At 48.5% G+C, this 144179-nt stretch overlaps 1 protein-coding gene and 1 pseudogene across 1 annotated transcript; one reads left to right on the top strand and one right to left on the bottom strand.

The window, feature by feature from the left end:
• Nucleotides 1–46378: 46378 nt before the first annotated feature.
• Nucleotides 46379–122516, top strand: LOC134429051 (olfactory receptor 14A16-like; annotated as a pseudogene).
• On the bottom strand, nt 99783–100715 carry LOC134429485 (olfactory receptor 14A16-like). The gene has a single exon (XM_063176684.1). It carries the CDS (start codon nt 100713–100715, stop codon nt 99783–99785), a length of 933 nt encoding a protein of 310 aa, XP_063032754.1.
• Nucleotides 122517–144179: the final 21663 nt, after the last annotated feature.

Here is a 144179-nt window from a genome sequence, read left to right as displayed (position 1 = left end):
TTGAGAGACTTGCGTCCGGTGCGCGTCGTAAATAAACATACCGAGCTTTACAACTTTTATAAAGTTGTGAAGTTTCTTCTTTTCTCCACAAAACAACGGCCCCTGTGCTGTGGTGCCCACAGCAGCCTTGGGGCTCTGTGCCCCAAGGCCTCCCTGCTGGGCAGCCTCTGCCAGCTCCTGCAGAGCCTGTGGCACCTGTGGGGCTGCACAGACAGCCCTGCTCCAGGCTCTGCCGGCCTCTGGGCCAGCAGAGGGGCCAGCCAGGGCTGGCCATGGCCGGGATCAGGGCCTGAGCCCTGCAGGAGGATGGAGCTGGGCCACAGCCAAACTCAGCCCAGGCCAAAGCTGGGCTCAGCTGCCAGGGCTGCCAACACATGGGCACAGAGGCTGGCTCTGACAAATGTCCTGGGCCCCCTCCCTGCTCTGTCCATGCCACCAAGGGCACAGAGCAGCCTCCTCTCTGGGCCACTTGCCTGTTTGCAATGCCTTGCACAGGTGCTAGCCCTGCCCCACAAGGCCTGGCCTGAGTCCTGCCCCTGCAGACTCAGCCAGGCTGAGATGGACACTGATGGTTTCTGGGTCAGGCTCTCTGAGCCCAGCCCAGCTCCCTGCAAGCTCTGCCAGCTGCCCTGAGCTCTGGGCAGCACCAAGGGCCTCTCCCCAGCCCAACCCAGCCCAGCCCAGCCACCTCTGGCCCCACAGCTCTGTTCAGGCCAGGTTGCTCTGGCCACTGGCCCCATGGCCTCAGCCCCTGGCAAGGGCACAGCAGCAGCTGCAGCTGCCACAGGACTCAGTCCCAGCCATGGGAGAAGGTGTTTGGCCAAGGCCAAAGGAGGCTCCCTGGCTGCCCTGCTCCCCTCTGGCTGAGGTGCTGAGAGCTCTGCAGCCCCTGCTGCCATTCCATCTGCCAGGGCAGCACAAGAGCCCCGGCCTTGGGACCTTCAAGTGCTGCTCCTGCTGCAGGCCCAGGGCCCATGCCAAAGCTGGGGCAGCCACAAAGCTGTGCCCATTTCTCTTCAGTGCTGCTCTGATGAGGATGGATCCTCAGTCACTTGGAGGTTGCTGATGAATTTTCCTACTCCAGTGGCCTCTTCTTTCTGGAGCCCTTCGCTTCAGGAATTCAATGAGAAAGGCCCATAAACATTTGCGCAAAAAGCACAGGGGAAAAAAAGGGTCCGGGGAATAATCTATATTAATTCTTCTGTGGGAAAAATTATTCTTCCTGTGAATAATTCTTCGGTGAATAAGTAGACAGATTTCAGAAGTGTGTTCTAAGTGAATATACTATATGGAAAGCAAGACATAGAGAAGTGTTTTCTCATGTTAAGTTTTCTTTTTCTGTTTGTAGAGTGGTATCAGCAGTATCCAATTTTTATTGATCCCCAGATCATGCTAATACAGTTTGAACAGATATAAAAAGCAAGACCCTTCATGGCTGATAATCAATCAGACTTTGTGCCCACTCTCTCCCCAGCATTTCCCTCATCCAACTCCTGGCACTCCTATGGATCAGGAATGGTGTGGCCAGCAGGATCAGGACAGTGATTCTTCCCCTGTGCTCAGCACTGGTTGGGCAGCACCTCCAGTGCTTTGTCCAGTTCTGGGCCCCACAATTTAGGAAGGACATGGAGGGGCTGGAGCGTGTCCAGAGAAGGGCAACAAGGCTGGTGAGGGGTCTGGAACACAAGAGCTGTGAGGAGTGGCTGAGGGAGCTGGGGTTATTTATCCTGGAGAAGAGAAGGCTCATGGGAGACAAGGAAGTGTCAGGGCACAGGTTGGACTTGATGATCTCCATAGCCTGTTCTACCCTTGCTGATTCCGGGATTCTCTGAAACCACCCTTGGAGAAGTTGCAGGATGAGCCTCGGGCCTCCTCTTCAGAAGCTGCAGCTGCCTAGGTGCCTCAGCTTCTCCTGCCAGCCCCAAAGCCCATCCTGTCAGTCCTGCAGAACCTCTGCAGCTCCTCCTCACTGCCCAGAAAAGGGAGCTGCAGAGCCAGACACAGCAGCCCAGATGTGCCCCCCTAGCCTGGGGTGCCTCTGGCAAGGGAGCAGCACCAGGCACTGCAGGAGCCTGCAGACAATTCCTGCAGCACTTGTAGGATGATCCTGCTGCCCAATGGACATTCCCATGGGGCCAAGTAAGGAACTGCAATGGGGAGTAGGGCCAGAGAGGAAAGGGCAAGCAGGGATGGGCTGTTTGCAGGGAAGGAAACAGGCGTGGGGCAACAGGAAGAAATTTTTGCTAGACAGAGTAAAGAAAGCCAAGGTAAAGCAAAAGAATTGCTCAGGGCATTTTGGGAGTTGCTGCCAGGCAGCCCTGGCTCTGAGCAACAGCGTCTGCAGTGGGACAGGAAACTCCCAGCTGATGGGAACAAACTTTCTGGCTGACTGCAGACTGCAGAGGCCAGGACAAAGCTGAGTGGTTTTCCTGGTGTTCCCCAGCCCTTGCTGGCCCCAGGGGCTGATGGTATTTGTCCTCCCTCAGGTTCATGTCCCCACACCAAGAGCATGGGAGTGCTCCCGCCTGCTGTGTGCAATGCAAACAGAGGCTGCTGAGCCAGTGCTGCCATGTCTGTGCCTGCAAGGATGGGGCACCTTTGTGAGCTGAGGGAGAGGCCAAGGCTGCAGAGGGGGGATCTTGTTGTCAGCTCCATGAGGACGCTCTGGGACACTGCCCTGGGCTGTCCAGCGCACTGGGGATGGATCAGTCCTTTCTCTGCTGCTCCTTGCCATCTGCCCCAGGGCCCTTACAGAGCATCAGCCATGCTGTTTGTCCCCAGCCTGCCCATGGCCAGCCTGGGGCTGCTTACGGCGGTTTTCTTTGCTGAGCATTGGCCTGGCCATGTCCTGGAGAGAGCCTGGGCAAGGAGCCTGGAGCCCTCAGGCCCTGGCCTGAGGCGTCAGCACTGCCCCAGCAGTGCCCATGGCCTGTCCCTGCTGCAGCCCCAGCACTGCCACCTCCAGGTGGCACAAACATTGATATTTCTTTGTGGATAATATGAAAAATTAAAACAAGGGAAAAAAGACCCCACAACCAAACCAACACGAAACATCATATATGTCTTTTATTATTAGTGAGTTGCAGAAATTGGCTAGCAGTTTAATGTTCCTGAAAGCATCCAGTCATCAGTCTCCTCACAGCTGCCTTGAGCTCCTGGTTCCTCAGGCTGTAGATGAGGGGATTCAGGGCTGGAGGCACCACCGAGTAGAGAACTGACAGGGCCAGATTCAGGGATGAGGAAGAGATGGAGAGGGGCTTCATGTGGGCAAATATGGCAGTGCTGAAAAACAGGGAGACGACAGCCAGGTGAGGGAGGTAGGTGGAAAAGGCTTTGTGCCATCCCTGCTCAGAGGGGATCCTCAGCACAGCCCTGAAGATCTGCACATAGGAGAAAACAATGAACACAAAAAAAAACAAATTATAAAGAGATGGAAAATGCAAGGAGCCCAAATTCCCTGAGATAGGACTTGGAGCAGGAGAGCTTGAGGATATGGGGAATTTCACAGAAGAATTAAGCCAGGGCATTGCCATGGCACAGGGGCAGGGAAAATGTATTACCTGTGTGCAGCAGTGAATAGAGAAAGGCAACTGGCCCAGGCAGCTGCTTGTGCCATGTGGGCACAAGCTCTGCTGCCCAGGAGGGTCCCGTAGTGCAGGGGTTTGCAGATGGACACGTAACTGTCATAGCACATGATGGTTAGAAAGGAAAACTCTGCTGCAATGAAAAATACAAGCAGAAAGACCTGAGCTGCACATCCTATGTAGGAGATGTTCCTGGTGTCCCAGAGGGAATCGTTCATGGCTTTGGGGACAGTGGTGCAGATGGGGCCCAGGTCAGTGAGGGCCAGGTTGAGCAGGAAGAAGAACATGGGCGTGTGCAGGTGGTGGCCGCAGGCTACGGCGCTGATGATGAGGCCATTTCCCAGGAGGACAGCCAGGGAGATGCCCAGCAAGAGGCAGAAGTGCAGGAGCTGCAGCTGCTGTGTGTCTGCCAATGCCAGCAGGAGGAAGTGCCTGATGGAGCTGCTGTTGGACATTTGACTGGGGCTGCACATGGAGACCTGTTCATGGAGAAGGGACAGTGAAAAGTCAGGAGAGGCTGCTTTGAGCCAAACCTGATCCATTACCTGCAGACTGTCACAATGGGACTCACTCAGCCTTGTTCGTGCTCTGGTAAAACCTTCACCCAGGTCCCTGCCTGAGCTCCAGTTGTGCTGGCTGAGTATGCCAGGAGCAGCCAGGGTTGTGCCTAGAGGCTCTCAAGGAGCCATCTCTGCCGCACTGCCCTGGGTTTATGGCCATGTGGCAGAGGGACAAGGCTGGATATTAAGGATTTGTGAAGGCAATCACTCTGAATGCAGAAAGGCTTGGTAGCATCTACACTCACAGTTCTATAAGACATGGATGGCAGGAGTTGTTTTTAGGAATCTTTTTCCTCTCCACACATCGTTCCTTCTCTCTGAGGTCAGAAATCTCCAACATTTTGGCTGCACTCAGAGTTTGCCACTGAGAGATGGGAGAGCTAAAGGATTCCCTGTGGATCAGGGAAGGTTAGGGGCTGAATGGGCTTGTTCCCAACTGCCCTGGCTTTGCACCTTAGGCTGCAATCAGAGCACAATCACACTCCTGGGTCACCCTGGGATAAACCAGAGCCTGCCCAGAGCAGAGGGATCCCTGAATGTCTCACCCTCTCTCAAGGTCTCTGGGCAAGGTCTCAGCACCCCATTGTGCTAAGGACACTCACAGCTCCCTGGGCAAACCCAGCAGCATTTCCTCAGCTCTGACAGCTCTGCCCTTCCCCGTGGGACATTCAGGGAACTCCCAGAGGCTCTGGCACAGATTTGCACCCAGGAGGGAAGCTCAGAGCTTGGAAGGGCACAGCAAGGAGATTCCCGGCTGTGCCCATGATGGGATCTCAGGGAGGGGGCTCAACTCATTCCCCTTTCCCATGGACTGCTTTGCCCACAGCCCCACGGGTGCCAGGGAAGCTTGGACACCCCATTCTCATGGACAGCCCTGCCTGGCAGGAATGCCAAGGGCAGTGTTTGACTCAGCTGCTGCAAATGCCGGAACCTCTCTGAGAGCAGCAGATAGCAGTGACAATATCAGGGCAGGGCAGAACCAAGAGAAGATGTTGTGGTGCTGTGCCTGAGAGGTCAGGGCAGAGACAGCCAGGCACTCAGGACAGTGTTCCCATGCCCAGCTGTGCCTGGCACCTCCCACACACCAACAGTGCCCCCCTGCCCCCAGCACTACTCTCTTCAGCCCCCTCTCCTACCCTGAGCATCTCCCTGGGCCTGGACATTCCCTCCTGAGAGGAGCCTTGTCCCTGCCAGCACTCACAGAGCCCATCCCAGCCCGTGTGCCCTGGCTGGGGCCCTACAGAAACCTGCCTGTGTGCAGGGCCCTGGCTGGGGCAGTCTCTGTGTGCAGCTGGGCAAGGGAAGCTCAGGAGAGCCCTGCTGGGCCCTGCAAAGGTGATGATGCTGCTGTCCAGGGCTGAGGAGTGGCTGAGGGCCCTTTGGGAGGCTCCCAGCAGAGAGACTAACCACCCAAAGTTATAATTCCCAAAGTTACAATTCTGGAGTCTCTGTAAATGTTCAAACATTCCTTGCATGATCCTGTGTGTCCCTTTCAACTCAGAATGTTCTGTGATTCTGTGATTACAATTCCTGTTCTGCTTCTCTCATTCCCCTGTTGTCTATAACCAAAACAGAAAAAAACAAAAACAAAAACAAAACAAACAAAACAAAACAAAACAAAAACAAAACAAAAAACAAAAACAAAAAAAAAACAAAAAACAAAAACAAACAAAAACAAAAACCCTTGCAACAATGTTAGAACAGTAAAGTAAAAACCAGACAATATTTGGAAGCTTCCAGGTGTCCCAGTGGGGATGGGGCAAATCCAGCCCCTGATTTCAACAATTTATTAAGATTGATTAATTAGGATATTTAACAGGAACATCCAATAGGAGATTCAGTTTCCCTAGTTACACACCCCTGGCTCAACGCACAGCCTTTTGCATAGGTCCAAAGGCTTCTTTGCCTTCACTTTTGCTTATGACTGCTCACATTCTGGTCAATAAACAATATGTTTTTCTTGTAGGTCTTCTTCCTGATAATAAGACTACACAGTATTTCAGGAATGTATTTATACAGTCAGATCTTCTTAGAGAAGGGTTAGGAAATGTACTCGAGTTAATTAGAGATTATACTTATGGAAATATATAATAGTAATTTAATAAAGTTTTAAGAGTTTTATAGGGTTAAAGTTATTAAGAGTTTTATAGGGTTAAGTAAGGATTATAAATTTATTGCCATATAAAATAAGTTTATAGAGCTACGAATACATGAAAAATGTATAAAAAGCAAAAATATTTTTGTCATCACCCCATGTTTCCCATCCTTCTCCAAGTAGGAAATTTGAAACACTCTCAAGAAAGCTCCTGATCATTACAGCAATTCCAGGCTTACCTTCTTTTGGGAAGTGTCCCCCAGAGTTGTGCCCAGGCTGGTCTGGAGCAGGGAGGAGCCCTGCCCCACCCAGCCCCTCTCAGCAGTCTGAGAGTCGCTCAGAGTCGCTCGGAGTCGCTCCTCCCACCCAGATCTTGTCTCCCAGTGCTGGGAGCAGCTGCCAGGGGTAGGGCAGGGACTCAAGCAGGATGTTGCTCATGCAGAGCTCTTGGCCCAGTCAGGACAGGACCAGAGGTGAAGAACTGCTCTACTCTGCGGCCAGGAACCATGGCTTGTCCTGGAGCCTTTGGCAGAAGGTGCCTGGGGAGACTCAAGGCTGACCCACTGGGATTTTGGATTCGAAGCTACAGAGGGTCCAAAGCCAACTACACTCCCACAAAGAAGGAAATCTTGGCTGCCTATGAAGGAGTCCAACCCAACTCAGAGGTGATTGGTATAGAAATGCAACTCCTTCTGGCACCCCAACTACTGATGCTGGGGTGGATGTTCAAAGGCAAGGTTCCCACCACCCACCATGCCAGCAGTGCCACATGGAGCAAGTGAATTGCTCTTATCACACAGCGCATCCGTATGGGAAACCTGAATTGCCCTTGGATTTTGGAGATAATAAAAAACTGGTCTGAAGGTGAAAACTTTGGTCTCGCTGATGAAGAGGAACAAGAGCAAGTGATGAGGGTTGAAAAAGCTCCACCATACAACCTTCTACCAGCAGAGGAAACACGCTACACTCTTTTCACTGATGGTTCCTGTTGCATTGTAGGGATGAACCGGAAGTGGAAAGCAGCCGTATGGAGCCCCACCTGCCAGGTTACACAACCTACCGAAGGAGAAGGTGGATCAAGTCAATTTGCAGAACTCAAAGCTGTTCAACTGGCCCTGGACATTGCTGAGAGAGAGAAGTGGCCAAAGGTCTACCTTTATACTTGTCATGGTTTGACCTGGAAACAGGATTTCTGGGATGCTGTAGATAGGGCCAATGAGTGCTCAGATTTGAGTATTGCCATCTGGCCCAACCACTGGGCATTGGATCCACCTCTGAGAACACAGGGTAAGAGCAGGGCTCTCCCCCTGGCAGTCTCTTTGGATTTCCGGCAGGAAGGAGTTGGGTGTCTCCCCCAGCCCAGTTGCTGGCTGGGCGGGGGGAGGGGAAAAGCCATGCGGCCCAGCCCGGGAGAGGTAGGCCTGCCCCCCTCCAAGGGTGGAAGGAAGAAGTAAAGAAATGCCGGGAAGCAATGGGCAGCCTGTTCCCCCCCCCCTCTTTGGAGACAGACAGAGAGAGAGTGCAGCCTGTGTTTGTGGCCGTTGCCTTGAAATTTAGTAAACATGTGCTGGCAGCCCGGCTGAGGAGATGGGGGCGGGGGGGGGGGGGGGGTGCAGCCAGGAGTCCAGCCGCTTGGAGGAGTTTTTAACCCTTCTTGGACAATGAAAACTTCACAGAACATTAACCCTTCCTAGATGAGTGATGAATGTCTGGACCAGAGAGAGAGAGAGAGAGAGAGAGATGTTGGAAAAATGGAGAAGATGGAGTGGCATTTTATGCTGGACTCTTTTGTGTAGCCATGGACAGAGCCTTGTTTCCGTGTGATACAGAGACTGAGTCCAGGGGGAGAAATGTCCCAGAGCCAAAGAAGATGCAGTGTGGGTATCCCTCGGACCCAGGGGGTATATAAAATATGGGGGGGGACAGATGTCCCAAAGGTGAGATACTGTGCTTTTCTGGAACTGGACAAAGCATCCTTAAAAAGACAACCCTGGAAGCAGCCCTGATTCTTGTTCGGTGGTCAGAGCACCGGAACAAGGACGGAAAAGGCCACCACGACACATGGAAGGACTCCCTCTCCTCTTGAGGAACTGAAAGTTGAGCATTCTAAAGGGTGGTGCTGAACCCAGAATTGGTGTTTTTGGAAGATGTATTGTATTGGGAATTTAGGGGGGAGGAGGAGGAGAGTGGTTTTTGTGAGGTTTTCATTTTCCTTGTGTTTTCTTTTTCTTTTGTGTGTAGTTTAGTAATTGTTTTTGTAGTTTAGTTAATAAACTTTTTTTTTTTCAAGTGAGAGCCTGCTTTGTTTGTTCCTGGTTAAAATCTCACGGCAGACACTAGAGAAAGTGTATTTTCATGGGGGCATTTGGCCTTGTGCCAGTGTCAAACCTTGACAATACTGATTCATGGATGGTAGCCAGTGCTCTGTGGGGATGGCTGGAGAGGTGGAAAGAGGCTAACTGGCAGCATAAAGGAAAGCAATTTGGGCTGCTGATGAGTGGAAAGACATTGCTACCAGGGTAGGGAGGCTACCTGTGAAAGTCCACCATGTAGATGCCCATGTCACCAAGAGTAGAGCCAATGAGGAGCACCGAAACAATGAGCAGGTAGACCAGGCTGCAAAGATAGGGGTGTCCAAGATAGACCTAGATTGGGAACACAGGGAGAGTTATTCCTAGCTCGATGGGTCCACGATGCCTCAGTCATCAGGGCAGGGATGTCACCTATAAGTGTGCATGAGACCAAGGGGTAGATTTAACCATGGACAGTATTTCTGAGGTCATCCATGACTGTGAGACGTGTGCTGCCATCAAGCAGGCCAAGCGAGTGAAGCCCCTGTGGTACGGTGGACGGTGGTCCAAGTACAAGTATGGGGAGGCCTGGCGGATTGACTCCATCCCACTGCCCCAGACACACCAGGGCAAGTGCTATGCGCTGACCATGATGGAAGCCACCACTGGATGGTTGGAAACCTACCCTGTGCCTCACTCCACTGCCAGGAACACCATCCTGGCCTTGAAAAGCAAATCCTGTGGAGACATGGCACCCCTGAAAGAATTGAGCCAGACAACGGGACTCATTTTAAGAATGGCCTTATCAACACCTGGGCCAGGGAACATGGCATTGAGGATTAATCATATCCCCTATCATGCACCAGCTGCCAGGAAAGTTGAACAATGGTACAATGGACTACTTAAAACTACCCTTAAGCACTTGGTGGGGGGAAGACTTTTAGAACAACACCAGAGGGTCCATCAATCGAGCTGGTCCTGCCCAGTCTGAACCCCTGCACACAGAGGATGGAGATAAAGTCCCTGTTGTACACATGAAAGGTATTTTAGGAAAGACTGCTTGGATTAATCCCACTTCAGGAAAAGACAAACCCATCCGTGGAATTGGTTTTTCTCAAGGACTTGGTTACACTTGGTGGGTAATGCAGAAAGATGGAGAGAGCCATTGTGTACCACAGGGAAACCTAGCCTTAAGTAAGAACTGTGTGTAAGGTTTCATTGCAATGCATATGGAAATAGAATAAGGGGTGGATAATGTCCTGGATTGCAAAGCAATGTGTGTGTTCTATTCCCATCTGTTAAGAGGTGGGCCAGTTATGTTCTGTTAATTGGGCAGTTTTTCTTTATCTCTTCCACAAACCAATCCTCCCTCTGGAGAGTCATCAGCTGTTAACGGGCCATTGAGTGTCACTGCATCACTGATAAAATTGCATCATCCCATTGTGAGATGCTCTGCCCAGAGGGAGGAACCAAGCATTCCTGACTTGATATTATCTGTGATTTTGGGACACCAGAACAGCTTTTTCCACTGGATTCCCAGAGGAAGACCAGGCCTATCTACACCACCACTGGATCTTCAGACGAAGACTACACACTTTTACAGGATCACTGCTCCAACAGAACCACACCTGTCTGCAGGAAGACTGAAGGAGGACTGCAGCCACAATTCAATAGGACTGCTACCAAAAGCCTGACCAACAGGGTGTTAGGTGGTATGCTGACTCTGTCAGGGCTGTTTTGTATTACTGCATTGTTTATTTGTTTAATTTTCTTCCCTAATGAAGAACTGTTATTCCTGCTCCCATATATGTGCCTGAGAACCCCTTAATTTCAAAATTATACAGATTTGGAGGGAGGGGGATTACATTATCCATTTCAGGGCCGGCTTCTGCCTTCCTTAGTAGACACCTGTCTTTTCAAAGCAAGACAAGGGGAAAGGTTCAAAGCCTCTGTTTTAATGCAAATAAAGTTTGAAGGACCAAATAAAATAGGAATTGGGGGTGTTCTATTAGTTCCAGAAGCAGGGTGAAATTTATTAGGACAGGATTTACAGGTGCAGTTTGACATGGGAATGCTCTCATAGAAACGGAAAATGGAAGTTAAGCTTCTCCAATTAAGGGAAGAAAATGAGGAGAAAATTCATGAGATGGTGTGGGCAAAACTGAAAAACTGAGGTAAATTAAATATGAAACCTATAGTAATAAAAATAATAATGAAAACCATCCAGTTATGGTAGAACAATATCCACTTTCCCTGGAATGTCCCTCCATAATACACCCATATTACCAGTAAAGAAGTCAGATTGGACTTACAGGCTTGTCCAAGATTTGAAAGAAGTGAACAAAAGAACTGTGAATTGATACCCAGTAATGCCTAACCCCTATACACAACTGAGTAATATTCCCCCAGCACACCAGTGGTTTAGTGTGATAGACCTAAAAGATGCTTTTTGGGTGTGCCCACTGGCAAAGTGAGATATATTTACCTTTGAATTGGAGGACCCCCATTCCGGGAGGAAGCAACAGCTTTGGTGGTCTAGGGTAGCCCAAGGGTTTTCCAAATCCCCAAACCTGTTTGGTCAAGCCCTAGGAGAAGTAACACAACTCTTCTTCATTAAACCTGAGATGAAGCTCATCCAATGTGTAAATTATTTGCTTTTCTCAGGATGGGAAAAAGAAGTTTGGGAATCCACCATAGTTTTGTTAAATTTTCTGGGGAATCAAGGACTTCAAATATTAAAAGAGATTCTCCAATTTGTAGAGTGGGAAGAAAAATTCCTAGGACATGTGATTTGTCAAGGGAGCTGGTGGCTGAACCCTGAGAGAATTGTGGGGATAGGTTCACTCCCACGGCCAAAAACTCAGAGGGAAGTCAGAAGGTGTTTAGGCCTGTTGGGAAATTGTAGGCTATTGACTGAAGGATACACACAGGCCATCTGATTCTTGTATGAAAAGTTAGTTGAAGAAGAGATTAGGTGGGAAAAAGATGATGAACAAAAGTTTGAAGCTTTAAAGGAAAAATCAGTCAGTGCACTGGAACGGAGTCTTCCTGCCTTAGACAAACCCTTCTATTGTTTGTGGATACAGAAGAAGGGGTGGCACATGGAGTGTTAGCACAAGACTGGGGAGAATCCAGGAAAGCAGTGGCCAATTTATCAAAATTATAGACCCTGTCAGCTGAGGGTGGCCAACCTGCATTCAGACTGTGGCAGTGACTGCCCTACTCATAGCATAAAGCAAAAAATTACCCTTTGGGAGAAAATTGAAGATATATATCCCAAATTCAGTAAGGAGTATCCTAAGCCAAAAGGCTGAGAAATGACTCACTGATTCCCAAATGGTAAAGTATGAAGCCATCTTAATAGATAATGGTTTAGAGCTAATCATGAGTAACCAACACAACCAACACAACCCTGTCCAGTTTTTGGATAGAGAAACAGATGAGGAACTAATACATAATTGCCTAGAGGTTATAAACTATCAAACTGAAGGAAGAGAGGACCTAACAGATCAACCACTCCAAGGTGGAAAACAATTGTACATCAATGGATCTTCCCAGGTAATAAAGGGGCACAGACTATCAGGGTACGCTATAGTGCATGAAGGGTTGGTGGCCATAGAAAAGAGAAAGTTACCTTCCAACTGGTCAGCTCAAGCGTGTGAGTTGTACGCCCTAAAGTGAACTCTGGAAATATTAGCATGGAAATGGAGAACAATATATACAGACTCAAAATACACTTTTGGAATAGTGCATAACTTTGGAAAAATTTGGGAAGAGAGGGTGCTATTAAATTTAAAAGGAAAGGAACTGATTCACGAAAATTTCGTCTTAGAAGAGTTAGAAACCTTACAATTGCCAGAGAAACTAGTGGTGGGATATGTTGAAGGACATCAAAAAGGGGCACAAGGGAACAATTTAGCTGATTTTGAAGCTAAAAATGCAACTGAATCAGAGACAGAAAAACTAATAATAGTATTAACACCCATGAAAGAAATGCAAAAAGTCCCTGTAGTGGGTGGGACAGAAGAGGAAGAACTCCTTAAAATGGGAGCCAAGAAAGATAACAAAGGGAAGTGGAAATTAGCAGATGGGAGGCAAATGTTGAATAAACCCCCTGCCAAGAAAATGCTGGAAGGCATACATGGAACAACACAGTGGGGTACACAAGTACTAGGTGATCAATTTCTAAGGGACTGGGGATGCATAGGAATTTTCAGAATAGCTAAGCAAGTAACTGAACGGTGTGTGATATGTCAACAAGTGAATAAGAAAATGAGGAAAACACCCAGGGCAGGGTGAGAACTAGAGTTAGGGCCCTTTCAAAACATCCAAGTAGACTTTACTGAGCTTCCCCACATACAATGGTGGAAGTTTTTACCAGTGATAGTAGATCCCGTGACTCATTGTGTAGAGGTGGTACTCACTGTGAAAGCCAATGCCAGTGTTGTGAGTAAAACACTTGTAGAATCAATCATTCCCCGATGTGGGATGGCAAACAGGATTGATTCCAACCGGGGAACTCATTTCAAATTGAAAATATTGCAGAAAGTTGTTCAGGCCCAGGAGTAATTACACACTCCATGGCATCCACAGAGTTCTGGTTGGTAGAGAGGATGAATCAAACTCTTAAAAGAGCTCTAGTTAAGCTAACGATTGAAACCCAAATGTCATGGATAAAATGTCTGCCTTTGGCCGTATTAAGAATTAGAACCCAACCCCAATCAGATCTGGGGGTGTCACCCTATGAAATGATGTTTGGGTTACCCTTCCTGACCTCACCCCAGAAGGTTGCCACCTATGAGGAAAGGGAAACCAATGCCAAGAAATAAGTTATATCCATAGCACAAACATTAGACGGACTAAGACATAAAGGGGCAATTCCTCAGACTACCACCCTGGATTTCAGAATCCATAATATTAATCCTGGGGATTGGGTGATGATTAAGTCATGGAGAGAACAGCCTCTAACTCCTCAGTGGAAGGTCCCTGTCAGGTACTACTCACCACCAAATCAGCCGTGTGAACTGCAGAGTGGGGATGGACTCATGCCAACAGAGTCAAAGGCCCAGTAGAAAAACCCAAAGAATGGACTATAACATCCAGGTCAGGTTAAACAAGATTGACTCTCAAGCAGAGACTGAGAGACAACCAGAAAAACATGAAGATGCCCAAAAAGTAGAGTCAAGCTTTCAACAACCAGCTTGAGAACTAACTTCCAGTTTTAATGGGTAAGAATTACCAGCATCTGTTGTGGAGAAGTGCTGCTGGCCGATATTTTCAAACGAACCGAGACAGGGCAAATCCAAACCAGTGTCGTGAGCTATTTATTTAGCAGATTAGTCTCAGCACATTGGTAGACAATGGAGACAGGATGATAACAGCTCTCTGATCCAAGGGAAATGCCAAGGGGGTGTGACATTACAGCATAGCATAAAACCCTCTCAGCCTAGATTTCAGCCAATCACACATAGAGCAAAATATATTGACAAGAATTCTATCCAATCATATGAAACACATGTAATGGTAGTTAACACAATGACTCGTTCATAAGAGAAAAAGCACAGAGATCCATTCATACTAACCTTCTGAAGCCCCAAAACAGATAGCCTTCAAGAAATAATGAGTTAAAACATAGAATGTGAGGCATTTGAAGAAAGCAAAGCATTAAGAAACACATAAAGCAATAAATCAGCTAAAGTATGAAACACAATGACAAGAAAGAGAGATAGGTATAGAGAACTGATGGGCTAAGCATGTTCAGAGCCAACAATGTCAACTGACCCTAAGAACCTTGCCAAGCCATAGAGACCAAGCCAAGTACACCGAGAATTGACCAAATTAAGAGAAGAGTTCAAAAGTTTAAAGAGGAAGACTCATCAGGAGACCCCAGCCCATGATGAAGGCAACCAGAACGACCACCAAGATGATCCTCAAAAGAAGTGTCCCCGCCCACGCTCCGCCTACACCACGCCCCCTATGAATATGCATGCAAAGAAATGATGATGTATATGATATGATGTAATCCTATATTCAAAACTGTATAAAAGGCTTGCTTTGTTATGGGAAATTCAGAAATCCACTTTGTGATTTCTCCGACGCGTCGCAATAAAATACCTCCTGCTTATCTGACTTAGGCTGAGTCTCTTAAGCAGTTATTCTCGCCTTTTGGGGCAAAATTTGGCATCATTTTCTGGCACCCCAGATGGGACCAGACAGGAGATCCAGGCCTTGAGGGGTCCTCCCGAGCCGAGTCCGGGGTCGGGACCCTCTGGCGCCCCTGACAAATTTTTGTCAGAAGAGACTCCCCCCCCCGGACCAGTGCTTTTGGTGGATGAAGGGTACCCTGCATCTCCTGCTCCAATTAAGAGGTATTTTAATTGTTTATTGGTTTTGGGATAAAGCGCTTTGTTGGGAAACGGGGGTCAGACGTGACTGCCCGAAGGGAAAGCTGGGGGAAGCCCCGGTAAAGAATCCCAGCTGGGTTAAAATCCCAGCATTGCTTTTGCTAGCATTGGTTTGCTGGAGTTAAAATCCCAGCATTGGTTTTGCTAGCATTGGTTTGCTGGGGTTAAAATCCCAGCATTGGTTTTGCTAGCATTGGTTTGCTGGAGTTAAAATCCCAGCATTGGTTTTGCTAGCATTGGTTTGCTGGGGTTAAAATCCCAGCATTGGTTTTGCTAGCATTAGTTTGCTGGAGTTAAATTCCCAGCATTTGGTTTTGTAAACGCCAAAAAAAAAAAAAAAAAAAAAAAAAAGAGGAGAAAACACAGGTTAAAGTCCTGCTGGAAGGAGTATTTGTTTATCTTAGTATTTTGGTTCGTTTTTACTGTGTGGGAAACTGTTTTTAACATTGTGTTTGATGGTATAATACTGTAGATTAAGGGTTAAGAACTAAGATTGCTCTCTGAGAAGGTCTGTCAGCCGGTGATTTTTTTTGTGTGTCTGTTTTATGTGTCTGTTGCAAAATCTTACAAGAAACATCTTTATACTGTCTACAGTTGCGATTGCATGAATCTGGCAAACCGGTATCTCACGGTCTGTAAGCAACCTCTCGTGACCAAACCTGGTAAAACAGTCTGTTCTGATATAGACCATAAAGTAGAAACTATTTCATAAAGGTGTGTGGGTGTGAGTGAGAGTGAATGAAACGCAGCATCGCTGCGAAGCAAGAGGGAGTCCCACTCTGCATTAGTTTACAGTACTTGCGAGAAAGAGACTGATCGGGTTAAACAGACACAGGGAATAGCCATGGGAGGTCAACAGAGTAAGGATGTAAATATGAAAACCCCCTTAAGATGTATCTTAAAACACTAGAAAGACTTGGGAGAGATTCCAGGGAGAAACATAAGTAAGAAGACACTCCTTAAATATTGTGCACAGTAGTGGCCGTTGTATAAGTTAGATGACAATGAGAAATGGCCGCTGGAGAGAACAACTAATTATAATACTATTTTACAACTGATGCTCTTCCTCTGCCGACTCAATAAATGGGATGAGATAATGTACGCAGACATGTTCTTCACCCTAAGGAATAAACCCGAGTGGCAAAAAGAATGCGAGATTAATGTAGCCCCTCAGGATCCCCTAGTATTAGCCCTGGAAAGAGACAAAGAGAGTCCAAAGCCTAAGGAACGTTGCTGTGATGCATGTAGTAGAAATGAGAAAAAGAAGGATGCAAGACCTACCTGTTTTTATTGTCATAAAAAGGGGCACCTGCAAAAAATTGCAGAAAGAAACAGCAAGATGAGAAAACTCAGAAAAATCAGAGAGGGCAAGAGTTTTGTTTAACGAAGAAGACCGAATTACATCTAGAAGAGCCCTTGATAATAAATCTAAGAGTAGGTCCTCAGAGTGAAGAATTTGTATTTCTAGTAAATACAAGAGTTTCTCGGTCAACAGTGACAAAATTACCCCAAGAATGTGAAATAAGTTGTGAGCGAGTTATAGTAATCAGAATTACAGGAGAAGCTTTCCCTGTTCCTGTAATAAAAAGAGCAAAAATTGAAACAAATGACAGATTTGGAGTAAACGATTTATTGTTGATACCAGAAGCCGAAGAGAATATGTTAGGCAGAGATCTAATAATAGCCCTAAATTTACAGATAAAACCCTGCGAAAGAAAACTTGAAATTTATTCTTTACCTGAAGAAGATAATTTAGGAATTAATGGCACGAGTTGGCATCCAGGTGAAGTGAGAAAAGTTTAAAATAAAAGAGTCTGGTCCCCTTAAAGGACTGTTTACACAGACTCCAAATATGCTTTTAGTGTAGTATATACTTTCAGAAAAATTTAGAAAGAAAAGAAACTTATAAACACTCAAAGAAAAGAGTTAATATATAAAGAATTGATAATTTTAGAAAAAAAAAAAACAAAAAAAAAAAACAAATAGCAATGGTTCGTATAAAAGAACACCAGAGGGAGAGAGATATTAGAGTCAGAAAAATAATTTGGCTGAAAGAAGCAAAAAGAGTGACCTTAAGAAAGAGAGACGCTGAAATCATGACCTTGCAAAAAAAAAAAAAAAAAAAAAAAAACCAGAAATTCAGCAAGAGACTCTTTCCCTTCTGATAGTAAGATCAACAGCTATAAAGAAATTAAGAACAACATTTAAGAAAGAAAAATGAGTTTTTCCTGATGATAGAATTATGATGCCAAAACCAGTGGCACATTAGATTTTAGATAACTTGTATAGACGGACATACTAGGAAACAAGAGCCTTTTGTGATCACTTCTTAAAATTTTTTGGTGTATGAAGATATTTGAAACTAGAAAGCAAATTACCCAGCGGTGTCTCACCTGTTAAAAAGTAAATAAGAAAGTGTTCAAAAGCCCTCCCTATAGAAGATGCAAAATAGTCTAGCAGCTATTTCAAAAGATCCAAATTGATTTTGTAGATTTGTTTAAAGTAAGTCGGTAGAAATATTTGTTAGTTATAATAGATCAATTAACTCAGTAGGTTAAAGCATTTCCAGCGGCTTAGACTACAGTTCAAACAGTACTTTTTGATTGATACGAGAGCAACCTTTTCTGTTTTAAATCAAGAATTGGTACCTAAAAGTGATGAATTTGTACAATTCGTGAGAGCAACAGGCCAACCAGAAAAGCCTTACTTTAAAAAAAAAAAAAAAAAAAAAAAATTGAAAAACAAATGGAGATTCATCAGTTCTTATATTTACCAAATTCACCAAAGCCCTTATTGCGAAGAGACTTATTGAAAACCTTGGGAGCCATAATAAAGTTCAAATTAGAATTTCAAGTAAATGAAGAACGACTGATTACAGCTCTAAGCCTAACAATCAGTTGTGTAGAACCTTAACCTGAGAAATCACAATTTCAAGCAAATCCTGAGCAAGACTTACCCGTTAGTCTGAGCTACTACTCGAGCGGCAGATAAAACAGCTGTTAATTTAGCAGTAACCTAAAACTCGCTCTTTGAGGCCTTAAAGGAATAGAGAATAGAAAGAGAAACGGAGCAAGATGCAGATGAAAAGTCGAGGCTGATGCCTGACGAGAGGAGGGGGCTGAGGTAGAAGGGAGCTCTGATGGAGAACTTAGTGAAGAAAGTTCAGATGCCATGAAGAGTTACCTAGCATGCTGCCAAGGTTTCTAAGAAAGCTGCCAAAGCTTCGGAGAAGGCTGCCAGAGCTTCTGAGCTGAGTACCGAGGCTTCTAAGAAAGCTGCCAAAGCCTTGGAGAAAGCTCCTTATCAGTTTCTTCTTCTTACTTCTCGCTCCTTTAGCTAACGGGCCCACTGCTAGCCCCTTTCACAATTCCCCCTAAAATCAAAACAAGCAGCACTGATTGTTGTTGAACTTAAAATTGGGGCAGAATCAGTAGTAAGAAAACAATACCCTCTGAAGACAAAAGAAGAGAAAGAGATTGAGCCCATAATAAAAAGTTTTTAGAACTAGAGTTATTAATAGAATGCGAATCAGATTTTAATACACCAATCCTGCCAGTAAAGAAACCTAATAGAGCTTATAGACTAGTTCAAGATCTGAGAGCAGTGAACGAAATAACCAAAACATTACATCCAGTAGTTGCTAATCCATACACGCTTTTAATTAGACTGAAAGATAATTTGGCCTAGTTCACTGTATTAGATCTAAAAGACACATTCTTCTGCCTTCTCTTAGCTCCCAAGAGTCAAAAGATTTTTGCCTTAGAACAGTAAGAAAAGGCCGCTGAGAGATGGCACCCTTCTGCAGTACGTAAACGACCTCCTAATAGCAAGTGACAGAAGAAGAATGCATTGAATAGACTATTTCCTTGTTAAATTTCCTGAGTTTAAGTAAATACCGAGTCTCTCAACAGAAAGCACAGCTAGTACAAAAAGAAGTAGTGTACCTGAAATACGAAGTCTCCAGAGGACAGCGATCCCTGAGAGCAGCTATCTGTCAGATGCCTAAACCAGAGACAGTGAGAAATCTGCGTGCCTTTCTAAGAATGACAAGTTAGTGTCGGCTATAGATCTACCAGTACGAGATACTCGCTAAACCACTGTGATTTGTTGAAAGAAACTAAGGACGTTCTAGTCTAGACCCCCGAGGCAGAAAGAGCCTTCAAGAAGTTGAAGCTAGAACTAATGAGAGCACCAGCCTTAAGTCTCCCAGATGTATCAAAACCATTCTAGCTGTTCTCCCATGAACGACAAGAGATGGCCCTAGGAGTCCTAGCACAGCAGTTGAGACCACACAAGAGAGCTGTGGCCTACTTCTCCAAGCGATTAGATAAAGTAAGTAAAAGATGGCCAGGCTGTCTAAGGGCAGTGGCCGCAGTGATAATCAACATAGAAGAGGCCAAGAAGCTCACGTTGAGCCAAAAGGTGACGGTGTTAGTATCTCACACTGTGTCAGCTGTGCTAGAACAGAAAAGCAACCACTAGTTGTCGCCTTCCAAATTCCTAAAATACCAGGCCATTCTAGCTGAATCAGATGATGTAACCATTCAAGTAACTAACATTGTGAATCCAGCTTCATTTCTAGAAGGGAGAGCCCCAGCAGAACCCATCGAACATGACTGCCTGAGAACAATTGAGGCTATCTACTCCAGTCACTAGACAATTAGTTTTCAGATGGCAGTAGCTTCGTGAAGCGAAGAGTAGGAATGGCTGGCTATGTAGTCACTACTACAGAAAGGGTAATTGAGTCAAACCCCTTGCCTGCAGAGACTTCAGCTCAAAAGGCAGAGCTGGTAGCTCTGACCCAAGCCCTGGAATTGGCAGAGAACATGCAAATTAATATATAGACAGACTCTAAATATGCCTTTTCCGTTGTACATGTTCATGGAGCCATCTAGAAAGAAAGAGGACTGTTGACAAAAAAAAAACAGTCAAACATGCAGAAGAAGTTCTGCAATTGCTAGAAGCCGTCCAACTCCCAGCACAAGTGGCCATAATGCATTGTAAGAGACATCTGAAAAATAACACTATTCCAAAAATAAGAAACAAGAAGGCAGATACAGAAGCTAAATTAGCTGCCACAAAAACTAGAGAAGTAAAAATAGTGGCCCTAATACCAAGAAAGCTAGATACCGATACCCAGCCAGATTACCAAGAATCAGATCATAGATAGATTCAAAGAAATAAGAGCAAAATATTAGAAAATAGTTAGAGTCAATTAGAAACAGAGCCCATTAGAGTCTAGATCCGCTTTACCAATATTTGCAGACCAGGATAGCAGAACCGAAATTATTTACTACTGTAAAACACGTTACGTCCCAGTGCGAGCGGTGTCTGAAAAACAACCCGAATACGAGAACCAAGGTATACCAAAGAGCCATAAATCGAAGTAAATTCCCAGGAGAAGTATGACAAATTGATTTTTCTGAACTCCAAGAAAAGGGGGGTTTCGGTATTTGTTGGTGTTAACTGATACATTTTCTAGGTGGCCTGAAGCATTCCCTTGTAGGACAAATAAAGAAAAAGAAGTAACTAAAGTACTGTTGAATGAAATTATTCCACGGTTTAAAGTACCGAAGAGCATTTCTTCAGATAAGAGTACACATTTCTGTGCAAAAATAGTGAGAGCAATAAGTAAAGCATTACAAATCAAATGGCAATTACACACGCCTTACCATCCACAGGCTAGTAGGCAGGTAAAAAAGATGAATCATCTTATCAAACAGCAAATTGCCAAAATATGCCAAGAGACTAATTTGCAGTGGTATCAAGCTTTGCCTATTGCTCTGCTGAGGCTGAAAGTCAAACCAAGATCAAAAGAAAAGTTAAGCCCATTTGAAATTTTGTATGGTAGACCTTATGCTATGCAAATAGAAACGCCATAGACCAAATCAGTATTCAATACATTTACGATTATGTAATTACAGTGGAGAAACAGTTTGATAAAAATGCTACTGTGATGATAAAGCACCAACCTAAACAACCTGATTGCAAATTGCATCAGTTTAATCCCAGTGATTGAGTATGTTAAGAATCTTTTAAGAGAACCCCTACAAGAAAAGTGAGAAGAACCTTTCCAAGTCCTGCTGACTACCTTCACTGCAGTTCAGATCAAAGAGCGACCCACGTAGATCCACTCTCACGAGTCAAGAAAGCTCCAAAGAACAAACAAGAAAAGCAGACATTATAATTCTGACTCCACCTCAAACCTTTACAACTCTGATCATTGAGTTCTCGAGAGACTCTCTAGATACCTGCTAAATGAGTGAAGCCTTACGTATCTGAGATGACGAGTAGTAGAGTAGAATAACAGTAAGAGATGAAAGACGGCGACTGCTGAGAAAGCTTTTCTCTAATATACAGCAAGACCTCCAGCATCTCGCGCAATACAGTGAACCAGCTGCCAGAGCCCTAACAAACCCATCACAAGATTAGATAAACTAAGTTCTTACCACGCAATTTAATGAATCCAAACCACTAAATAGTACAACCTGTTGTGCTTGTAGTAATATGTTTTGCTGTGCTTGAGTTGCTCTAAAGTGTGCTGAGTGCGGGTATACTTACTAGTATGATCAGGCACTTGTGTAGCAAATTTAGTGTTAGAGGTGTCATAGCCAATGAGTAAGAGAACGTAACTGAGTTAGAGCGTTAAGTAAATTTACAAGTTTGCCAAGAAGAGAAAGACTTAATTTGTATGAGAGTGCAGAGCAAATAATTACTGCTTTTGTGAAGTGGCGTTTGAATCACGAACTAAAAAGACTAGAAATAAAGAAAAATTCTCACATTATAGCTGCCCGGTGTAGACAACAAGTCCCACTGACCCAAACATCTGTAGTAGGGCCCTTTGAAGAGAATCCTGACCAAGCACTAGATCAGTGCATCGAGAACCTTCAAAGATTGAAGGTAAGAAAGTGGAGAACAGCAAAACTCAAAAGAAAGAAAGGAAAAAAAAAGTGAAAGCTACACGAGATGCATTTCATTGCTGCTGTTGTATTATTGCTAGTGAGCTAGACGATTGAGATGTTAAGCCAAAAATAGGCCAAATAAAACGACAGAAGTTTTAGACTTACAAAGTGTTTAGCTAGAGCAGCTATAGACTTTTGCTTTAGCGCAAGGACATGATTGTGAAGAGTTCAAAAGTGTGCTGCATGAGAACGTGTTGCATGAGTCTCTCTAATCACTCTGTTTTGATTCACAGCAAGATTAGAGACATTCGAGAAAGAGTCCACAAGTTGAAAGAAAGAGAAGAGCTAAGAATCAATGAATGGCTAAAAAGTTTAAAACTCGAGCAATACTACAAGCGTGTCAATGCCCTATAAGATTAAAATTTGACGAAAGAATTCGTAAGTTATAAGAAAAAGGGGGGAATGAAGCCCCAAAACAGATAGCCTTCAAGAAATAATGAGTTAAAACATAGAATGTGAGGCATTTGAAGAAAGCAAAGCATTAAGAAACACATAAAGCAATAAATCAGCTAAAGTATGAAACACAATGACAGGAAAGAGATAGGGATAGGGGAACTGATGGGCTAAGCATGTTCAGAGCCAACAATGTCAAACTGACCCTAAGAACCTTGCCAAGCCATAGAGACCAAGCCAAGTACACCGAGAATTGACCAAATTAGGAGAAGAGTTCAAAAGTTTAAAGAGGAAGACTCATCAGGAGACCCCAGCCCATGATGAAGGCAACCGGAACGACCACCAAGATGATCCTCAAAAGAAGTGTCCCCGCCCACGCTCCGCCTACACCACGCCCCCTATGAATATGCATGCAAAGAAATGATGATGTATATGATATGATGTAATCCTATATTCAAAACTGTATAAAAGGCTTGCTTTGTTATGAGAAACTAAGAAATCCACTTTGTGATTTCTCCGACGCGTCGCAATAAAATACCTCATGCTTATCTGACTTAAGCTGAGTCTCTTAAGCAGTTATTCTCGCCTTTTGGGGCAAAATTCGGCATCACTTCTGAAGATATACAATAAATAACCTTGTTACAATCTATAATGCCAGTTCTACAGAGGTCTACTGTACTATTTGTCACGTCTGCTCAACTGCTTAGAAAACTTTTCGCTGTATTAGCAATGTTCACAATACTTCTCTCAAGGGCCTGTCCTTTTTAACCATTTTCTCAAAACCCTCTAACTTTATGAATCCCAGCAGAGAAGCACTAAAAGGACAGTAAAAGGTAATGGGACAGCTTCTTTTAGAAAATAAGACAAAGGAAGGAGGGCAAGCCCAGGTTGGCCCCTTTGTTTACTACCAAGAAGGCTCCATAGCCCTGCTGCGGGTAGCAACCCTGTAGGCATGGTAAGGTAAGGATAAAAGGTGATACCAGACCTCTATCATTGCTCAGTTGTCTTTTAATTCAGCAGGGACTGGAGGGCAGGACCGAGTTGGCCTCTGTGCTCACCCCTAAGATACACCAACTATGGATAGCAGCCACATAGGCACGGTATATGGGACTCAAAGCCATACTGGACCTCTGGGATGCCCTTTTGTCCATTCCAAATAAGCGTGTCTAAGGAAATCCTGAGATTTTTTTTCTCCCATTCCCACTGTCTTTGTCCACATCAACAGATGCTGGTATGACTCATTCAAGAGAGAGATAAAATTTTTGAATTAATTATTCAAGCAAAATGACTTATAAAAAAAAAAGGGAGGCTTGTTATAGATGAGCAATTCTATGGTTGGCTCTCACGATTAAGGGGTGAATATTAAATATATGTTAAGGATCATTTTGTAGATGTATAGTTATCCTTCCCCTCCCCCTTGCATTGTTATCACAGGATGGCCTCAGTAGTCAGGGCATTTGGGAGGGTTGGCTTGTTACTATGGCAGCACCTGACCTCCAATCAAAGTGTAAGACAGTGATCTCCACCACTGGACAGTGAAGAAGGAGTTGATTGACAAGATTTTGGGAGGGGCTAGAGGTATAAAAGAACACCCATTTTGTAGATGAGCACACTGTGACTGAATTCTTTGCTCTTGGTGCTGTATTCTTTTCTTTATTCAGTCTTCTGTTGTATTTTGATAAGGTCTTAATAAAGCATTTATATTTTTGAAAGTGAAAATAGCTTCTCACACGGGGCTGGGGAATGTGGGCCAAGGTTGTCCATACTGGTTGAGCTCCCAGGTACAACTTCACTGGCCTGGCCAGACCTCCTTAGGAGAGACCCTGGATCAATATCAATCATGGAATGCTGCAATCACCTCTTCTCTAAAGAGAACAGTAATAAAATACACTCTTTAAAAAGGAATACATATTTCTTAGAAGCTCATTGAAATATTTCTTCATAACTGCAAAAGGAAAACTTCCTGCTGAACTTAACTAGACCACAGGGAAATCAAGGCAGAGACAGGGTTTGTATGACCTTGCTTGATCCTAATGAGCCCTGTTGTGAATTTGGAACTGAGCCCTTGAACCCTGGGCCTGACGGGAAACTGCACAAACCTTTCCAGGAGTCAAAGTCAGTGGAAAACCCCAAAGTGTCTCAAGGCACCAATGGGTCTCACAGAGGTCGATCTACAACACAGGCTCCTAATAGACTCCTGGGAGGAGAGAATTGGAGGTCAGGATGGCAAAAAAACTTCTGAGAGACTCAGGGAAGAAAAGAAATTCCAAAGTACCTTAAACACCTTGAGTAAGTCAAAGTATTAATGAGCCCGACTGAGTGTCAGTACAAAGCTCTCAAGGGACTCGTTAAAGCAGATAATTGGGGCCATGATTGCAGAAACTTCTCAGAGAGTCTGTATCAAAAAGGAAACACCAAGTAGCTTAAAATAACTGAAGTACTCTGAACCATTAATGAGCCCCAGTGAGTGTTGTTAGTGACAAAGCCTCTCCAGGGACTAACTACAGCAGAGAGTTGGAGGCCAGGATTGAACAAACCTCTCAGTGACTCCAAGCCAAAAGCCAAACCCAAAGTCCTTTGAAAAACCTGCAGTCCCTGCAGGGAGAATGAAGGAGCCCCCAGGGCCATTCCTGAGCAAGGCTCCCCAGGGACTCCTTCCAGCAAATCCTTGAGGCCACTGGGATGTGGGCTAGGGGGCGATGCTGAGGGCAGGACAAGGGGGTGACAGTGCCCAGCCTGGCTGGGGCTGTGCCAGGAGGCCCCAGTGCCTCAGGACAAGGTGTCTCCTCCCAGCCCTTGGTGGCACAGACCCTGCTGTGCCCCAGGGCACCAAGACTTGGCTTCTCTTTGTCCCCACCTGTCATCACTGCTTCCAGTTCTCTGCTCTGCCTGGGGCCTGGTTACACTTTCTCAGTCGTGTCCCTCAGTGGGTCCCATTAAAAGTCCAAGAAGCTTTGGAGTTGGATTCTGACTTGGAGTTCTGGAGAGGTTTCTTCAGCTCCCTCTCAGGGACTGATGTTCAGGGCCTGAGCACAAAGCCCCAGAGGCTCATTAAAGTCCTTGTGCTGTGTCTGCGCTGCTGGGCTAAGCTGGGCTGCTGGCAGAGAGGCAGCTCCTGGTAGCCAAGAAGAGCTTCAAAAGCATATTTCTCTTGATGAACAGCTTTTCTCTAAGCCCAGCAGGACTGGGGCACTGCCTGCAGCCACCCCAGGCACAGCACAGAGGCACAGAGAGCTTCAATCAGTCAGGGCTAGGAAGGTGCTGAGAAGTGCCTGTGGCAGAATCACTGCCAACCCTTGGCACAGGAACCTCTGGCTGCAGGATAATGCAGCTGCCGCTCCTGGAGCCATCCCCTTAAGCTGGAACATCCCAATGCCTACAGACCCTGTGAGTATATTCTCTGATTGTGTCTTGTGCAGAGCAGCCAGGGGTGCCCAGGGCTGTCCTGAAGCCCAGGGTGCTGTGCTGGGGCAGGGACTCTGCTGCCTTCCAGGGACAGCTCTCAGCCAGCCCTGGCAGCTGCTCCCAGCGCTGGGGGACAAGATCAGGGCGGGAGGACACAGCTGGTAAGGCTTGGAAGTGTTCTCCTTGTGTGGTGAGGATGTTGCTTTGTTCAGGATTGCTCCCAACATGGCATTGAACTGCAGGACATTTCCAAGTAGATTTTACAGGGAGCACAGAGAGTCAGGGCCTGCATAAATGGGAAAATCCTGCTTTTTTAATCTATATCTCTGGGCTGCCTGGATAGGAAATTGCACATAGATATTTATCTCTCTGTTCAGGTTGAGAAAAAACCTTTTTTTTTTTTTTCTCCAATCTTATGTATCCAGCCAGTTAGAGAAATTAGCATAGGGCAACTTAAAGGCAGCATCAGTGTCACTTTTCCAGACTTCTCAGGGTTGCTGTGTTGCTATAAGAGCCTGCAGAGCCAGAGCTGCCCCTGGGCAGTGCTTGAGCTGGGAGGGGTCTGCAGGGCAGAGCTGAGCCCCCAGGGCTAGGCTGGGCTGTGGCAGCACTGGCAGGGCCCAGCCCTGGGCACAGGGAAGCAGCTGCTGGCAGGGACAGCTCCAGGCAGCAGAGCCCTGGGGAGGCAGTGGGGGGAAAGTGCCCCCAGGCTGTGCTGGAATATTTAAAGTCCTCTCCAAACTCAAGTATTCCGTGATTACTTTTCTTACAGATCCCCATGCCAAGACAGCTCAAATATCCAACAGCAGCTCCATCAGGCACTTCCTCCTGCTGGCATTGGCAGACACGCGGCAGCTGCAGCTCCTGCACTTCTGCCTCTTGCTGGGCATCTCCCTGGCTGCCCTCCTGGGCAACAGCCTCATCATCAGTGCCATAGCCTGCAGCCACCACACACCCATGTTTTTCTTCCTGCTCAACCTGGCCCTCAGTGACCTTGGCTCCATCTGCACCACTGTCCCCAAAGCCATGCACAATTCCCTCTGGGACACCAGCAACATCTCCTATACAGGATGTGCTGCTGAGCCCTTTGTCTTTCTGGTTTTTATTGTAGCAGAGCTTTCCCTCCTGACCATCATGTGCTACGACCACTATGTGTCCATCTGCAAACCCCTGCACTATGGGACCATCCTGGGCAGCAGAGCTTGTGCCCACATGGCAGCAGCTGCCTGGGCCAGTGCCTTTCTCACTGCTCTCATGGCCAATACATTTTCCCTTCCACTGTGTTATGGCAATGCCCTGGGCCTGTTCTTCTGTGAAATCACCCAGATCCTCAAGCTGTCCTGCTCACACTCCAACCTCAAGGAACTTTGGCTCATTGCTGTCAGTGCCTGTTTATCATTTGGCTGGTTTGTGTTCATTGTTTTCTCCTATGTGCAGATCTTCAGGGCTGTGCTGAGGATCCCCTCTGAGCAGGGATGGCACAAAGCCTTTTCCACCTACCTCCCTCACCCGGCTGTCGTCTCCCTGTTTTTCAGCACTGCCATATTTGCCCACCTGAAGCCTCCCTCCATCTCCTCCCCACCTCTTGACATGGCCTTGTCAGTTCTGTACTCGTTGGTGCCTCCAGCCCTGAACCCCCTCATCTAGACCCTGAGGAACAAGGAGCTCAGTGCTGCAGTGAGGAGACTGATGATTGGATGGTATCAGACACATTAAACTGCCAGCCAATTTCTACAAAGCACTTGTAATAAAAGTTGTCTTTGATAATTCTTGTTGTTTTCATTTTGAAAATTTTTGTCTGTGTTTTAGTTTCTTAATCTTCTCCACAAAGATAAGCCAATGTTTGTGCCATTTCTCATTTTGCTTCTCTCCACCTTCCCTGTGGCCACAGACTGTGTCAATGAGGGGCTGCATTCTTGGTGGCTTTAAAGGAACTAAAGGATCTCCCAGTAGAGTTTTCTGCAGAGATACCCATTTGTTACCTTCTCTGGAGCTGCAGGAGCAATGTCTGTGTGCAGAGCTGGGGGCAGATCAGCGCTGGCCCAGCAGCTGTGCCCAGCAGCAGCAACACTTGGTGTTGCTAGTGCTGCTGCTGTGGCCCTGGCCCACTGCCCTGGTGGCCCTGGTGTTGCTGCAGGGCCTGAGTGCTCTTGAGGCCAGGCACAGCCCTGGGGCAGGGCTGACGCCTCAGGCCATGCCCTGAGGGCTCCAGGCTCCTTGCCCAGGCTCTCTCCAGAACGTGGCCAGGCCAATGCTCAACCCAGAAAACCCCCATGAGCAGCCCCAGGCTGGCTGTGGGCAGGCTGGGGGCAAAGAGCATGGCTGGGGCTCTGTAAGGGCCCTGGGGCAGATGGCAAGGAGCAGCAGAATAGGGGCTGATCCATCCCCAGTGCACTGGACAGCCCAGGGCAGCGTCCCAGAGCATCCTCATGGAGCTGCCAACAAGATTCCCCCTCTGCAGCCCTGGCCTCTCCCCCAGCTCACACAGGTGCCCCATCCTTGCAGACACAGACACAGCAGCACTGGCTCAGAAGCCCCTGTTTGCAAGGCACACAGCAGGCAGGAGCATTGCCATGCTGTTACTGTGGGGACATGAACTTGAGGGAGTACAAATGCCATCAGCCCCTGGGGCCAGCACGGGCTGGGGGACACCCAGGAAACCACTCATCTTTGTTCTGGCCTTGCAGTCAGATAGAAAGTTTGTTCCCACCAGCTGGGAGTTTCCTGTCCCACTGCAGACGCTGTTGCTCAGAGCCAGGGCTGCCTGGCAGCCACCCCCCAACTGCCCTCAGCATTTCTTTGACTTTACCTTTGCTTTCTTTAATCTTTCCTGCTACAAATTTCTTCTTGTTGCCCACCCACGGGGCCCAGAACTTGAGGACACAGCACTCGAGGTGCTGCCTAACCAGTGCTCAGCACAGGGGAAGAATCACTGCCCTCCTCCTACTGGCCACACCATTCCTAATCCAGGCCAGGAGCCATTGGCCTTCTTGTCCAACTGGGCACACTGCTGCCTCATGTCCAGCCTGCTGTCCAGCATTCCCTGCAGGTCCCTTTCTGCCTGGCTGCTCTCCAGCCACTCTGTCCCCAGCCTGTATTGCTTCAGGGCTTGTTGTGGCCAAAATGCAGGACGCGGCACTTAGACTTGTTCAACCTCACCTTGTTGGATTTGGGCCCTAGATCCAGACTTTACAGGGACGTGTGCAGAGCCCTCCTAACCTACCCTCCAGCAGATCAACACTCCCAGACAACTTGGTTTCACCATGGTTCCATGAGGCCTCCCAGTGTCACAATGTCTTTTGGTTCCATGGGACCCCTTGATGTTACAAAGTCCCTCGGATCCTTGGGCCTTGCAGTGTCACAATGGCCTTCGGTCCCCCAAGGCCCTGCAGCGTCACAATGGATCCTTGGTTCCATGAGATCTGGTAGTACAGCAGTGCTCTCCTTGGTTTCACAGTGTCACAATGGCCTCTTGGTTCCAAGGGGCACTGTTGTGGTCTGTGGTGTTGCAATCAACTTTCCCTCTGAGTGTTTTGTGGTAACAGGTGGGAGCCACAAGAGCACCAGCACACACACACGCACACACAGACAGAAACACACAGACACACAGACACACAGACAGACACACACAGACACACAGACACAGACACACACAGACACGCGGACAGACACACACAGATACACAGACACACACAGACACACAGACACACAGACACACACAGACACGCAGACAGACACACACACACACACAGACACACAGACACAGACACACACAGACACAGACACACAGACACACACAGGCACACAGACACAGACTCACAGACACACAGACAGACACACAGACACACAGACACACACACACACACACACACACACACGCATACAGACACAGACACACACAGAGACAGGTAGGAATGCTTTGATCCTCCCCATGGACAGAGCATCCCACAATGGGATAATGGAATTTTATCAGTCCTGCAGTAACACTCAATGGCCCATTAGCAGAAGATACCTCCCCTGGAGGGCATTATCAGGGGTGAGTCATGCAAGAGATAAAGAACCTGTTTATAGCAGTTGATGAAGATGGGGATTGAAAACATGCATTTTGTTACATCTTACCTTGCAACCTGAAACAGTGGGTAATCCCTGCTCAGGGGGTGAACACCACCCCCCTTATCCAAACTGGCTCAGCTGTAAAACCCCCACCCCAGGTAGGCCACACACACAGGGGACAATGTCACACTTGGCCCTGCTCCACGGGAGGTCTCTGTCCCTTGTCACTCATCTTTTCTCTTTCTTTTCACCTCTCTACCTCACATTTACTGTTCAATAAAATCCTCTTCGGATTTGGTCACGTTAGCACCTTAATTGGGGCAGAGGCATCTCTCTAGTAATTTTCTTAACCAAATTGCCATATTATTTATGCACAGTGGGTTCAGGGCACTGTTGTCTGACCCCAAGTGCCTTTGACATCAGCATGATTCCCTCCACTCAGGAGGTTGTGGTTCTTTCTGGAAGAACTCTTGGAAACTTGGACACAATCCCTCCTTCCTCCTGGGGAGCTTATGGAGCTCATAAAAGCTTTATTTCTTTATGGGAGAAATGATGAGGAAAATGGCTTTTATGGGTGGCCAGTGTAAAGAAAATAATTTGTTGTCTTTCCTTGAAAAGTGTGTTAAAATCATTGGAGGAAAGGGAGCAAATGATACCAGCGAGACTGACAAGGTTCATTCACCCCACGGTGAGGAACATAAGGCTGCTGAAAGTCCTAGAAGAAGCCCAGCTCAAGTACCTAAATTCCTGAATATCTCCTGAATTCCCAGGCTTGGGTTCTTTGCCAAATGTGAGAATCATTTTTCTCTTGATCCCTGTCACCTTTGTGACTGCTACACAGAGCTTTCCCTTCCTTTTAATAATCTGTATTGGGCCAAATTTCCACTTTCCTGTTATCAGAACTGGCCAGCCGCTGAGCTGGAGCTGTGCAGGAAGCAATGAATATTGGAATTGCCACATCACTGCTTGGATTGTCAGTTTATTCATGTTTGGGATTTGTTTGCACTTTCATCCCAAATAACTTTCGGGAAGAGCAAATATTCTTCAAAGTGATTTTGCAGAGTCAAGTTTGATTTCTGACAAGTTTATTTTGTCCAGTGGCCCGAGGATTCTCAAGGGGTCTCTGTGCCTCTCGCACTAGGGGTTGCTTGAGAGGGGTTCCCCAGGGGTTGTCCCTGTCCCTGTCACCCCAGGCCGTTCCCCCGGGGGTCTCCATCATTCTCACCCCTGGGAATGCCTGGGGGGGTCTCCCTCCCTCTCACTCATGTGCCAGGGGGTGCTCAGGGCAGTCTCTGTCCCTCTGAGCCCAGGGGATGCTCGGGGCAGTCTCTGTCCCTCTCAGCACAGGGGATGCTCAGATGTCTCTGTCCCCTCAACCTGGGGGATGCTCGGGGGGTCTCCATCCCTCTGGCCTAAAGCAGTGCCTGTGCAGGGCTGGGGACCAGGGGCTCTGTGTCCCTCTCACCGCTGAGGGTGCTTGGGGCTGGGGGGGCTCTCCCACCTTCTCACACCTGGGGAGGCCGGGGGGGTCTCTGTCCCTCTCAGCCCTGCTGTGACCCCACCCAAACATCATCAGGGTCAGAGGGACAGAGACACCACCAAACCCCCAAAAGGGCTGAACCTGGGATTTGGTTTGGGGCTGAGGATTTAGGAAGGGACTGGAATTGGGGCTGGGGTTGGATTTTGGGCTGAGGTTTGGATTAGAGCTGGGATTGGGGTTAAGGCAAGACATGGGATTGGCTTTAGGGCTTTAGGTTGGAATTGAGTCTGGGGCTAGACAAGTTGGCACTGGGATGAGAATAAATACAGAACTGTGAGTGTATCTAAACATGGAGTGAGATTGAGACCAGGATCAGGGTCAGGTTTGGGACTGAGATCACCCGGAGCGGGACAGGGGGGATGACACTGCGGGATGTCCGTGGCATCATCCCAGACCTCCTCAGGCACCTCCAAACATGGGGGGCAGCTGAGTGCTCCATGATCCAGGTTCTCCCACGCTGCCCCTCAATACCAGGTGAGCATTCCCTGAGGGCAGCCCTGACTGTTACCCTTGGGGCTCTGGGATCAGCCCTCACATCCCTGTGGGAGCAGCTGCAGACGGGACGAGAGATTTCCCCCCCTCTTTCTGGAAAGAAGCCCAGCTGCCCATTTCTTCTGGTGCCTCCCCCTCTCCTTGGGCAAGGATGTCAAACTCACTAGAAGCAGGAAAATCACCATTCCCTTTCCCCGTTTCCTGGGAGCCCCAGGAATGCCCCTCTGGGATCCATGGCACTCGCTCCCAGGGGCTGGAATTCCAGTTCCCAGCCAGGAAAAGATGGTCCTGCCCTCAAAGGAAAAGCTCTCAAGAAGGACCCAAAAGCCAAGTGGAGCAAAATCCTACAGTGACATTTCACTGCCAGCCTTCAGAATTTCACCCATGGCTGTTGTAGCTCCTGGACTGGGAATTACATCTGGGCAGGGTCTTTGGTGGCAGCTGCCCTGGCTCGAGAGAGGCACTGAGAGAGAAACAGAGCAGGCAAAGAGAGGCAGGAGAGAAAGGAGGACACAAACACAATCAGCTGAGAAGGTGGCACTCTGAAAAACAAACTGGAACTGATGGAAAATGAATGGGAAAGAAATAAATAATTTTGTAACTTTCTTTCCTATCAAAATACAATTTCCTCCCTTTGTCACAAACCTCCCCCTGGTGACATTCAGCAGGGCTGTTAGAAATTTCTTTGTTCTGGGTGGATGTTCCAAGCTGCAGCCACAAGCAAACAGAGAATGGGGATTTTCCTGCTCCTGAGAAGTTTGACACGCTCAGCTGAGGAGAGGGCGAGGCATCAGAAGAAAAGGGAAGCTGGGCTTCATTCTCCCACAGGTAAGAGGGGGGGAAATCTCTCGTCCCGTCTGCAGCTGCTCCCACAGGGATGTGAGGGCTGATCCCAGAGCCCCAAGGGTCACAGTCAGGGCTGCCCTCAGGGAATGCTCGCCTGGTATGGAGGGGCAGCGTGGGAGCACCTGGATCGTGGAGCACCCAGCTGCCCCCCATGTGTGGAGGTGCCTGAGGAGGGCTGGGACGATGCCAGGGACATCCTGCAGTGACATCTCTCCTGTCCCGCTCCGGGTGATCTCAGTCCCAAACCTGACCCTGATCCTGGTCTCAATCTCACTCCATGTTTAGATACACTCACAGTTCTGTATTTATTCTCATCCCAGTGCCAACTTGTCTAGCCCCAGACTCAATTCCAACCTAAAGCCCTAAAGCCAATCCCATGTCTCGCCTTAAGCCCAATCCCAGCTCTAATCCAAACCTCAGCCCAAAATCCAACCCCAGTCCCAATTCCAGTCCCTTCCTAAATCCTCAGCCCCAAACCAAATCCCAGGTTCAGCCCTTTTGGGGGTTTGGTGGTGTCTCTGTCCCTCTGACCCCGATGATGTTTGGGTGGGGTCACAGCAGGGCTGAGAGGCCAGAGACCCCTCCCAGCCTCCCCAGGTGTGAGAAGGTGGGAGAGACCCTCAGCCCCAAGCACCCTCAGTGGTGATAGGGACACAGAGCCCCTGGTCCCCAGCCCTGTACAGGCATTGCCTGAGGCCAGAGGGATGGAGACCCACCAAGCATCCCCCACGGTGAGGGGACAGAGACTCTGGAGCATCCCCAGGGCAAGGGGACAGAGACTGCCCCAAGCACCCCCTGGCACATGGATGAGAGGGAGGGAGATCCCCCAGGCATTCCCAGGGGTGAGAATAATGGAGACCCCGTGGGGAATGGCCTGGTGTGACAGGGACAACCCCCCAAACTCTTCACAAGAATCTCCCAGTGCGAGAAGCACAGAGACCCTTGAGAATCTCCTGGGCACTGGGCAAAATTAATTTGGCAGCAATCAAACTTTACTCTGCATAAATCACACGATGAATATTTGATTTTCCAACAAGTCACATGATGAAAATGCAAACAAATCCCAAACATGATTACACTGAAAATAGAAGCAATTCTGTGTCAATTACAAGTCAAATCAATTCTTGCACAGCTCCAACTCAGCTGCTTGCAGGTTCCAATTAAAGAAAAGTGCAAATTTGGCCCAATACAGATTATTAAAAAGAAGGAGAAGTTCTGTGTAGCTGTCACAAAGGTGATGAAGAGAATAATGACTCTCACATTTGGCAAAGCCCCTAAGGGCGTGAACTCAGGAGTTATTTGGGAATTTAGCTACTTGAGCTGGGCTTCTTGTAGGACTTTCAGCAGCCCCTTGTGTTCCTCACCATGGGGTGAATGAACCTTGTCAGTCTCGCTCGTATCACATCCCTTTCCTCCAGTGATTTTAGTAAACTTTTCAAGGAAAGACAACAAAATATTTTCTTTACACTAGCCAGCCACAACAGCCATTTTCCTCATCAGTTCTCCCATAAGTCTCTCTGAGGAAGCTGCGTCAAAGTTTCCAAGAGTTCCTCCAGAGAGAACCACAACTTCTTCAGAGGAGGGAACCATGCTGTTGTCAAAGGCACTTGGGGTCAGACAACAATGCCCTGAATTCACTGTGCCAAAATAATGTCACATTTTGGTTAAGAAAATTCTTAGGAAGATGCCTCTGCCCCAATTAAGGTCCTAACAAGACCAAACCGAAAGTGGATTTTATTGAACAGTAAATGTGAGGTAGAGATGGAAAGAGAAAAAGGGGGAGAGCAAGGGAGTGACAGGGACAGAGACCTCCCCTGGAGCAGGGCAAGTGTGACATTGTCCCCTGTGTGTGTGGCCTTCCCAGGGTGGGGGTTTTACACCAGAGCCAGTTTGGGTAAGGGGGGTGGTGTTCACCCCCTGAGCAGGGATTACCCCACTCTTTCAGATTGCAATGGAAGATGTAACCCAATGCATTTTCAATCCCCATCTTCATCAACTGCTATAAACAGGTGGGGCATTGTACTTTATCTCTTGCATGACTCACCCCTGATAACGCCCTCCAGGGGAGATATCTTCTGCTAATGGGTCATTGAGTGTCACTGCAGGACTGATAAAATTCCATTATCCCATTGTGGGATGCTCTGCCCAGAGGGAGAATCCAAGCATTCCTACCTGGATATCAACTGAGGCTGGCAACACCAGGAGCAGCTTGCCTACTGGATTCCCAGAGGACAAGAGCTCCATAACCACCACTGGACCTGGACCTTCAGAGGAAGACCAGACCCTTCTACAGGATCACTGCTTTGACAGAATCACGTTCATCACTCCAACAGGACTGCAGCCACCATTTAATGTGACTGGTGCCACCACTCTGACTAACAGGGTGTCAGATTATATCCTGACTCTGTCAGTTTAAGGCACTGTTTCTGTATCATTGCAATTCTGGTTTAGACTCTCCCCCAGGTTTGCCTTCAAACCAGTACAAAATTCAATGTGCTTATCCCTTGTTTTCCTCCCACAACAGAATTTCCCATCCCCAACCCTTCACCAGATGGAACACAAGGCTGTGAGGAAAATGAGGATCCCCCAGGACCCCCAAGCAGGTGAGGAGAAAGTCAGTTCCCTTTCCCCTTCTCTCCCGCTCCATCTCCCAGCCCAGCATGGCCCCTGGCTGCAGGACAATCCTGGTGCCAACGCTGTCCTGCTCCTGTCCCGGGGATGCATTAAGGGGATCTCCTTCTCCTTCCCTGTGGCATGGAGGGAAATCACATCCTCTCCTTGTGCTTTTTCCCCCAGACAAGGAGCTGAGGAGGGAGGATAAATCCCTATGGCAGGACATGGTAGAAAAGGCCATTTTGAGCAGCTCCACAGTCTGGAATCCAACAGGGAGGAATTGCCTCTGAGGTAGAACAGGAGAAGGGGCTGCAAACCCAGCCCAGGGTGGTCTGAGGAGGAAAGACCCACCCTGAGCCAGCAAGGTAGACAGAGCTTCAGACAGAGTTTGGAGCTGGTGGTCCATGAGCAGTGTCATGATGGGGAGAAGCCCTACAAGTACTTGGAGTGTGAGAAAAACTTCAGGCAGAGCAGCACTCTGATCAGCCACCAGAGGATCCACACCAGGGAATGGGCCTATGAGTATGGGGCATGTGGGATGAGCTTCAGCTAGAGATCCACCCTCATGACCCACCAATGCATCCACACTGGGGAGAGGCCCTATGAGTGTCCCCAGTGTCAGAAATGTTTTCACATCAGGTCCCATCTCCTCAGCCACCAGCATATTCACACAGAGGAGAGGCCCTTCAGCTGCCATGACTGCGGGAAGGGTATCAAGCAAAACTTCCACCTCATCAGGCAACAGCACATCCACACTGGGGAGAGGCCCTGTGAGTGTGGGGAATGTGAGATGAGCTTCAGCTGGAGCTTCAGCCTCAGCTGCCCCCAGAGGATCCACGCCAGGGAATGCCCTACAAGTATGGGGAATGTGAGAAGAGCTTCAGTTGTAGGTCCCAGCTGATCATCCACCAAATAATCCACACTGGGGAGAGGCCCTATGAGTGCCCTGAGTGTCAGAAGAGGTTTCAGATCAGCTCCAATCTCCTCGGCCACCAGTGGATTCACACTGAGGAGAGGCCCTTCTGCTGCCCTGACTGTGGGAAGGGCTTCAAGGACAACTCCATCCCTGTCACCCACTAGCACATCCACACTCGGGAGAGGCCCTACGAGTGTCCCCAGTGTGGGAAGAGTTTCTTCAGCAGCTCTCACTTGACTAGACACCAACGGAGGCACCGGTAAGGGAAGCCCTGGAAGTGCTCCAACTGCCGAAGAGCTTCGTGCACCACTCCAGCTTCATCTCCCATGGGAGGATCCACATTGGTCAGAGCCCTGTTGACCCACATTTCCTGTGATCCATGTTGGGAGGACACCTGGCTGGTTATCCTTTTGGTTTGGCCCTAATTTTCTTCTGATGTGTCTTTATCACTTAAAAACACCTGAAATATGACAAAAAAGAAAGTAATTGATCAAGGATACCTAAAACCCCACCATTTAACAGGTGTTTGAGGTGGAATTTATGCTTTGGGAACATATTCTGAAAGATTTGTGTGTTCTTGCCGGATTTCAGGAAGTATTCTCCATATCCTTGCACTCCAGAATTCAAGATAAATTGGTCTGTCACCTCAAAATTATTCAATCCCACTGAAAACACCTTAATTTTACCACAAAATGGCTCCATCCATGTCAAATTGCCTTGTTCCCACCTCATAAAAACTCAATCCCATGCCATATCTACTTGATTCCACAATCTCCAGGTTGAGATAGTGTTGGAAGGAGATTGGGGAAAGTGAGATCGAAATTTGAGGGTGTGGTATCGGGATTGTGTAGGTCTGGGTGTGTGTGATCTATTTTGATAGTAAATAAAACTTTCTGAACTATCGATTTCTGTCCCATTCATTTTCCATCAGTTCCAGTTCTGTTTTCAGAGTGCCATCCTCTCAGCTGATTGTATTGGTGTGCTCCTTTCTCTCCTGCCTCACTTTGCCTGCTCTGTTTCTCTCTCAGTATCTCCCTTAACCCAGGGCAGCTCCCACCAAAGATTCTGCCCTGATTTAATTCCCAGTGCAGGAGCTAGAGCAGCCATGGGTGAAGTTATGAAGGCTGGCAGTGAAATGTCATTGTAGGATCTTGCTGCACTTGGCTTTTGGCTCCTTCTTAAGAGCTTTGCCTTTGAGGGCAGGAACATCTTTTCCTGGCTGGGAGCTGGAATTCCAGCCCCTGGGAGTATATGCTATGGATCCCAGAGGGACATTCCTGAGGCTCCCAGGGTGCTGCTCCTGCTGTGCCTCCCAAGGAGCTGTGCAGTGCTGGGGGACAAGGTCCAGCAGCTCTTTTGGTTCTGCAGTGCCACAACAGCCCCTGGTTCCATGAGTGTCCATACTGCAAACAGAGGTTCCTTGGTTCCCATGATGCCCTGCTGTGTGACCATGGATATTTAGTGCCATGAAGTTCTTCAGTGTCACAATGTCCTCCCTCACTCCATGAGCTTCCGCAGTGTCACAATGGCCTCCTTGGTTGGGCAGTGTCATCATGGACAATTGGCTCCATGCAGCCCCGCTGGGTCACCATGGACTCCTTGGTTCCCTGAGGTTCCGGGAGGTTCTCCATGGTCTCCTTTGATCCACAGTGTCACAATGGACCACTGGATCCACATGGCCCTGCTGTGTCACCATGGGCCCTTGGTTCCATGGGACCCCAGGGTCACAATTGACTCCTTGCTTCCATGTCACCCTCTTAGTGTCAAAATGGTCCCTTCATTCCATGAGGAATACAAAAGTTTTGTAGAAACATTGAGCAAATCCTGCTTAATAAAACTGGGAACATCTGTTTGCATTCAAGAGAGATGCTAATGGTGAGAGTGGCACCAGCAGCCTCCATCTGCAACAGAGATCCAGTGAAAGGACAGGGACGGAGAATTCAGCTGCAAGACTCAGAGAATTCTGCTCCAGGGATCATTTCTGCTCACACTGTCCCTCCTAGAAAGGTGACACCATTCCAGGCAGCCTGGACTGAGCAGGTGGCTCCTGAGTGGGGTTTGTTGTTCAGGAAATCTGCTCAGGCTTTTCCATTTTTTCTGGTTTGAAAGCAAAACCAGTGAGAGACTCCAAGTCAGAAATACAATTTATTAGGAAAAGAAAAAAATTAAGAACCGAAATGCATTCAATAATACAAAAGAAAAAACATTGACAAAGTCAGAATACAACTTGACACCCTGTTGGTCAGGGTGTTGTTAGCAGTCCAGTTGGAATGGTGGCTGCAGTCCTCCTGGAGTGGCAGATGTGGTTCTGTTGGAGCAGTCATCCTGTAGTAGGGTGTAGTCTTCCTCTGAAGATCCAATGGAAATGGCAGCTGTTCCCTGGGAAATCCAGTGAAAAGGCAGCTTGTGCTGTCCCAAACCCCAGATTATATCCAGCTGGGATGCTTAACTCCTCCCCACTGGGCGGAGCATCTCACAATGAGCTAAAATCATTCTATGAGTCATGGGGTGGGTGCAGAAATGGCTTCCAGAGGGAGTTATCTCTGAGTCACGTGGCAAGGCATTGATCAGCCCATTTACATGAGATAAGGAAAAAACAATGCCCTTCCTGCTTTCAACAGCTCTTGAGGATTGGGATAGAATACATCTTTACATTGTAACCTAGGACATCTATCACTGATGGAAGGGTGGGATGGAATAACTTCATATTTGAGGTCATTTTGAGCTCTGCTGGGAGTTTCCCGAGGTCTGGTAGTGCTGTTGGCTTCAGGAACATTTTGGGCAATGGCTCTGGGACTGAGGGCTGGGTGAAAAATGAGAACGGTTGTTATACTTGTATTTACAGTCTTTTGCTATATGTCCAGTTTTCTCGCAGTTATAACAGTTTCCACTGCCTTTATTACATTTTGTATTGTGGGGAAGCACATTTAATGCAACCAGCACTTCCACTGCATGCCTGTGGCCTTGGCTAGGCTGGAGTCATGGTCTGAGACCGCTTGGCAAATGCAAGCATCAACCATCTGAGCGATGGTCGGCTCATGGACAAGGCGGAGGGTGTCCAGAACCTTTCTGCAGTCAATACTGGCATTACAGAAAGCTAATTTGCTAATAAGATAATCCCAGACCTTTTGATCATCTACCTGTTTTTCCAGCACTTTAATAAGGTGATCGACAAACTTTATATAGCTCTGATCCAGGCCCTGGCAAGTGTCAGTGAAGTCAATGTGGGATGTAGAAGTGTCAGATGGAGGAGGGTAGACCATGCAGCACCTTTGAGATCTTCCAGTATTGACCAGGGGAGGACTTCAGCCTGATATTGCAGTCTAGTATAGTCTCCTTCCCTGGTAATGCAGTCCGTTGTGAGGTGTTGTCACCGTTCTTCCTCAACATAAACCTTTTGGTAATTCATTAAATTTATTTATCCAAAGTTGTTTCCACAAAATAAACTCAACAGGTGACAATAAAATTTTTATACACTCTATTAAATTTTATGGTACCATTGTGTGGGCAGTAAATGGCGCATCCACCAAATTCTTAAAAAAGGGATAACTCCTCCCATAGTCCTTTGCAGCCTTAACGAAGTCATTATTTCCCTATGGAGGTAGAGAATCCAAGATTCAGATGTATAAGCAGGGGCCAAAACCTAAATGGGAATCCATAGGGAATAGATTTAGGTTTTGGCCCCTGCTTATACTGCACAGGTGCCACCTGAATCTTGGATACCACCTCCCAGTCCCCCTCCTTTGCAGCTTTTCTCCACATCCTCTGCCAAGAATCCTTGGGCTCATCCTCACTCTTGGATAAGCTATCGCTCTCTTCCTCTGCAGAGGAAGCAGGTCTGCTGGGAGGGGTGCACGGCATTCAGCCAACTGGCAACACACTATGTTGAAGGCCTTTGATAGCCAAAATGGCTTCCTTCCAGTTGGCCCCATGTCCAGTTCCAGGGTCGGAACTCAACATCAAGGTGGGGCCCGTCACAGGGGAGGTATGTGGAGCAAAGGCGGGAAATGGGGATGAAGGCAGGAGGGAATCTGAAATGGCGGTCTCTCAAACAGGAGCATTGCCATCTTGTGATTTATAGGAAGGGGGATTAGGATCAGGAGATGAAGGAATGTGGGTGAGGGAATATCTCAGGGCAGCATGGCCACTACCACCCTGAGGAGAGGACAGAAAAGGAGGGGAGATGACAGATGGCTTGTCTGTGCCAAAGGGCGGGCTCCATCTCCCGTCCTGTTCTCAGGAAACATGGGTTTGGGAACGTGGGGGGAGGATTGAATAAACCAGGACAATGGGTTGGAACCATGAACTCGTTACGTGAACCCATAGTTTGAATGAAACAACAGATACAATTTCCCAACTTTTAAAACCCCTTGTGTTTGTAAAATATAAAGCTTTTTCCCAACAGCATCCCAAAATGGTAACTGATAGATAGAATCAACAGAGATATCAGGAAACTCCTCAAATAACCATAAACAATACCTTTTAAACTCCCCTCAGAAAATGAACTCCCCTCTACATTTAAAACTCTCCAAAACTTAACAAAAACATCCTTTGCAGCTTGGACCTGATTATTTCCCATAGCTGCACCCAATGAAAGAGGAAATCCCCATGATGCCGAATTTTGCCCCAAAAGGCGAGAATAACTGCTTAAGAGACTCAGCTTAAGTCAGATAAGCAGGAGGTATTTTATTGCGACGCGTCAGAGAAATCACAAAATGGATTTCTGAGTTTCCCGTAACAAAAGCAAGCCCTTTTATACAGTTTTGAATATAGGATTACATCAGATCATATACATAATCATATCTTTGCATGAATATTCATAGGGGGCGTGGTGTAGGCGGAGCGTGGGCGGGGACACCTCTTTTGAGGATCATCTTGGTGGTTGTTCCGGTTGCCTTCATCATGGGCTGGGGTCTCCTGATGAGTCTTCCTCTTTAAACTTTTGAACTCTTCTCCTAATTTGGTCAATTCTCGGTGTACTTGGCTTGGTCTCTATGGCTTGGCAAGGTTCTTAGGGTCAGTTTGACATTGTTGGCTCTGAACATGCTTAGCCCATCAGTTCCCCTATCCCTATCTCTTTCCTGTCATTGTGTTTCATACTTTAGCTGATTTATTGCTTTATGTGTTTCCGAATGCTATGCTTTCTTCAAATGCCTCACATTCTATATTTTAACTCATTATTTCTTGAAGGCTATCTGTTTTGGGGCATCACCCATCCACAGGAACAGAAAATCAAAAGACCAAACCCCTCTGAGCTCTCTGCAACTCAGTCCCTCACTCTCAGTCTCACAGGCACAATCTTCAGCCAAAGGGGGCTTGTGGGGCTGTCAGCAAAGCTGGTCCCATCGATGTTGAGGGGATTGTTGACTTCTTCTTCAGTGAGATTCAATAAAACTCAAGTCTCATTTCAGTGTTGTGGCTGACCTGAAGGGTTGCAGCTTCCACTGACATCTGGCTGGCAGGATCACTGCTGGAGACGCTACCGGGGACCTTAACAAATCAGGTCACTGTTTGGGCGCCATGTGTAGCATCATTGCTCTACTGAGGCCCTTGTAGCATCCAGCACTCATGAGCCCAAACCTCACTGCTACCTTAGAAAGCTGAAAAAACAGGCCGGATGGGTTTTCAAATATCTCCTGCAAACTGGGTTTATTGGTACAGGAACAGGGTACACAGCTGAACAAGGTCCACGGATGAAAACAGGGTGTAGGCTGAGGGAACAAAGTCTTATATGGGGTAGTGAGGGTGGAGCTGAGGATCAGGGTCCAATGGATATGGGGGAAAATGGAGCAGAGGAGGGGTGAGATCTCAGGTCAGCCAATATAGAAACAAAAGTGGAGGAATGCAGCAAACTAGGGCCAATGGAGGGTCAGAGAGAGAAGAACATTCTAGGGCTAAACAAACGTGGGCAATAGGAGTTGAACTAGGCTAATTAGGCCAATGGGCCAATGGGGTAACATACCATTCCATAAATCATGTGCCTGCACAGATCTATGGGAGAAGAAAGCGTCTCACCCTAACCTGAAAGCCTATTCCTCTTATCTGGAACAGGTCCTTTATGTCTAGGGGATTGAGACTGTGACAGCAGGGCTCTGGGCCTCCACACATCCTCACAGCTGGCCCAGGGCAGGTCTGGACTGGTCTTGGTGGCAGCTTGGGCTTGGCACACACTTGAGGAGGATGTCTGTTTTCAACAGGGAGCTTAGGAGTTTTAGATTACTAAAATAAAAGAAGAAAAACCCCACTTTGCCTGAGTAAAGCAAGCTCTCCAAGATAAGCTGACCCCAGGTGAGTGAGGAGAGACAGGATGGGGTTTGGAAATGTGGAGCAAGGCTGTCCACACTGGGTCAGATCTCAAGACACAGCTCCTCAGAGCAGGCCAGACCTCCTTAGGAAAGCCCCTGGGTCTATCAGTCACAGAATGCTGCTATCATTTCTTCTCCAAAGAGAACCATATACCCTTAAAACAGGAATATGGACTTATTGGAAGCTATTTGAAATATTTCTCTGTAACAACAGAAAAAGAACTTCCTAGTGAACTGCACTACAGTTGAGGGAAATCAAAGAAAAACCATGGTTTGTCAGGATGTACTTGATCATAATGAGCCCCATGGTGCATTTGGAGCTGAGCCCTGAAACCTCAGGGCCTGAGAGGAGATTGCACAAACCTTTCCAGGAGTCAAAGATGGACAAAAACCCCAAAATGTCTTGAGGCATGAATGCGTCCCTCTGAGGTCCATCCCCAACACAGGCTTCTCATGGACTCCTTGCAGGAGAGTATTGGAGGCCAGGATGGCATGAAATCCTCTCAGAGACTCACTGTAGAAAGGAAAATCCAAAGTACCTTAAACACCTTGAGTATCTCAAAGTATTAATGAGCACTACTGGGTGTCAGTACAAAGCTCTCAAGGGACTCGTTAAAGCAGATAATTGGGGCCATGATTGTACAAAGCTCTCACAGAGTTTGTATCAAAAGGGAAACACCAAGTACCTTAAAAAAACTAAAGTACCCTGAAGTATTACTGAGCCCCAATGAGTGTTGTTACTGACAAAGCCTCTCCAGGGACTAATTACAGCAGATAGTTGGAGGCCATGACTGCACAAACCTCCCAGAGACTCCAAGTTAAAAGCCAAATCAAAGTCCTTTGAAAAACCTGCAGAGAGGCTCCTGGCACAGAGGCAGATCCTGGCAAGGGCAGTGCTGCAGAGAGACAGCTGTGCCCAGGAGCAGCTCCTGTGCACAGCCACAAAGGTCTGGGGTAGTGCCTGCTGCCACCCTGGGCACAGCACTGGGGCACAGAAGGGTTAAACTCAGTCTGGGCTGGGAACACAGAGCAGAGCTACCTCAGGGCTCACTAGAGCAGAAATCATCCCAGGTTTGTAAAAGTCATTCCCTGGCTGTAAGAAGAGAAGCTTCAGTTCCTGCAGGGATCTCCTGGAGCTGGCACATTCCACAGCTTTTAGGACCTTTCAGGAAGACTCTCAGAGCTGCTGCAGGGCAGGGCTGTGGCCCTAGGGCAGGGCTGGCTTTCCCTGCTGCCACAGCCCAGGCACAGCCCAAGGCAGCTCCTGTTGCCAGGCTCTGCTGCAGGGCTGAGCAGCCGGGGCTGCAGCCAGGGGTGCCCAGGGCTGTCCTGCAGAGCAGGGTCCTGCAGCCCAGGGCACTGTGCTGGGGCAGGGACTCTGCTGCCTGCCAGGGACAGCTCTCAGCCAGCCCTGGCAGCTGCTCCCAGCACTGGGGAGAAGCTCTGGGGGGAAGGAGCCACCCTGAGCAGGGCAGGGGCTGATGCTGAGAGGGGCTAGGTGGGGCAGGGCTGCTCCCAGCTCCAGACCAGCCTGGGAACAGCTCCAGAGGACACTTCCCAAAGAAGGTAAGCATGAGATTGCTGGAAAGATCAGGAGCTTTCATGAGAGTGTTTCAATTTCCTGCTTGGAGTAGAGTGGGAAGGTTAGGGTGATGACATAAAGATTTTTGTTTTTATACATTTTTCATCTCTTTGTAGCTCTGCACATTACTTTTATATAGTTATAAAACTATAATATTTCCCTAACTCTATTAAACATTTATTTAGGTCAAATTGCTATTATATACTTCTAGAACTTTAACCTTTAATTCTTCTATAACTATAATCTTTAATTAACTCTAGTATGTTTGTCAACCTTTCTCTTAGATTTTACAACAATAAGCTGACTGTCTAAATACATTCCTGAAACACTTTAGAGTCTTATTAGCAGGAATAGGACCTACAAGAAGAACATTCTGGTTTCTGACCAGAATATGAGCAGTCATAATAAAAAGGGAAGGCAAAGAAGCCTTTGGACCTACTCCAATGGGTTGATCCAGGGATATGCAACCAGGGCAACTGAATCTGCTATTGGTTGTTCCTGTTAAATACCCTAATTAATCAACCTTAATACATTGCTGAAATTAAGGGCCAGGATGTGTTACATCCCCACTGGGACACCTGGAAGTTTCCAATTAATGTCTGGTTTTTACTTTACTGTTCTAACATTGATGCAAGGGTTTTGTTTGTTTGTTTGTTTTTTTTTTTGTTTTTTTTTTTTTTTTGTTTTTGGATTACAGAAAACAGGGGAATGAGAGAAGCAGAACAGGAATTGTAATCCCAAAATCACAGAACATTTTGAGTTGAAAGGGACACACAGGATCATCAAAGGAATGTTTGAACATTTACAAAGACTCCAGAATTGTAATTTTGGGTGGAGAGTCTCTCTGCTGGGAGCCTCCCAAAGGGCCCTCAGCCACTCCTCAGCCCTGGACAGCAGCAGCATCACCTTTGCAGGGCCCAGCAGGGCTCTCCTGAGCTTCCCTTGCCCAGCTGCACACAGAGACTGCCCCAGCCAGGGCCCTGCACACAGGCAGGTTTCTGTAGGGCCCCAGCCAGGGCACACAGGCTGGGATGGGCTGTGTGGGTGCTGGCAGGGAAAAGGCTCCTCTCAGGAGGGAATGTCCAGGCCCAGGGAATTGCTCAGGGAAGGAGAGGGGGCTGAAGAGAGTAGTGCTGGGGGCAGGGGGGCACTGTTGGTGTGTGGGAGATGCCGGGCACAGCTGGGCATGGGAACACTGTCCTGAGTGCCTGGCTGTCTCTGCCCTGACCTCTCAGGCACAGCACCACAACATCTTCTCTTGGTTCTGCCCTGCCCTGATATTGTCACTGCTATCTGCTGCTCTCAGGGAGGCTCTGGCATTTGCAGCAGCTGAGTCAGGCACTGCCCTTGGCATTCTTGCCAGGCAGGGCTGTCCATGGGAATGAGGTGTCCAAGCTTCCCTGGCACCTGTGGGGCTGTGGGCAAAGCAGTCCATGGGAAAGGGGAATGAGCTGAGCCCTCTCCCTGAGATCCCATCATGGGCACAGCTGGGGATCTTCTTGCGGTGCCCTTCCAAGTTCTGAGCTGCCCTCCTGGGTGCAAATCTGTGCCAGAGCCTCTGGGAGTTCCCTGAATGTCCCGCAGGGAAGGGCAGAGCTGCCAGAGCCGAGGAAATGCTGCTGGGTTTGCCCAGGGAGCTGTGAGTGTCCTTGGCACAAGGGGGTGCTGAGAACTCTACCAAGAGACCTTGAGAGAGCGTGAGATATTCAGGGATCCCTCTGCTAGGGGCAGGGACTGGTTTATCCCAGGGTGACCCAGGAGTGTGATTGTGCTCTGATTGCAGCCTAAGGTGCAAAGCCAGGGCAGTTGGGCACAAGCGCATCCAGCCCCTCACCTTCCCTGAGCCACAGGGAATCCTTTGGCTCTCCCATCTCTCAGTGGCAAACTCTGAGTGCAGCCAAAATGTTGGAGATTTCTGACCTCAGAGAGCCAAGAACAATGTGTGGGGAGGAAAAATATTCCTAAAAACAACTCCTGCCATCCATGTCTTATAGAACTGCGAGTGTAGATGCTACCAAGCCTTTCTGCATTCAGAGTGATTGCCTTCACAAATCCTTAATATCCAGCCTTGCTCCTCTGCCACATGGCCACAAACCCAGGGCAGTGCAGCAGAGATGGCTCCTTGAGAGCCCCTAAGCACAGGCCTGGCTGCTCCCGGCAAACTCAGCCAGAACAGCTGGAGCTCAGGCAGGGACCTGGGTGAAGGTTTTACCAGAGCAGGAACAAGGCTACAGGGACAGTCTGCAGGTAATGGATCAGGTTTGGCTCAAAGCAGCCTCTCCTGACTTTTCACTGTCCCTTCTCCATGAACAGGTCCCCATGTGCAGCCCCAGTCAAATGTCCAACAGCAGCTCCATCAGGCACTTCCTCCTGCTGGCATTGGCAGACACGCGGCAGCTGCAGCTCCTGCACTTCTGCCTCTTGCTGGGCATCTCCCTGGCTGTCCTCCTGGGCAATGGCCTCATCATCAGCGCCGTAGCCTGCAGCCACCACCTGCACACGCCCATGTTCTTCTTTCTGCTCAACCTGGCCTTCAGCAACCTGGGCTCCATCTGCACCACTGTCCCCAAAGCCATGCACAATTCCCTCTGGAACACCAGGACCATCTCCTACAAAGGATGTGCTACTCAGGTCTTTCTGCTGATCTTCTTCATGGGAGCAGAGTATTTTATCCTGACCATCATGTGCTACGACCGCTATGTGTCCATCTGAAAACCCCTGCATTATGGGACGCTCCTGGGCAGCATAGCTTGTGCCCCCATGGCAGCAGCTGCCTGGACCAGTGCCTTTCTCAATGCTCTTCTGCAAACAGTCAATACATTTTCCCTTCCCCTGTGCCATGGCAATGCCCTAGGCCAGTTTTCTGTGAAATCCCTGCCATTCTCAAGCTTTCCTGCTCACACTCAAAGCTCAGGGAATTTGGGCTTCTTGTGTTTTCCATCCGTGTAACATTTGGGTGTTTTGTGTTCATTGTTTTCTCCGATGTGCAGATCTTCAGGGCAGTGCTGAGGATCCCCTCTGAGCAGGGATGGCACAAAGCCTTTTCCACCTGCCTCCCTCACCTGGGCGTACTCTCCCTTTTCCTCAGCACAGGCACATTTGCTCATCTGAAGCCTTCCTCCATGTCCTCCCCATCCCTGGATCTGGCCATGTCAGTTCTGTACTCAGTGGTACCCCCAGCCATGAATCGCCTCATCTACAGCCTGAGGAACCAGGAGCTCAAGGCTGCAGTGCGGACAATGACGACTGGATGCTTTCAGGAACATTAAATGTGCTGGCCAATATCTGCCAATCACTTGTAATAAAAGTCATCATTGATACTTCTTGTTGGTTTGGTTGTGGTGGTATTTTTTCCTTCATTGTAGGTATTCATATTGTCCACAAACAAAAGCCATTCCTTGTGTAATTTCTCATTTTGTTTCTCTCCACCTGCCCTGTGGCCACAGACTGTATCAATGAGGGGTTGCCCTCTTGGTGGCTTTAAAGGAACTAAAGGAGCTCCCAGCAGAGTTTTCTGCAGACATGCCCTTGTGTTGCTTTCTCTGGAGCTGCAGCAGCAATGTCTGTGTGCAGAGCTGGGGGCAGATCAGTGCTGGCCCAGCAGCTGTGCCCAGCAGCAGCAGCACTTGGTGTTGCCAGTGCTGCTGCCATGGCCCTGCCCCGCTGCCCTGGTAGTCCTGGTGTTGCTGTAGGGCCTGAGTGCTCTTGGGGCCAGGCACAGTCCTGGGGGTGGCAGTGCCGGGGCTGCAGCAGGGACAGGCCATGGGCACTGCTGGGGCAGCACTGACGCCTCAGGCCAGGGCCTGAGGGCTCCAGGCTCCTTGCCCAGGCTCTCTCCAGAACATGGTCAGGCCAATGCTCAGCACAGAAAAGCCCCATGAGCAGCTCCAAGCTGGCCGTGGGCAGGCTGGGGGCAAACAGCATGGCTGGGGCTCTGCAAGGGCCCTGGGGCAGATGGCAAGGAGCAGCAGAACAGGGGCTGATCCATCCCCAGTGCACTGGACAGCCCAGGGCAGCGTCCCAGAGCGTCCTCATGGAGCTGCCAACAAGATCCCCCCTCTGCAGCCCTGGCCTCTCCCTGAGCTCACACAGGTGCCCCATCCTTGCAGGCACAGACATGGCAGCACTGCCTCAGGAGCCTCTGTTTGCATTGTACAGAGCAGGCAGGAGTACCCCCCCATGCTGTTGGTGTGGGGACATGAACATGAGGGAGCACAAATGCCATCAGCCCCTGGGGCCAGCAAGGGCTGGGGGACACCCAGGAAACCACTCAGCTTTGCCCTGGCCTCTGCAGTCAGCCAGAAAGTTAATTCCCATCAGCTGGGAGTTTTCTGTGCCACTGCAGATGCTGTTGCTCAAAGCCAGGGCTGCCTGGCAGCAACCCCAAACTGCCCTCAGCATTTCCTTGACTTTACCTTTGCTTTTTTCACTCTTCCTGCTGCAAATTTCTTCCTATTGCCCAGCCCTGTTCCCTCCCCTGCAAACAGCCCATCCCTGCCTGCCCTTTCCTCTCTGGCCCCACTCCCCATTGCAGTTCCTTACTTGGCCCCATGGGAACATCCCTTGGGGAGCAGGATCATCCTACAAGTGCTGCAGGGATTGTCTGCTCCCTTGCCAGAAGCACCCCAGACAAGGGGGGCACATCTGGGCTGCTGTGTCTGGCTCTGGCACTCCCTGTTCTGGGCAGTGAGGAGGAGCTGCAGAGGTTCTGCAGGACTGACAGGATGGGCTTTGGGCCTGTGAAGTGAAGCTGAATAGCCTAGGCTGCTGCAGCTTCTGAAGAGGAAGCCCTGGGCTCCTCCTGCAACTGCTCCAAGGGTGGTTTCAGAGAATGCCAGAATCAGCAAGGTTCGAAAAGTCCTTGGAGATCATCAAGTCTGACCCATGGCCTGACACCGTCTTTTCTCCCCTGGGCCTCCTCTTCTCCCGGATAAACAACCCCAGCTCCTTCAGCCACTCCTCACAGCTCTTGTGCTCCAGACCCCTCACCAGCCTTGTTGCCCTTCTCTGGACACGCTCCAGCCCCTCCACGTCCTTCCTAAATTGGGGGCCCAGAACTGGACACCGCACTGGAGGTGCTGCCCAGCCAATGCTGAGCACAGGGGAAGAATCACTGCCCTGCTCCTGCAGGCCACACCATTCCTGATCCATAGGAGTTCCATGAGTTGCATGAGGGAATTTGTGGGGAGGGAGTGGGGACAAAGTGTGATTGATTGTCAGCCATAAAGGGTCTTGATTTTCATATCTGTTCCATAGGATCAGGAATGGTGTGACCTGCAGGACCAGGGCAGGGATTCTTGATCCATTGGCCTTCTTGGCCACCTGGGCACACTGCTGGCTCATGTCCAGCCTGCTGTCCATCAGTCCGTACAGGTCCCTTTCTGCCTTGCTGCTGTCCAGCCACTCTGTCCCCAGCCTGTGGGGCTGCAGGAGTTGTTGTGGCCAAAGTGCAGGATCCGGCACTTGGACTTGTTAAACTTCACCTTGTTGGATTTGGACCCTGGATCCAGCCTGTCCAGGGCCCTGTGCAGAGCCCTCCCACCCTCCAGCAGATCAACACTCTCAGCCAACTTGGCGTCCCCATGGTTCCATGAGGCCCCAGAGTGTCCCAATGGTCTCCATGAATCCATGAGGCTTCCCAGTGTCACAATGTCCCTTTGCTTCCATGGGACCCCTAAGTGTCACAAAGGCCCTTGAATCCTTGGGCCCCGCAGTGTTACAATGGCAACGTGGTCCCACCAGGCTCTGCAGTGTCACAGTGGATCCTTGTTTCCATGAGGTCTGGCAGTGCAGCAATGCTCTCCTTGGTTCCACAGTGTCACAATGGCCTCTTGGTCCCAAGGGCTACCACAGTGTAAAACATGTTTCCTTCATTCCATGAGTACCTGAGGAGCAACACTGGCCCCTTGGTTCCATGGGACCCTGCAGTGTCACCATGATTGATCATGACACCAGGTCCTATTTTGTCACAATGCGATGCAGTGTCCCAGTGGCCTCTGTGGTTCCAGGAGGACCCAGACTGTCACAATGGACTCCTTGCTTCCACTCAGCCCCACTATGTCACAATGGCCCCTGGCTTCCCCAGGGCCCTGCAGTGTCACAATCATCAGAGAATCAACCAGGCTGCAAAAGACCTTGGAGGGCATCAAGTCCAATGTGGGACCCAACACCACATTGTCACCCAGACCATGGCACTGAGTGCCACATCCAGTCTTTCCTTAAACACTTCCAGGGATGGTGACTCACCCACCTTCCTGAGCAGCCCATTCAAATGCCCAATCACCATTACTGTGAGGAATATTTCTTACTGTCCAGCATAAATGTCTCCTGGTGCAGCTGAAGGCTGTGTCCTGTTGTCCTGTCCCTGTTCCCTGAGAAAAGAGCCGGACACCTACCAGGCTGCAGCCTCCTGTCAGAGTTTTGTAGAGAGTCATAAGGTCTCCTCTGAGCCTCCTCTCCTCCAGGATAAACAACCCCAGCTCCCTCAGCCACTCCTCACAGGACTTGTGCTCTAGAGCCACCCCAGCCTTGTTGCCCTTCTCTGGACATGCTCCAGCCCCTCCATGTCCTTCCTAAATTGGGGGTGCCCAGAAGTGGACACAGCACTCAAGGTGCTGCCCAGCCAATGCTGAGCACAAGGGAAGAATCACTGTCCTGCTCCTTCTGGCCACACCATTCCTGATCCATAGGAGTTCCATGGGTTGGATGAGGGAATTGATGGGGAGGGAGTGGGGACAAAGTGTGATTGATTGTCAGCCATAAAGGGTCTTGATTTTCATATCTCTTCAGACTGCATTAGAAGGTGTTGGGGGTCATTATATATTGGACATTGCTGACAACCATCTATAAGAGGAAACGAAAACAGGACAAAACAGTTCTCTCTGCATTGTTTTCAATACAATATAGTCACATTAAATAAACTACTGAAATCTCTTCAATTAACCAGTGAAGATTTGAACATTTAAATTACTGTTGGGGTTTTTTTTGTTCAGGTGTTTTGAACACGTATATATGAGTCTTTTTCAGTGAATTCCTGAAGAGCTCAAGAAAGAAGAGGCTTCTGGAATAGCAAAATTCATTAGCAACCTCCAAGTGACTGAGGATCCATCCCCATCAGAGCAGCAATGAACAGAAATGGGCACAGCTTTTTGGCTGCCCCAGCTTTGGCATGGGCCCTGGGCCTGCAGCAGGAGCAGCTCTTGAGGGCCCCAAGGCTGCGGCTCTTGTGCTGCCCTGGGCAGATGGGATGGCAGCAGGGGCTGCAGAGCTCTCAGCACCTCAGCCAGAGGGGAGCAGGGCAGCCAGGGAGCCTCCTTTGACCTTGGCCAAGCACCTTCTCCCATGGCTGGGACTGAGTCCTGTGGCAGCTGCAGCTGCTGCTGTGCCCTTGCCAGGGGCTGAGGCCATGGGGCCAGTGGCCAGAGCAACCTGGCCTGAACAGAGCTGTGGGGCCAGAGGTGGCTGGGCTGGGCTGGGTTGGGCTGGGGAGAGGCCCTTGGTGCTGCCTAGAGCTCAGGGCAGCTGGCAGAGCTTGCAGGGAGCTGGGCTGGGCTCAGAGAGCCCGGCCCGGAAACCATCAGTGTCCATCTCAGCCTGGCTGGGCGTGCAGGGGCAGGACTCAGGCCAGGCCTTGTGGGGCAGGGCCAGCGCATGTGTAAGGCATTACAAACAGGCAAGTGGCCCATAGAGGAGGCTGCTCTGTGCCCTTGGTGGCATGGACAGAGCAGGGAGGGGACCCAGGACATTTGTCAGTGCCAGCCTCTGTGCCCATGTGTTGGCAGCCCTGGCAGCTGAGCCCAGCTTTGGCCTGGGCTGAGTTTGGCTGTGGCCCAGCTCCATCCTCCTGCAGGGCTCAGGCCCTGATCCCAGCCATGGCCAGCCCTGGCTGCCTCTCTGCTGGCCCAGAGGTCGGCAGATCCCAGGGCAGGGCTGTCTGTTCAGCCCCACAGGTGCCACGGCTCTGCAGGAGCTGGCAGAGGCTGCCCAGCAGGGAGGCCATGGGGCACACCTCAGGGCACAAGTGGCACTGCCTTTTCATGGGCACACAACTGATGTCTGCCTGGAAAGGGGCACAGGTTTTAACACCATTGGTTTCCTAATATACAAGCATATTTTTATTATCTAGGTCATTTAAATACATTTACAAAATGGCAAATTTTTCCCGCCAGGAACAGGAATTTCCTGGATCTACTGGATCCTTTTAGTGATGGCAGGAGAAGAAATACTGATCTTCACCTCTGCCTTTGCCATCAATATTCAGTCTAATATTTCATGACACTCCTTCCTTCAGATGTTTCCAGGTCTCCTGGATAAATGGCCATGTCGAAGGACATCTCTTCACTTGACCAGCTGGATCTATTTCCCTTTCATTTCTCCCAGATTTCCTCCTCCAGATGCTTTCTGGTCATTCAAGTGCCTCTCAATTGACTGGCTTCAGGCTTTGAACTTCAGGAAGTTGCCCAATCTTTCTAAAATTCCAATTAATATCACATTAGTCAATATCCTAATTACATTTATATCTATCCTAGAACTACCTTTTTTTATGTCTTTGTCTAAAACTCTTCCTGTACGGAAATCCCTGAGGATTGGGGGACATGTCATATGCTGCTGGGACATCCCAGGGAGCTGAGGGAAGAGCTGTGATGGTTATTAAGCTGTTCAAATATTCAATTTGTGTTTGTGTGCAAGAAACCTTTCTGTGCCTCTGAGTGTCACCAGTCCCTGAGCCCAAAGGACACAAACCTGATGAATTGTGGTTCCCACTGCAGGGGCTGCACTTGGACCTTGGCTCTGCACGGGAGAGCTCTTCATCCCCTTTCTCTCTTTTCCTCCCTCTGTGCATGGAGGGAGCTCCTGACTTCAGCCTGTGACTCGGGTGTGCAAAGTGCAAATCTGGGCAGAATTGGGGCAGGAAGGGTTTGGGGGGACCTTGGGATCTGTGCTGGGCACAGAAGGTGTTTTCCATTGCTACGAGACTGTCTGCTGTGGAAAGTGAATTCAATATCCAGCAGAGGAATGACTTTTGCATTTGATGGAGCTGTGTCTTCCCTTGGCTGTGTTGGCTGACAATAAATGAACATCCCTCTGTGTCTCGGGCAGCTCCTTCTCCAAGGGAAGCAGGTGGGAGTTGGAGCCAAGGAGCTGAAAGCTGCAGGTGCAGCCTGGGCTGGAGGGAGCTCAGATTTGCACAAGGCTGCTCTGAGTGCCAGGGCTTGGATGGGGGAAGAGGGGGGGTGGGGGTAGGGACAGAGTCTGATTTATTGTCAGCCATAAAGGGTCTTGATTTTCATATTTATTCCAACTGCTTGAGGAGCTACTTGGATTCTGTGTCAGCTGGAGATTGCACATATCAATTTATTAACAGGGAAACAAAAATAAAAAGGACCTAAAATAATCTTTTCTCACTGTCTTTTTAAATATCATGTTCACTTTGAATCACTACTGAGATCTACCTAACCACAAACGATTTGAAAATTAAAATCAAATTATTCCCAGAGGCTTGGCTTGTTAAAGTGTTCTCAGTGTTAATGAGCCCTGGGACACTGAATTCCTGCACTGAAGATCTGCAGGCTGAACAAGCCTCTGGAGCAGGAAAATTCAGCAGCAGCCTCCAAGTTGCTGAGGATGTCAGCAGCCCCCACTGAGGCCATCCCTGCCCAGAGACCGTGGGGGAATGGGCAGACAAGGAGAGCGTCCCTGGGGCTGGGGCAGCACAACTCAGAGGCACCAGCGGCTCCAGCTGGGCAATGGAGTGTGGAATGTGGCTGGGAAAGCCCTGCCTGGGCTGTGCCAAGCAGGACAGACAAGCCCTGACTCTCACCCCCCAAACAACTCTGTCAAGGAGACATTTAAAAGAAGTTACAATTCTTTGTGTACTCTGAGTTGGATGTACTGGAGAAATACCAACAGGAGATTCTCAGAAGCTCAAAACAACAAACCAGAAACTTGACTGGCAACTTTAGAAAATCAAAGAAATTTTGGCAACATGTTTAATATGACATTCAATCAACAAAACCACTTCTCAAAGTAATAACTTGGCCCATTCATCTTCACAAATTCTAAGACTACTAAATTTTAAGTTAATATCTGCAAGAGGACAAAATCAGAAAAAGTATTTATCTGTCTCTCTCAGACATTGAGAAAGAAAAAAAAAAGATTTGGAGAAGCGCACACACACAGCTACCAACTCCTGGATTCCAGCAGTGTTCAGATGGAAATTCCAAGAGGAGGTAGGGTCAAGATAAGTTCTTGCCTTGTGGTCAGCCTTAAATACCCCTTTGGTCTTCCTGGATCCTTCCCCCAGCTGAGCCTTGGGCTCATTTGGTCACTCAGGAGCTGGACTGGGGGCTCCAGAGGTGGCTGTGGAGCACTGCCTGTGCTGTGTCAGAGACTGGCAGACACTGCTGGGCTGGGATAGAGGCTCTGGGGTGACTGGGGTTCCAGGGAAGGGCAGGGCTGGGGTTCCAGGGCAGGGCAAGGCTGGACCTGCCCCTTCCTCCCCCACACACAAAATGTTTTGAGCCAAAAATCTCCTCCAGTCTGTCACAATAGGGAAGGATGGAGGTGAATTTCCAATTCTGGCCATGGGCACCTGGATAAGAAGGACAGGTTTTTTCCATAGGAGGGAAAGCATGGAGCCTCAGTGTTTCAGGAGCAGATGAGAAGAGACCCTCAACATGCCAAGGTAAGCTGGCCCAGTCAGGCAGTCCATGGGAGGCCAAACCAGCCAGATCTGTTCTGTGTTCCCTTGGTTTTATGGGGACCCACAGTGTCACAATGGACCCTTGGTTCAATGGAGTCCCAGAGTGTCTCAATAGCTCCTATGTTCCAGAAGGCCCCAAAGTGTCACAGGGGTCTTAAATCATTCCATAAGCCCTTGCAGTGTCACAATGGTCTCCATGGTTCCCCAGGCCTCACAATGTCATGAGACTCCTCTGTTCCATGAGCCCTGCAATGTCACAATGGACTTTTGAACCCTGGGGGTTTGCAGTGTCACAATGGTCTCCTTTGGCCCCACAGTGTCACAATGGACCATTGATGTCAGGACGTCCATCTGTGTCACCCTGGAGCTTTGGTTCCATGCAGCCCTGCAGTGCCACAAAGGCCTCTTGGTTTCATGATGCCCCAGAGTATCACAATGGTCCTCTTGGTTCTGTAAGGAACCCCAGGGTCACAATTGTCTCACTGGTTCCATGAGGCCTCATAGTGTTACGGATGCTTTGCTTATTCCCTGGGGCCTCATAGTGTCACAATGGTCTCCATGATCCCATGAGTCCTCTCCATGTCACAATAGCCACTTCGTTCCATGAGGCTGTGCAAGTGTCTTATTGGTGTCTTCATCGTTCCATGAGACCTTGCAATGTCACAATGGATCTTTGGTCCATGAGGTCTTATAGTGCCACAATGGCCCCTTGGTTCCACATCACACCAAAGTGTCACAATGTTCTCCATAGTTCCATGAGGCCTCTCAGTGTCACAATGATCCCTACACTCCATGGAGCCACAGAGCGTCAGTACATTCCCCTTGGTTCCATGAGGCCCAGAAATGTCACACGGCTCTCTATGATTCCATGAGGCCCCACAGTGTCACACTCTTCCCTCAGTCTCACAGGGCCCTACAGTGTGACAATGGTCCCTTGGTGTCACCGGGCCCCACAGTGTCATAATGGTCCCCTGGTCTCACAGGGCCCCACAGTGTCACAATGGTCCCTTGGCTCCATGGGCCCTGTGCTGCTGCATTCCCCCCTTCCCTTCTCAGGCCGCCCTGCCAGCTGAGAAATGCTCCTTGGGCCTCGGCCTTGGCCAACAGCCCCTGGGCTCAGCTCCTCTGCAGCTCATTACAAACACTGTCTGCTCCAGGCACTGCTGCTGCCAAACCAGCTCCTGGTTTCTGTAGGAGCAGCACTGGGAACTGTTTTTGTTCCCTCAGTGGCACAACATCCCCGTTCTCACACTGCCAAAGAAAGCTGCTGATGCCAAGTGCGGCCAGGATGAACCATTGCTGGGACTGAAGCCCCTCTCTTGGGGCCCTGCACACAGCGCTCCAAAAGGAGCTCTTGGAGCTCTCCTGGGCCAGCGACTCCCTCTGAGTGGGGCCTCTCCCAGCCAGGAACTCTCCCGTTTGCTGCACTCGGGGATCCTGAACAACAACAGAGCCTGGGCCGATCCCCCCACTCCTCCAGGCTCGACCCTTCACCCGCTGGGGAGATGCCAAAGGATCCAGAGGGAGCATTTCCTGCCCTCAGGGGAATTTCTCCCAGGTGCCTTGCACTGACTCTTTGTGTCTGTGTGCACACAGGAGTGCTTGTGCTGGGGAAATGTGGCAGAAATGCTGCTCTCTGAGGGGTTGGATTGCCTTGGATAGCTGAGTCAGTCAGCTATCCAGATATCAGTAAGTAAGATTAAGTCATGAGGTAGAAGCTGTTAAATGCTTCTGAGAGTTGTTCTTTTCGAAGTTGTTAAGTTTATTTAAGTTATGTGATAAGGACTGTAAAGTGTTATTCCTCTAGTAAATTGCTAAGTCATAGGTTTTAAGTTAGGTTAAATAGTGCAAAGTGCTGTTCTTTTGCTAAATTGTGAAGTTAAAGGTATCAGTTAAAGTTAAGGTATAAGTTAAGTCCTGTGAAGTTTGAGCTCTGCTAAGCTTTAGGCCATATTCCTTTTATCCTTACCCTCACTGTCCTTGTGTCACACACACACATATACACACACACACACGGACAGTTCTCGCTTAATTTCTGGTTTGATTGACTGGATTTTGTTTGGTTTTGTGGTTGCTTTGTTTCCTTGGGGTGCCTGAAGTGTCCAGTCAGGAGCAGAGTGACCCTTGCCAAGGAACTTTGTGCTGCTGTCCCTTTATATTAAATCTGTTTTTTTCTGATCCCTTGCCAGAGATTTTTTCAACACTCTCAAGCCCTCGTTGGTAGCAGGGTGAAGGAGCTCTGGCCCAGGCTCTGGCCCTAGGGGACACGGGGACGCTGCCAGGGGGTCCCTGTCCCCCGTGCCACCCCCAGGGCCCCAGCCCCCCGTCTGCGTGTCAGGCTCTGGGGTCGATCTCGTGGAACATCCTCTGGGGGAGGCTGCAGGGCTGGGGGCAGGGGGACCCGGGGGGACAGGGGACCCTGCTGTGCATGAGCAGGGTTGGAGTGCGCTGGGGGGAGCTGTGAGGGGGGGCGGGGCAGAGTGACCTCCCCAGGGACCTCACACAGCCCCTGTGATGTCACACACATCCTGTGATGTCACAGAGCCCCCAGTGATGACACACAGCTTTTTTGCGGTGTCACACAGCCACCTGTGATCTCGCACAGCCAACTGTGATCTCACAGCCCACTCTAGCATGTCACACAGCACCCTTGTGATATTACACAGCCACCTCTGGGATGCCAGCCTGGAATGTCAGGCAGTTGCACTGTGATGTCACAAAAGACTCTGTGATGTCTGAAAGCCACAATGTGATGTCAGAATCTGTTCTGTGATGTCACCACCTTCTCTATGATGTTACACAGCCACCCAGTGATGCCACAACCCATTCTCTCATGTCACAGAGCCACCCTCTATGATGGCAGGATCTCCTCTGTGTCCTCACACCCTACTCTATGATGTCACAGAAGCTGTATGATGTCACAACTCTCTCAGTGATGTCACAAAACCATCTCTGTGATGTCATACTGTCATAAGTAGAAAAGTTGCCCATTTTATTAAAAGGTTGCAGAGTTCACAGGTTGGGCCATTTCCTGCCAGGGAGGAGTTCTAACTGTTTGTTGTTGTAATCACCTGTTGTTAAGAGTTTTTCATTTACTACCTGTTGTTGAGGGTTGAGAATTCCCCTTTTTGTCGAGTGGCACCTTGCTGCTTCCAGGAGGATGGCACTCAGGACGCTGAAGAGGAGGGGACAACCAAGTTGGCATGCAAATGACATCGGGGTTGGCATGCAAATGAGGAAGCCCCTCATGAAACCTAGCCAAAAACCCCTAAAAACAACAAACCAACATGGAATTGAGGGATCAAAGTGATGTCTAGACGTGAAGAACAGAATCCAGTGTCCACTAAGACCCTTTTTTTCCCCTCATCCTAACCTAAAAACATGTTGGCTGGAAAGAGGACCTCGAATGTCTGTCATGGGTTGACAGCCTTTATCTCAATATCGTGTGTTGTGTCTGGCAGCTGTGCCTTTTCTCTCTTCCCCCCCCCAGCCCCAGGCCGTCTTGCTGTGGCGGGGCGGGGAAGAGAGGGGGGGAGTGTTTGACCAGGCCTTTTTGCTTTTGGCTTTTTGCTGCTTGGCTTGGCTAGCCGCTTTGCTTGCTTGCTTTCTGCTTTTTGCACTGTTTTTTTTTTCTTTTCTTTTGTTCCCTCTTTCTTACCCTCCCCTGAAGATACTGGACCGGCTCCGGACCTGACCTGAGACGTCCAGGACACCTGGAGCTTGCAAGAGAAGCCTGGCGCCCTCACCACACAGTCTGTTTCTTTCCTTTTCTTGTGTTGGGGAGTGTTCTTTTGTTACTTGTAAATAAATAGGTTTTGTTTTCCACTTTGCTCCTCTGAGAAATTCCTTCCCGAACCTGGTGTTGGGGGAGGGGTGGTTGGAGGTTTGTTTTGTTTGGGGGGCTCCCTTTTGGAGATTTCCCCTAATTTATCCGAAACCAGGACATTGTCAAACCAAAATACTGGGAATCTCCTGGTGCTGTGATGAGGAAGGAACCCCCAGCTTTGCCTGCAGACCAGTGGACAAATTGGACTCTTTCTCCTCCTCTGTGCCACTCCTGGGGGCAGTGGCAGTGTGAGACCCATTGGATCACCCTACCTGAGCTGATTTTTAATGAAGACATTAAAAAGGAGAAAGAACTCCTGCCCGATTTATTTAGTTTATATTAAAAAAATACATTTTTAGGAACCAAAAACATTATTGGTGGTTGGTTCTAATAATATAATTGTCTTCATTGATTCCTTAATCTCCATTGGCTATTTATTTATTCCTCTTTATGGTAACTAGTAATATCTGTGTCTTTTTGTCATCTTTTTTATCATCTTTTTCATGATCTTTTTCTCAGAAAGGGTCAAGGGAGGCACTTTGGGGTCCCTGGAGACATTTCTGGGGCACATTTGGGGCAGTTTCAGGTCTGGGGAGGGAATTCAGAGAGAATTTGAAGGTCTGGAGGACACTTGGGGGAGCCAGGTGGGCACTTGGAGGGGAATTCAGGGATTCCGGGGGACAGTTCGGGGTCCGGGACAGCACTTGGAGGTCCAGGGGGGCCCTTGGAGGTCAGGGAGGGGAATTTGGGGCCCTTCGGGGTCTGGGCTGGCCCTTGGGGGGCCCTGACGGGCTTCTCTGGGGCGCGGGGGGTGATGGAGTCGTAGGCGCGGGTCTAATACTGTTTAACGAGGCCGCAGAGCATCACGAGAGTTCGAGGCACAGCTGCAATAGCTCTTGGTGGGAAGTGCGGGGCATGATGGGAGATGAAGTCCCAGCTAGAACAACACAGGACGTGCGCCGCGGAGCATGATGGGAGCCAAGGTCCCAGGAGTGGCTCCAACGCTTTGTTTGGGGGTCCGGGAAGGCTCCTGGGGGACACTTCTGCGTCCAAGCCTTGACTTGAGGTCCTCGGGGAAACGTGAAGTCTGATGTAAACAAGAGCAAAGCCCTGAGAGGGTCATTAAAGTTTTCCTAGTCCAGTTACGGAGAAAGATTTCAAAGAGCAGTAATAAAAGATACATTCCTATTTTAAAGGGTGTCTTTTATTAAATTTCTCTTTAGAGCAGAGGTGGTTGCAGCATTCTGTGATTGATATTGACCCAGGGTCTCTCCTCAGCAGCTCTGGCCTGCTCACAGAAGCTGTGCCTTAAGCTCTGACCCAGTGTGGACAACCTTGCTCCACATTGCCCAGCCCCATCCTGTCTGTCCTCACTGCCCTGGGCCCTGCTGTGCTTGCAGAGCTTGCTGCACCCAGCCTAAGAGGGGTTCTCCCTTTTTGTACTTTTTGCAGCAATCTCAAAATTCTGAGTTTCCTCACTGCAAACAGACACACTGCTCAGGTGTTTGCCAGCCCCAGGTGCCACCAAAGGCACTGCAGAGCTGCCCTGGGCCAGCTGTGAGGGTGGATCATCAGCCCAAGCTGCATTGGGCCCCTGCAAGGGGCTGTGGCCACGGGCACTGCCCTGACCCCACTGCTGGGTTTGGCTGCCACGGCCACCATGAGAAAATAAACTGCCTTTGGAAACATTGGGGAGAACTGGGACATACTGGGGAACGCTGGGAATGCTGTGGGAGACACTGGAACATACTGGGAGTGATACTGGGGAGGACTAGGACAAACTGGGGACAATGGGGCCATTGCCGAGAAGACTCTGGGGACACTGGGGCATCTTGTGGATGACACTGGGGGGAACTGGAAGGGATTGGGAATGAACTCAGGTGTATTGGGATGGACTGGGCTGTTCTAGGAATGATTGGAGGGGTACTGGGGTTGTACTGGGTTCTACTTAGGATGACCTGGGCTGTACTGCGGTTGTATTGGTCTGTACTGGGGATGAATTGGGCTGTACTGGGAGGGACTGGAGAGTTTGAATGGGCTGTTCCCACCTCCACCGCATCCCATTTGCCGAGACTCCTGCCCATCACCACCTGGAGCCAGTCAGCGGCAGCGGTCGGAGACTCGTGGACGGTGCCTACGGTAGCCACAGCTCCCGTCATGCCCCGCAGCCCGATTGAGCCCCATTGGAGCCGGGACTACAACGCCCGTCATGCCCCGTGCTCCACAGAACCCCGGGATCCGCCCCCCCTTTGTCCCTTAAGTGTCCCCCAGATGCTCCAGGATCCCTCAGTGCCCCCTCAGCACCCATTTGGGACCCTCCAAAAGCGAACCCGGACCCCCTGAGTGCTCCCGACCCCACAGATGCCCGGTACAGCCACTTTGGGAATTCATCTCCTCTCCTCCCTCGCGGCCCCAGTGTTGGAAAAGAAATGAAATTTAGCCAAATGCTTAATTATAGTGAGTTGTGTGTGAACTGGTTTGTTAAAAAGTAGTTTTGTAGCCGTTGAAAGTGTGTTGGGTTTTGTGTGTAACCTAGCAGGTAGTCTTAGGGATTTAATAAATAATTAAACTAGTGCAGGAAAGTAAGAATGCTAACCTGTCTGGAGGCAGCATACAATGCTCTTAGAATAAGATAAGCAGAAGATTAATGATCTTGTTTGTGAACTAAGGAATGTATCACAAGGGGTCTGTGACCAGGCAAGGGGAACGGGGAACTGTTTCTTGGAGACTTTGTTGTGAATCGTATGTATAAGAGGGAAGCACCCATACGTGAATTTGGGGGCTCGGACTTTGGGACGTGAGTTCCCCAGTTCCCCGGGCCCTTAATAAAGCACCCACAAAACTTGTCCGAGTTTTGTGTCATTTATCAATCGGGCAACACCAGAGCCCCTCAGAACAGTCCTGCGCCTAAAACTCCTGCTGTGCCCCTGCCCTAAAGAGCCTGATTAGTACTCCTCAGAAGTTCTCTCGAACCGCTTACGTTTACCCGAGGACCTCAAGTCGCAGGTCAGACGCATAAGCGTCCCCCAAGAGCCTTCCTGGACCCCCAAACAAAGCGTTGGAGCCACTTGCTCCACGGCGTACGACCAGTGCTGTTCCAGTCGGGACTTCATCTCCCGTCATGCCCCGCACTTCCCACCGAGAGCCATTTCAGTTGTGCCTCGAAGTCCCGTGATACTCCGCAGCCATTTTAAACTGTATAAGCCTCGCGCCTACAACTCCATCACCCCCCGCGCCCCAGAGAGCCCAGTCAGAGCCCTCCAAGGGCCTGCCTAGACCCCGAAGGGCCCCAAATTCCTCTCCCTGACCTCCAAGGGCACCCCTGGACCCCCAAATGCTGCCCCGGACCCCGAACTGTCCCTTGGAATCCCTGAGTGCCCCTCCAAGTGCCCACCTGGCTCCTCCAAGTGTCCTCCAGACCCTCAAGTTCTCTCTGAATTCCCTCCCAAGACCCAGAACTGCCCCAAAATATGCCGCAGAAATGTCTCCAGGGACCCCGAAGTGGCCCCTTTTACCCTGTCTGTAAAAATGATGAAAAAGATTGACAAAAGGATTGAAAATAAGACTAATTAGCATAAAGAAGTGGAAATCAATAGCCACACTGCTCAATGAATTAATGAAGGGAATTGTGTTACTTGGAACTAATGACCAATAAATTTGTCGCCTGCTAAAAAGGTATGGACTTTTTAATATGAATATTAAATTTGATATTACAAATTGAGAATAATTCTTTTATAAATAAGAAAAATAAGTATAAATTTATTCAGTAAATTTCATTTTTAAGGGGAAGTGCATAATTATTTTTATGTTTTGGGATGTCAGTCTGTAAGAGATGGTCCAAAGATCCCTCATCTGCCTCACAACCGCCATCAAGGACGGAGATTGAAGCCCTCCCCAAGGACTGAGACTGAGACCCTTCAAATTCTAACCCAGGGGTGCTGGCCTGACTGGAGCGGGATTTCTGCCACAGGAAGCAGGATGTTTCCCATAGGAACCAGTCCTTAAACAACAGGCCCCACTCACTGCTGGCACCGGTTTGTGCTGTTCAGAACTGGACTGTCTGTACCTGTTCCCAATGGATTTATTCTCCACTGTTCCCTCCTGGCGGTAGATTATAAAAGAGCCCTGAGTTAACCAAAGACTTTGAAACTCTCCCCGACGTGACCAGACGGATCTATTGGCCGGACCATGAGGATTTCATCTCGCTGTTGGCAGCTATTTCCCCCCTCCTTTTCTCTGTCTCTCTATCCTTTATCTCCTTTCTAATCCTTCTGTTGCAACTGCTGTGGGCACTCAATAAAAGGTGCATTTGTTTTGGTTAATACTGAAAGTGCCCTGCTGTGTGTCTTTGCACCCTGAGATCAGTGAAACAAACCATCGTGACCCCCCTTGTACCAGGGGATCGTGGCACGACCTGATGGGGTTGCTGCCCAGTGTGTGAATGTGATCTTCTTGGTGGCGACTGCACTGCTTCATCTGCTCTTGCTTTCTGGTCTCCCTATCCCAGAATTACCTGTGCCGTCTGCTTTTCTTATATTGTGATTCTCTGTAGTTCCTTCAATAGTCAGCCCTTCGTAAGTTCACTCTTGGAATAGGGGATTATCACCTCCCCCTCATAGCGAGTGCATTCAAATGCACTGAATGCATTTTGCCTGCATTCCAAATATGGTCCATGTTTTTGATTTACTGGGGAATCTCTGTTTGTATTTTCTACCTCTGTCGAGGCTGGGATTGAAGGTACTTGAGATGGTATTTCACGTTCAGATTCAGGTGGTTTTTTTTTCTTATCAGTGACACAGTGTCGACGGAAGGAGACCAGGACACCAATTTGATCATCACAGGCCCAATTTTATTGATCACTACAGCGGGTTAAATACAGTTAATAATGAGCTTCTTACATATTGCAAAAGTTGAGCTCAGGATTGGTCAGTTACATATCAACACCTACGCCTACTTCTGCATTCCTATGGTTCTACTTTTAATACTTTCTACATATTCTCAGGATATATTCAGGAATAATATCTACTCCCTATCCTCATGTTGCAGCAAGGTCACTGCTGACCTTTCCTTTCAGCTTGCTGACTGCTGACTTTCCTCCTTCAGGTTAACCAGCGGCATTATGTCAGTATGGCCTTTCTCAGCTAACCAATTATTAATAATACTCTCCACATTTCCCCCGTTTTCTTCTTGAGCAAGGGGATTAGTTTGCCATGTTTTTGCTATTGTACGGCTGACCATGTTTTGAATGTAGTTAAAGATACAAGGCAAAATAAGCAAAAACAGTAAAATTACACCCAGTAGTCCTATAGCATAGATCACAAGGTTCCTCAGCCACGGTCCAAGTCCTAAGCCTTTAAGCCATTCGTCAATTCCTAAACCGTCTTCTTCCTTAAGTTTGTGAAGTCCCTGTTGTAATTCTTTTATCTTAGTGTGAATGGACACCGAATGATCAGATAGATTCATGCAACACATTCCCTCGAACTCTTCACATCCATGCCCTTTTGCTAAGAGCAAAAAATCTACAGCAGCTCTATTTTGCAAAACAGCATGGTTAACACTTTGCACATCTGCGGTTAACATGTCTAGAATTTTTGATGTCTTGTTCAGCTCATCCTTGGCCCAGCATCCTAACTGTTTTGCTAAATTCATGGCTTTATTGGCAGATCCTCCTGGTAAGATAGTTGAAACCACCACCTGTTTGAATGTACCCCAAAACTGCGGATCTCCTATCTGGCTGCAGTCTAAGTCATGTATGCTACGTTTTCTCCTCTTTGAATTTTGACTCAGCTGCATTAGCAAGGACACATTAGGGTGAAACAATGGCAATTTTCCCAAAAAACAGGGTCCACCCTGTGGTTTAGCTGGTATACCATTCCATGCCCTGTCTCCACAAATCAAAAATATTCCTGTGGGTAATTTCATTGGTGCTGTGATATTTGTGCCGTTACATTGACTGTAATGCTGTGGAGAGAATTCACTCACATTCAGGGATGAATCTAGGGTAGCCCATGTTTCTTTAGGTCAGTTTGATTTCTGAGCATCCCAAAGTTTGAAGCTAAACCATCTGCCAGCTGTAGTGTTAGATATACTGGCATTTGTACTTCCAAAAAGATCCAATTCTTCAGGAGGAGAATGCAAAGAGGTGTTAAGTGATTGAATTAGTAAGCATTGACGATAGCCATCACTCTGACCTGCAGTATACCCTTGTTGCACTGGCAATGTGATGTTTGACATGTTAGACATACATAAGGTTTGATTGTTTATCAAACTACAAAATTCTCCAGGAGACCACACCGGAAGTCCCACCAGGCATGTTCGAAATGGGTTAGTGACTCCTCCAAGACTAAGACAAAGTGATGATTGGTTAGTTTGATTAGCAAGTGTCACCCATAAATTTTCCCTTGGTTGACTAAAGTGTGTTATTCCTACTGCTTCACTTGCTACAGCATTGAGCAGTATAACAAGAACAAACCTCATTTTTCTTTCTGCTTCCTTTGCTTCTCCTTTCCTTCTTTCTGCTTGCTTTGTTTTTCCTTTCTTACCTGTCTTTTCCCTGGTTTGCTAGATTGTCTATTGTAAGGCTGAGTCAATTTTTGAATATACTGATCTAATTCTAAATCAGCATCCTTGCTCACAGGTATAGCATAAGTTTGAAGGCAAATCAGCTTTACAGCGAGCTGCTATGATGCGTGAGGCTTTATTAATTTCAAATATTCTAAGGTTTTCCTGCAATTTCCACCTAAGATATGCTGTAACTACTTGTTCTGCACTCTCAAAAAGCTGTAATCCTAATGACCTCTGTGAATACCAATAAACCTCATTACAATCTGCACAATGCAAAGCTACCCATGCATAGCACTTATCTTTATCCTTTTTGCAAACATAACAAGGAAGTGAATATAAGTAAGGACCAATATAAAAGTCTGGTTCTTCAACCCAATGCAACCAATTCAATGGTGGTGATTGCAAAGCCTCTTCAGCCTTCTTACTATATGAGGCTAATAGTTCAAGCTCCTTCTTTAACACAAGGCGTATCTTATTTCGTAATCGTAATTCTTGTTCATTATCTTCCTCAACAACTATATCCTCCCGAGGGTCCCACAACTGTAAAAATGTCCTAATCATAGAAAATTAATTAACAATCACTGATATCTTTGTTCAAATGAGATCGTCCCCTTTTTGCCTTCCTTTTCTTATTTGTCTTCAATCTTGCTGCTCCTGATTTTACTGGTCCTGCCACTTGCAAACTCAATTTTTGCAACTTGTCAATGCAGCAATCTAATGCCCTATCAGGATCCCCTTTGAAGGGTCCTATAATTGAATGCTGTGTTAAAGGCACTAATTTCCTACACCTTATAGAAACTATACGTGATTTACTTTGAACTTTAATTCTATTCACAATACATTGTACCTCCCATCAATAATAAGCAAGAGTTTTCTGTTCAGGAGACTCATAAAGATTTAAAGCTATATATGCATTTTGCCCTGTTTGTCTCCTTAATTCATCTTGCCAGCTTTTGCCCCATGTGTGCTTGTGTTCACAAGTGTGACACCACAAATCCCACAATAATGATTGTTCTATCCAAAAAGTTCTTTCACAACCCCCACAATGTAGAGCTATCCAGGCAGCACAATGTGGATTGTGACAGTCAAGGCAATGTAGTTTCGCTGGATTTGTTAAGCGAAAAGTTGATAATGAATCAATAAAACCAATCAACTCCTGGGCTGTCCGATAATGACGTGTCAGTGCTCTGTCCACCGCTTCCGAGTACCCCTTCAATTGTAACAGTAGTGGTTGTAGGACTAGAAGCAGTTTCTTCCCCAGTCGCTCCCTGTCCTCCTCCGTAAGGCGATCCACCAGAGGCTGCATCAAAAACAGGTTTAGTCCACTTAGCAGGCACCCACAAAGGCCCTGTAGTTGAGGAAACACAAAGATACCCCCGACCCCAATATAATACTTTTGCAGGTTTTTCCCATAATCCTGTACTTGGGTTCTTATACTTAACCCAGACTTCTGTTTCCTTAGTATTTTCCTGACCTGACCTCGGATAATGTTTCATTGCAGGAGGGGTATCGTCTTCCCCAAAAATGCATCAATGGTTAATCACATACAAACCCTTAGCCAAACATGCTTGTGGATCTGCCAAATCTTGATGCTTTTCAATATACTGCTTAAGGGTACCATTTGCTCTTTCCACTATTGCTTGTCCAGTTGGAGAGTGTGGAATACCTGTCACATGCTTAACAGACCACTGATTCAAAAATTTTCGAACCCTAGCACTTACATAAGCTGGACCATTATCCATTTTGATACTCTTTGGAACTCCCATAACAGCAAAACAACTTAACAGGTGTCTGATAACATGTATAGCTTTTTCTCCTGCCTGAGCCGTAGCCCATATGTAATGACTATATGCATCTATGGTGACGTGCACATGCTTGACTTTACCAAATCTGGCTATGTGTGTAACATCCATTTGCCATTTCTCATTTATTTCTAAACCTCGAGGATTAACCGTGATGCCTAGACCTATTCCACCATTATGATAACTACATGTTGGACATGCTCTGACAATGGCCTTGGCTTCTGACAAACTCAGCTCAAAGTGTTTTGCTAAACCTCTTGCATTTTGATGATATCTACTATGTGCTTCTCTGGCCAATGTGTGCTTGTCAATAGGACAAGAATTATCAATGGGTAGGGTAACCAATTTATCTGCATGTTCATTCCCTTCTCCTAAACCTTCAGACCACTTATGACTCCTAATATGAATCACAGAATATGCTGCATTTCTCTCTCGTAAAGCCTTCCTTAACTGTATCAGTAACTCATACAATCGTTTATTATTCACTTCCTTAATTGCTGCTTCCTCTATTCGTTTGACTACTCCTGCAACATACATAGAGTCTGTGACCACATTTAAAGGCTCCTGTAAGTTGAACACTGTCCATACTACTGCAAACAATTCCAGGGTTTGTAAGCTATCTCTGTGTGTATTGTTCCTTTACTAATTCATGGGCGTGCATAAGACTCTCCCTTTTAATGGCCATTGCTTAACCATCACTGGTCTATCCGTTTTCCAGGTGAGTGGAATGGGGAAAGTCCAAGAAATGGCAATCACCCCAAAGGGTGCTGATTAGTTAACACCACTCCCAATTGTGTTAAAATGTCCCTTCCAATTAAGCAGGAAACTGTAGGAGGCAGTTGAACAATTGAAAACACAGCAGATACATGTTGATTCTCAATGCACACAGACAAAGACGGCGATCTGCTTGCCAATGTAAATCCTCCTACTCCTGTGAGCATGTTTGATGAAGGAAATAGCGGCCAATGTTGTGCCCACGCCTCTGGAGAAATGATGCTAGTATCTGCTCCTGTATCCAATAATCCATAAAGGGTTATGCTTTGATGCCCATAAGTAATTTCAACCTTTTGCTTTGGTCTATTTTGTAAATCCACGGTTAAAAGTGTAATACCAGTAGAGCCAAAAGATTTTTCATTCTGTGTTTGCCCAGTAAATGATTGTATTCCTGATGTCATTTGTGATAGTGGTACCAATTGTGCAATGCATTGTCCTTTTGTAATTTTAATCGGAGGATAAAGGGTGTAAACCATGATTTGTATTTCCCATGTAAAGTCCGCATCGATAACACCAGGCAAAACAAATAATCCCAACATAGTTGTAGAAGAACGTCCCAGCAATAATGCTCCACATGTTTGTCCATTTATTATAAGAGGGCCCTTTATTCCAGTGGGTATCCTCTCAGGCCGGTTCGTCATTAGTGTGACGTCTACTGCTGCTGATAAATCCAAGCCGAGGCTCCCTGTTGTTGCGGGTTGCAGACAGGAGGTAGCAGCGATGTTACGGCAGCAGCTGGTGTCTCCGATGTCACGGCGGCAACTTGTGTCTGTCCCTCATTGCCGCATCGGTAACACTTGATGAATGGTGTCGAAACTCGTTGCGTGACTGCCAGTGAGCCGCTTCGGAGAGGAGCAAGAGCAGCTAACACCTGATTCTGAGTAGACTCTGCTTGTTTTTGCAACCCTAATCCTAACTCCTTTAAAGCTTCTGCTATAAATGCCTGTGAAGCTGTTGGCATTAATGCCATTCGCTCTAATGCTTCCTCAATAGTCCAATTTGCCCCTAAAGTAGCTAACACTCTCTGGGTTGCTGGATTGCTATTTTGCAAGGTACACTGCTTCAATAGCGCCCCCTTCATGTAGTCTGCAACACCTGCACGATCTATAGCAGTAGCTGCTCTATCAATAAAATTTCCAAATGATTCTACTCTACCTTGTTTAATATCCAAATAAGCCGGTAACCCTCCTGGCTCTTTAACCATATCTATTGCAGCACACACTAACCGCATAGACTGTCTAAGTTTATCTGCTCCCGATATCATCTGTACCTCTGTACGCAAATATGCCCCTAAACCCATCAGCTCCTCTACTGTCACTCCATGTAATGGGTCTCCCTGGGCTCGTTGTACAGCAACCAACTCATTCACCAACGCCTGCCAATGTGCGTTAAACAATAACTGCTGATGCTGAGTGAATATCAACCGAACTATTCCTCTTAAATCATTAGGACATAAAACCTGAGTATTGAAAAGATAATCTAGCATTTGCCTAACAGGTTCACTTTTTACTCCAAACTGACTAACCGTAGAACGTAGCTGAGTTAACAGCTTCCAATCTAAGGGAGTATATTCTGCTATATTATGCGTAAGGTTCCCCTGTGCATCATACTGTGGTGTGTATGTGACTGGACATGCAAGACTAGAAGCTATTTCCATCCCCTCACCATCCCCCATTTGCATTACTTCTTTCGCCAAAGCAGCCCAAGCTTCCCTCCTCTGTTTTGCCATCTCCCCCCATGGATCACGGTGTGCCCCTGGGATGGGATCAGACCCTTTAAGGGTGCTATGCTGCTGGCGCTTCGGTGCAGACACCGAGTTTTCGCACGGGGAAGGCAGTGAAGCAGAGGCTGGCTCGCGCGGTGGAAGCGGCCCCCCCGCTGAAGCCGTAACCGGAGCCGGCTCACTCGGGGGAAGCAGTGGAAGCAAAGCTGGCTTGCTCCCACCCCCACCATCTGACCCGCCTGAAGTTGGTGGCGGAGGCAAAGCTGGTTTGCTCTTACCCCCACCATCCGACTCGCCCTCCCCCTCTGACAGGAAAGGTGCAGACGGTTCCACTGCGCCTATAGGAAAATCCTCCACACCACTTTGCTGGGGACTCTTAGGCATAAGTACCTTAGTTACAGAAGGTGCCAGGGGATCATCCTCACGACCATACCCTATATTCCTCTTATGAGCTTCTGTCGCCCTTTCTGCTGCCTTTCTCTCAGAGACCTGCTGAAGTAACGTGTTATACACCACCCGCCATAACTTCCCAAATTTCTTTGCTGACTTATCATCGTCTAACACTGTATCCCACAGTATTTCCCCAAACTTCTTCCATTCTGCTAGCTCATGAACTGTATGAGGGTTAGAAAAGATACCCTTAGCATGGCCATAGGCTAATAACCCTCGTAACTCCTTTTTTAAATCTATCCCTTTTATCCCTCGCCACTCTAAATACGTGGCGAATCAATCATACGCTGCTTGCCTATCCATACCTATTAATCAGCGGGCGCTGTTGCAGCTCTCCAGGCTCCAGTGGACATGTATTGGCTTGAGTCACCGTTATGAACCTCAAGGGTGCTTCAAATTCCGGCACCGTCCCGGCTGCAAGGACCCAAACCCAACTTCCTCGTCCGTGGCGTAATCCCCTTTTTCTTTTAATCCAAGAAAAAAGGGCAGAGATTCAGCTTTGCCCTCATTCTCCACCATTTGTCGACGGAAGGAGACCAGGACATCAATTAGATCATCACAGGCCCAATTTTATTGATCAGTACGGTGGGTTAAATACAGTTAATAATGAGCTTCATACATATTGCAAAAGTTGAGCTCAGGATTGGTCAGTTACATATCAACACCTATGCCTACTTCTGCATTCCTATGGTTCTACTTTTGATACTTTCTACATATTCTCAGGATATATTCAGGAATAATCTCTACTCCCTATCCTCATGTTGCAGCAAGGTCACTGCTGACCTTTCCCTTCAGCTTGCTGACTGCTGACTTTCCTCCTTCAGGTTAACCAGCGGCATTATGTCAGTATGGCCTTTCTCAGCTAACCAATTATTAATAAATCTCTCCACAACACAGCCTCACAACCATGAGTTCTGCAGCCTTTCATCTAAGGCACAAAATGGCTCCCTCTCTCTTATTACAAGGCCTGGATGGTACCAAGGAGACCATGGTGATACTGGGGATCCAAGGAGGCCATGGTGACACCATGGACACTCATGGAACCATGGGCATTGTGACACAGCAGGGCTTCATGGAACCAAGGAATCAATTGTGACTCTACCAAACCTCGTGGAACCAAGGGCCCATTGTGACACTGAAGAACTTCAGGGAACCAGGAGTCTCTTGTGACACAGGGGGTACTCATGAAACCATGGAGACCATTTTGAAACTTCAAGGCCTGATGGAACCAAAGGGTCATTCTGGCACTTCTGAGCCTTGGAACCAAAGGGACCACAGTGACACAGTGGGGCTCTGTGGAACCAAGAGGCCATGGTGACATTGTGGATGTGTCATTGAACCAACTGTCCATGGTGACACTGCAGGGCCTGATGGAATCTTGGACACCATTGTGACACTGCAGGGTGTCATGGAAGCAAGGGGCCATTGTGACACTCTGGGGCCTCTTGGGATCCAAGGGCAGTTGTGATACCATGGAAATTATGGCAACTATGGCACCATGAAACCAAGGAGACCATTGTGACCCTACAGGACCCCATGGAACTAAGGATTCGTGGAACAGTGCAGGACACATGAAACTGAGGGGCCATTGTGAAGCTGTAGAACCAGAAGAGCCGATTGTGACACTGTGGGCCCCCATGGATCCAAAGGTCCATTTTGACATTACAGGGCCTCATGGACTCCTGGAGGCCACTCTGAAACTTTGGGGCCTTGTTGAATTAAGTGGCCCTGCAGGGCCTGATGGAACCAATGAGACCCCATAGAGCCAAGGGTCCAGTGTGACCCTGTGGTACCAAGGTGCCATGGGTTGACCCAGGCCAAATGCCAGGCATCCATGTGGGCTGTTCACTCACTCCCCTCTGCAGCTGGACAAAGAGAATTTAATAAAGGGTTCATGGGTTGAGATAAGGACTCATGGGTGAGATCACTCATCAAATACTGTCCTGGGAAAAACAGGCTTAGCTTAGAGACGTGAAATTCATTTATTACTAACAAAATCAGAGCAGGAAAAGGGGAAATAAAATAAGCCCCTCAGCTCCCTCCTTCAAGCTCTACCTCCCATCCCAGCAGTGCAGGGAGACAGGGAATGGGGCTTACGGTCAGTTCATCGCCCATGGCTTCTGGCCCTGCTCAGGGACAAGAGTGGTTCCCCTGCTGCTCCATGGGTCCCTCCCAAGGGAGACAGTTCTGCAGGAGCTTCTCCCATGTGAGTCCATTTCAGGGGCAGCAGCCCTCTGCAAACTGCTGCAGTGTGAGTCCTTGCCAGGGACAACAGTCCTTCCCAAACTGCTGCAGCATGGGTCACTCTTCCAGGGGGTGCATTCCTCCAGGGAAAGGCTGCTCCAGTCTGGGAGCAGGGCCCCTCTCTCCATGGCTCTCCTACAGGGTGCCTGGGTCTCCAGGGCCTGGAGCACCTCCTGTCCCTCCTTCTGCACTGACCTGGATGTCTGCAGAGTTGTTCTTCTCACATGTTCTCCCTCTGCTTTCCTCTGGCTGGAGTTACAACGGTGCCACAATCTCTATTTTGATTTCTTTTTAAATCTGTTATCACAGAGGCATTGCCACCATTTGTAATTGCCCAGCCTTTGCCAGCGGCAGGTCCATCTTTGAAGCCACCAGGAATTGGCTGTGCCAGACACGTCGGAAGCTTCCAGAAGCTTCTCACAGGAGCCATCCTTGTGTCCCCCTGTGAAATACAAAGCTGTGTTTCATGTCAGGTACATACAGGCAACGTGGTATTTGTGATTGTAATATGTGGGACAGTTATAAAGACGAATTCTAATAATTACTGAGGAAAGTAAAGCATGGAGGAAGGCCTTTGAACCTATCTCTTGTTCATAATTAATCTTTATAAGTCTTAATTTGATTTAGAAGCATTTGAAGTAAAGCTTTGAGGATGTTGCATTTTGACAGGGACTTTCTGCTTGTAGCTAAGCCTTAAAGAGTTTTGCAATAATAACCTTTTGAAGTATAATTTTGGAATATTGTTTGTAGTAAGGATCTTTGAAACTATAGCTTTAAAATATATAAAAAGAAACATGCTTATCTCACACCTTAACAAAACAGTGAAAAGAAGCCTTAGAAAGGAAGATGAACAACAACTCAAGGATTATTAGTTTCAACCAACAGAGGCTGGACATCACTCTTATGAGATTTATAGTCCTTGCAATTAAAAAGTGGATCCACATCTGGAGAGCTGGACCTCACCATCTGGAAGATTTCTTCCTTCTTTCAGAAACCAAACCACCACCCTCTGGGGATAGTCCTTTCTGAGATACATCCTGAAAAAACTAAATCACAATAGGTATCAAATTGTGATGTAAAATTTGGGAATAGAAACTGCTGAGAAAGCTGATGAGTACCCCTATAAATACCTGTAAGCCTCAACTGTTGGTGTGCAGTTGGAGGGAAAACTTCCCCCACTGTACCCAGCGCTGTATTGCTCATGCTTTACCTTAGTAATTAAGAAATTTATTGCTGCTTGAATATTTGCCTAGTCAAGCTTATTTATAACACAGTGCCCAGAGGATGCTCGAGGGATCTCTGTACCTCATCCCCTGGGAATGCTTGTGAGAGGCTGGAGTGGGTGTCCCTGTCGCTGTCATTCCAGGCCACTTCCAGGGTCTGTCCCTGTCCCTGTCACCCCAGGCCATTCCCCAGGGGGTCTCCATCATTCTCACCCCAGGGAATGCCTGGGGGGTCTCCCTCCCTCTCACCCCTGTGCCAGAGGGTGCTCAAGGCAGTCTCTGTCCCTCTCAGCCCTGGGGATGCTCGGGGTCTCTGTCTCCTCACCCTGGGGGATGCTCGGGGTGTCTCCATCCCTCTGGCCTCAGGCAATGCCTGTGCAGGGCTGGGGACCAGGGCCTCTGTGTCCCTCTCACCTCTGAGGGTGCTCGGAGCTGGAGGGCTCTCCGACCTTCCCACACCTGAGTGAAGGTGAAAATGACACCATGGGAACGCAACTGCGGATCTGCTCGAACTTGGATTGTACTGAACAAGAAATGGAAAGGAGTAAGGGAGTGAAAGAAATCAGAAATGTTCTCAGAGAGAAAGAAATAGGAAAAGGCTCTGGCCCCAACTCCTCAGCTCCCAGGGACACCCGCAGGGCGCAGCGCCCTTCACGATTCCAGCCAATCAGAAGAGGCGCTAACCAATTTCCAGCCAACCAGAGCTTTTCTCGCCGATGACTCACCGGTTGCCAGGCGGCCCCGCAGAGCCCGGTGGTCCCGGAGCGGAATTTGGGGCTCGGGCCGGGGGGACGGATCCGCCCCGGGGGGGTCCCCGAGCCCCTGCCCAGCCCTGGGGCCGATCGGGGGCTCCCCCACCCAGCAGCCGGTGCTGCGGGGCCGCGGGGCAGAGGGGAGGGAAAGGGGGGTCCGGGCTGGGAGCGGAGGAAATGTGGGAGGAAGAGGAGGGAGAGGAGGAGCAGCTGCAGGAGCGGGAGAATCGCGGCGCTCGAAGCCCCCGCACGCCGAGCCTGCAGCACCCCCTGCCCTGGGAGCATCGCCCCCAGCCCCGAGCCGCAGGTGAGGGCGGAGGCCGAGCTCGCCCCGGCTCCAGCTAGGGGTCTCCGGGAGGATTTTTTTGGACAGTGTTCGGAGCCGGCAGATCCCGGACTCGAGCCCCGGATATCTCCGGGCTCCCTAAGAGGAGCTTTTTCGGGGCGAGAGGAGCCCCGATCGCACCTCGGGAGGCCCCCAGGGGGTCCATGTGGGGATGGCCCGGTACCGACGGGGCGGGATATTGGTTTTGGGGATCCCCGTGAGAGCCGGGGCTGTGGAACGGGGGACCCCCAGGGCAGAGAGAGGGGAAGGGGCAATACCGGAGCTGGGGGACCCCCGGCAGCCCGGAGATGAGGCGGGGACGGGACCCCCTGACTCTGACAGGGGCGTGTCCTGGGGTGACTTCATGATGTTCGTACCCCCATCGGTCTGTTTAGCCCAGAAATGAGTTCTGTGCCTTTAAGGCCGGTTTGAGACCGACGGGGAGGAGGAAGAAGCAGCAGTTTGTTTTCAGAAACTGCACTCACTCCGCCACATTCCGGCACCTGGACTGTTGTGATGCCTTAAGGAGATGGAACAGAGGCCAGACAGAGCTATGAGGAATAAAGTGGATTTTTACTGAAATGCCTTCAAAGGCCACACCCCGGCATATGGCAGTACCTGAGCCATAGCTGTGGCTCTGCCTGGATGAGCAAAAGAGGGCTTGATCACGAGATCTCACATTTTTATAAGTTTTAGTCCATTTGCACATAACTCTCCAATTAATAACTTCAAATTATGAAGTTTCATCCTCCTTGTTTGCCCACCCTCCTCTTTTCACATTGTTTATGCTTTGGGTCTGAAGTTTGAAGAGATTGTCCTTGAGTCTCCAGCTAGAACAGGATTGTTTTGTCTTCACCACCCTGAGAAAAGATCCCAGTACACTTAATATAAAACTAAAAGCTGCACACCAAAACAGAACAGAAAAACTTAAAACCTAAGGTATCAGTTGTCTGCTGACAGACAGACAGCAGGACAGAGCTCTCCTTTGCTTTTAGTTAGTTTTTAGCTCGCTGGGGCAGAGAAGTTCCCTGGACTGTGGTTTTTCTTTTTCTTTGGAGCTCTTTAAACCTGCTCTGGACTGAACACCGAGAATACCACAGGCACCTCACACCTGTCGCCCACCTGGCCGAGCCTGGGCCGCGGCATTTCCAGCGCTGGAGGGACTGATAAGAGACTGAGAAGACACTGATAAGAGACTGATAAGAGGCTGAGTGAGCCCAGCTACAGCCCATGGAAGGAATTTGTGAGTTTGTAATCTCTTTTGGAGCAGCAACAATTTTATTGTTTAATATTGTTCATTTGTTTTGCTGGTGAATTCTTTGCCTGCTAAATAAACAGGTTTTTTGCAATTTTCTCCGGGGAAATATTTTTCTGAATCAGCTGGGAAAGAATCTGCTTGAATCTCCGGTCTAGAGGAAACCCCTTTTGGGGATTTTCTCCCAAATTTGCCATAAACCAGGGTAGGATGGTGGGAAGTGGGGGGAGCCCCAAGTGGCTAGATTGAGGGGAGGCTGGAGAGCAGGACCCCAAAACCCCCCAGAATCCAAAAGCAGGACCCTGGAAAGAGGAGATCCCCAGGACACATGGCATCCCCAGCAGCCCTGAGATGGGGTACTAAGCAGAACCCGAGAGTGATGAGACTGGAAATGGGAAAATCCGGGTGGCATTTTTTTAATTCACTCTTGATTTCTGGATATCAGGTGACTTCTAGGAATGGACTTGGGTGGGAGGAATCCCCAGCCGAAGGCATTCACACCTTTTTTTTCCCTAAACCAGGATTTTCCCCAAACCTTCCTACTGTGATATCCCCTGTCGCACTCTGGGTGAGCTCATTCCCAAACCTGACCCTGATCCTGGTCTCAGTCTCACTCCATGTTTAGACACACTCACAGTTCTCTATTTAATCTCATCCCAGTGCCAGACTCGTCTAGCCCCAGACCCAATCCCAACCCCAGCCCTAAAGCCAATCCCATGTCTAGCCTTAACCCCAATCCCAGCTCTAATCCAAATCTCAGCCCCAGCTCTGACCCCAGCCCAAATTCCAGCCCCTTCCAAAATCCTCAGCCCCAAACCAAATCCCAGGTTCAGCCCTTCTGGGGGTTTGGGGGTGTCTCTGTTCCTGTGACCCCAATGATGTTTGAGTGGGGTCACAGCAGGGCTGAGAGGGACAGAGACCCCTCCGGCCTCCCCAGGTGTGGGAAGGTCGGAGAGCCCCCCCAGCCCCAAGCACCCTCAGAGGTGAGAGGGACACAGAGGCCCTGGTCCCCAGCCCTGCACAGGCATTGCCTGAGGCCAGAGGGATGGAGACCCCCCGAGCATCCCCCAGGGTGAGGGGACAGAGATCCCCGAGCATCCCCTGGGCTGAGAGGGACAGAGACTGCCTTGAGTAACCCCTGGCACAGGGGTGAGAGGGAGGGAGACCCCCCCAGGCGTTCCCTGGGGTGAGAATGATGGAGACCCCCTGGGGAATGGCCTTGAGTGACAGGGACAGGGACAACTCCCTCCAGCTCCTCCCAAGCATCTCCCAGTGTGAGAGGCTCAGAGACCCCTTGAGCATCCTCTGGGCACTGGAGAAAGTAAAGTTGTTTCCGGTCAGAAATCAAACTTACCCTGCAAAAAATGACTTGAATTTGCTTTTCCCACAAGACACTTTTGATGGAAATGCAAAAAACCCCCAAACTTTAATAAACTGACAGAAGAAGCAAATTCACGCAATTCCAAGTTCCATTAGTCCTGCACAGCTCCAGCTCAGCTGCTGGCCAGTTCTGATAACAGGAAAGTGGAAATTTGGCCGAATTCAGATTTTGAAAAGGAAGGTAAAGCTCTCTGTAGGTGTTAACAAGGTTGATAGGGACAAAAAGACAAAATACTCTTAGATTTGGCAAAGCCCACCAGTCTGTGAAAGAGAAAAGGGGGGCGGGCAAGAGAGAGACAGAGACAGAGACAGAGACAGGGCAAGTGTGACATTGTCCCCTGCGTCTGTGGCCTTCCCAGGGTGGGGGTTTTACACCTGAGCCAGTTTGGGTAAGGGGGGTGGTGTTCAACCCCTGATCAGGGATTACCCCACTGTTTCAGGTTGCAATGGAAGATGTAACCAAATGCATGTTTTCAATGCCCATCTTCATCAACTTCTATAAACAGGTGGGGCATTGTTCTTTATCTCTTCTGTGACTCACCCCTGATAATGCCCTCCAGGGGAGATATCTTGTGCTAATTTCCATTGAGTGTCACTGCAGGACTGATAAAATTCTATCATCCCATTGTGGGATGCTTGGCCCAGGGGGAGGATCCAAGCATTCCTACCTGGATATAAGCTGAGACTGGCAACACCAGGAGCAGCTTGCCTACTGGATTCCCAGAGGACAAAAGCTCCATAACCACCATGGGACCTCCAGAGGAAGACCAGACACTTCAACAGGATCACTGCTTCGACAGAATCACCTTCGTCACTCCAACAGGACTGCAGCCACCATTTAATGGGACAGCTGCAACCACCCTGACCAACAGGGTATTGGGTTATATCCTGATTCTGTCCGTTTAAGGCAGTGTTTCTGTATCATTGCCTTGATCTTCATTTTCTTATTAAATTGTAATTCTGGCTTAGACCCTCCCCCAGGTTTGCCTTTAAACCAGAACAAAGCTAAATGTGCTCATCCCTTGTTATTCTCCCAAAACAGGATTTCCCATCCCGAAACCTTTTTCAGATGGAGAAGGAGGCTGCGAGGAAGAGGAAGATGCCCCGGGATACCCAGGCAGGTGAGGAGGAAGTCAGTTCCTCTTTCCCCCTCTCTCCTGCTCCATCTCCCAGCCCAGCACGGCCCCTGGCTGCAGGACACCCCTGCTGCCAACGCTGTCCTGCCAGGGATGCACTGGGGGGATCTCCTTCCCCTTCCCTCTGGTACGGAGGCAAATCCCATCCTTTCCTTGTCCTTCTGCCCCCAGACAAAGAGATGAGGATTGAGACCAGGGAGGACAAATCCCCACAGCAGAACCTCGTGGAAGAGGCTCTTATGAGTGACTCCAGGGCACAGGAATCCAACAGGGAGGAAAATCTCCAGAGATTCCACAGGAAGAGGGGCTGCAAACCCAGCCCAGGGTGCTCTGAGTAGGAAAGACCCAGCCTGAGCCAGGAAGGTGGGCAGAGCTTCAGCCAGAGCTCGGAGCTGGTGGTCCATGTGCAGCTTCATAGGGAGAAGCCCTACAAGGGCTTGGAGTGTGGGAAGAGCTTCAGGCAGAGCAGCACCCTGATCCGTCATCACATGATCCACACTGGTGAATGGCCCCACGAGAGTGAGGAGCGTGGGAAGGGCTTCAGCTACAGATCCGCCCTCATCAGGCACCAACAAATCCACACTGGGGAGAGGCCCTACGAGTGTCCTGAGTTTCAGAAGAGGTTTCACACCAGCTTCAATCTCCTCCAGCACCAGCGGATTCACACAGAGGAGAAGCCCTTCCGCTGCCCTGAGTGTGGGAAGGGCTTAAAGCAAAACTCCCACCTTGTCACCCACCTACACATCCACACAGAGGAGAGGCCCTACCAGTGCGCCACATGTGGGAAGAGGTTCACCAGCAGCTCTGACTTGACCAGACACCAATGCAGGCACCAGTAAGGGAAGCTGGAAATGCCCCAGCTGCAGGAGGAGCTTCATCCCCCATGAGAAAACCATGTTGGGAAGAGATTGGGTGATCCATGTTCCCTGTGATCCATGCTGGCAAGACACCTGTCCCTATTCCTTTCCCTGTCAATGACATGGTGTGGAACTGATGAACATGAGGGTCTGGCCATTGGCATGTCATTACATTCACTCCCACCTCAGGTCACTGCCAGGGGCAGGAAAGGGACTCTCTCCCTGAGGAGAAGGGTGTCCTTTCCAGGTGGGAGATATATGTTGCTGGGAAGAGCCAGGCAGCTGTGTTGTCGTTTTCCCTGTAAACAGTTTCATTTATCCCTTCTGTTAGCAATATTGTTTCTCTTCTGTTTCTTCCTTATCTTGTTGCTGTTTCCAATGAATTGTTCTTATCCCAGCCCAGGATCTTTGCCTTTTGTGCTTTCCATGGGAGGCAGGAGGGCAGTGAGGGCAGTGCGGTTTTAGCGAAAGCAGGAAATTGGGGAATCCCATTCCTGAATCCTGGTATTTGTCAAAGGTGTAAAGGATTGGAGAGGTGGAATTCAACTTTAACCCAATTTGTCCCTCAGAATTAATGATGGGATATCCAATAGATTTATATAATATTCCTCTAATTGATTCTAGTCATGATTAGAAGAAAGAACTTAACTACATTCATTTACTCCACAGTTCAGGAGCTATAGCAATTATTGGAATATAGTGCTCTAGGAAGCAGTTTTGAAGTCAACAGGGCCTTGCTGGAGTTGTTGGAGCCCATTGCAGGCAGAGCCTCCTGCTCCAGCAGGAACTGCATTTCCTGGGCCATGAGCAGGGCAGGTCCCGCTGCAGGAAAAGGCCCAGGCCAGCCCCAGCGCAGGGAAGGGCTCAGCACAAGGGCAGAGTGCCGTGCCGGGAGCTGTGCCAGGGAGAGCCTGAGGCACCAAAGGCACCTTGGCAGCTGCTTTCAGGCCATGGCCAGAAGCCTCCCTTGGCAGCCTGGCCTGGTGGGCACCACTGCAGAGCTGCTGCCTCAGGGCTCATTCCTGGCTGGGCTCTGAAAAGCCACTTCTGCTCCAGGAGCCTGACTGGGAAGCCATTGGCCTCAGCACCTTGGGGACAAGATATTAATGACAAAACTCTTCATGGCAACAGAGCCAAGGCAGGGGCAGAGGAAAGGGCAGAGCCAGGCCCAGGGGACAGGGCTGCCATGGTGATGGCTGTGAGGTCACTGCCCCTGCAGCAGCCTGGCTGCCCTCAGCAGACATTCTGGCCAGAAGCGTTGTGAGGGCACCCAGCACATCAGAGAACCCACACTACAGGAATTCTGTCCCTGGGGATGAGAGGGTTTCACTGGCTCAGGCTCCACAAAGTTCCTGATCTTGGACAATTCCTGTGATGGGGAATCCACTTCTCTGGAAAATCAGCTGCAGTTTCGAGCTACTCTCATACTTGTAAATTATTTCCTCCTTCTAAGATATATAAATCCACCCTCATTCAGTTTAAAGATATTGGCCCCTGTTCTGTCATTGCAAGATTCTGGAGAAAATAACTTTGATCACTAGTTTTCCATTTTCTCAGACCTTGGAGAAGACACAAAAATCTCCCAGGATGGGGTTTGGAGGCCTCATCACAAAACCAGCTGGTAGAGGCTGATGGCTCTGGGCTCAGTGGTGTGGAGACTGAGGGTAGAATAGGAGTAGCCTGGGAGGGATGGAAGGGTGGTTTCAGAGAGGCTGGAGCTTTTTTTTCATAGTGGGAATGAGACTGAAGAAGACATAATAGCACCAAGGGCAGCTGGGGAGGCCCAGACTGGACACCAAGAGAAAGGAATTTCCTTGCCAGGGCAGGGCTGTGGTGCAGCACATCCCCAGCAGGAGCCTGGAGCAGCCCAAGGCTTTGTGTGGGCTGGCAGAGGCAGGCATGAGGCAGAGCTGTCAGCAAAGGAAGGTCCCAGCCAGGTGGGGCAGCCGGGGGATGCCGACAGCCTACAGGGACAGAGGCACAGTTTTGCTCATCATCAGAGTCACCTTTCCCTTGCTTGTCCCCAGCTGCCATAACTGCTACCAGTGCTCTCCTCTACCTGGAACCTGGGGAGACTTTCTCAGTCCTGTCCCTCAGATGAAACTATTTATATTATGAGAAATTTCAGTGTTTCAATCACTTTTTGAATTCTTCAGAAATTTTTGAGCACACTCAGAGGGACTGGATCTGATGCAAACAGCACCAAAGCCCCAGAGGGTCATTAAAGTCCCTGTGCTGTGTCTGTGCTGCTGAGCTGGGCCGGGCTTCTGGCCCAGATGCTGCTCCTGGCAAGGGCAGCACTGCAGAGAGACAGCTCTGGCCAGGAGCAGCTCCTGTGCACAGCCCAGCAGGGCTGGGGCACTGCCAGGGCCCCTCAGGGACACCAGCAGGGCACAGACAGAGCTGACAGGGGCTCAGAACTGGCAGGGGCTGTGGCATGTCCCAGAGGGGGCTGTGTAACAGCAGCACCTCTGTGGCTGTGTCACAGAGGCACAGAGCAGCCGCGATGTCAGCAAGGGGCTGTGTGACAACTCTGAGGGGGCTGTGACATCAAAGAGCTAGCTGTGACATCATGGAAGGTGGCTCTGTGACATCACAATATGGGTTGTGATATAGAGTATAAAAATCACAGAGCAGCTGTGTAATTTTATAGAGAAGGCTGTGACATCACAGGGTCACTGTGACATCACAAAGCTGCTCTGTGACATCACACAGCAGCTGAATGACTTCATATAGATGCTGTGTGACATAACAGAGTGGTTGGGGACTCATCACAGTAGTTGTATGAAACATCACAGGAGGTTGTATGAAATCACAAGTAGCCTGTGACATCCCAGAGGGCTGTGTGACATCACAGGTGGCCTGTGATATCACAAGGGGAGTATGTGACATCAGAGGAGCAGTGTGACATCATGGGTAGCAGTGTGACATCACAGAGATGTTGTGACATCACAGGGGCTGTGTGATATCACAGGAGGCTGTGTGAAATTACAGGTGGCTGTGTGACATCACAGGGACAGCGTGACATCACAGCGGCAGTATGACATCACAAGGGCAGTGTGACATCTCAGGGGCTGTGTAACATCACAGGAGCTGTGCGACATCATGGGGGCTGTGTGAGGTCACTGGGGAGGTCCCTCTGCCCCGGCCCCCCCCCCCAGTTCCCCCCAGAGCAGTCCAACCCTGCTCGTGCACAGCGAGGTCCCCTGTCCCCCCGGGTCCCCCCGCCCCCGGCCCCACAGCCTCCCCCAGAGGATGTTCCACGAGATCGACCCCAGAGCCTGACACGGGGACGGGGGGCCGGGGCCCTGGGGGTGGCACGGGGGACACGGACCCCCCGTGTCCCCGAGGGCCAGAGCCTGGACCAGGGCTCCTTCACGCTGCTACCAACGAGGGCTTCAGAGCGCTGAAAAAATCCCCGGCAAGGGATCAGCAAAAAACAGATCTAATATCAAGGGACAGCAGCACAAAGTTCCTTGGCAAGAATCACTCTGCTCCTGATTGGAAACTTCAGGCACACTGAGGAAACAAAGCAACAACAAAACCAAACATAATCCCGGCAATCAAACCAGAAATGAACCGAGAACTGTCCCTGTGTGTGTGTGTTAAACAAGGACAGTGAGGGTAAGGCTAAAAGTAATACGGCCTAAAAGATTAACAGAGCTCAAACTTAATAGGACTTACCTTATACCTTAACCCTAACTGATATCTTAAAAGAACAGCACTTAACAGTATTTGATCTACCTTATAACCCATGGCTTACTAATTTGAAGGAGGAATAACACCTAACAGTATTTATCTTACCTAATACCTTTTATTAAAAGTAACAACTTCACTAAAGAACAACTCTTAGAAATATTTAACTTCGCTTAGACCTTGTGACTTAACCTTCCTTACATGGCCCAACTGACTCAGCTATCCAAGGCACTCAAACCCCTCAGAGAGCAGCAATTCTGCCACATTTCCCCAGCACAGGCACTCCTGTGTGCACAGAGACACAAAAAGTCAGTGAGAGGCACCTGTGAGCAATTCCCCTGCGGACTGGAAATGCTCCCTGTGGATCCTTCGGCATCTCCCCAGCAAAAGGCAAAGGATTGAGCCTGGAGGAGTGGAGTGATCGGCCCAGGCTCTGTGGTTGTTCGGGATCCCCGAGTGCAGCAAACGGGAGAGTTCCCGGCTGGGAGAGGCCCCACTCAGAGGGAGTCGCTGGCCCAGGAGAGCTCCAAGGGCTCCTTTTGGAGCACTGTTTGCAGGGCCCCAAGAGAGGGGCTTCAGTCCCAGCAATGGCTCATCCTGGCCGCACTTGGCACCAACAGCTTTCTTGGGCAGTGTGAGAACAGGGATATTGTACCACTGAGGGAACAAAAACAGCTCCCAGGGCTGCTGCTACAGAAACTAGGAGCTGGTTGGGCAGCAGCAGTGCCTGGAGCAGACAGTGTTTGTAATGAGCTGCAGAGGAGCTGAGCCCAAGGGCTGTTGGCCAAGGCCGAGGCCCAGGGAGCATTTCTCAGCTGGCAGGGCGGCCTGAGAAGGGAAGGGGGGAATGCAGCAGCACAGGTTCATGGAACCAAGGGACCATTGTGACACTGTGGGGCCCTGTTACACCAAGGACCATGGTGACACTGTGGGCCCCTGTCAGACCAAGGGACCATTCTGACTCTGTGGGGCCCTGTGACACCAAGGGACCATTGTGACACTGTGGAGCCTCACGGAATCATGGAGAGCACTGAGACATTGCTGGGCCTAATGTAACTAAGGGGACTGTGCTGACACTGTGTGGCTCCATGGAATGTAGGGATCACTGTGACACTGAGAGGCCCCATCAAACCAAGGTTCCATTGTGGCACAGCCAGGCCTCATGGAACTGTGGAGACCATTGTGACACTTTGGGGTGTCATGGTGATAGTGGAACCCTGGAAAAAGTTAAAGATAGAATCTAAAATGTTAGGCTTTGTGCTTTCCCAGATCAACTGTACCTGTGTAAGCAGTATGATAAATTGTATAATTGTTAGATGTGATGATTGTTTAGTAATTAAATATAATTATTATATAACCATAAGAAGAATAATGAGAAACTATGTTGGAAATTCAGAGGGGGGCTAAATCTATGTATACAATAGAACAATATAAGTTTTATAACGATAGAGTATAAAACATAATCATTTCGGATGTATGGTCAGAGTCAGATTTGGGTTGAATATACCCCTGACACCCAGAGCTCTTAATAAAAAACACTGCATATAATCCCCGTGATAATGCATTTTTGAGCACTAACATTTTGGCGACCCCCAGATGGGACCGTGATGAGTGCTGCTGAGCAAGTTCGCGACTCGATCATGCTCCAGCCAGCACCGAGGGATTCTCGGGGAGTGCATCGGCTGCGACCGCTCCCACCACTCACAACATCCCCGGGAGAAAGGTAAGGTGCTTTTTACTTTGGTTTGGATGCCTGCCAATAAGACACAGCGAAAGCTACGCTTGGTTGGGCTAACGGAATTCCTGTTGGTGTAAGCCTAGGCGCCATTCCGTAAGACAATCGCGAAAGCGTTGCGGGTTCGGCATTTGTGGTATTTTTGAAATGGAGAAACTTAAAGGGATTTTGGGCAGTAACACCCCTATCCCGCAAATTTCTCCTTTGGGGTGCTTATTAGCACATTGGAAACAAGGTAACTTTGGGGAAGAATTACGTAAAACTAAGTTGATTGATTATTGTAATTCATGGTGGCCAGAATATGCCTTGGAGAACGGTGAAAAATGGCCAAAATACGGTACTCTGCAATATAACACTATTTTGCAGTTAATGTCGTTTTGTAAACAAGAAGGAAAATGGGATGAAGTCCCATATGTTGATCTCTTTTTCTACTTACGGGGAAAGCCAGAATGGCAGGATGAATGTGGATTATTAGTGGTGAAAACATCTGCAAAGTGTGGGGTTTTTGAGGGACGTTGTTTAGAACACTTGGTGTTAAGAAAAAGCTTGAGTAGGGAAAATTATACAGATATTGATTTACAAGTAGCTCCAATAGGAACAAGACAACCTAACCTTATCCCACTTGTTTCATCTGTCCCTATCCCACTACCTGCTCCTCACCCACCTAGTCCTGAACCTGTGTCGTCTAGTACACCTTTCCCTCTTTATCCTCCTCTCCCATCATCACCTGATCTCTGTTCCTCGTAAGATGAGCAAAACCTAACATTGATAGGAAGGAGAAAGAGGTATGCGAGTGAAAAAGATAGCAATGGTAATGAATCAGTGACCCCAATAGCCCATAGAACCCGGAGTCGGTCAAAGCTTGCCCCAGTTGTGCATAGAAAAGGCATAAGCAAACAAAACCAGACTGTGATTGCCCCCTTGCGACAAGGTGTCGGAGTGGAAGGGCCAGTATTTGTAAAAGTGCCTTTTTCCCCGGCAGACTTAGTAATTTGGAAACAGTCAGCCGGAACTTATAGAGAAAATCCTGCTAAAGTAGCACACATAGTAAAAATGGTTATAAAAACTCAAAATTCTGACTGGGATGACATACAAGTAATATTAGATACTCTGATGGATTCTACTGAAAAAGAAATGGTACTTAAGGCAGCCAAAGAGAGGGCAAGATAAGATATTAGAAATGGACAAGTAACAGGGAGTTTAGATGTGAATTTCCCAATTGAGGATCCAAATTGGGACCCTAATTTATTGTGCATATGAGAAAATTACGGAAATATCAAGAGTGGATCCAAATAGGAGTTCAGAACACTGCGCCCAAAACTATAAATTGGTCCAAACTCTATGAGGTTCGACAAGAAAAGAAGGAATCTCCCACTGCGTTTTTGGAGAGGCTTAAGGAGGTAGCAAGGAAATATACAGACCTCCAAATGGATACAGAGCAAGCAAAGGTTCAACTCGCTCTCATAATCTTGGGCCAATCACAGGACGACATTAGTAGAAAATTGCAAATATTAGAAAGAGAGAAATTAAGGAATTTGGATAAGCTACTTGAGGTTACCTGGAAGGTATATAACAATCACAAAAGAGAAGTTAGTAAAAAGGAGCAGCAGAATCTTTTGGCAGTAATACGAGGGAAAGGAAAACCAAATTTCAGGGGACATAACAGGAGTGGTCAGGGTAGGAGACCAGTTACCCAGGGGTTAAGCCTGAAACAATGTGCATATTGCAAGGGGTTGGGACATTGGAAGAGAGATTGTCCAGAATTGTTTCACCAGGACAATCAGTTCCAGCAGGGAAATGCTGCCAAAGCCATGGTGTTAGGAGAATATAACTAGCTGAACTTGTGGAACAGGTTCAAGAACTCACCACCAATATACAATAGAATTTAATCCACCAATACTTCCAGTAAAGAAACCAAATAGGTAAATATAGGTTAGTGCAAGATTTGAGAGCAATAAATAAAAAGGACATTTATCCAGTGGTAACAAATTCTCACACATTGCTAACATCCGTAAAGGGGATATGTAAGTGGTTTACTGTAATTGATTTAAAAGATGCATTTCTCTGCATACCCTTTGACAAAGAAAGTAGGAAACTGTCTTTGAGTGGAAAAACTCAGGGAACGGAAGAAAGATCCAGCTCACCTGGAAATGAAAAGAACTTGCCAACCCTATTTGGAAGCTAACTGGCAAAGGATCTGGAGATTTGGACTGAAAATGGGCAAGTACCAAGAGACCAATTATTGTTGCAGTATGCTGATGATATACTCATAGCTACAGAAGAAAAAGCAACCTGTATAAAGGTAACCATTGAGATTTAAATTTCACAAGGGCAACAAAAACTAGGTACTAACCATGTCCAAGCTATTTGTGCTATTCTAGAGCCCCAGAATTTACATGAGCTGCGAGTCTTCCTCGGGATGGCAGGATGCTGTCGCTTGTGGATCATGGACTATGTATTGATTGCGAAACCCCTGTATGAAACTCAGAAGATGGAGCCATTCACCGGGGGCAAACCACAGAAAAAAGCCTTCCTAAAATTAAAGGAAGCACTGACAACTGCTCCAGCATTAGGGTTACCTGATCTGTCAAAGATTTTCAGCTGTTTGTACATAAAAGGTTGCACCTAGCACTAGGAGTCCTGACCCAATGTCTGGGAAGCTGGAAAAGGCCAGTGGGCTACTTTTCCAAACAACTTGACAACATAAGTGCTGGGTGGCCCCCATGCCTGCGGGCAGTAACAGCTACTGTGATCCTGATACAGGAAGCCAGGAAACTTACTATGGGAAGGCACATAGATGTCTATGTACCACACATGGTAACCACTGTCTTAGAACAAAAGGGGCTGGTATGTGACTGCACAAGGACAAAGAGTGGAACCCCCCCTTGATAATGAGAGAAGTTCTACAAATTAAACATAACGAATGTCACTGGGGAGCAGAGGCATTGGTAAAATTGCTAAAGCGGAGTTTAATTTCAGTACGGATGTTAACAATGGCAAAATCAGTAATGTCAAAATGTGATATCTGTTTGAAAAACAACCCAGTGGCCAGGCGACAGGCACGGCTAGAAGAATTCGGATAGGAATAGAGCCAGGAGACTATTGGCAGGTAGATTTCGTAGAACTACCAAGAACCCGAGGATACAAATACCTGTTAGTGGGGGTTGACACATTCTCTGGGTGGCCAGAAGCCCTTCCCTGTCACATGAACCAAGCAAAGGAAACAGTTAAGTGGTTACTATGGGAGATTATTCCCAGGTTTGGGGTACCCCTAGGTGTATCATCAGATAGGGGACCCCATTTCATAGCTACAGTAGTAAGAGAGGTAAGTAGATTGCTGGGGATAACTTGGGACCTCCACACACTGTGGAGACCCCAGTCAAGTGGACAGGTAGAGAGGATGAATCAGACGCTAAAAAGGCAAATCAGTAAAATATGCCAAGAAGCCAAATTGCAGTGGCCCCAGGCTTTGCCAATAGCACTGTTGAGGATTCGGATAAAGCCTAGGAGTGGGATGTCAGTCAGTCCTTATGAGACATTGTATGGGAAACCATATGAATCTCCTGAATCTAACCCTAATGTACACGTCACAGGAAAACAGGAGGTGTATAATTATGTTCTTTCTCTCTGGAAAACTTTAGCTCGGCTCCGGAGTATCCTCATGTGGAATAGACCACTGACTCTCGAGAACCCAGTTCATAACATACATCCAGGAGACGAGGTGTACATCAAAAACTGGAACGAGGAACCGCTGAAAGAAAAGTGGAGTGGACCCCATCAGGTACTACAGACCACCTTTACAGCAAAGTAGCCGGCGTGGACCCCTGGATTCACTATACCCGAGTGAAGAAAGTCCATCCTGGAACACGGACTGTGTAAACTCTGGAATGAAAAAAGGCTGCAGATAAGATGCGTTTAATTGCTTTCAGAATGCTATCAGTAATTGTGCTAATGTTATGCTTATTAATATCTTTGGGATGTGGAATGCAAAGTGATCAACTAACCACTCTTCATTCTAGAATGAAGAGAGGTACAAACAGAAACACAGGTGATATAGGTTTCTAATGCAGTTCGGGCTGAGAATGTAATGATTGGATTAGTCAAAGATTTTGCCAAAATGCAAAACACCAGCCGAATAACTGCCTGTCTGCCAATACCAAAGGCAGCAGGAGACCCAGTAAATTGGGGAATCATAACATCAAAACTACCTGAAATACAAAAGAACAAAACAATTACATGTAAACAGGTACTCGAATCAAGGCAAGTTACAGAAACAACTCTGGTATGGGAATGTGAGGCCAAGGATAAGAAAGATCAGATAGAACCTTGGGACAGTGTGTGGTCTGTGAGTATTCTTCAAAGATTCCAATATACGGCAAACACCCCTTGGTGTATTAAGTGGGAAGGCCCTGAGAATGAAACAGATCCAGCAATAACGAACACTGACACTAGTAGCAGAACGAGGGCAGACAAAGTAAATTGGTGGGCATGTAATAAAACTTACGACTGCACTTCAGACGATGAAGAGATAAAACAGTTGCCACCCCTGGAAATAGCCCTACAAATTGGTTGTTCTTGCAGAGGGATCAAACATAAACAAGGCAGAATGAATTACAGAGTAATTATAGGGTGTACCAAGGTTACAGTCCGAGGTCCAGGACAATTTGTATGGGCAGCAAGTGATGGTACCTGGACAACACATCTGCCTGTAGACAGGAAAGTAAAGGAGATTCCTTTAGGCCTGCCAACCTTATGTCCAATTTGGAAAAAGTCCCCATTTAATGGAAAACATGAACTTCTGCAGACAAGAGCAAGACGAGAAGTTCTAGACAATGAAAATCCAGATGACACTTGGCAAGAACCCTCTAGTGGAGTGAAATTTGGATGAGCCCTAGAGTCATTGCTTGGTCCTATAGCAAACTATCAGAGCAGAGAGATGCTGTACGAACTTAGAGGTCAGGTAGATAGACTGGCAAAAGTCATCCGGGAAGGATTTAAAGAATTAAATTTACAATTAGAAGCCACCACAAAAATGACTTTACATAATTGATTAGCCCTAGATATGTTACTCCTGGAAGAGCATGGAGTATGTGGATTTTTAAAGGGACAAGTTGATCATTGCTGCATTCATATCCCAAATGTAACTGCAGATGTAGGATATGACATCAATCAATTGAAACAAATAGAGCATGAAGCATAAGAAGAGCAAAAGGATTTGGCTACAAGCTGGTTAGGAAAAATCTTTAAAGGATTAGGGTGGAATGTGAGTTCATGGATTAAATCTATCATTGAGAGTGCGATAATCTTACTAATTGTATTCTTAGCAATTTGGTTAGTTTGTAGCATCTTAAAGGGAGAGATACAGAAGAAAACATCCTGGAACCAGAGGATAATAAAGGCACTAACACAAGATCCATGCGCACCATCTTCTGGTTCTCCAGTTCGTAACAATGGAACCAAGAGGCCATTGTGACACAGTGAGACCCCATGAATCCAAAAGTCCACTGTGATATTGCAAGGCCTCATGGAACCATGGAGACAGCATTTAGAGACTTCATGGCCTCATGGAACCAAGGGGCCATTGTGATAATGAGAGTACTCATGGAATCATGGATACCATTGTGACACGTTGAGGCCTCATGGAATAAGCAAAGCATTGCGACACTGTGAGGCCTCATGGAACCAGTGAGACCATTGTGACCCTGGGGGTCCCCACAGAACCAAGAGGGCCATTGTGATACTGTGGGGCCTCGTGAAACCAGGAGGCCTTTGTGACACTCAGGGCTGCCTGGAAGCAAAGGTCCATTGTGACATTGCAGGGCCTCGTGTCATCAGTGGTCCATTGTGACATTAAGAAACCAAGGGGGACCATTGTGACACTGCAGGGATGCATGGAACCAAGGGGCCATGGTGACATTGTGAAACCCCGTTGAACCAAGGGTTCATTGTGACGCTGCAGGGCTGCATGGAACCAAAGCTCCAGGGTGACACAGAGGGGCCTCCTGTCATCAATGGTCCATTGTGACACTGGGAAGCCAAAGGACACCACTGTGATACCGCAAACCCCCAAGGTCCAAAGGTCCATTGTGACATTGCAGGATCATGGAACAGAAGAGTCACGTACATTGTGGGGCCTGTGGAACCACAGAGACCATTGTGATGCTGCAAGGCCTCATGGAATCATTGGGACCACTGTGACACTTGGGGCCTTCTGGAACCTGGGGGCCACTTTGACATTGTGTGACTCCACTGAACCAAGGGTCCATTATGACACTGCTGGACCCCATGGAATCAAGGCACCATTGTGAAATTATGGAGCCTCTTAAAACCAAGGGGACACAGAGCATGTCTAACTGGTTTGGCCTCCCATGGACTGCCTGACTGGTCCAACTGACCTTGGCATGTTGAGGGTCGCCTCTCATCTGCTATTGAAACACTGGGGCTCTGTGTTTTCCTTCCCAAAGAGAAAGAACTGTCCTTCTCCTCCAGGCACCCATGGCCAGAATTGTGATTTCACCTCCAAATTTCCTTATATCCAGGGATTGTTCCCATAGCAATATTGCCAGGACAAGTCTGGCTGGCAGTGGTTTCACAAGGGTCATGTCTCTTCTATCCACAAAACCCTGGGGAAGGCTCCGTGCTCTCCTTCCTTTGGGAAAGAACTGTCCTGCTTCTCCAGGAACCCATGGCTGAGACTGGGCTTCCACCTCCAAAATTCCCTGTATTCAAACACTGTTCCCAGACAAAATCTGCCATTACTGACAAGTCTGGCTGGCCTTGGCCCAGTGAGGCTCTCACCTGCCTTCCAAACACTGGGGCTCTGTGCTTTCCTTCCTGTGGAAAAGAATTGTCCTTCTAGTCCAGGTGCACATAGCCAGAATTGGGGTTCCACCTCCAACATTCCCAATTGTGACAGACTAGAGGAGGCTGTTGGCTAGAAATATTTCATGTGTGGGGAGGATGAAGGGGCAGGTCCAGCCTTGCCCTGCCCTGGAACCATGGCACTGCCCTGCCCTGTATCCCAATCCCCCCAGAGCGTCTATCCCAGCCCAGCAGTGTCTGCCAGTCCCTGGCACAGCACAGGCAATGCTCCACAGCCACCTCTGCAGCCCCCAGCCCAGCTCCTGAGAGACCAAATGAGCCCAAGTCCCACCTGGGGGAAGGGCCCAGGGAGACCAAGGGGTATTGAAGGCTGACCACAAGGCAAGCACACATCTTGGCCCTACCTCCTCTTGGAATGTCCATCTGAACAACACTGGAATCCAGGAGTTGGTGGCTGTATGTGTGCTCCTCTGTACCTTTTATGTCTTTCTCTCTTTCTAATTCCCTCTTCTTGCAAATTTTGATTAACATTACATTGAACAGGCTTAGAGTTTGTGAAGTTGAATGGGCCAAGGTAATGCTTTGAGAAGTGTTTTCTGTTGATTGAATGTTGTATTAAACCTTTTGCCAAAGTTTCTCTGTTTTTTTAAAGTTCGCAATAAAGACTGTTTAGTTGTTTTGAGCTCCTAAGAATGTCTTGTTGGTATTTCTCCAGTACATCCTACTCAGAGTACACAAATAATTGTAATTCCTTTTAAATGTCTCATTGAGGGAGTTTTTTGGGGAATGGCAGTCAGAGCTTGTGTGTCCTGCTTGACACAGCCCAGGCAGGGCTTTCCCAGCCACATTGCACACTCCATTTCCCAGCTGGAGCTGCTGGTGCCTCTGAGTTGTGCTGCCCCAGCCCCAGGGACACACTCCTTGTCTGCCCATTCCTCCATGGTCTCTGGGCAGGGATGGCCTCAAGTGGGGGCTGCTGACATCCACAGCAACTTGGAGGCTGCTGCTGAATTTGACTGCTCCAGAGGCTTGTTCAGTCTTCAGCTCTTCAGTGCAGGAATTCAGTGTCCCAGGGCTCATTAACATTGAGAACACCTTAACAAGCCAAGACTCTGGGAATAATTTGATTTAAGTGTTCAAATCTGATTAGTCAGATTTCAGAAGCCTATTCAATGTGAATACCCTGGATTAAAAAGACAGCAAGAAAAGATTTTTTTAGGTCCTGTAATTTTTTTTTCACTACTAATTCATTGACATGTGCAATCTCCAATTGACACTGAATCCAAGTTCCTCCTCATGCCCTTTAAATGGATATGGAAATCAAGACACTCATGGTTGACAATAAATCAGACTCTGTCCCTGCCCCCACCCCACCATTTCCCCCATCCAAGCCCTGGCACTCAGAGCAGCCTTGTGCAAATCTGAGCTCCCTCCAGCCCACACTGGACCTAACCAACAGACCACAGTTGAACAGGTTACAATTTAATAACAATCACACAATTAAAATAACTATCACACAATTACAAACTCTTCCCTGAGCCATGTGCAACGTCCCGGCAGTGTCTGATGAGTCCATCATTCACAAGTGATTTCCATACTAAAATTTATTTCACACAAATATGGTTCTGTGATAGATATAAACACAAATAAGTTCTTGTATCAGGATTCTCATCCTGGAGTGAGGACAGAACAGCTCGAACAATTCCTGATTTGCAAAGCTGTCAGCGGTGAATGGAGAAGGGAGGTCAGGCTGCTCTTGGTGTTGAGGAAATGCTGAAACCAGCCTGACTCATTTCATCCACTCATGTCCTGGCTGATCTCCCCTCTTTCCCCTTCCACCCATTGGCTTTTGTCTCCCACCAGGCCCCCAAAGAAGAAGAGCCTGGCTCTGTGTTCTCCATCCCCTCCTGGCTGGCACTGCCAGGCTGGGATGAGGAGCCCCTCAGCCTTCCCTGCTCCAGGCTGGACAAGCCCAGCTCCCTCAGCCTCTGCTCACAGCTCCGGACAAAATTGGTACTTCTCCAAAATTCTCTACATGCAAGGGTTTCTCCTGGACAAAAGCTGCAAGGACAGACAGGCCTGGCTCAGTTTGGCTCTGGTGATCGCCTCTAATCTGCCCTGGAAACTCTGGGGCTCTGTCCTTTCCATCCTGAGGGAAAGAACTGGCCTTCTCATCCAGGTGCTCATGGGCTGAAATTGGGATTCTTCCCGCCAAATCCCATATATCTGAGATACAGAATATTTATACCTGAGATACAAGATATTTATTCTTTTGCTCCCAGATGAAAGCTGCCAGGACAGGCAGATCTGGCTGGCCTTGGCCTCTAGTGGCTGCTGTTTATCAGCTCCTGGAAGACTGGGGCTCCATGCTTTCCTTCCTGCTTTCCTTCCAATGGAACCATGATGACACTTCAGGGCCTCATGGATCCAAGGGACCATTGTGACACTGTGGGGCTTCATGGAACCAAGGACACAATTGTGGCTCTGTTGGGCTGCATGGTCCCAAGAGGCCAGTGTGAAGCAGCAGGGCTTTGTGGAACCAAGAGGCCATTGCTGCATTTCAGGGCCGCATGGATCCAAAGGGCCGCTGTGATCCTGCAGGGCACCGTGGATCCATGGAGAGCATTGTGGCATTGCAAGGCCTCATGGAATCATGGAGACCATTGTGACACTGTGGGGCCCCACAGAACCAAAGGGCCAATGTGACCCTGCAGGGCCTCTTGGAAGCACGGGGCGACTGTGACACTGCAGAAGCAAGGAGGACATTGTGATATAGCCAAGCACCATGAAACCAAGGGAACGTGGAACGGGTCTGGCTAGCTTGGCCACCCAGGGCCCACTTGACAGGCCCAGATGATCTTGGAATCCTGAGGGCTGCCTCTCATCAGCCCCTGGAGAACTGGGGCTCCGTGCTTTCCTTCCTATGGAAAAGAAACATTTGTCCTTCCAGGTGCCCACAGCCAAAATTGATACTCCCCTCAAAAATTCCCTGTGTGCAAGGGTTCTCCCAGACAAAAGCTGCCAGGACAGAGAGCTGTGGCTGGCCTTGGCCTCTGCTGGTCACCTCTCATCTCAAGGAAACCCTGAGGAAAGTATTTGAACAGGTTTGACTACTGGAACATCAATGAGTTTCACGCTCTTAAAAACTCAGATGCTCTTGTGATTATGTGTATTTTCTTTCTTATTGTGTATTATGTGTGAAGTATTATTTTCAGCTAAAATTATTATTCTTATTACTTTCCAAGAGTTATCTGAAACAAAACAGGTCATCTAAATATGACTCCAGGTCACCTGTATAAGCAAACACAAGAAACAATCCAGCAGGAATTATTTGTCCCTGCTCCCATCTATCACATCTCTGGAGGTGGAGGTGCAGCCCCAGCATTTGGGAGGGCTCAGGGGCTCACAAGCTCAGCTCCCACCCAGAGAACTTGCAGACCCTGGGCTGCTCTTCTTGGCCCCTGCACACTCAGCCAGGCTGAGATGGACACTGATGGTTTCTGTGCCAGGCTCTCTGAGCCCAGCCCAGCCCCCTGCAAGCTCTGCCAGCTGCCCTGAGCTCTAGGCAGCACCAAGGGCCTCTCCCTAGCCCAGCCCAGCCGGCTCTGGCCCCACAGCTCTGCTCAGGCCAGGCTGCTCTGGGCACTGCCCCACGGCCTCAGCCCCTAGCAAGGGCACAGCAGCAGCTGCAGCTGCCACAGGACTCAGCCCCAGCATGGGGGAACGTGCCTGGCCAAGGGAAAGGAGGCTCCCTGGGTGTCCTGCTCTCCTCTGCAGGAGATGCTGAGGGCTCTGCAGCCCCTGCTGCCATCCCATCTGCCCAGGGCAGCACAAGAGCCCTGGCCTTGGTGCCCTCAAGAGCTGCTCCTGCTGCAGGCCCAGGGCCCATGCCAAAGATGGGGCAGCCACAAAGCTGTGCCCATTTCTGCTCATTGCTGCTCTGATTAGATGGTTCCTCAGAACCTTGGAGCTTGGTGATGAATTTTACTTTGCCAGAGGCCTCTTCTTTCTTGAGCTCTTCAGTTCAGGAATTGAGTGGCAAAGGCTCATAAACATTTGTTCAAAACACCAAAACAAGACAACCCCATGGGAATAATTCAAATCTTCAATTCTTCTGTGGTTAATTAGGCAGATTTCAGAAGTGTATTCAAAGTGAATATACCATATTGAAAACAATGCACAGAGAACTGTTTTGTCCTGTTTTCTTTTCTTCTTTATAGATTGATATCAGCAATCGCCAGTTGATATTGATCCCCAGCCCCTCCTAATGCAGTCTGAGCAGATATGAAAATCAAGACCCTTCATGGCTGACAATCAATCACACTTTGTTCCTACCCCCACCCCACCATTTCCCTCATCCAAGCCCTGGCACTCAGAGCAGCTGAGGAATGGAGTCACATCCAGGGGTGTTCCCAGGGCTCAGGACTGGGTCCAGGTCAGTGAAATCTCTTTATTGCTGATCTGGACGAGGCCATCGAGGGCACTCTCAGTCAGTTCCCAGGTGAGTCCAAGCTGGGTGGGAGTGTGGCTATGCTGGAGGGCAGGAACCTCTGCAGAGGGATCTGGACCAGCTGGAGCCATCCATGGGCCCAGGACAGCTGGATGAGGTTCACCAAGGCCAAGGGCTGAGTCTGTCCTGGGCTCACAACCACCCCAAATCCCTGGCTGTGCCCTGCCCCTGATCCCCCAGCCTGTCCTGTTTCCTTCATCCCTGCATTGCCAGGGACTTTCTGTGACAAGGGAGCTCTGCTCTGGGCATGGAGGGAGGTGCAGGTGCCACCACTGGAGTGGGAACAAGAACTCAGCAGGTTTGAGTCCTTTGGGGGTCAGGAACTGGTGACACTCAGAGGCACAGAAAGTTTCTCTTCATGGACAACAGACCATAGTTGGAAAGGACACAATTTAATAACAATCATGCTCTTCCCTGAGCTATGTGCAATGTCCAAGCAGTATCTGATGAGTGCACCTTCCACAGGTGATTTGCATACTAAAATTAATTTTAGACAAACATGGTTCTGTGATAGATATAAACACAATAAAGTTATTGTATCAGGATACTCATCTTGGAGTGGGGGCAAAACATCTCAAACAATTCCTGATTTGCAAAGCTGTCAGTGGTGAATGGAGAAGGGAGGTCAGGCTGCTCTTGGTGTTGAGGAAATGCTGAAACCAGCCTGACTCATTTCATCCACTCATGTCCTGGCTGATCTCCCCTCTTTCCCCTCCCACCCATCAGCTTTTGTCTCCCACCAGCCCCCTGTGAAGAGCCTGGCTCTGTGTTCTCCATCTCCTCCTCGCTGTCACTGCCAGGCTGGGACGAGGAGCCCCTCAGCCTTCCCTGCTCCAGGCTGGACAAGCCCAGCTCCCTCAGCCTCTGCTCACAGCCCAAGGGCTCCAGCCCCACCTTGGAGGCCCTTCCAAGACCGTGATCCAGCTGCCAGTCATCTTTCCTGCCCTGGGCAACCCAAACCAGGCCACAGTGACCTGGACAATCCCCGTCCTTGATGTCCTGGTCACACAGTCCTGGGCCCTTGTCCCCATGTCAGGCTCTGGCGTGGATCCTGTGGAACATCCTTTGGTGGAGGCTGTGGCTTCAGGTGGGCCGGGGGGATCCCGGGGGACAGGGACCCCACTGAGCATGAACAGCATTGGACTTGTTGGGAGAAACTGTGAGGGGGAGCGGGGGCAGAGTGACCAACCCAGTGACCTCACATAGCCCTGCTGGGATGTCACACAGCCCCTCTGGGATGTCACAGCCTGCTCTAGGATGTCACACCCTGCTCTGTGATGTCACAGCCCATTATCTAATGTCACACAGCTGGTCTCTGATGTCATACCAGAGTCTGTGATGTCATAATCTGCACTGTGATATCACAGCTGGCTCTGTGATGTCACAGAGACAGTCAATGATGTCATAGCTGCTCAATGACTTCACATAACCCACTCTGTGATGTCACAGCCAACTCTGTGACTTCATGCTACCAGATCATAAATTGTCTCCACCAGCTGAGCTCACACCTGGAGCTTGTTCTCCAAAGCCCAGGTCTATGGAAACCACACAATGCCCATTGTGTGAGAAGGGAACTGGACGTTCAGCAGCCTCAGCGTCCTGCCAGCTCAGCCAGGCTCACTGGAATATTGGGGTCCACGACCACCAGGGACCACCAGAGAGACCTCCAGGACAGAAGAGCACATGGATTAAAGGGAGGGGGAATATGCTAAAGATTTTGGGGAAATGATTATCACATGCGTGAAAAAGAATAGAAAATCACCAAATTTGCAGATGACACCAAGCTCGGTGTGAGTGTAGATCTGCTGGAGGGTAGGAGGGCTCTGCACAGGGCCACAGGGCCCTGGACAGGCTGGATCCAGGGCCCAAATCCAACAAGGTGAGGTTTAAAAAGTGCAAGTGCCGGGTCCTGCACTTTGACCACAACAACCCCTGCAGTGCTACAGGCTGGGGACAGAGGGGCTGGACAGCAGCCAGGCAGAAAGGGACCTGCAGGAACTGATGGACAGCAGGCTGGATATGAGGCAGCAGTGTGCCCAGGTGGGCAAGAAGGCCAATGGCTCCTGGCCTGGATCAGAAATGATGTGGCCAGCAGGAGCAGGGCAGGGATTCTTCCCCTGCACTCAGCACTGGTTGGGCAGCACCTCGAGTGCTGTGTCCAGTTCTGGGCCCCCAATTTAGGAAGGACATGGAGGGGCTGGAGCGTGTCCAGAGAAGGGCAACAAGGCTGGGGAGGGGTCTGGAGCAAAAGAGCTTTGAAGAGCAGCTGAGGGAGCTGGGGTTGTTTATCCTGAAGGAGGCCCAGGGGAGACAAGGCGGTGTCAGGGCACAGGGTAGACTTGATGATCTCCATGGCCTGTTCCACCCCTGCTGATTCTGGTATTCTCTGAAACCACCCTTGGAGCAGTCGCAGGATGAGCCCTGAGCCTCCTCTGCAGAAGCTCCAGCATCCCAGGTCCCTCAGCTTCTCCTGCCAGCCCCAAAGCCCATCCTGTCAGTCCTGCAGAGCCTCTGCAGCTCCTCCTCATTGCCCAGAACAGGGAGCCCCAGAGCCAGACACAGCATCCCAGATGTGCCCCCCTAGCCTGGGGTGCCTCTGGCAAGGGAGCAGCACCAGGCACTGCAGGAGCCTGCAGACAATTCCTGCAGCACTTGTAGGATGATCCTCCTGCCCAAGGGACATTCCCATGGTGCCAAGTCAGGAACTGCAGTGGGGAGTGGGGCCAGAGAGGAAAGGGCAAACAGAGATGGGCTGTTTGCAGGGCAGGGAACAGGGCTGGGCAGTAGGAAGAAATTTGTATCAGGAAGAGGAAAGAAAGAAAAGGTGAAGCCAAGAAAATGCTCAGGGCAGTTTGGGGGTGGCTGCCAGGCAGCCCTGGCTCTGAGCAACAGTGCCTGCAGAGGGACAGGAAACTCACAGCTGATGGAAACAAATTTCTGGCTGACTGCAGAGGCCAGGACAAAGATGAGTGGTTTCCCAGGTGTCCCCAAGCCCTTGCTGGCCCCAGGGGCTGATGGCATTTGTGCTCCCTCAGGTTCATGTCCCCACACCAACAGCATGGGGGGGTAGTCCCGCCTGCTGTGTGCAATGCAAACAGGGGCTCCTGAGGCAGTGCTGCCGTGTCTGTGCCTGCAAGGATGGGGCACCTGTGTGAGCTGGGGGAGATGCCAGGGTTGCAGAGGGGGGATGTTGTTCACAGTTCCATGAGGATGCTCTGGGACACTGCCCTGGGCTGTCCAGCACACTGGGGATGGATCAGCCCCTGCTCTGCTGCTCATTCCCATCTCCCCCAGGACCCTTGCAGAGCCCCAACCATGCTGTTTTGCCCCCAGCCTGCCCACGACCAACCTGGGGCTGCTCATGGGGCTTTTCTGTGCTGAGCATTGGCCTGGCCGTGTTCTTGAGAGAGCCTGGGCAAAGAGCCTGGAGCCCCCAGGCCCTGGGCTGAGACGTCAGCGCTGCCCCAGCAGTGCCCATGGCCTGTCCCTGCTGCAGCCCTGGCACTGCCACCCTCAAGACTGTGCCCAGCCCCGAGAGCACTCAGGCCCTACAGCAACACCAGGGCCACCAGGGCAGCGGGGCAGGGCCACGGCAGCAGCACTGGCAACACCAAGTGCTGCTGCTGTTGGGCACAGCTGCTGTGTCAGCACTGATCTGCCCCCAGCTCTGCACACAGATATTGCTGCTGCAGCAGCAGAGAAGGCAACAAAAGGGCATCTCTGCAGAAAACTCTGCTGGGACATCTCTTAGTTAATTTTAAGCCACTGAGAGCGCAGTTCCTCATTGACACAGTCTGTGCCCACAGGGCAGGTGGAGATAAACTAAATTAATGATAGCAGAAAGAATGACATTTCTTCATGGACAAGATTAATAAAAGTATTGCAAAAGAAAAGAACCTCCAAAATGAAACCAACAAGTATCAAAGATGACTTTTATTACAAGTTTGCAGAAATTAGCCAGCAGTTTAATGTTCCTGAAAGCATCCAGTTGTCAGTCTCCACACTGCAGCCTTGAGCTCCTGGTTCCTCAGGCCGTAGATGAGGGGGTTCAGGGCTGGAGGCAACACCGAGTACAGAACTGACAGGGCCACATCCAGGGATGGGGAGAACATGGAGGGGGGCTTCAGGTGAGCAAAGATAACAGTGCTGAGGAACAGAGAGACCACGGCCAGGTGAGGGAGGCAGGTGGAAAAGGCTTTGTGCCGTCCATGCTCAGAGGGGATCCTCAGCACAGCCCTGAAGATTTGCACATAAGAGAAAACAATGAACATGAAACAACCAAATGCTAAACAGGAACTAATAGCAATGAGCCCCAGTTCCCTGAGGTAGAATTTTGAGCAGGAAAGCTTGAGGATCTGTGGGATTTCACAGAAGAACTGGCCCACGGCATTGCCATAACACAGTGGAAGGGAAAATGTATTGGCCGTGTGCATGAGAGCAGTGAGTAAGGCAATGGCCCAGGCAGTTGCTGCCAAGTGGGCACAAGCTCTGCTGCCCAGGAGGGTCCCGTAGTGCAGGGGTTTGCAGATGGACACGTAGCGGTCGTAGCACATGATAGTCAGGAAATAAAACTGTGATCCAAGGAAGAAGTAAATCAGAAAGAGTTGTGTGGCACATCCTATGTAGGAGATGTTCCTGGTGTCCCAGAGGGAATTGTGCATGGCTTTGGGGACAGTGGTGCAGATGGAGCCAAGGTCGCTGAGGGCCAGGCTGAGCAGGAAGAAAAACATGGGTGTGTGCAGGTGGTGGCCGCAGGCTACGGCACTGATGATGAGGCCGTTGCCCAGGAGGGCAGCCAGGGAGATGCCCAGCAAGAGGCAGAAGTGCAGGAGCTGCAGCTGCCGCGTGTCTGCCAATGCCAGCAGGAGGAAGTGCCTGATGGAGCTGCTGTTGGACATTTGTGCTGTCTTGGCAAGGGGACCTGTAGGAAAACTAATCATGAAATATTTATGTTTGGAGAGGACTTTAAATATCCCAGTAGAGCCTGGGGACACTTTTCCCCACTGCCTGCCCCTGGCTCTGCTGCTTGGAGCTGTCCCTGCCAGCAGCTGCTTCCCCGTGCCCAGGGTTGGGCCCTGCCAGTGCTGCCAGACCCCATCCCAGCTCTGGGGGCTCATCTCTGCCCTGCAGACACCTCCCAGCTCAGGCACTGCCCTGGGGCAGCTCTGGGTCTGCAGGCTCTGATGGCAAAGTCGGAGCAACCCTGAGGAGGCTGGAAAAGCAACACTGATACTGCCTGTGAGGGACCTGGTGCTGATTTCTGTCACTGCCGAGTTTAATCAGAACTGAGACAAAAGGTATTTATTTTCCTCAGCCTGAAATGCAAGATGAATATCTATGTGCAATTTCCCATCCAGGCAACCCAGAGCAGTAGATTCAAAAAGCAGGATTTTCCCTTTTATACAGCCCCTATCTGTACTCCCAGTATAATGTAATTGGAAATGTTCTGCAGTTAAATGTCATGCTGGAAGCAGTCCTGAAAAATGCAGCATCCTCACCACACAAGAACACTTCCAAGCCTTACCAGCAGTATCCATCCACCCAGATATTGTCCCCCAGCACTGGGAGCAGCTGCCAGAGCTGGCTGAGGAGAGCTGTCCCTGGAAAGCAGCAGAGTCCCTGCCCCAGCACAGCACCCTGGGATGCAGGACCCTGCTCTGCAGGACAGCCCTGGGCACCCCTGGCTGCTCTGCACAAGAGACAATCAGAGAATGTACTCACAGTGTCTGTAGGCATTGGGATGTTCCAGCTTTAGGAGATGGCTCCAGGAGCTGCAGCTGCATTGTCCTGCAGCCAGAGGTTCCTGTGCCAAGGGCTGGCAGTGATTCTGCTCCAGGAACTTCTCAGCACCTTCCCAGACCTGACTGATTGAAGCTCTCTGTGCTTCTGTGCTGTGCCTGAGGTGGCTGCAGGCAGTGTCCCAGCCCTGCTGGGCTGGCAGAAGAGCTGCTGATCAAGAGAAATGTGCTTTTGAAGCTTTGTTTGGTTACCAGGAGCTGCCTCTGTGCTGGGAGCCCAGCCCAGCTCATCAGCACAGACACAGCACAAGGACTTTAATGAGCCTCTGGGGCTTTGTGCTCAGGCCCTGAACATCAGTCCCTGAGAGGGAGCTGAAGAAACCTCTCCAGAACTCCAAGGCAGAATCACACTCCAAAGTTTCTTGGACTTTTAATGGGTCCCACCAAGGGACACGACTGAGAAAGTGTCTCCAGGCCCCAGGCAGAGCAGAGAACTGGAGGCAGTGATGACAGGTGGGGACAAAGAGAAGCCAAGTCTTGGTGCCTTGGGGCACAGCAGGGTCTGTGCCACCAAGGGCTGTGAGGAGACACCTTGTCCTGAGGCCCTGGGGCCTCCTGGCACAGCCCCATCCAGGCTGGGCACCGTTAGCCCCTTGTCCTGCCCTCAGCATCGCCCCCTAGCCCACATCCCAGTGGCCTCAAGGATCTGCTGGAAGGAGTCCATGGGGAGCCTTTCTCAGGAACGGCCCTGGGTGGGCTCCTTAATGCTCCCAGGGACTGCAGTTTTTTCAAAGGACTTTGGGTTTGGCTTTTGCCTTGGACTCTCTGAGAGGTTTCTACAATCATGGCCTCCAACTCTCTGCTGTAATTAGTCCCTGGAGAGGCTTACCAACACTCAGTGGGACTCATTATTGCTTCAAGGTACTTCGGTTTTTTAGGGTACTTAGTGTTTCCCTTTTGATACATACTCTGTGAAAAAGATTGTGCATTCACAGCCTCCAATTACCTGCTTTAATGAGTCCCTTGAGAGCCTTTATCAGTAATGACACTTAGTGGGCTCATTAATGCTTCAAGGTACTTCAGTTATTTTAATGTATTTAGTGTCGCCCTTTTGATACAGACTCTGGGAGAGTTTTGTGCAACCATGGCCCCAATTTTCTGATTTAATGAGTCCCTTGAGAGCTTTGTACTGACACTCAGTGGGGCTCATTAATACTTTGAGATACTCAAGTTTGTTAAGGTACTTTGGATTTTCCTTTCCACTCTGAATCTCTGAGAAGTTTTTGTGCCATCCTGGCCTCCAATTGTCTCCTCCAAGGAGCCTGTGTTGGGGATGGGCCTCAGAGGAACACATTCATGCTTTGAGACACTTTGGGTTTTCTTCTGACTTTGACTCCTGGAAAGGTTTCTGCAATCTCCTCCTGAGCCCGAACTTCTAGGGCTGAGCTCCAAATGCACCACAGGGATCATTAGGATCAAGCAAGTCCTGACAAACCATGGCTCTGCCCTAATTTCCCTCTGGTCTGGAGCAGTTCATTAGGAATATTTCTTTTTACAGTGATGGAGAAATATTTCATAGACCTTCTAAGAAATATGTAATCCTGTCTTAAAGGGTGTTTTTTATTGCTGTTCTTCTTATACAAGAGGTGATTGCAGCATTCTGTGATTGATATTGATACAGGGTCTCTCCTAAGGGGGTCTGGCCAGGTCAGAGAAATTATACCTTGATAGCCGACCAGTGTGGAAAACCTTGCCTCACATTCCCCAACCCCATGTGAGAAATGATTTTCACTTACAAAAATTTAAATGCTTTATTAAGACCTTATCAAAATACAGCAGAAGACTGAATAAAGAAATGAATACAGCACCAGGAGCAAATGATTCAGTCACCATGTACTTATCTCCAAAATGGATGGTCTGTCTTTTATACCTCCAACCCCTCACAAAGTCTTGTCAATCGACTCCTTCTTCACTGTCCAGTGGTGGAGATCACTGTCATGCACCTTGATTGGAGGTCAGGTGCTGCCATTGTAACAAACTGACCCTCCCAAATGCCCCGAATACTGAGGCCATCCTGTGATAACAATGCAAGGGGGAGGGAAAGGATAACTAAACATCTAGTTCTCTTAACATATATTTAATATTCGCCCCTTAATTGTGAGAATCAACCACAGAATCATTCATCTGTAACACCCCCCCCTTTTCTTTTTCTATAAGTCATTTTGCTTGAACAATTAAGTAAAAAATTTTCTCTCTCTCTTCAATGAGTCATACCAGCATCTGTTGATGTGGGCAAGGACCGTGGGAACAGGAGAAAAAAACCTCAGGTTTTCCCTAGACACACTTATTTGGAACGGACAAAAGGGAATCCCAGAGGTCCGGTATGGTTTTGACTCCCATCTACGTGCCTATGTGGCTTCTACCCATAGTCAGTGTATCTTAGGGGTAAGTACAGAGGCCAACTCGGTGCTGCCCTCCAGTCCTTGTGTATTAAAAGACAACTGAGGAATTATAGAGGTCTGGTATGGCCTTTTGTCCCTACTTTACCATGCCTATTGTGTTGCTACCCGCAGCAGGGCTATGGAGCCTTCTTGGTAGCAAACAAAGGGGCCAACTCGGTCTTGCCCTCCTTCTTTTGTCTTATTTACTTAAAGAAGTTGTCCCATTACCTTTTTCAGTCTTTTTTGTACTTCCCCTCAACAGATGCTGGTAATTCTCACCCATTAAATCAGGTGGACAGTTCTCAAGCTGGTTGGTGGAAGCTTGACTCTACTTTTTGGGCATCTTGGTTTTTTTCTGCTTGTCTTTCAGTCTCTGCTTGAGAGTCAATCTTGTTTCATCTGGCCTGGGTGTTACAGTCCACTCTTTGGGTTCTTCTAGTGGCCTTTGACTCTGTTGGCATGAGTCCATCCCCGCTCTGCAGTTCACACGGCTGATTTGGTGGTGAGCAGTACCTGAAAGGGACCTTCCCACTGGGGAGTTAGAGGCTGATCTCTCCATGACTTAATCATCACCCAATTCCTGGGATTAATATTATGGATTCTGAAATCCAGGGTGGCAGTTTGAGGAATTGCCCCTTTATGTCGTAGCCCTTCTAAGGTTTGTGCTATAGACATAACTTATTTCTTGGCATTGGTTTCCCCTTCCTCATAGGTGGCAACCTTCTGGGGTGAGGTCAGGAAGGGTAACCCAAACATCATTTCATAGGGTGACACCCCAAGATCTGACTGGGGTTGGGTTCTAATTCTTAATAAGGCCAAATGGAGACATTTTATCCATGACATTTGGGTTTCAATCGTTAGCTTAACTAGAGCTCTTTTAAGAATTTGATTCATTCTATCTACCAACCAGAACTCTGTGGATCCCATGGAGTGTGTAATTCCCATTTTATACCCAGGGCCTTAAAAACATTCTGCAATATCTTCGATGTGAAATGAGTTCCCCGATCTGAATCAATCTTTTTTGCCATCTCATATTGGGGAATGATTCATTCTAGAAGAGTTTTACTCACAACACTGGCACTGGCTTTCACAGTGGGTACCACCTCTACACAATGAGTCAAGTGATCTACTATCACTGGCAAAAACTTCCACTGTTGTACTTGGGGAAGTTCGGCACAGTCTATTTGGATGTTTTGAAAGGGCCTTAAGGCTAGTTCTTACTCTCCCCTGGGTGTTTTCCTCATGATTTTCTTATTCACTTTTTGACCTATCACACACCGTTCAGTTACTTGCTTAGCTATTCTGAAAATTCCGATGCAGCCCCAATCCCTTAGAAACTGATCACTTAGCACTTGTGTACCCCAATGTGTCATTCCACGTATGCCTTGTAACATTTTCCTGGCAAGGTGTTTATTCAATATTTGCTTCCCATCTGCTCATCTCCACTTCCCTTTGTTATCCTTCTTGGTTCCCATTTTAAGGAGTTCTTCCTCTTCTGTCCCACTGAATATGGGGACTTTTGCATTTCTCTCAGGGGTGTTAATACCATTATTAGTTTATCTGTCTCTGATTCAGTTGCATTTTTAGCTTCAAAATCAGCTAAGTTGTTCCCTCGTGCCTCCTGAGTTGCCTCTTTTTGATGCCCTTTCACATACACCACTGCTACTTCTTCTGGCAATCGTAAGGTTTCTAACTCTTCTAAGACAAAAGTTTCGTGAATCAGTCCCTTTCCTTTTGAATTTAATAGCCCCCTCTCTTCCTAAATTTTTCCAAAGTTATGCACTATTCCAAAAGTGTATTTTGAGTCCTGTATATATTGTTCCCCTTTTCTGTGCTAATGTTTCCAGACCTCATTTTAGGGCACACAACTCACACACTTGGGCTGACCAGTTGGAAGGTAACTTTCTCTTTTCTATGGCCACTAACCCTTCATGCACTATAGCATACCCCAATACTCTGTGCCCCTTTATTACTCGTGAAGATCCATTGAGGTACAATCATTTCCCACCTTGGAGTGTTTTATCTATTAGGTCTTCTCTTACTCTATTTTGATAGTTTATAACCTCTAGGTAATTATGTATTAGTTCCTCATCTGGTTCTCCATATAAAAACTGGGCAGGGTTGAGTTGGTTACCCACTGTTAGCTCTAAACCCTTATCTGTTAAGATGGCTTCATACTTTAGCACTCAAGAATCAATGAGCCATTTGTCAGCCTTTTGGCTCAGGGTACTACTTACTGAGTTAAGGATATATATCTTCAATTTTCCCCCAAAAGGTTAATTTTTTGCTTTCTGCTATGAGTAGGGCAGTCACTGCCACAGCCTGAATGCAGGCCAGCCACCCCCGGCTCACTAGGTCTAGCAGTTTTGATAAATAGGCCACTGGTTTCCTGGATCCTCCCCAGTCCTTGACTAGTTCTCCATGTGCTACCCCTCTTCCTACATCTACAGACAGATAAAAAGGTTTATGGCGGGAAGACGCAGTGCCAGTGCACTGACTAATTTTTGCTTTAAAGCTTCAAACTTTTGTTCGTCATCTTTTTCCCACCTAATCTCTTCTTCTACTAGCTTTTTATACAAGAACTGGATGGCCTGTGTGTATCCTTCAATACATAGCCTACAATATCCCAACAGGCCTAAAAACCTTCTGACTTCCCTCTTAGTTTTTGGTCATGGGAGTGAGACTATTCCTGTAATTCTCTCAGGTTTCAGCCACCAGCTCCCTTGACAAATCACATGTCCTAGGAATTTTTCTTCCCACTCTACAAATTGGAGAATCTCTTTTAATATTTGAAGTCCTTGATTCCCCAGAAAATTTAACAAAACTATGGTGGATTCCCAAACTTCTTTTTCCCATCCTGAGAAAAGCAAATAATTTACACATTGGATGAGCTTCATCTCAGGTTTAATGAAGAAGAGTTGTGTTACTTCTCCTAGGGCTTGACCAAACAGGTTTGGGGATTTGGAAAACCCTTGGGCTACCCTAGTCCACCAAAGCTGTTGCTTCCTCCCAGAATCGGGGTCCTCCCATTCAAAGGTAAATATATCCCACTCTCTCCTGCCAGTGGACACACCCAAAAAGCATCTTTTAGTTCTATCACACTAAACCACTGGTGTGATGGGGGGATAATACTCAGTAGTGTATAGGGGTTAGGCACTACTGGGTACTGTTTCACTGTTCTTTTGTTCACTTCTCCTAATCTTGGACAAGCCTGTATGTCCCATCTGACTTCTTTACTGGCAATAGGGTGTATTATGGGGGGACATACATGGTCCTAAGGTCCTGTCCTCAAGTAGGTCCTGGATCAGTGGCTGCAGTCCTTGTTTCCTTTCCAGGGAGAGTGGATATTGCTGTACACAAACTGGATGGTTCCCATTAACTATTTTCCTTACTATAGGTTTCATGTTTAATTTACCTCACATTTTTGGATTTGCCAACACCATCTCAAGAATTTTCACCTCATTTTCTTCCCTTAATTGGAGAATTTTAATTGCTATTTTACCTTTCTCTGGGAGCACTCCAATGTCAAACTGCACCTATAAATCCTGTCCTAATAAATTTCACTCTGGTTCTGGAACTAATGCAGCATCCCCAATTCCTATTTTATTTGTTCTTTCAAACTTTATTTGCATTATAACTGAGGCTTTCAAACCTTCCCCTTGTCTTGGTTTGAAAAGACAGGTGTCTGCTAATGAAAGCAGGAGCTGCCCCTGAAATGGAAAATGTAAAACCCCTCCCTCTGAATTGTTATAATTTTGAAATTAAGGGAGCTCAGATATGGGAGCAGGAATAACAGTTCTTTATTAGGGAAGAAAAAAAAATAAACAATGCAGTAATAAAAAAGAACTCTGACAGAGTCTGAAAATGACCTGACACTGTGTGGGTCAGGGTGTCGCTAGCAGTGCAATGAAAATAGTGGCTGCAGTACTTCTTCAGTCTTCCTGCAGACAGGTGTGGTTCTGTTGAAGCAGTGATCCTGTAGAAGTGTCTAGTTTTCCTCTGAATATCCAGGGGTGGTGTAGATAGGCCTGGTCTACCTCTGGGAATCCAGTGGAAAAGGCTGCTGCTCCTCTGGGAATTCTGTGGAAAGGCTGTTCTGGCATCCCAAAATCTCAGATTATATCCAGTTAGGAATGCTTGGTTCCTCCCTCTGGGGCGGAGCATCTCACAGCGGGATGATGCAGTTGTTATCAGTCTTGCAGTGATATTTAATAGCCCATTAACAGCGGATGTCTTCCCAGATGGAGGACTGGTTTGTGGAAGAGATAAACTGCCCAATTAACAGAAGATAACTGCCACACTTTTAACAGAAGGGAATAGAACACACAACTTACCTTGCAACCCAGGACATTATCCACACCTAATTCTATTTCCATCTGCATCACAATGAAACCTTTCACACAGTTCTCACTTAAGACTAAGTTTCCCTGTGGTACACGATGGCTTTCTCCATCTTTCTGCATTACCCACCAAGTGTTACCAGGTCCTTAAACAAAAACAATCCCACAGATGGATTTGTCTTTGCCTGAGGTGATATTAATCCAAACAGTCTTTCCCAAAATACCTTTAATGTGTACACCAGGGAGTTTATCTCCATCCACTGTGTGCAAGGGTCCAGACTGGGCAGGACCATCTCGACTGATGGACCCTCAGGTGTTGGCCATCCAGGTGGCTTTTGCTAAGTTCACTTCTGACTTTCTGAAAGCTTCCTCCCCTAAGTGCCTTCATGGTTGTCTTAATTAGTCCATTGCACTGTTCAACTTTCCCAGCAGCTGGTGCATGGAAGGCGATATGATATATCCATCCAATACCAGGTTCCCTGGCCCAGGTGTTAATAAGGGTGTTCTTGAAATGGGTCCCATTGTCCGACTCAATTCTCTCAGGGGTGCAATGTCTCCACAGGACTTGCTTTTCCAGGCCCAGGAGGATGTTCTGGCCAGTGGTGTGAGACACAGGGTGGGTCTCCAACATCAGTGGTGGCTTCCACCATGGTCAGCACGTAGTGCTTGCTTTGGCATGTCTGGGGCAATGCATGGAGTCAATCTGCCAGGCCTCCCCATACTTGTACTTGGACCACCGCCCACTGTACCACAGGGGCTTCACTCCCTTGGCCTGCTTGACGGCAGCACACGTCTCACAGTCATGGATAACCTGAGAAATACTGTCCATGGTTAGATCCGGTCCTTGGTCTCGTGCACACTTATAGGTGGCATCTCTGCCCTGATGGCCTGAGGCATCATGGGCCCATCGAGCTAGGAATAACTCTCCCTTGTGTTCCAAATCTAGGTCTATCTTGGACACCCATATCTTTGCAGCCTGGTCTACCTGTTCATTGATTTGGTGTTCCTCATTAGCCCGACTCTTGGGGACATGGGCATCTACATGGCGAACTTTCACAGGTAGCTTCTCCAACTGAATGGCAATGTCTTCCATTCATCAGCAGCCCAGACTGGCTTTCCTCTACACTGCCAGTTGGTCTTTTTCCACATTTCCAGCCATCCCCACAGAGCATTGGCTACCATCCACGAATCAGTATAAAAATAGAGCTTTGGCCACTACTCTCTCTCAGGAATGTCCAGGATCAGCTGTACAGCTTTGAGTTCAGCAAATTGACTTGATCTACCTTCTCCTTCGGTAGCTTATGCAGCCTGTTGTGTGGGGCTCCATACGGTTGCTTTCCACTTCCAGTTCATACCTACAATACGACAGGAACCATCAGTGAAAAAAGCGTAGCGTGTTTCTTCTGCTGGTAGATAGTTGTATGGTGGTGCTTCTTCAGCCCATGCTCTTGTTCCTCTTCATCAGTGAGACCAAAGTTTTCCCCTTCTGGCCAGCTTGTAATTCTCTCTAAAATCCCAAAGTGATTCAGGTTTCCAATACAGGCGCGCTTTGTGATCAGAGCAATCCACTTGCTCCATGTAGCATCGGTGGTGTGGTGGGTAGCGGGAACCTTTCCTTTAAAAATCCACCCCAGCACTGGTAAGTCGGGGAGCCAGGAGGAGTTGTGCATCCATGCCAATCACCTCCAAGGCGGCTTGAACTCCTTCATAGGCAGCCATGATTTCATTCTCTGTTGGAGTATAGTTGGCTTTGGACCCTCTGTAGCTTTGACTCCAAAATCCTAGTGGTCAGCCTTGAGTCTCCCCAGGCAGCTTCTGCCAAAGGCTCCAGGACCAGCCATTGTTCCCAGCTGCAGAATAGAGCATGTTCTTTACCTCTGGTCCAGTCCTGACAGAGCCAAGGGCTACTGCATGAGCAATCTCCTGCTTAATCTGGGTGAAGGCTTGTTGCTGCTTAGGGCCTCAGTGGAAAGTGTTCTTTTTGCGTGTGACCAGGTAAAGACGGCTCACAATCTGGCTGTACTTGGAGATGCGCATTCTCCAAAAGCCTATGGCGCCTTGGAAAGCTTGTGTCTCCTTCTTGCTGGATGGTGGAGACATAGCTGTGATTTTGTTGATGACATGAGGGGGAATCTGATGCTGTCCGTCTTGCCACTTTACTCCCAGGAACTAGATCTCTCGTGCAGGTCCCTTGACTTTTCCCTTCTTGATGGCACAACCGGCTTCTAGCAGAATCTGAATAATCCTCTCTCCTTTCTCAAATACTTCTGTTGCCGTGTTTGCCCACACAATGATGTCATCAATATATTGCAGATGTTCTGGAGCCTCACTTTTTCCAGTGCAGCCTGGATCAGTCCATGGCAGATGGTGGGGCTGTGCTTCCACCCCTGGGGCAGTTGATTCCGGGTGTACTGCACGCCACTCCAGGTGAAAGCAAACTGAGGCCTGCATTCTGCTGCCAGAGGAATGGAGAAAAACACATTAGCAATGTCTATAGTGGCGTACCATGTTTTGCGGAGAAAAGAAGAAACCTCACAACTTTATAAAAGTTGTAAAGCCCGGTATGTTTATTTACAGCGCGCGCCGGACGCAAGTCCCTCAACAAGGCATGCGTACCTCTGAAGACCTCGAGTCTTCTTTTATCTCCCTTCCAAATGCATATGCATACAGTTTCACAATAAGTTCATACATATTCATTCCGTGTGACATTTAGCACCAGTTCTTCTTTATCAAAGGAATTTCTAAGTCGGGGGCAAATCGACCTTGTGGTCTTTTCTGTTTTTCTTTCTCTGTCTCCTTGCTGTCTCGGCATGTGAGTTCTTCTTTCAGCTTTGGCCTCACAGACTTTTCACCTCTCTTAGACACTTCACCTAATTCAGAATGGATCTTTACTCTGTCTCAACCACCTTGCTGCCTTGGACTCCAGCTCATACTGGAGTTCCACCATGTCCGGCACAGCAGCGCTCAGCAGTGGAGTCACTTCATTCAATGCATGATAGTCCACAGTCAATCTCTATTCTCTGTCAGACTTGCGCACAGGCCAGATGGGGCTGTTGAAGGGTGAGTGGGTTTTGCTGACCACCCCTTGGCTCTCCAGCTCATGGATCATTTTGTAGATGGGGATCACAGTACCTCGATTCATCCGATACTGCCAGCAGTGCACTGTTGAGGTGGCAACTGGCACTCATTGCTCTTCCACCTTCAGGAGACCTATTGCAGATGGGTTTTCTGACAGTCCAGGTAAGGTCTTCAACTGCTTGATGTTTTCTGCCTCTACAGCAGCTATGCCTAAAGCCCATCTGAGTCCCTTTGGGTCTTTATAATAGCCATCCCGGAGGAAATCTATGCCCAGAATACACGGGGCCTCTGGGCCAGTCACAATAGGATGTTTCTGCCACTCTTTTCCAGCCAGCCTCACCTCAGCTTCCAATAGGGTCAATTGCTGTGATCCTCCGTCACCCCCTCAATGGAAACAGGTTCCGCCCCCACATGTCCCAATGGATTTAGGGTACACTGCACACCAGTATTAACTAAAGCATCATATTTTTGTAGTTCTGTTGTGCCAGGCCATCTGATCAACACCGTCCAGAAGATTCAGTTTTCCCGTGCCTCTCCCTGGCTAGAGGCAGGGCCCCTCTAACCCTGGGCATACATGGTAGAGGTACCTTCCAGGGTATCTGACAGATCTCAGAAGCTCAGTCATGGGAGGCTGAGGCTACCTTCACTTTACTGGAGTTCCCTTGGTTATTGTTTCCCTCCTTGAGTTGATGCACCCATGCTACCAGGACAGAAGTGGGTTTTTCATCCCACCTTCCCATGTCTTCCCCATGGTCATGTAGAAAAAACCACAGATCAGCCCATGGGGTGTACCCTCTCTCTGTAGCTGGGGAATGTTGGACTCTGACTCTGGGGCCTGTGACTTGCACTGGTACTGTTCCTCCTCCCCTCCTCCCTCATCTCCTCTCTGAGTTCTTGGACCATGGCACAAAGACATGAGCTTGCATCAGGCCGTTGATCATACTTTCATAATTCCTAAGCTTGTTGGCCACAGAACCCACTGTCTCTTGGTTGGTATCGGCATTAATCATTGCAATAAAGGTGGTGTATTGAGACGGCCCCAGGTTTGCCAGGCTCCACAACATTTGCCCTGTGCACCTGACTTTGTTGGGGTCATTATCATGCTGTCCATACCTCCCAAAGAGTACCTCCTATACTGCCACTTCTCTCAGCTGTTGGATCCCTTCCTCAAGAGTCTTCCAGCACATTCTATGGTGCTGGTCCTCCATTCTTTCCCTGTGAACAAACCTCTCTCTGACACTTATTAAAAGCCACTCCCAGAGGGAAAGGGACCCTGGCTCCCTTACAAAAACCTGATTGATCCCTGAGTCCTGGGTCAAGGGTCCCAAATTCCTTGCCTCACCACCATCCAGCTGCACACCTCTACCCATAAGATCCCAGACCCAAAGCAGCCAGGTTGTACAAGCCTCACGTCTCCATCGTACAATGTCTTTGTGCAGATTATGGAGATTTTCGTATGTCAGGGACTTGACAATGATCGCAACCTCTGGCTCCCCTGTGAGTTGTGAGGGCCCTCCCCTATCTGGGTGCTCTGCTTTCATCTTAGATCTCCATGTTTCTACAGGGGCAACTGCTGCTGGCTGTGTTTGCCGTTGCAATTCAGCTGGAACCTGGACAGTTGTAACATCTGTGGGTTCCGCTGCTGCATTATTAGACTCTCCCTCTTCAAGGCAGGGGGAGGTCTTCTCACCAGCTGGGAAAGTGTATTCCTTCAGCATCTGGCCCATCTCCTTCACCAGACCCTCCACCCAATCTGGGTGATTTGTATCTGAGGTGGGCTGTGGGGAAGGGTCAGGCTCTGGGGCAGCAGCATCCCTAGACTCTGGTGACGTGTTAGGTTTTGGGGTAGGTGTCAGGGTGGTTATCCAGATTAGTCTCTTCTTTCCATTAAATGCTAAATCGAGCAGGCCTATCAGCAACACCAGCCACTGTATGATATTATTAATATTTAGAGTGGATCTGAACCCTTCAAACACTGGTGGGGCAGACTCAAAGAGATGGTTAAAGAATTGGGAGAAGATTTTTGCCCGGTGTCATTTCTTTAGAGCAAGTGCCATTATTAAAGTAACTCCAAAAACCTACAGTTAGTGTGTGATAGCTGTGAATCCATGTGCCTGCTTTCCAGAGGAAGTTAAAAATCCATGAATTCCTCACCTTATTCACCCATAAAACAAATCGGGTAACAGCCACAGTATCCTTGGTTATAGGACCCATGTTTAGATAAGGGCCCACAAATGGGAGAAATACAGCCACAATCACGTGCCACCCAAACCAGGGCAAGCTGGACCACATGGTGTCACTTAATAAGGCTTCTATAGCCACACACACAAAAAAAAATTAGATTACTCAAGAACTGTTATTCCCTTTTAGTTTCTGTGCCCTCGAGCTGCACATTGGGCACCAAAATCTTTCTTGGTTTGGAAAGACAGGAGTCTGCTTAGGAAGGCAGGAGCCTCTCCTGAAATGGAGAATGTAAACCCTCCCCACCCCTCCAAATTGCTATAAATTTTAAATTAAGGGGCCCTCAGGCAAAATTATGGGAGCAGGAATTAACAGTTCTTTAATAGGGAAAAGAAAAAAAAAAAAAGAATAAAATAAACAATGCAGTACACTAGAACAACACTGACAGAGTCAGAACCCAACCTGACACCCTGTGGGTCAGGGTGTTGGTGGCAGTCCAATTGGAAATGTGGCTGCAGCCCTCCTGAAGCGTCAGGTGTGGTTCTGTTGGAGCAAGGGGGATCTGTAGAGAAGGATGTGTTCGTCCTCTGAAGATTCAGTGGAAGAGACAGCTGCTGTTCCTCTGGGGAATCCCGTGGAGAAAGCCATGCTGGTGTCTCAAAAACTTATGGATTATATCTGGGTAGCAATGCTTGGCTCCTCCCTCTGTGTGGAGCATCTCACAATGGGATGCTATAGTTCTTATCAGTCATGCAGTGACATTCAATAATCTGTTATCAGCAGATGTCCCCTCACAAGGAAGGTGTGAATGTGGTGACTCAAAGAGAGAGATAAAGCAAACTGCCCACTTGACAACAGATAATCTGCCATACAGATGGTAATTGAAAACATCTTGCATTGCAATCTTCAACAGAGCTAATTCCCTCCCTCTGGCTGCTACTTTTCTCATAACCTTCTGGTTCACTTTTTGACAAATTAAACACCTTTTTGTAATTGCTTTTGCTAGGTCATTTACATCTATGCACAGGTTATTTCTTAGGAAATGATCACATAGTCTTTGGACTCTCCAGTGGGTCAATTTATGTAGTTCTGTTAGCACTGTCTGAATAAGTGCTTTGTTTAAAAACACCCATCCATCCGAGGTTAACCCCTTCCCTCATTGCCTTTGGTGTAACTTTAAATCTTTTATAACTTCCAATTCCTTTTCACTAAATTTGGGTTCCTCTCTTCTTTTACCCCTGTCAGTTGTGCTCTCTGCTTTAAAAACTTTCACTGGATCCCCTGGTTCTAAAGCTGCTTCTTTTGCTATCTGATCAGCCCATCGGTTTCCTCTAACTTCAAAATTGTCTCCTTTTTGCTGCCTTTTTATATGGACCACTGCTATTTCTGTTGGTTTCTGTAATAATTCTAATACGGACTTGACCAAGTTCTCATGGGCTAAGCTTTTTCCTTTTTAGCTTAGATATCCAGGCTCCTCCCGTATTTTCCCAAATCTGTGAACTATCCCAAATGCTTATTGGGAATCTGTATAAATGGTTCTGTGGTCTCCCTCCAGTAAGTCTAATCCTCTTCTCAGGGCATATATTTCACAACTTTGGGCTGACCAGTTTGGGGGTAATTTCCCTTTTTCATCAATTTGTAAAATTTCTCCATCTATGATGGCATAACCTGAAGTTCTTTTTCCATCTACTACCCTCGAAGAGCAATCTGTGAACACGATTCTTCCAGTTGCTAGAGGCTGATCTTCTAAATCCTCTCTTAGTTTTGTTTGGAGGTTAATCAATTCAAGACAATCATGTTCTAAATTTTCTATAGGCTCTCCCATAAGGAATTGTACTGGATTGAGGGCATTTGATGTGATGAATTCTAAATCATCTGTGTTCATTGGTATTATGTCATATTTTAATATTCTTCCATTGGTTAGCCACTTCTGAGCTCTCTGTTTCAGCACTTTTTTAAGATCGTGAAGAATATGTACTTTAATTTTTCCTTGTAAGGTCAATTTTTGGGTCTCATCTGTCGGGATAGCAGTCACTGCTACTGCTTGTATACAAACTGGCTAGCCTCTAGCCACTGAATGTAACAACTTGGAGATGTAAGTCACAGGTTTCCTGCAGCTTCCCTACTCTTGAGTTAGTACACCATAGGCTATACTCTCATCAACACTCACAAACAGATCAAAGCCCTTCCTGAGGTCTGGTAAGCTTAGGACTGGGGCAGAAGACGACTTATCTTTTAAGCTCTCCAGTTGTTGATCCTCTTCTGCTGTCCAAATTATGAGGTCTGGACCTACTAACTTACTGTATAAAAATTTTGCACTTCATGTGTATTGATCTAACCATAACTTGCAGTATCCAAACACACCTAGGAGTTTTCTCACATCTCTTTGTTTTGGAGCTGGGAGAACACTTGTGTCCCAATTAGGAGGAGGAGGAGGAAAAGGGACAGCAGTAGGAGGGGGAGAAGAGCCTGAGTGCATGTTAAGTGGAGCTGGAGAAGGGGTGGAGAGTGAAACAGGTGGAGTAGGCACTTGTGGTGGTGCAGAAGCAACAGTGTTGGAAAAGAAATGAAATTTAGCAAAATGTTTAATTATAGTGAGTTGTGTGAACTGGTTTGTTAAAAAGCAGTTTTGTAGCCGTTGAAAGTGTGTTGGGTTTTGTGTGTAACCTAGCAGGTAGTCTTAGGGATTTAATAAATAATTAAACTAGTGCAGGAAAGTAAGAATGCTAACCTGTCTGGAGGCAGCATACAATGCTCTTAGAATAAGATAAGCTGAAGATTAATGATCTTGTTTGTGAACCAAGGAATGTATCACAAGGGGTCTGTGACCAGGCAAGGGGAACGGGGAACTGTTTCTTGGAGGCTAGGCAAGGGGAACGGGAAACTGTTTCTTGGAGACTTTGTTGTGAATCGCATGTATAAGAGGGAAGCACCCATACGTGAATTTGGGGGCTCCGGTTTTAGAGACGTGAGTCCTCCAAGCTCCCCGGGCCCTTAATAAAGCACCCACAAAACTTGTCCGAGTTTTGTGTCATTTATCAATCGGGCAACAACTGGAGGAGCCATAGGGGGTGGTGAGGAAGTGGCCACCAGGGGAGATACAGGGTCTACCACAGAGGAAGCCAAAGAGGTAGAAGAAGGAATTAGAGCAGACAGTAATGGGATGGCAGCCGGGGGAAATGCCAGATCTGCCATTTGAGGTGCCTGAGGTGGAGGGGGAATCAGGAGGACTGCCAGTAGTCCCGGAGGTCCCACCTTTTACTACTCTCTCTAACTCCAGCATCCCCTCTTTCATTCCCCTCTTTCTTCCTCTGCACCTTACAAATTCACACACCTTCATCCCCAATAGCACTCTTTACCCAACAAGCCACTTATAATAATTGCTCGGGATCAGTATCTCCTCGAGCTGTCAGATAGTGACTCAATTGTTGACACATCCACTGGTCTTTTGTCCTACACCCCAGCCATCCTCCTTGCACATCTAACTCTGGCCAGACTTCTACATAGTAATGAATCATCTTAACCTTATCTAATCCCTCCACGGCCTCTATAGATTCTCATCTCTCTAGCAGTTGACCTAAGGGACTATGAGAGGCGTATATTCCTCAGTCTTTTGCCTCTCTTCTTACTACTACATCCTCCCATTTTTTTGGCCTCAACAGAAAAAAATCACAAAGGTGCCTCTACTCGAAAAGAATTTACTAAAAGGTGACTCAAGAAAAATCTTATTTGAGGAGTCTCTGCTTCCTCCACTGAACTTCAGATTTGCCTGACCCCTTTCTTCAGGACTTTAAAAGAAAAGTACTGCCTGATTTCTAGTTTGCCTTATTTCCCTAATGCTAGGACATAATTATCAGGACTTCAGAAACTTGAGATCCTGGCTTCCCCCGCGGAGACTTGTGCCTGATCTCCTTTGTAAGGACTTAATTTGCCTGCAGGACTTGTGGGCTTGCCTGAATCCTTCTCGGGACTTTTGATTTGCCTGATTTCCCCCTGTCAGGACTTTCGGGGTGTGTGCCACTCATACTACTATTTCCTCCACATGCCTGGCGGGGGGCCCTCTTTATTGCTTAGGAGGTGACTCACTCACACTGATTCCACTAGCTTCCCCCCTTTCCCAGCTGGCCCCCTCGCAGGGTTTCAGAACCCCAGTACTAAGGGGTCCATACTCAGGCCGAGGGTCCAAGCTGCCGGCCCCCGTCTCACTCACACACACTCGCTTGCCCCCTACTCCTGCCACTGGACATTCTCACCAGTCAGGCGCTCCTCTGCGTCACTGGTCCTAAGCCGATCTTCTCTGGTCCTGATAGTCAGCTGTCCTGGAGGTCCATTGTGGGCGGCCATCCCAGTCCTGGTGTCCTCTTCAGGCATGGCTATCTCAGACGAGGGCCAAGCTGAAATAAATAGGGCAGGAGATCTTTCTCCTTTTAATGCCTTTATTAAAAATCAGCTTGCATGGGAAGAATCGACTGGTCTCATGCCGCCGGTGCTTCCAGGAGTGACATGGAGGAGGAAGAAAAAGTGCAGCTTTGTCTGCTGGTCTGCAGGCAGAGCTGGGGCTTCTGTCCTCTCAAGAGAATCAGGAGATTCCCAGTTTTTAGGTTTGACATTTGAGGTCCTCTATTGGAATAAGAATCCCAAAATTACCAGTTAGATAGTGTCTGGGCCAGTCTGACCCTTGCTGCTAAGCCAAAGGCAGCAACTGTGATGTGTCACCCCAGAGATACCTTGGCTTGTTGGAGATTGCAGCTGGGCACTGAACAAGTTCAGGCTTGTTAGGAACTCCGTTTACCTCAGGAGGAAGACTTCAGACGATGGTGAAGAGAAAAAGAGATGGATTCTGCTGGAAGGGTTAAATCCAGAGGTTTATTCCATGGTTACAGAGGTCTGAATGTAGGCAACTGTTCCAACAGAATCCTGACCGCATGGCTCGATTCACCTTTTAAGCTCAGGGAAAGGGAAGGGGAGGGGACAGGTGAGCACCAACCAGGTGGAAGGGGCAGGGTCTCAAGGGACAAGGGACACCTAGGCAGGCCAATGACCCCTAGGCCTGAGGGGCATCCTTTGAACTTGACCAACCACACGACGCCTTGCTGGAATGTTAAGCCTGATGGACAGGACTCACTCAGCATGGGGGCAAGGGGGAAGGGAGAGAGGTATAGGCACACCTGGGGAAGGAAGTTTACGACACACCGCAACATCCCTCTGTTCAGCCGACATCTTTTAGGTCAGGGTGAGGGGTATAAAGGGTCTTAGCCGATGGTGGATTCTGTTCCTCACGCCTAGACAGCACTTCAATATCTCAATTCCGTGTTGGCTCATTGTTTTTAGGGGTTTTTGTTACGTTCGGTGAGGGGTTTCTTCATTTCCATGGTAGCCCCAATATCATTTGAATGCCAACCCCGATGTCCCCTCTTTTTCACCATCCAGGTGCCATCCTCCAGGAAGCAGCAGGGTGCCATTCGACAAAAGGGGGAATTCTTAACCATTAAGAACAGGTAGTTAACAAAAATGACAGGTAAATACAATAATAAACGGTTAGAACTCCACCCTGGCAGCAACTAGCCCAACTTGTGAACTCTGAAACCTTTTAAAAAATATGGCCAACTTCTCTATTCATGACATCTTATGTAATAAAAAAAGAAATAAAAAACACTGCTCAAAAAAAGAATACCTATTTCCGAGAAGGTCTTTGAAATATTTCTCCATACTTGCAGAAGGAAACCTTCCTAATCAACTGCACTACAACAGAGGGAAATCAAGGCAGAGACATGGTTTGTCAGGAATTTCTTGATCCTAATGAGCCCCATAGAGCATTTGAAGCTGAGACCTTGAACCTCAGGGCCTGAGAGGAGATTGCACAAAACTTTCCAAAAGTCAAAGTCAGAAGAAAACCCCAAAGTGTCTCGAGGCATGAATGGGTTCCACTGAGGTCGATCCCCAGCACAGGTTCCTCATGGACTCCTTGGAGGAGAGAATTGGAGGCCAGGATGGCACAAAAACCTCTCAGAGACTCAGTGTGGAAGGGAAAACCCAAAGTACTTAAAAAACCTTGAGTATCTCAAAGTATTAATGAGCCCCACTGAGTGTCAGTACAAAGCTTCAAGGGACCCATTAAAGCAGATAATTGGGGCCATGATTGCACAAATCTCTCACAGAGTCTGTATCAAAAGGGAAACACCAAGTACCTTCAAATAACTGAGTACCTTGAAGTATTAATGAGCCCACTTAGTGTTGTTACTGACAAAGCCTCGCCAGGGACTAATTACAGCAGAAAATTGGAGGCCATGATTGCACACACTTCTCACACAGACTCTAAGGCAAAAGCCAAACCCAAAGACTTTGGAAAACCTCCAGTCCCTGGGAGCATTAGGGAGCCCCCCGCCCCCACCACAAGGGCCATTCCTGAGCAAGGCTCCCCAGGGACTCCTTCCAGCAGATCCTTGAGGCCACTGGGATGTGGGCTAGGGGGGATGCTGAGGGCAGGACAAGGGGATGGCAGTGCCTAGCCTGGCTGGGGCTGTGCCAGGAGGCCCCAGGGCCTCAGGACAAGGTGTCTCCTCACAGCCCTTGGTGGCACAGATCCTGCTGCTGTGCCCCAGGGCACCAAGACTTGGCTTCTCTTTGTCCCCACCTGTCATTACTGCCTCCAGTTCTGTGCTCTGCCTGGGGCCTGGGGACACTTTCACAGTGGTGTCCCTTAGTGGGACCCATTAAAAGTCCAAGAAACTTTGGAGTTGGATTCTGCCTTGGAGTTCTGGAGAAGTTTCTTCAGCTCACTCTCAGGGACTGATGTTCAGGGCCACAAAGCCCCAGAGGCTCATTAAAGTCCTTGTGCTGTGTCTGTGCTGATGAGCTGGGCTGGGCTCCCAGCACAGAGGCAGCTCCTGGTAACCAAACAAAGCTTCAAAAGCACATTTCTCTTGATCAGCAGCTCTTCTGCCAGCCCAGCAGGGCTGGGACACTGCCTGCAGCCACCCCAGGCACAGCACAGAGGCACAGAGAGCTTCAATCATTCAGGGCTGGGAAGGGGCTGAGAAGTTCCTGGGGTAACATCACTGCCAGCCCTTGGCACAGGAACCTTTGGCTGCAGGACAATGCAGCTGCAGCTCCTGGAGCCATCTCCTAAAGCTGGAACATCCCAATGCCTACAGACACTGTGAGTACATTCTCTGATTGTCTCTTGTGCAGAGCAGCCAGGGGTGCCCAGGGCTGTCCTGCAGAGCAGGGTCCTGCATCCCAGGGTGCTGTGCTGGGGCAGGGACTCTGTTGCCTGCCAGGGACAGCTCTCATCCAGCCCTGGCAGCTGCTCCCAGCAGTGGGGGACAAGGTTTGGGTGGGAGGAGACAGCTGGTAAGGCTTGGAAGTGTTCTCCTTGTGTGGTGAGGATGCTGCATTCTTCAGGACTGCTCCCAGCACAGCATTTACCTGCAGGACATTTCTAAGTAGGTTATACAGGGAGCATAGCAAGGCAGGGGCTGCATAAAATGGAAAATCCTGCTTTTTTAATGTACTGCTCTGGGTTTCCTGGATGGGAAAGTGCACATAGATCTCCATCCCTCAGTTCAGGTTGAGAATTAAAAAAAAATAATCTCACAAATCTGAATGAACCAGGCAGTGACAGAAATGTGCCCTTAGAGGCACCATCAGTATTGCTTTTCCAGCCTTCTCAGGGTTTCTCTGACATTCCCATCAGAGCCTGCAGAGCCAGAGCTGCCCCTGGGCAGTGCCAGAGCTGGGAGGGGTCTGCAGGGCAGAGCTGAGCCCCCAGGGCTGGGCTGGGCTCTGGCAGCACTGGCAGGGCTCAGCTCTGGGCACAGGGAAGCAGCTGCTAGCAGGGACAGCTCCAGGCATCAGAGCCCTGGGCAGGCAGTGGGGGGAAAGTGACCCCAGGCTGTGCTGGGATATTTAAAGTCCTCTCCAAACCCAACTATTCCATGATTACATTTTTTTACAGATCCCCATGCCAAGGCACAGCAAATGTCCAACAGCAGCTCCATCAGCCAATTCCTACTGCTGGCATTGCCAGACACGTGGCAGCTGCAGCTCCTGCACTTCTGCCTCTTGCTGGGCATCTCCCTGGCTGCCCTCCTGGGCAACGGCCTCATCATCAGACATAGCCTGTGGCCACCACCGACACACGCCCATGTTCTTCTTCCTGCTCAACCTGGCCCTCAGTGACCTGGGCTGCCAGTGACCTTTGGGTACCGCTGTACCCAAAGACATGCACAATTCCCTCTGGGACACCACAACCATCTCCTACACAGGATGTGCTGCTCAGCTCTTTTTCCTCCTTTTCTTCATCTCAGCAGAGTTTTCTCTCCTGACCATCATGTGCTACGACCGCTACGTGTCCATGTGCAAACCTCTGCACTACGGGACCCTCCTGGGCACCAGAGCTTGTGCCCACATGGCAGCAGCTGCCTGGGCCAGTGGCTTTCTCACTGCTCTGCTGCACACAGCCAATACATTTTCCCTGCCCCTGTGCCATGGCAATGCCGTGGGCCAGTTCTTCTGTGAAATCCCACAGAATCCTCAAGTTCTCCTGCTCAAAATCCTATTTCAGGGAATTTGGGCTCGTTGTTGCTAGTGCCTGTTTATCATTTAGTTGTTTTCTGTTCATTGTTTTCTCCTATGTGCAGATCTTCAGGGCTGTGCTGAGTATCCCCTCTGAGCGTGGATGGCACAAAGCCTTTTCCACCTGCCTCCCTCACCTGGCTGTGGTCTCTCTGTTCCTCAGCACTGTTATCTTTGCCCACCTGAAGCCCCCCTCCATGTTCTCCCCATCCCTGGATGTGGCCCTGTCAGTTCTGTACTCGGTGCTGCCTCCAGCTCTGAACCCCCTTATCTACAGCCTGACGAACCAGGAACTAAAGGCTCAAGTGAGGACACTGACGAGTGGATGCTTTCTGAAACATTAAAATGCTGGTCAATTTCTGCAAACTTGAAATAAAAATCATCTTTAATACTTCTTTTTGGTTTGCTTGTAGTGTTATTTTTCCCTTCCTTTTAGGTATTAATATTTTCCACAAAATTGTCACTGATTTTACCAATTCTCATTTTGTTTCTCTCCACCTGCCCTGTGACCACAGCCTGTGTCAACGAGGGGCTACACTCTCAGTTGCTTTAAAGGAACTAAAGGAACTCCCAGCAGAGTTTTCTGCAGAAATGCCCTTATGTTGCCTTCTCTGGAGCTGCAGCAGCAATGTCTGTGTGAGAATCTGGGGCAGATCAGGGCTGGCCCAGCAGTTGTGCCCAGCAGCAGCAGCAGCACTTGGTGTTGCCAGTGCTGCTGCTGGGGCCCTGCCCTGCTGCCCTGGTGGCCTTGGTGTTGCTGTAGGGCGTGAGTGCTCTCGGGGCTGGGCACAGCCCTGGGGGTGGCAGTACTGGGGCTGCAGCAGGGACAGGCCATGGGCACTGCTGGGGCAGCGCTGATGCCTCAGGCCAGGCCATGGGTGCTCCAGGTTCCTTGTAAGGCTCTCTCAAGAACATGTCTGGCACATGCTCAGCACAGAAAACCCCCATGAGCAGCCTCAGGCTAGCTGTGGGCAGGCTGGGGGCAAAGAGCATGGCTGGGGCTCTGCAAGGACCCTGGGGGAGACGGAAAGGAGCAGCAGAGCAGGGACTGATCCACCCCCAGTGCTCTGGACAGCCCAGGGCAGCGTCCCAGACCGTCCTCATGGAGCTGCCAACAACATCCCCCCTCTGCAGCCCTGGCCTTTCCCCCAGCTTACACAGGTTCCCCATCCTTGCAGGCACAGACACGGCAGAACTGGCTCAGCAGCCCATGTTTGCATTGCGCACAGCAGAGGGAGCACCCCCCCATGCTGTTGGTGTGGGGACATGAACCTGAGGGAGCACAAATGCCATCATCCCTTGGGGCCAGCAAGGGCTGGGGGACACCCAGGAAACCACTCAGCTTTGTCCTGGCCTCTGCAGTCACCCAGAAAGTTTGTTCCCGTCAGCTGGGAGTTTCCTGTCCCACTGTTGCTCAGAGCCAGGGCTGCCTGGCAGCCACCCCCAAACTGCCCTGAGCATTTCCTTGGCTTCACCTTTGCTTTCTTTCTTCTTCCCTTGTCTAAATTTCTTCCTCTTGCCCATCCCTGTTCCCTTCTCTGCAAACAGGCCATCCCTGTTTGCCCTTTCCTCTCTGGCCCCACTCCCCACTGCAGTTCCTGACTTGGCACCATAGGAACGCCCCTTGGGGAACAGGATCATCCTACAAGTGCTGCAGGAATTGTCTGCAGGCTCCTGCATTGCCTGGTGCTGCTCCCTTGCCAGAGGCACCCCAGGCCAGGGGGGCACATCTGGGCTGCTGTGTCTGGCTCTGGGGCTCCCTGTTCTGGGCAATGAGGAGGAGCTGCAGAGGCTCTGCAGGACTGACAGGATGGGCTTTGGGGCTGGCAGGAGAAGCTGAGGGACCTGGGATGCTGGAGCTTCTGCAGAGGAGGCTCAGGGCTCATTCTGCAACTGCTCCAAGGGTGGTTCCAGAGAATCCCAGAATCAGCAAGGGTGGAACAGGCCATGGAGATCATCAAGTCCATCCTGTGCCCTGACATTGCCTTGTATCTCTTGAGCCTTCTTTTCTCCAGGATAAACAACCCCAGCTCCCTCAGCCACTCCTCCCAGGACTTGTGTTTCAGACCCCTCTCCAGACTTGTTTCCGTTCTCTGGACACCCTCCAGCCCCTCCATGTCCTTCCTAAATTGAGGGCCCCAGAACTGCAAACAGCACTCGAGGTGCTGCCCAACCAGTGCTGAGCGCAGGGGAAGAATCCCTGCCCTGCTCCTGCTGGCCACACCATTCCTGATCTAGGCCAGTAGCCATTGGCCTTCTTGGCCCCCTGGGCACATTGCTGGCTCATATCCAGCCTGCTGTCCATCACTCCCTGCAGGTCCCTTTCTGCCTGGCTGCTCTCCAGCCACTCTGTCCCCAGCCTGTAGTGCTGCAGGGGTTGTTTTGGCCAAAGTGCAGGACCTGGCACTTGGACTTGTTAAACCTCACCTTGTTGGATTTAGGCCCTGTGCAGAGCCTACCTACCATCCAGCAGATCAACACTCCTAGCCAGCTTGGTTTCACTATAGTTCTATGAGGCCCCAGAGTGTTCCAATGGTCTCTCTGATTCCATGAGGCTTCCCAGTGCCACAATGTCACTTTAGTTCCATGGGGGCACCTTGGTGTCCCCAGGTCTCTTGGATCCTTGGGCCCTGCAGTGTCACAATGTTACCGTGGTCCTCCAAGACCCTGCAGTGTCACAGTGGTTCCTTGATTCCATGAGGTCTGGCAGTGCAACAATGCTCTCCTTGGTTCCACAGTCTCACAATGGCCCCTAGGTTCCAAGAGGCCCAGCAGGGTCACAGTAGCATCCATGGTTCCAGGAGGACCCAGACTGACACAATGGACTTCCTGCTTCCATTTAGCCCCACATTGTCACAGTGGCCCCTTGCCTCTGTGCTGCCATGTCGTACACAGTGTCACCAATCACCCTCTTAGTGCCACCAGGCCCCGCAGTGTCACAATGGCCCCTTGCTTCCCCAGGGCCCTGCACTTTCACAATCATCAGAGAATCAACTAGCCTGGAAAAGACCTTGGAGAGCATCAAGTCAATCCTGGCACCCAACACCACCTTGTCAACCAGACCATGGCACTGGGTGCCACATCCAGTCTTTCCTTAAACACTTCCAGAGATGGTGAGTCACTCACCTCTCTTGGCAGTCCATTGCAATGCCCAATCACCCTTTGTATGAAGAATATTTCCTAATGTCCAGTCTAAATGTCCTCTGGAGCAGCTGAAGGCTGTGTCTTGTTGTCCGGTCACTGTTCCCTGGGAAAAGAGCCTGATCCCTACCTGGCTGCATCCCCCTGTCAGGGAGTTGTAGAGAGTGATGAGGTCTCCCCTGCGCCTCCTCTTCTCCAGGATAAACAACTCCAGCTCCCTCAGCTGCTCCTCACAGGACTTGTGTTCCAGACCCCTCCCCAGCTTTGTTGCCTTCTCTGGACAAACTCCAGCCCCTCCATGTCCTTCCTAATGTGCGGGGCCCAGACCTGGACAGAGCACTCGAGGTGCTGCCCAACCAGTGCCAAGCACAGGGGAAGATTCACTGCCCTGGTCCTGTGTGGTGGTGTTCGCAGCAGTCCCAGGACGAGGGAAGAGATGAGAATCTTGACTCCATATTTCAGAAGGCTGATTTATTATTTTATGATATATATTATAATAAAATAAAATGATATATTAAAACTAAACTAAAAGAATGGAAAAAGGATTTCATCGGAAGTCTAGAAAGTAAAGGAATAGAATGTTATGAAAATCTTGTGACTGACCAGAGTCCAAACAAAACTGGACCTGTGATTGGTCATCAAGTAAGAACAATGTCACCTGCTGCGTAAACAATTATTCAAATCACATTCCAAAGCAGCAAAATGTGGAGAAGGTGAACCTTCTAAACTCCTCGGGAGAAAAGATCCTGGTGTGATGCTGGCCAAACAGTTCCTGATCAATAGGAGTGCCAGGGGCTGGATGAGGGAAATGGTGGGGAGGTGGTGGGGACAAAATCTTGATTGGCAGCCATGAAAAGTATGATCTTCTTATATATTCAGACTACATTAGGAGTTGCTGGGGGTCAATATCAATTGAACATTGCTGATACAAAAATATATAAAGGAAAAGAAAATATGAGAAAACAGTCCTCTCTGTTTTGTTTTTTTTTTAATATATCATATTCAGCTTGAATACATTACTGCAATGTGTCTAATTTGCCACAGAAGAACTGAAAACTTCAGTAACATCCATGGGCTTTTCTTCTTCTGCTGTTCTGAAGAAAAGTTTCTGAGCCTTTTTCAGTGAATTCATTAAGTGAAGAGCTCAAGAAAGACCAGGCTTCTGGAATAGTAAAACTCATCATCAACCTCCAAGTGGCTGAGGATCCATCCCCATCAGAGCAGCAATGAACAGAAATGGGCACAGCTTTGTGGCTGCCCCAGCTTTGGCATGGGCCCTGGGCCTGCAGCAGGAGCAGCTCTTGAGGGCCCCAAGGGCCAGGGCTCTTGTGCTGCCCTGGGCAGATGGAATGGCAGCAGGGGCTGCAGAGCTCTCAGCTCCTCAGGCAGAGGGGAGCAGGGCAGCCAGGGAGCCTCCTTTGGCCTTGGCCAAGCACCTTCCCCCATGGCTGGGGCTGAGTCCTGTGGCAGCTGCAGCTGCTGCTGTGCCCTTGCCAGGGGATGAGGCTGTGGGGCAGTGCCCAGAGCAGCCTGGCCTAAGCAGAGCTGTGGGGCCAGAGCCAGCTGGGCTGGGCTAGGCTGGGGAGAGGCCCTTGGTGCTGCCCAGAGCTCAGGGCAGCTGGCAGAGCTTGCAGGGAGCTGGGCTGGGCTCAGAGAGCCTGGCCCAGAAACCATCAGTGTCCATCTCAGCCTGGCTGAGCGTGCAGGGGCAGGACTCAGGCCAGGCCTTGTGGGGCAGGGCCAGCGCCTGTGCAAGGCATTACAAACAGGCAAGTGGCCCAGAGAGGAGGCTGCTCTGTGCCCTTGGTGGCATGGACAGAGCAGGGAGGGGACCCAGGACATTTGTCAGCACCAGCTTCTGTGCCCATGTGTTGGCAGCCCTGGCAGCTGAGCCCAGCTTTGGCCTGGGCTGAGTTTAGCCGTGGCCCAGCTCCATCCTCCTGTGGGACTCAGGGCCTGTTCCCGGCCATGGCCAGCCCTGGCCCAGAGGCTGGCAGAGCCTGGGGCAGGGCTGTCTGTGCAGCCCCACAGGTGCCACAGGCTCTGCAGGAGCTGGCAGAGGCTTCCCAGCAGGGAGGCCATGGGGCCTGTCGTGGGCACCACGGCACAGGGGCCGTTCCCAGCCACAATGCTCCTGGCCTGGGCTGGGCCTGCACAGGGGCTGGGCCACCATGGGCCAGCACAGGGCCACAAAGGGGCCACACAGCCGCTGCTGGGGCTGACAGCAAGGCCAGGCACACACAAGCAATTGCTGAGCATGGCCTGTGCTGGCCACGCCTGACTGTGCCAAAGGCAGAGCTCAGCTGCCCTTGGGTGCTGCAGCAACAGTCCAGAGCCCAAAGAGCCTCCATGGCTGTGCTGGAGACCAAGGCTGCAGGAGGGAAATGCAGGGCTGGTGTGGGATGAGAGAGCATTTAATTCCAGCACACACCTCGGCTCCCATGGGTTTGTTGGCTGACAATAAATGAATATCCCATTGTGTCTCAGGCAGCTCCTTCTCCAAGGAAATTAGGTGGGAGTTGGAGCCAAGGAGCTGAAAGCTGCAGGTGCAGCCTGAACTGGAGAGAGCTCAGATTTGCACAAGGCTGCTCTGAGTGCCAGGGCTTGGATGGGGGAAATGGTGGGGTGGGGGCAGGGACAGAGTCTGATTTATTGTCAGCCATAAAGGGTCTTGATTTTCATATCTATTCCAACTGGATGAGGAGGTACTTGGATTCAATGTCAGCTGGAGACTGCACATATCAATAAATTGACAGGGAAAAACCCCTAAACTTGAGCTAAGAAAACTTTTCTCACTGTCTATATAAATAGAATCTATTTAGTTTGAATGCACTACTGGAATTCATCTAATTAACCACAAAAGATTTGAAAATTAGAATCAAATTATTCCCAGGGACGTGGCTTTTTAAGGTGTTCTCAATGTTAATGATCCCTGGGACACTGAATTCCTGCACTGAAGAGCTGAAGACTGAACAAGCCTCTGGAGCAGGAAAATTCAGCAGCAGCCTCCAAGTTGCTGAGGATGTCAGCAGCCCCCACTGAGGCTATCCCTGCCCAGAGACCGTGGGGGAATGGGCAGACAGGGAGAGCGTCCCTGGGGCTGGGGCAGGTCAACTCAGAGACACCAGCGGCTCCAGCTGGGCAATGGAGTGTGGAATGTGGCTGGGAAAGCCCTGCCTGGGCTGGGCCAAGCAGGAGAGACAAGCTCTGACTGCCATCCACTAAAAAACTCTCTCAGGAGACATTTTAAAGGATTTACAATTGCTTGTGTACTGTGAGGTGGACTCCCTGGAGAAATATCAACTGGAGATTCTCAGGAGCTCAAAACAACAAAACAGCCTTAACTGGCAACTTTAGAAAATCAGGAAAACTTTGTCGAACGCTTGTGACATTGTAATGTGTTTAATTTTTTAGTTTAAGATTTTTCTATTCTTGAGATTTCTTAGTTAATGGATTGATGAATGTGGTGGGTTTTACTGTCAATTAATTATTTATGTATTATTTTGTTGTGAGATAGGATTAGAAGAAAGGTAAAGTAGGCTTAAAATTTTAAAAGGGTACCAGGAAAATTTTATTAAAAATAAATTAAAAAAGAAGAAAGTAGTAAGAATTAAACTCTTTAATACACTTTTTTTCCTTTACAACTTTTTCTGACAATGTGAAGAAACTATATTTAAAATTTATACTTAGTTTACTATTTCCAGAATAGTCTTTTTTTCAGATTACTTTGGGAGAGAAGTTTTTCTTGTTAAACTTCTGGAGTTTTTTTACAATCGGAAAAAATAGGGTTTTTTGTGGTTCTTAATTTTGTCATGAATACAGTTGTCTGGGAAACTTAGATATTGTGAAGTTGTTTTTATTGCTACAAGCCTTTTTACAGCTTGTTGATGGGTCATGCTGACTTATAAGGTATTGTTTTAAAGATGAATCGTTTAAAGGTAAAAGATTTTATTATTTACTTTTAAATTATTTTTATCTTCTGGAATAGAGGTTTTATCTTGGAGGTATTGGATGATGTTTTTTTTCTTTTCCTTTTTAAACATTTTATGAAATTATAGAAAGTTTAACATTTGTTTACTTTAGTATGCTGGTATTTGTTTGATATTAATTTGATTATTTTTTTAAATTTTTATGTGCTATAAAAAAGAGGGGTTTTTTATAGTTTATAGGAGGATTTAAGATTTAAGGATAAGGTATTATTTCTTCTTTTTAATTTGGGATTGCATTTATTTTTTACTGACTTTGATGGGTTTTTTTTAATATGTTTGCATTTTGTTTTTTTCTTTTACTCAATGGAGGATTGATGTATTAAATGGATTAACACCTGACCTGCCAGTAACTTGTAGTGGGAGTCAGTTTTGGGCTGTCTTAGAATTGGTTTTATGGTTGGGTTTTGGGTTTTTGTTTTGTTTAATTTTAGTTGTAGGTTTTTTTTTTTTGGCTATAGGTTGTAGGCGGTTTTGGTTTGAGTTGTGTTCAGAGGGGGAGGACAACGACTTGATGATAAGATTTTAATAGCTGTGGCTGGCTTTGTTCTGGTTGGGGGGTTTGTACCTTTTATTGTTTTCCTGTTTGGTAGTTGTTGGGGTTTGGTTTGGTTAGAACGGGGTCGATGGAGGGGGGCAGCCTGGAGAGAGGGGAAGGGGCTCGGCCCATGGCAGGGTTGCTTGGTTTGGTTTGGTTTGGTTTGGTTTGGTTTGGTTTGGTTTGGTTTGGTTTGGTTTGGTTTGGTTTGGTTTGGTTTGGTTTGGTTTGGTTTGGTTTGGTTTGGTTTGGATGAAATGGAGGCTGGAGCTGGGGCCCGCTACTTATTTGTTGACTGGAAAAGAAAGAGGAGGTTCCTGGGTTTTTTCATCTTTAACGTTTGTGTTTCACAGAGGCATATTCCGTATCTTAGTGGTTTAACAGATTATCAGCTACACAAAAAGTTTTATATTACTTTTTAAAATTCTTCTCATGTCAAAATACAACAGACATTCAATCAACAAAAAACACTTCTCAAAGCATTGACTTGGCCCATTCAACTTCACAAACTCTCAGCATGTTCAATGTAATGTTAATCAAAATTTGCAGGAGCATAGAAATAGCAGAAGAAGACACAGAAAGATAAAGAAGATACAGAGAGTCACACACAGAGCTACCAACTCCTGCATTCCAGCACTGTTCAGGTGGAAATTCCAAGAGGAGGCAGGGTCAGAATGTGGGCTTGTCTTGTGGTCAGCTTTCAATACCCCTTGGTCTTCCTGGGCCCTTCCCCCAGGTGGGACTTGGGCTGATTTGGTCCCTCAGGAGCTGGGCTGGTGGCTGCAGAGGTGGCTGTGGAGCATTGCCTGTGCTATGCCAGGGACTGGCAGACACTGCTGGGCTGGGATAGAGGCTCTGGGGGGATTGGGGTTCCAGGGCAGGGCAGGGCAGGGCTGGGGTTCCATGGCAGGGCAAGGCTGGACCTGCCCCTTCCTCCCTCACACACAAAATGTTTCAAGCCAAGAATCTCCTCCAGTCTGTCACAATTGGGAATGCTGGAAGATGGAAATCCCAATTCTGGCCATGGGTATCTGACCGAGTAGGACAGTTCTTTTCCATGGGAAGGAAAGCACAGAACCCCACTGTTTGGAGAACCTCACTAGTCCAAGGCCAGCCTGACTTGTTAGGAATGGCAGATTTTGTCTGGAAGTAGTCTTTGGAGTTAAGGAATTTTGTAGGTGGAACTGAATCTCAGCAATGGCTATCTGGAGAAGCAGGACAGTTCTTTCCCACAGGAAGGAAAGTACGGAGCCTTCTCCAATGTTTTGGGGACAGATGGAAAGTGACCCTTGTGAAACCACTGCAAGACAGACTTGTCCTGGCAATATTCCTATGGGAACATTCCCTGAATATAAAGAAACTTGGAGGTGAAATCCCAATTCAGGCCATGGGTGCCTGGAGGAGAAGAACAGTTATTTTCCATTGGGAAGGAAAGCACAGAGCCGTGGTGTTTCATTAGTAGATGAGAAGAGACCCCGAACATGGGCAAGGTCAGCTGGAACCCCCAGGCAGTCCATGGGAGGCCAAACAAGCCAGAGCTGTTCTGTCTTGCCTTGGTTTTATGGGGCCCATGGTGTCAAAGTAGCCCATTGATTACAAGAAGACCTGCAGTGTCACAATGGACCCTTGGTTTGATGGGCTCCCAGAGGGTCACAGTGGCCCCTACGTTCCGGAAGGCCCCAAAGAGTCACAATAGTCCCAACAACTCTATGAGGCCTTGCAGTGTCACAATGGTCTCCGTGGTTCCATAGGCCCCACAATGGCACGTGTCTCCTCTATTCCATGAGCCCTGCAATGTCACAATGGACCTTTGGACCCTGGGGGTTTGCAGTGTCACGATGGTCTCCTGTGGCTCCACAGTGTCACAATGGACCATTGATGACTGGAGCCCTCTCTGTGTCAACCTGCACCTTTGGTTCCATGCATCCCTGCAGTGTCACAAAGGCCTCTGCGTTTCATCAGGCACCACAGTATCACCATGGTCCTCTTGATACTGTGGGAACCCCCAGTGTCACAATCGTCTGAGTGGTTCCATGGTGCCCCTCAGTGTCACAATGGCCCATTGGTTCCATGAGGCTGTGAAGTGTCCTGATGGTGTCTCCACAGTTCCATGACACTTTGCAATGTCCCAATGAACCTTTGGCTCCATGGGGTCTCACAGTGTCACAATGGCCCCTTGGTTCCATGACACCCCAAAGTGCCATAACGGTCTAAACAGTTCCACAAGGCCCCGCAATGTCACAATGGACCCTTGGTTTGATGGGGCCTCTCAGTGTCACAATGAACCCTACATTCCATGGAGCCAACCAGCGTCAGAACAGTTCCTTTTGTTCCATGAGGCCCAGCAATGTCACAGTGCTCTCTGTGATTCCATGAGGCCCCACAGTGTCACAATGGTCCCTTGGTCTCACAGACCCCGTAGTGTCACCATGGTCCCTTGGTCTCACAGGGCCCCACAGTGTCACAATGCTCCCTTGGTTCCATGGGCCCTGTGCTGCTGCATTCCCCCCTCCCCTACTCAGGCCGCCCTGCCAGTTGAGAAATGCTCCTTGGGCCTCCGCTTTGGCCAGCAGCCCCTTGAAGCCCCAAAACAGATAGCCTTCAAGAAATAATGAGTTAAAACATAGAATGTGAGGCATTTGAAGAAAACATAGCATTAGGAAACACATAAAGCAATAAATCAGCTAAAGTATGAAACACAATGACAAGAAAGAGATAGGGGTAGGGAACTGATGGGCTAAGCATGTTCAGAGCCAACAATGTCAAACTGACCCTAAGAACTTTGCCAAGCCATAGAGACCAAGCCAAGTACACCGGGAATTGGCCAAATTAGGAAAGGAGTTCAAAAGTTTAAAGAGGAAGACTCATCAGGAGACCCCAGCCCATGATGAAGGCAACCGGAACAACCACCAAGATGATCCTCAAAAGAGGTGTCCCCGCCCACGCTCCGCCTACACCACGCCCCATATGAATATTCACGCAAAGATACGATTATCTATATGATCTGATGTAATCTTATATCCAAAACTGTATAAAAGCTTGCTTTTGTTACGGGAAACTCAGAAATCCATTTTGTGATTTCTCCGACGCGTCGCAATAAAATACCTCCTGCTTATCTAACTTAGGCTGAGTCTCTTAAGCAGTTATTCTCGCCTTTTGGGGCAAAATTCGGCATAATTTTCTGGTGAGCCAAGTAGGAGATCCAGGCCTTAAGGGGTCCTCCCGAGCCGAGTCCGGGGCCGGGACCCTCTGGGTGCCCCTGACGAATTTTTGTCAGAAGAGACTCCCCCCTGGACCAGCACTTTCTGGTGGACGAAGGGTTCCCTGCATCTCCTGCTCCAATTAAGAGGTATTTTAATTGTTTATTGGTTTTGGGATAAAGCGCTTTGTTGGGAAACGGCGGTCAGACGTGACCGCCCGAAGGGAAAGCTGGGGGACGCCCTGGTAAAGAATCCCAGCTGGGTTAAAGTCCCAGCATTGGTTTGCTAGGGTTAAATTCCCAGCATTGGTTTGCTAGGGTTAAATTCCCAGCATTGGTTTTGTGAAGGCAAAAAAAAAAAAAAGAAGAAAAAAAAAGAGAAAAAAAAAAAAAAAAGAAAGAAAAGAAAAAGAGGAAAACGCAGGTTAAAGTCCTGCTGGAAGGAGTATTTGTTTATCTTGGTATCTTTGGTTCGTTTTTACTGTGTGGGAAACTGTTTTAACATTGTGTTTAATGTTATTATACTGTGAATTAAGGGTCAAGAACTAAGATTGCTCTCTGAGAGTTCTGTCAGCCGGTGATCTTCTTGTGTCTGTTCTATGTGTCTGTTGCAAAATCTTACAGGAAACATCTTGCCACTCTCTCTGTAATCTTTTAGAAGAGAATAAGTTGATAGACACCCGGGAAGAAATTTGTCACCCCCTGCAATTGTTATACTGTCTACGGTTGCGATTGCATGAATCTGGCAAACCGGTATCTCACAGTCTGTAGGCGACCTCTCGTGACCAAACCTGGTAAAACAGTCTGTTCGGATATAGACCATAAGGTAGGAATTATTTCATAAAGGTGTGTGGGTATGGCTGAGAGTGAATGAGACGCAGCATCGCTGCGAAGCGAGAGGGAGTCCCGCTCCGCATTTCCTGGACTTCGCGAGAAGCCAGGTCGGAAAAGGACAAAGCGATTGAAAATTGTGTGTGTGAAGTGTTAAAATAAATTGGCATACAGTACTTGCGAGAAGGAGGCTGATCTAGTTAAACAGACACAGGGAATAGCCATGGGAGGTCAACAGAGTAAGGACGTAAATATGAAAACCCCCTTAGGATGTATCTTAAAGCACTGGAAGGACTTGGGAGAGATTCCAGGGGGAAACATAAGTAAAAAGACACTCCTTAAATATTGTACACAGTGGTGGCCATTGTATAAGTTAGATGACAATGAGAAATGGCCACCGGAGGGAACAACTAATTATAACACTATTTTACAACTGATGCTCTTCCTCTGCCGACTTAATAAATGGGACGAAGTGATGTATGCTGACATGTTCTTTACCCTAAGAAATAAACCGGAGTGGCAAAAAGAGTGTGGGGTAAACGTAGCACCTCAAGACCCCCTTGTACTAGCCTTGGAAAAGGATAAGAAAGGCTCAAGGCCTAAAGAACGTTGCTGCGATGCATGTAGCATTGGGCAACAATGTCTTAAGTTAACAAGAAGGGATAGTGGAAAGGAGAGCGAAATAAGCCTGTGGGAATACCATCCATTCGCCCCAGGACGGGAAGGGCCTCTTCCCAGGCCAAAAGAGGAACAAGGGGATCCTAGCCCATTAAAGGAACTAGAACGATGGTGGAAATCTAAGTTTGGGCACAGCCCTCAGAAATTAGACAACAGCTGGGAGGAGGATAGCCCATTAAAATCGGGGATTGAAAAGAAGGAAAGCAGCCCACAGGGACCAGATAGTACACAGGGGTCGGGGAGCTACAGGGATGCTGACAGCCCACCCAGACTAGAAGTTCAGAGGGAAGAAGGCAGTCCACATGGAGCAGAGAGCCGAGGGGAGACATGCAGCCTGCCCGAACTAAGCCCATGTGGGGATAGTAGCACACCTAGGAATGGGAGTTTAAGGAAATCAGGTTCCTGTAGAATAGAAACCAGCACACCAAGGACTGGAGACAAAAGTAACTCACTGGGAGACGGCGTCTCTAAGTTGAAATATAGTGAGAAGAATGACAGCGAGACATGCGAAAGGGAGGCAGAGAACAGCTCACAGAAGCTGAATATAGTAATTCAGATAGAGGATAAGAGAGATGGAAGAGGAACAGAAGATGAGGAGGACAGTAGCCCGGAACAAAATAGGCGCCGGCAGATGCGGGAAGAAAGGCGACAGATGCAGAGCGAGAGGCGGTTGGATTGTGTAAACCATGCTAGGGGAGTAGAAGGAAAAGAGTTAACGGAAATAGAAGGGGAAGATGAAGAACAGGGAAAGAGAAAAGAGAAGAGAAAGAATAGGGAAGACATTGAGGTACAGGAAGAAGATCCCGGAGAGGGGACCAGCCACTCGTATTATACCAGATCTGTAGCATGGAGGGAAGCAAAGCAAAGAGAGGAAGGGAACCATACAATAGCTCGTCTCCGACAACTTATGCCAATGGTAGGGGAAAGGACTAGGATAAAGGTGCCGTTCTCCACGAGTGACCTGAACAATTGGAGGGATGAGGCAAGGAACTTCAGGAGGAATCCAGAGGGAGTAGCGAAGAGGTTTGAATTAATGGCAAGGAATTTAGATATTGATTGGGAAGATATAGAGGTGATGCTGTCAGAATTGACAGATACAGAAAGGGAACTCGTATTGGAGACAGGAAAACGACATGCTCAAGTATTATCAGGGAGACTAGAAGATAATTTCCCCAGCAGTAAACCAGAATGGGACCCGGGCAACGAAGAGCACTATCGGCGACTGGTGCAGTATAGAAAACTGATAGCGATGGGCTTGCGTAATGCGATCCTTAAGGCTATCAATTGGTCGATGCTATATGACATCAGGCAGGGAAAGGATGAGACCCCATCAGAGTTTTTGGATAGACTTAGGGCAGCCATGAGACAATACACACCCCTGGACCCAGCAACGGAAGAAGGGAAACAACACCTGTTAGGATTAATGATGGGACAGAGTAACCCAGACATCAGGAAGAAATTACAAAAGCTTGAACATCCAGAAAATAAAAACCTGGAGGCCTTGCTGAATGAGGCATGGAAGGTATATAATAATAGAGAAGTTGAGGAGAAGTAAAAGGAAGACAGGAGGATAGCTCGAGTAGTGGCTGTGGCAGTGGCAGCTCAGAAGACAGGTTACTCGGAACCTGGAACCAGGGGAAGAGGTAGAGGCAACCCAGTAGGAGGGGGAGGGAGACTCCAACCCCACCCAACTAGAGTAGGGCCAAATCAACGTGCGTACTGCCTACAAATGGGACACTGGAAACAAGAATGCCCCCAGTTAAAGAAAAGGCTAATGGCCACTACTACTACCACACATCAGGATAGTGAATGAGGGGGACCAGTGGGCCGTACCCTAGCAGACCCACTGGTTAAAATGGAGCTAGGGGAAGGTAAAAAGGAATTGGACTTTTTGATTGATACGGGAGCAACTTTTTTGGTTTTAAATCAAGAATTGGTACCTAAAAGTGATGAATTTGTACAAGTTGTGGGAGCAACAGGCCAACCAGAAAAGGCTTACTTTTTGAAACCCATTAAATACAAAATTGTGAAACAAATGGGAATTCATCAGTTCTTATATTTACCAAATTCACCAAAGACCTTATTGGGAAGAGACTTATTGGAGAACTTGGGAGCCATAATAAAGTTCAACAAAGACAAATTGGAATTTCAAGTAAATGAGGAACGACTGATTACAGTTCTAAGCCTAACAATCAGTTGTGTGGAACCTAAACCCGAGAATCACAATTTTGAGCGAATCCTGAGCGAGGCATACCCATTAGTGTGGGCTACTGACATACCTGGAAAATCAAAACAAGCAGCACCGATTGTTGTTGAACTTAAAATTGGGGCAAGACCGGTGGTAAGAAAACAATACCCTTTGAGGATAGAAGTCAGGAAGGGGATTGAGCCCATAATCAAAAGGTTTTTGGAACTGGGGTTATTGGTAGAATGTGAATCGGATTTTAATACACCAATCCTGCCAGTAAAGAAACCTAATGGAGCTTATAGACTAGTTCAAGATCTGAGAGCAGTAAACGAAATAACCAAGACATTACATCCGGTAGTTGCTAATCCATACACGCTTTTAACTAGACTGAAGGATAATTTGGCCTGGTTCACCGTATTAGATTTGAAAGACGCATTCTTCTGCCTTCCCTTAGCTCCCGAGAGTCAAAAGATTTTTGCCTTTGAGTGGGAATCTGTAGATAGAGGAAGAAAGACCCAACTTACCTGGACGGTATTGCCCTAAGGATGGAGCAATTCTCCCACGATTTTTGGGAATCAGTTAGCCAAAGAATTAGAACAGTGGGAAAGGCCGCTGGGAGATGGCACCCTTCTGCAGTACGTAGACGACCTCCTAATAGCAACAGTGACAGAGGAAGAATGCATTGAATGGACTATTTCCTTGTTAAATTTCCTGGGTTTAAGTGGATATCAAGTCTCTCAACAGAAAGCACAACTGGTGCAAAAAGAAGTGGTGTACCTGGGATACGAAGTCTCCAGAGGACAGCGATCCCTGGGAGCAGCTAGGAAAGAGGCCATCTGCCAGATGCCTAAACCAGAGACGGTGAGAGATCTGCGCGCCTTTCTGGGGATGACAGGTTGGTGTCGGCTATGGATCTACCAGTATGGGATATTCGCTAAACCACTGTATGATTTGTTGAAGGAAACTAAAGACGTTCTAGTTTGGACTCCCGAGGCAGAAGGGGCCTTCAAGAAGTTGAAGCTGGAGCTAATGAGAGCACCGGCCTTAGGTCTCCCAGACGTATCAAAACCATTCTGGCTGTTCTCCCATGAACGACAAGGAATGGCCCTAGGAGTCCTAGCACAGCAGTTGGGACCACACAAGAGGGCTGTGGCCTACTTCTCCAAGCGATTGGACGAAGTAAGTAAAGGATGTCCAGGCTGTCTGAGGGCAGTGGCCACAGTGATAATTAACATAGAGGAGGCCAGGAAGCTCACGTTGGGCCAAGAAGTGACTGTGTTAGTATCTCACACTGTGTCGGCTGTGCTGGAACAGAAAGGCAACCATTGGTTGCCGCCTTCCAGATTCCTAAAATACCAGGCCATCCTGGCTGAATCAGATGACGTAACCATTCAGGTAACTAACATTGTGAACCCAGCTTCATTTCTAGAAGGGAGAGCCCCAGCAGAACCCATCGAACACGACTGCCTGGAAACAATTGAAGCCGTCTACTCCAGTCGCCCAGATCTCAAAGAAGAACCGCTTGAAGATGCAAACAACTGGTTCTCGGATGGCAGCATCTTCGTGAAGTGAGGAGTAAGAATGGCTGGCTATGCAGTCACTACTACAGAAAGGGTAATTGAGTCAAACCCCTTGCCTGCAGGGACTTCAGCCCAAAAGGCAGAGCTGATAGCTCTGACCCGAGCACTGGAATTGGTGGAAAACATGCAAATTAATATATGGACAGACTCTAAATATGCCTTTTCCGTTGTACATGCTCATGGGGCCATCTGGAAAGAAAGAGGACTGTTGACTACACAAGGAAAAACAGTCAAACATGCAGAGGAGGTTCTGCGATTGCTAGAGGCGGTCCAACTCCCAGCACAAGTGGCCATAATGCATTGTAAAGGACATCTGAAAGGTAACACTATTCCTGAAATAGGGAACAGGAAGGCAGATACAGAAGCTAAATTGGCTGCCACAAGAACTAAGGAAGTGGAAATAGTGGCTCTAATACCAGGAGAGCTGGATACCAATATCCAGCCAGATTACCAGGAATCAGATCATAGATGGATTCAAAGAAATAAGGGCAAAATATTAGAAAATGGTTGGGGTCAATTGGAAACAGGACAGTTAGTAGTACCAGGAAACGCGATGTGGCAGTTTGTAAAAGCAGAACATGAGAAGGCCCATTGGGGTCTAGATCCGCTTTACCAATATTTGCAAACCAGGATAACAGGACCGAAATTATTTACTACTGTAAAACACGTTACGTCCCAGTGCGAGCGGTGTCTGAAAAACAACCCGAATACGGGAACCAAGGTACACCAAGGAGCCATAAATCGAGGTAAATTCCCAGGTGAAGTATGGCAAATTGATTTTTCTGAACTCCCAAGAAAAGGGGGGTTTTGGTATTTGTTGGTATTAACTGATACATTTTCTGGGTGGCCTGAAGCATTCCCTTGTAGGACAAATAAGGAAAGAGAGGTAACTAAAGTACTGTTGAATGAAGTTATTCCACGGTTTGGGGTACCGAAGAGCATTTCTTCGGATAGGGGTACGCATTTCTGTGCAAAAGTAGTGAGAGCAATAAGTAAAGCATTACAAATCAAATGGCAATTACACACGCCTTACCGTCCACAGACCAGTGGGCAAGTGGAAAAGATGAATCATCTTATCAAACAGCAAATTGCCAAAATATGCCAGGAGACTAATTTGCAGTGGTATCAAGCTTTGCCTATTGCTCTGCTGAGGCTGAGAGTCAAACCAAGATCAAAAGAAAGGTTAAGCCCATTTGAAGTTTTGTATGGTAGACCTTATGCTATGCAAGTTGTAAATGGGGACGCCATAGACCAAATCGGTAATCAATACATTTACGATTATGTAATTACGGTGGGGAAACAGTTTGATAAAAATGCTACTGTGATGATAGAGCACCAACCTAAACAACCTGATTGCAAATTGCATCCGTTTAATCCCGGTGATTGGGTGTATGTTAAGAATCTTTTAGGAAAACCCCTACAAGAGAAGTGGGAGGGACCTTTCCAAGTGCTGCTGACTACCTTCACCGCGGTTCGGATCAAGGAGCGACCTATGTGGATCCACTATTCACAGGTCAAGAAAGCTCCGGAGAACAAACAAGAGGAGGAGAACAAACAAGAGGAGCAGACATCATGATCCTGACTCCACCTCAAACCTTCACAACTCTGATCATTGGACTCTCGATAAGTATAGCTCTTCCCCAAGACTCTTCCCCAATAGACCCATGGTCTCATGCACACCAGTGTATCCACCCGGAGTTGGGAATGAGTGGACCCTATTTCGAGGTTTATACCTTACGTAACAATCAGCCATACGCAAGTGAAGTATGGGATCAGCCCTCCATGGTAGCATACAAGGGAGACCAAATCCAAATTGGGTGTCGAGAGCTTGACCCAGTAGAAGGAAAAACAAGGCGGCTAGTATTAACAATTCAACCCTTGATGCCAGCCTCTGAACATAACCTAATTACCTTTAGTCTAGTGAAAATGGGCAAGCCCACTGTCTGGGTCCAGCAAAAGGGCCCGATTTCATGTCAGTGGAGTGACTTCAGGGAAGATCCGCCCGGATCACAAACCCGAAACTCGGTGATTTATAGAGAAGATTCGCTTGGGGAACTACGTCCTCAAAACATAACCCTTGACCTTCATCCCCTTCTCTCTCCTGCGGGAAAGATCGTAGCATCTAGTGGTCCTGAGGAAGGGAAAGCACAGTGTGAGATGGCATTTAGATTGGATCAGTCGATGACGTTCACATGTGAAAGGGAGTTGAAAACGCTGGGACGGGGTTTTAGCTTCCCCGGGCGTGCTGTCGAATATAGGGTAGAATTACCGGGAGACGTGATCCCATTGTATCCAGATCTAGACTTGCCCCAAGAAACCACTCTACCGGTGGAATGTAAAGCAGTACATAACCTAACCTTTATAGGGCCTCAGGTGATAAGAAAATCTAACGAACTAAAATTATTGTTAGACCCCACTTATTCCCTGAAAAAGGTACAGATGAACATTCACGCCGATATTACGTATTTGCAGAAGGATGGCCAACCATTTATACAGCAAAGCCTTAAGGGATGGAATGCATGGCTAGCGACAAGGTCTCATCACAGAAGAGCAAAAAGAGATCTAAGTGGGTGGATTGGCACCGGATTTGGTATAGTAAACACGATAGATCAAGAGGTATTAGTAAACAAATTAAGTACCGTCACATCGAACTTAGGAAAGCTTAAGATGCCCCTCAGTTCATCCATGCTTACATTAGCTGAAACACAATCACTAGTAGTAAAATTACTAACCATGGTAGCAAACCATACTGCAGAGGATTTTGTGAAGCTTGCTGACTACACAGGGGAACTTAGCAGAGACATTGCACTCGCTATCCAATGCTCTCAGACGCAACAATGGGTACAATCAGTAGCGGCAGGAATAATGAGAGAAGGAACGTCAGGTATATTACCTCAAGAAATAAGGGAAACAATATTAAAGGACAATCATACTACACAATTTGAAAGGGACCACCAAGCTTGGTGGCAATTAGTAAACTTCACTTACGAGCCTCAACAAGAACACATTGAAGCTTATGTTCTCACCATTAGTGCGGCAGAGGAAAGAGCTATCTTTCCCATCCTCACTCTAGGGACAATGCATCAAGATGTCATTGTCAGGCCAATAGACCATAATGTCTGGGCTAGTTATGATTATACCAAAAATAGGTGGCAATCGGTTAGCACAGAAGCATGTATTCCTAGAGGACAATTAGGCTATGTTTGCGAAAATGCTGTGGTAGAAGCTGAAGATTTATGCTTAGATGCCGAAAATAGTGTATGTACCTTAGAAATGCTTCCGCATAATAAAACACAATCACAAGTTTACTATATAGGGAATGGGTATGCTTGCGTAAGGACAGCTTGTGACGTCACTATAGATAATTGCCAAGAAGAGACTAACAATACTAACTTCTGTGTATGTAACTTTATCAAGATCGTAGGTTGTGATTTTCATTACACTGTCCCAATAACTACCCAACAGCTAATTAATGCAGATTTCAACCTATATCAAGAGACACCGAAATTACAAATAGGGATGGACGTCAAGATTCTTAAAGCAATGCTCGCACATCCTAAAGTAAAGGAATTGGTGAAAAAGGTGAATCAAACGACTAAACGAATGGTATGGCAGGTAGAACATAATTCAGAAAAAATAAAGAATGTCCTGACCGAAGTAGAACAAGTAGGCCAGCATCATTGGTGGGATATCTTAACAGGATACTCCCCAACAGCTACACAGGTCTTCAACTACCTGGTGCGCCCAATGCTAATAGTAATTATAGTTCTGTTACTATTAACTGTCACAAATGTTTGCATGTGGTGGAGACTAAGAATCATAATGAAAAGGACCCAAATGGTTTGGGCTATGGTACGGGCGTATCAGCGCCCTATAGGATCAGAATTTGACGAAAGAATTCGTAAGTTATAAGAAAAAAGGGGGGAAATGAAGCCCCAAAACAGATAGCCTTCAAGAAGTAATGAGTTAAAACACAGAATGTGAGGCATTTGAAGAAAACATAGCATTAGGAAACACATAAAGCAATAAATCAGCTAAAGTATGAAACACAATGACAAGAAAGAGAGATAGGGGTAGGGAACTGATGGGCTAAGCATGTTCAGAGCCAACAATGTCAAACTGACCCTAAGAACTTTGCCAAGCCATAGAGACCAAGCCAAGTACACCGGGAATTGGCCAAATTAGGAAAGGAGTTCAAAAGTTTAAAGAGGAAGACTCATCAGGAGACCCCAGCCCATGATGAAGGCAACCGGAACGACCACCAAGATGATCCTCAAAAGAGGTGTCCCCGCCCACGCTCCGCCTACACCACGCCCCATATGAATATTCACGCAAAGATACGATTATCTATATGATCTGATGTAATCCTATATCCAAAACTGTATAAAAGCTTGCTTTTGTTACGGGAAACTCAGAAATCCATTTTGTGATTTCTCCGACGCGTCGCAATAAAATACCTCCTGCTTATCTAACTTAGGCTGAGTCTCTTAAGCAGTTATTCTCGCCTTTTGGGGCAAAATTCGGCATCACCCTGGCCTCAGCTCCTCTGCAGCTCATCACAAACACTGTCTGCTCCAGGCACTGCTGCTGCCAAACCAGCTCCTGGTTTCTGTAGGAGCAGCCCTGGGAATTGTTTTTGTTTGGTTTTGTTGGTGCTTTGTTTCCTTGGTGTGCCTGAAGTGTCCACTCAGGAGCAGAGTGACTCTTGCCAAGGAACTTTGCCAGTCTGTCCCTTAATATTACATCTAGTTTTTGCTGATCCCTTGCCGGGGATTTTTTCAGTGCTCTCAAGGCCTTGTTGGTAGCAGGGTGAAGGAGCCCTGGTCCAGGCTCTGGCCCTTGGGGACACGGGGGGTCCCCGTCCCCCTGTGCCACCCCCAGGGCCCCGGCCCCCCGGCCCTGTGTCAAGTTCTGGGGTCGATCTCGTGGAACATCCTCTGGGGGAGGCTGCGGGGCCAGGGGCGGGGGGACCCGGGGGGACAGGGGACCCTGCTGTGCATGAGCAGGGTTGGACTGCTCTGGTGGGAGCTGTGATGGGGGCTGGGTCAGAGTGACCTCCCCAGTGACCTCACACAGCCCCTGTGATGTCACACAGTCCCCTGTGATGTCACACAGCCCCTGTGATCTCACACCCCCTGTAATGTTACAGTCTCCTGTGATGTCACTCAGTCCCTGTGATGTCACACAACCAACTCTACATCACACAGCTGTTGTGATGTCACACAGCCCCTGTTATGTCACACAGCCCCTGTGATGTCACAGAGCCAATTCTATGGTGTTACCCTTTGATGTCATGCAGCAGTGCTGTGATGTCACAGAAGATGGTAATGTTGCAAAGTCACCCTGTGATATCAATCTTTTCTGTGATGCCACAGCCTGCTCTATGATGTTACACAGCCACCCAGTGATGTCACAACCCATTCTCTGATGCCACAGAGCCACCCTCTCTGATGGCAGAGTCTGCTCTATGGCCTCAAATCCTGCTCTGTGATGTCACAGCCAGCTCTGTGATGTGACAAAACTCTCAAGAACTCAGTTGCATTGAAATACTGAAGTTTCTTGTACTTTGAAGAGATCCCTGTCATAGACTCAACTGACAAACTGTCCCCAGTTTCCAGTCAGAGCAGAACACTGGAGGCAGTGATGACAGCTGGGGACAAACAAGGCAAAGGTGTCTCTGGTGCTGAGCACACCTGGATGTGTTTCAGGAATGCAATGGGCCAAGGCCTGAGGCCCAGACCCTGGCCAGGCAGATCCTGTCTCTCCCTCCTTGCTCAGGGCTCTTGCCGGAATGGGCACTGGCATGTGGGGATGTGCAATGGCAAGGGCAGGAGCATGGGGCGGCCCCTGCCAGGCTGCTGAGCAG

Source organism: Melospiza melodia, chromosome 25 (genome assembly GCF_035770615.1).
Source record: "Melospiza melodia melodia isolate bMelMel2 chromosome 25, bMelMel2.pri, whole genome shotgun sequence".
Classification (NCBI taxonomy): domain Eukaryota; kingdom Metazoa; phylum Chordata; class Aves; order Passeriformes; family Passerellidae; genus Melospiza; species Melospiza melodia.
Note: the sequence above shows the minus strand (reverse complement) of the source record. Positions and strands in the feature narration are given on the sequence as shown.

What these genes read in the sequence shown, in the direction of transcription:
- LOC134429485 (XM_063176684.1), bottom strand. Translation starts at nt 100,715, where the DNA reads ATGTCCAACAGCAGCTCCATCAGGCACTTCCTCCTGCTGGCATTGGCA.